General features: G+C 42.8%; 1 protein-coding gene across 1 annotated transcript; it reads left to right on the top strand.

Annotated features, from left to right (window-relative positions):
• The first annotated feature begins 774 nt into the window (after positions 1–774).
• Positions 775–107,270, top strand: LOC149444763 (uncharacterized). The gene is made up of 20 exons (XM_089654562.1): positions 775–961; positions 5,908–6,015; positions 24,985–25,118; positions 31,999–32,042; positions 33,910–33,995; positions 35,800–35,837; positions 42,524–42,558; positions 48,409–48,473; positions 53,679–53,707; positions 58,608–58,675; positions 59,360–59,412; positions 63,808–63,880; positions 75,152–75,186; positions 79,812–79,862; positions 82,582–83,419; positions 84,629–84,666; positions 86,831–86,888; positions 90,324–90,373; positions 90,465–90,510; positions 103,901–107,270. The coding sequence occupies exons 1-20, from the start codon at positions 854–856 to the stop codon at positions 104,683–104,685; spliced, it is 2,742 nt and encodes a 913-aa protein (XP_089510688.1). The 5' UTR covers positions 775–853; the 3' UTR covers positions 104,686–107,270.
• Positions 107,271–108,930: the final 1,660 nt, after the last annotated feature.

Genomic DNA, 108,930 nt, shown 5'->3' on the forward strand with positions numbered 1-108,930 from the left:
TCTACTGTGGTTAACGTGAGTATAATGTATGGGAGTATGCAAAAATGTGAACATTTTCTATTTATTGTCTATGCCCATATGCTATACTTGTGGGAGTGCTGGTGTACACCCAAGTACAGCTGCACATAGCTATTCTTGACTGTGGATGCTGCAAGGATTCAACCTATGTCTGTAGCCCCGTCCTCGTTATTTTCACCCTCAGGCCTGGGAGAAATAAAGCTCCGACACCGACGTGTGCAAGCTAAATCTCTGAAAGTTTAATGCATGACAAGAACGTTTATACAGAACTCAGTAGGCATTGCTTAATCTCAGGATGACCAATGAAACATTCCATTCTTATCAATATAGTTACGTGAAGAACAAAGACTGCGCATAGTTGAGGGATACCATATAAGATGGTTCTGTTTACAGAAATGAAACTAGTCTAAGGAAACGAGACAGGAGTTACAAAATCGAAACTAACTGTTCACATGTCTAGAAATGAAGGCATTATACAAAATGGATGGCAGTTAATAAGACATATTTCCTTACAGATGCTGGGCTGTATGCAGCATTTGGGCTTTCCAGGCGTGGGAAATCTGCTAAAATCCACATTGCATGGGCTCAGGAGACCTAAAGTAAATCCTAAATGAATGACATTTAGTTTGCGAACATATGGCATATCATAATGAATTGTCATGTTTTTTATGTTTTTATAAAATACTTTTTGTGGTTTTCACCGTTTTTTCATCCTTTGTTGCATTGCAGTGCTGCTGATCTCCTGCCTGTCCTACAGCCAGTGTTGCGTTCAGTTAGGTAATAGACACTGAAAGTGTCTGAAGGAGTTTTTTTTCCTTCCTAGCTCTGAGGCTCAATGGCTGACGTACCAGAAGAGGTCTGTGCCTTCTGTAAGGAGGGTGAAGAAGCTGGGAGCCTGCGGAATACTTCTAATAAAAACATCCTAGCCCATATCAATTGTCTGGTTGGTAAATCTTTCCCGTGTCAGTTTATATTGTATGTGATTGATCCTTCTGTGATTCTGTGTTCGTAGCTGATAACAGGCTCTGCCTTCCAAGTACAGTACTAGATTCTGAAGATCTGTCCCTGGAAGGAATTGTCTCTGATTTTCAGTACTGCTGGCTGTACCGATACCCTTCCTTTGTGTGTTAGATTCAGCACTGATTGTATTTTGGATTACTGCTATACACTTTATCATTTTTTTTCTGAGCCCAAAGCTGGCTATACACCATACTTGCCAACCATGCTGAATTTGCTGGGACAGTTATGATTTTTAGCTATTTGTCCCTCACTCCACTCTTCACCCCCCTTTTCCATCCTCTTCACTGCCCTGTCCCTCTATTCACCCATCTTCTCTCTCTTCACTGCCATGTCCCCCACTTCATCCCCCTTTCTCCCTCTTCACCCTCTGTACCACTTATGCTACAATCAAGCCTTTAATATTGTTTAATAAAGCTATTTTTTATATTTGTATGATAGGTTGTTGGTATGGTACCTCAAATGTCCCAGTAGTTTTTCTGATTAGGGTTTTGTATTTTTTTGGGTGGTTAAACTCCATGCTGCTGACAGTAGGAGTCGGAGCAAGCGGGGAGTTACACACACAACATGCAGCTCACCTCTCTCCTGTCACAGCACTGCAGGCTGTTTACACAGTAGAGGGCAGGTAGATGAGCCAAGGTGGAAGGATCAGCTGCCCGGCTACATACAGTACCTCTACCAACGATTACTGCAAATGTGAAGATGAGAACTTTTTAATTCAGAAGAATGGTACATGGGGCAGAGCCACATCAGACTAGTGAAGGATCCTGACAATATTTTCGGGACCCACCCAGCTGCCTGATGGATGACTGGCTCCACCATTCAGCACACAGTTGAAAGAACACCCCTCTCCTGCTTGGCATCCCAGTAAGCTTCGGAGAACCAGAGCAGAGAGTGGTGACTGACAGTCACCGCTGTCCACACAGAGTAGACCAAGAATTGAGCAATCAGTGGTCAAGTTATTGCTCAGTTCTTAGGCTTAGGGCAGCTGCATCTCAACACTGATGCTACAACATAGAAGCAAGTATGGAGGGTTTTTTTTTCATATCCCTTATTTCTCTAAAATGTGCTATAAAACTTATGAGTGTAGAGGTGTGAACAGTATAAATCAGTTTAAAGCCTAACTAAAGCCCAAACTTTTTTAACTTCATGGTTAAGCCTAGGTTCACACTTCTTCTGCGGTGCTGCATATCGCATGTGATTCGCACAGGAACTGCACCACATTCCTGTGCAAATCACATGCGAATTCTGTGTGGTGCGATTTGAGCCATATATTGTGTTCTGAAGACAGTCAGGAATGGCAGGCTGCAGAAATCAAAGTGCTCTGGCATATGTGCCACTTGCAAAGGCCTATCCTGAAAAGTGTGCTTGAACTTGAATGACAATAAATGTTTGCAACAAAAGTAATGTTAGGTAGGTCAGGTACCCTCTCACCCAGTCCTCGTGCATACCTACCAACAGTCCCTGATTGGGTGGGACTTTCTCGCATTTTCACCTTTGTTCCGTGGTCCTGGTGTACAGGGGCTTTGTCCCGTATTATGCTATCTATCCTTTATATGCTAATTTCCAGCCGGGCAGGACCTGCAGCAGTGTGAACATCTGGCACAGCCAGGGATTGGAGGGCAAGCCAATGAGAGAGAGTGTGCAGCTGTCAACTCCAACCTGGATATCAGGGATGGGCGGGGCCGATATGCTTTTCAGGGGCTCCACCCCCTTTGTCAAGCAAGCACTGCATAGACAAACAGCCAGCACCTATACATTGCTGGCCAGGGATGATGGTGACAAGGGGCAGGACCAATTGGAATTGCTGCATGTGCACCTGCAGCAATGTATAATAAACCTGAATTATACACCACTGTGGGTGCACATGCAGTCGTTCCAATTGGTCCTTCACCTTGCCACCTATTTCCCGGTTGGCACTGTATAAATGCCGGCTTTGTCCCTATGAACGGGTTGTTTTTAAAAGGGAGTGGAGTCCCTGAAACGCATATCAGCCGTGCCCATCCCCAACATCACAGGTTGATGTCACTTGACAGCTGCACTCTCTCTCAATGCAGCTGTACCTCCGCCGGCTTGTTTGCTAATCCCTGGCTGTGCTAGATGTTCACACTGCTGCAGGTCCTGCTCGGCTGCACTCATTTGTCATCCATCTGACGCCGGCATTCTTGCCTCGGCTCTTGTATGCTGTTATTTAATATTTTAGAACATAGCTGTATGTTTAATTGAAGTCTTTGCAGTTTAACTAAATTCTGAACCTTGCACTGTATGTAAGACATCCCTGAATCCTGCACTCTGTATGAAATGCACTCCTGAACCTTCCACTCTGTACATAACACATCCCTGAATCCTGCACTCTGTATGAAATGCACTCCTGAACCTTCCACTCTGTATGTAACACATCCCTGAATCCTGCACTCTGTACGTAACACATCCCTGAATCCTGCACTCTGTACGTAACGCATCCCTGAATCCTGCACTCTGTACGTAACACATCCCTGAATCCTGCACTCTGTACGTAACACATCCCTGAATCCTACACTCTGTACGTAACGCATCCCTGAATCCTGCACTCTGTACGTAACACATCCCTGAATCCTACACTCTGTACGTAACGCATCCCTGAACCCTGCACTCCGTACGTAGCGCATCCCTGAATCCTGCACTCCGTACATAACACATCCCTGAATCCTGCACTCTGTATGTAACGCATTCCTGAATCCTGCACTCTGTACGTAACGCATTCCTGAATCCTGCACTCTGTACGTAACACATCCCTGAATCCTGCACTCTGTATGTAACACATCCCTGAATCCTGCACTCTGTATGTAACACATCCCTGAATCCTGCACTCTGTACGTAACACATCCCTGAATCCTACACTCTGTACATAACACATCCCTGAATCCTGCACTCTGTACATAACACATCCCTGAATCCTGCACTCTGTACTCTGTACGTAACGCATCCCTGAATCCTGCACTCTGTATGTAACACATCCCTGAATCCTGCACTCTGTACGTAACACATCCCTGAATCCTACACTCTGTACGTAACGCATCCCTGAATCCTGCTCTCCGTACATAACACATCCCTGAATCCTGCACTCTATACGTAACACATCCCTGAATCCTACACTCTGTACGTAACGCATCCCTGAACCCTGCACTCTGTACGTAACACATCCCTGAATCCTGAACTCCGTACATAACACATCCCTGAATCCTGCACTCTGTATGTAACGCATCCCTGAATCCTGCACTCTGTACGTAACGCATCCCTGAATCCTGCACTCTGTACGTAACGCATCCCTGAATCCTGCACTCCGTACGTAGCGCATCCCTGAATCCTGCACTCCGTACATAACACATCCCTGAATCCTGCACTCTGTATGTAACGCATTCCTGAATCCTGCACTCTGTATGTAACGCATTCCTGAATCCTGCACTCTGTACGTAATGCATCCCTGAATCCTGCACTCTGTACGTAACACATCCCTGAATCCTACACTCTGTACGTAACGCATCCCTGAATCCTGCTCTCCGTACATAACACATCCCTGAATCCTGCACTCTATACGTAACACATCCCTGAATCCTACACTCTGTACGTAACGCATCCCTGAACCCTGCACTCTGTACGTAACACATCCCTGAATCCTGCACTCCGTACATAACACATCCCTGAATCCTGCACTCCGTACATAACACATCCCTGAATCCTGCACTCTGTATGTAACGCATTCCTGAATCCTGCACTCTGTACGTAGCGCATCCCTGAATCCTGCACTCTGTACGTAATGCATCCCTGAATCCTGCACTCTGTACGTAACACATTCCTGAATCCTACACTCTGTACGTAGCGCATCCCTGAACTCTGTACTCTGTACGTAACGCATTCCTGAATCCTTCCACACTTTGTGTAATGTACTCTTCCACAGTTTGTGCAAAACTGTTTGTAATGGAAGCTTTTTAAATGATTGTTCTGGGGTTTGTGTCAGTGAGACTCTTGCTTGTGGCACAGCAATCAAAGAATATTTTATAGGTACAAGAAAGCCCAGGTTTTGTTTAACCACGCCTCTTGAGTCCTTCCCACTGTTAAGCATTTGCCACACCCATTTTTGCCACAGCGTGCTATGCACGCCGCAGGTCACTTCCTTCCTCAAGTCTCTCATTCTGAAGGTCAAAGTTGGAAGGTATGCTTGTCTAATGTAGGGTGAAGCAATGAGTATCCAGCTGGGGCACCCCCTTGTTCTTTGCAGATTTAGCTGTGATGATGACGACTTATGCAATCCTGCTGCAAACAGATCGTCACCAGTCTGCCCCTCACAGTATAACTAGCTTCTCGGTGTCAGTTGTGGCTTCTCGGCCTAACCTTGTTCGGTCCAGGCCCACGTGGGTCCACACAGCTCTTGCACACACCTCCTTACACCAGCCAAGTCTTTCTACACCCCTCCCCCACTGGGTCCAGGGGCTTTTGCTTTTATTTGTTTCTGCCCCATGATGATGGCTCATGGGCTATGTCATCTAATTACAGTTTAACTGTAAAGAATGTTCTGCTTTCAGTATACCATTCCCAATAGTCTGCACTCCTGGATTGGGACCATGATGAGCTGAAATGCTAACTGCTGCCATCTAGTGGTGAAATATAAATCTGCATTACAGTAACAATGCATGGTGTTACATCTAAAAGTTGTGGAACTAAAACCTTGAGAAGGGAGGGGGTGAGCATTCAATGAAAAGTTCATTCTGTCTAAAATGAACATTGTATGGTATGGATGCTTTTGTTCTTAAATGAAGAATACAGTGAAATTTTTTGTCAATTGATTGGTTTTACTTTATTTATTTACTATTCAATTTATTTTATTTATTTCAGCTTTTCTCACCAAGAGTGATTACAGAACCCCAGCAAGACTCACAAAATAGTACAGTTGAATTTAATCTTCTTTCTGTGAAAAAGGAGATAAAAAGAGGAAGAAAACTGGTAGGTGATATATAAACCTATATATCGTATATACTGTATGTAGTTTAGAGGGATTACCTAGCAGTTGCTATTGCCCATTTTCAAAGACAAGTGGGGCAGCATTGTGGCTTAGTAGTTAACCCTTCTGCCTTGCATCAGTAGACTCTTTGGTTTAAATCCCAGCCATTCTGCTACCTGCATGGAGTTTGCATGTTCTCCCTGTGCTTTAGTGAGTTTCCACACTTCAACGTCATACTGGTAGGTTAATCCTGTAAGCTCATTGATAGCAAGGACTGATGTGGATTTCCAATACATGTAATATGGTGCATAATGTGTTGAAACTATATAAATACCTGTAAAGACAAAATACCTTTAATGCAGACATTGTTCACACAACTCCCCTACTGCCTCAGCAGCAATATTTCCTATAGCAGTCATTCATTTATTGCTCATAAATATAGCTTTTTAGCTGTACAGCCTTCTTACGTTTGCTGTAGCCTGCAAGCTTAGACCGCATGCGTGGGGATAGAGATGAGAATCAGATGTACAATATAATAGCAGTACCTGTCTGCATTTTGTAACAGGCACCTGCAGCCTGATACCCCAGCATGACCTAGTCCATGAGGTTGAAAATATTACATTACTGCTTCTGAAAGGAATTTCTTCCTTTCTAATTTGAGAAGGCTTCCATTGCTATCTACTTCTGAAAATGCTAGCTGCTTGCTAATCTAGTGGGTTGTGACTCTAGCTGCGGCTGTGAAATTATTGAAGGTAGGCAGCTAGTATTCATAGGGCTCTTTCACACAGACGTTGAAAATTGGCAGTTGGGTCACATTTTAATCAGTTCCTGACCAGGGGCAGACTGACAACTTATGGGGGCCCCGGGCAATAGGGAATCATGGGGCCCCTGTGTCCTTGACCACACTCAAAAAAGCCTATAAAAAAGGTACCAGGGGCATTTCATGGGGCCCCCTACTGACCCTGGGCCCTCGGGCAGTGCCCAAGTGCTCGAATGGTCAGTCCGCCCCTGTTCCTGACCACCTATCAACATCACTGAAAACTGTTAAAATAGGGAGTGGATGGAGGTGCACACTGTAGCATTAGCATTCCCGGGCGTTGATGCTTTACCACTGCCTTCATTTAATTCTATTGAAACACACCACAAATGCACTGTGAATGCACTGTAATTGTCTATGTGGCATTTAAGGTGTGGTGCCAAAGTGTCAAAAGTGATCATTTCCATTTTAGCTTTGTTTTATCATGGAATTCAGCTTTAATATGACTGAATGTAGCAAAGTGTTAATTTTGATGTCAAATTTCAATTTAGCTTTAGTCATAGTCTTTTGAATAAAATGCCATTTTAGTCATATAAATTGTTTTAGTTGTATTATAGTCGACTAAAATCTCCAGTACATTTTAGTCCACTAAAATCTTACATTTTAGTTGATTATTATTTAATGGATTTAGTAAAATTGTAATGCGTTATTTAAGCATTTCTCTAAAATTTCCAAACTCATTATATACTCCTGGAGTAAAAATCTAATAACATGGTATTATTTATGGTATTAAGGTTTGAACATGCATTACAGACACAGATTTAGGCTGCAAGTTGGGATGGGGAAGTAAATGGGAGTGAGGGAGTGCACAGGGCAGAGAATTAGTCGGTCTGGAGAGGCTGTTATTTTACACACTGCTACCTTGCTGGGAGGGGAAACACTCACCATGTCACATCCAGACAGGCACAAATCCAACAGAGGAGTTCCTCTTTTGTGGTTTGCAGGGCATTGTTCCAAAGCACTCAGGCAACAAACAGACAGAGGGAGCCTGCGTCTTTCAGCCAGTACTGCTTACCAATAGAGTCAGGGGGCTGGGGCTTTAACAGACAGGCAGAGCTCCAAGGAAAGCATAAGTTCAGGTAGGTAAATGACCCTCCCTCAAATTTTTGTTCCGTTTTTGTTTGTTGACGTGAATTGGAATTGATTTTTCTCATAGTTTTCGTAAATTGATGAAAATTTGAATTGAATTTCATTCAGTTTTCATCACCGAAAACATACACCTGACAAAAATTTTGATGAAAATATTTTCGTCAATGAAATTAACACTAATGTTACATAAGCAAAGCAGAAAATACAGGTTTTTTTTAATACTTTGGGACAGAATTTGTAATCCGCCTTGATGATTGTGGACTGTTAAGAGGAGTCACAAGACTTTGTTGTCCTAGTTGGCTACAGTACACTACAATTCTGTGCATAGAGCATGCCAGGGCTTAGAGTATGTAGAATAAAAACATTTTTATTGTAAAAATCAAGTACCCCAAAAAGTTATGAGAACAATGGGGGAGAAATAATAAAAAGTATCTGAGACAAACATTGTCTCATTGTTGTCTTAACTGGAGCACATCCAATCAGCTTTCAAATGTATTTTATAAGTGTGGAAAAAATTCCCTGGGAGCCATGACTCATGGGATTGCTGTGTATTTAAAGAGTCCCCTCTCTGCCTCCAGACCCCATGCAGAACTGATAGGGTCGGGTCCTGGTACAGGAGAGCCAACACTACCTCCTATCAGTGACCCTGCTTACCAGTGGTGGCTGCATTTTTTTTTTTTTTGCACATACAGAAAAATTCCTGTTGATCCATCTAGAGATCTAGCATCCTTGTAATATCCTGTTTAGAGATGAGCGAATCGAAGTAGGCGAAGTGGAATTCGAGTCGAATATTGGAAAATTTTCGATTCGCGCCGAATCCGAAAAATAGCCTACTTCGGACGCGCGAATCTAAATTTTTCCTAAAATGGCGGCGGACATGTGCGGCGACGGAGCGGGGATGTCTGGGAAGGCGCGCAGACAAGGCGTGCTGACCCATAATGCATTCCTTAATGACATGTGATCGCATTAGCCAATCAGCAGCCAGCCAGCCAGCACTGTGTAATGGTCGAGCTATAAATAGCGGCCATTTTAGAATTCTTCATTTGCCTCCAGTCATTCAAGAGAGGCAGACCGCTCTGTATTAGGGACAGAGTTAGGGCCACAGAAACGTTACTTGGGGACAGAGAAACGTTGCTTAGGGACAGAGAAACATTACTCAGGGACACAGAATTGTTAATGAGGGCCACAGAATGGTTACTTAGGGCCAAAGAAACGCTAGTTAGGGCCACAGAATTGTTACTCAGGGACAGACAGAATTGTTACTGAGTGCCAGAGAATTGTTACTTAGGGCCACAGAAACGTTAGTTAGGGCCACAGAATTGTTACTCAGGGACAGACACAGAATTGTTACTGAGGGCCACAGAACTGTTACTTAGGGCCACAGAAACGTTATTAGGGCCACAGAATTGTTACTCAGGGATAGACAGAATTGTTACTGAGTGCCAGAGAACTGTTAATTAGGGCCACAGAAACGTTATTAGGGCCACAGAATTGTTACTCAGGGACATACAGAATTGTTACTGAGTGCCAGAGAATTGTTACTTAGGGCCACAGAAACGTTAGTTAGGGCCACAGAATTGTTACTCAGGGACAGACACAGAATTGTTACTGAGGGACACAGAACTGTTACTTAGGGCCACAGAAACATTATTAGGGCCACAGAATTGTTACTCAGGGACAGACAGAATTGTTACTGAGTGCCAGAGAATTGTTACTTAGGGCCACAGAAACGTTAGTTAGGGCCACAGAATTGTTACTCAGGGTCAGACACAGAACTGTTACTTAGGGCCACAGAACTGTTACTTAGGGCCACAGAAACGTTACTTAGGGCCACAGAATTGTTACTCAGGGACAGACACAGAATTGTTACTGAGGGCCACAGAACTGTTACTTAGGGCCACAGAAACGTTAGTTAGGGCCACAGAATTGTTACTCAGGGTCAGACACAGAACTGTTACTTAGGGCCACAGAACTGTTACTTAGGGCCACAGAAACGTTACTTAGGGCCACAGAATTGTTACTCAGGGACAGACACAGAATTGTTACTGAGGGCCACAGAACTGTTACTTAGGGCCACAGAAACGTTATTAGGGCCACAGAATTGTTACTCAGGGACAGACAGAATTGTTACTGAGTGCCAGAGAATTGTTACTTAGGGCCACAGAAACGTTAGTTAGGGCCACAGAATTGTTACTCAGGGACAGACACAGAATTGTTACTGAGGGCCACAGAACTGTTACTTAGGGCCACAGAAACGTTATTAGGGCCACAGAATTGTTACTCAGGGACAGACAGAATTGTTACTGAGTGCCAGAGAATTGTTACTTAGGGCCACAGAAACGTTAGTTAGGGCCACAGAATTGTTACTCAGGGACAGACACAGAATTGTTACTGAGGGCCACAGAACTGTTAGGGCCACAGAAACGTTATTAGGGCCACAGAATTGTTACTCAGGGACAGACAGAATTGTTACTGAGTGCCAGAGAATTGTTACTTAGGGCCACAGAAACGTTAGCTAGGGCCACAGAATTGTTACTCAGGGACAGACACAGAATTGTTACTGAGGGCCACAGAACTGTTACTTAGGGCCACAGAAACGTTACTTAGGGCCACAGAATTGTTACTCAGGGACAGACACAGAATTGTTACTGAGGGCCACATAATTGTTACTTAGGGCCACAGAAACGTTACTCAGGGACACAGAATTGTTACTGAGGGCCACAGAACTGTTACTTAGGGCCACAGAAACGTTAGTTAGGGCCACAGAATTGTTACTCAGGGACAGACAGAATTGTTACTGAGTGCCAGAGAATTGTTACTTAGGGCCACAGAAACGTTAGTTAGGGCCACAGAATTGTTACTCAGGGACAGACACGGAATTTTTACTGAGGGCCACAGAACTGTTACTTAGGGCCACAGAAACGTTAGTTAGGGCCACAGAATTGTTACTCAGGGACAGACACAGAATTGTTACTGAGGGCCACAGAATTGTTACTTAGGGCCACAGAAACGTTACTCAGGGACACAGAATTGTTACTGAGGGCCACAGAACCGTTACTTAGGGCCACAGAATTGTTACTCAGGGACAGACACAGAATTGTTACTCAGGGACACAGAATTGTTACTGAGGGCCACAGAACCGTTACTTAGGGCCACAGAAATGTTACTCAGGGACACAGAATTGTTACTGAGGGCCACAGAACCGTTACTTAGGGCCACAGAATTGTTACTCAGGGACAGACACAGAATTCTTACTCAGGGACACAGAATTGTTACTGAGGGCCACAGAACCGTTACTTACGGCCACAGAAACGTTACTCAGGGACACAGAATTGTTACTGAGGGCCACATAACCGTTACTTAGGGCCACATAATTGTTACTCAGGGACAGACACAGAATTGTTACTGAGGGACACAGAATTGTTACTGAGGGCCACAACCGTTACTTAGGGCCACAGAATTGTTACTCAGGGACACAGAATTGTTACTGAGGGCCACAGAACCGTTACTTAGGGCCACAGAATTGTTACTCAGGGACACAGAATTGTTACTGAGGGCCACAGAACTGTTACTTGGACAGACACAGAATTGTTACTGAAGGACACAGAATTGTTACTGAGGGCCACAGAACCGTTACTTAGGGCCACAGAATTGTTACTCAGGGACACAGAATTGTTACTGAGGGCCACAGAACCGTTACTTAGGGCCACAGAATTGTTACTCAGGGACAGACACAGAATTGTTACTGAGGGACACAGAATTGTTACTGAGGGCCACAGAACCGTTACTTAGGGCCACATAAACGTTAATCAGGGACACAGAATTGTTACTGAGGGCCACAGAACCGTTACTTAGGGCCACAGAATTGTTACTCACGGACAGACACAGAATTGTTTCTTGAGGGACACAGAATTGTTACTCAGGGCCACAGAACCGTTACTTAGGGCCACAGAAACATTAATCAGGGACACAGAATTGTTACTGAGGGCCACAGAACCGTTACTTAGGGCCACAGAATTGTTACTCAGGGACACAGAATTGTTACTGAGGGCCACAGAACCGTTACTTAGGGCCACAGAATTGTTACTCAGGGACACAGAATTGTTACTGAGGGCCACAGAACTGTTACTTAGGGCCACAGAATTGTTACTCGGACAGACACAGAATTGTTACTCAGGGACACAGAATTGTTACTGAGGGCCACAGAACCGTTACTTAGTGCCACAGAAACGTTAATCAGGGACACAGAATTGTTACTGAGGGCCACAGAACCGTTACTTAGGGCCACATAAACGTTAATCAGGGACACAGAATTGTTACTGAGGGCCACAGAACCGTTACTTAGGGCCACAGAATTGTTACTCAGGGACAGACACAGAATTGTTACTGAGGGACACAGAATTGTTACTGAGGGCCACAGAACCGTTACTTAGGGCCACAGAAACGTTAATCAGGGACACAGAATTGTTACTGAGGGCCACAGAACCGTTACTTAGGGCCACAGAATTGTTACTCACGGACAGACACAGAATTGTTTCTTGAGGGACACAGAATTGTTACTGAGGGCCACAGAACCGTTACTTAGGGCCACAGAAACGTCAATCAGGGACACAGAATTGTTACTGAGGGCCACAGAACCGTTACTTAGGGCCACAGAATTGTTACTCAGGGACACAGAATTGTTACTGAGGGCCACAGAACTGTTACTTAGGGCCACAGAATTGTTACTCGGACAGACACAGAATTGTTACTCAGGGACACAGAATTGTTACTGAGGGCCACAGAACCGTTACTTAGTGCCACAGAAACGTTAATCAGGGACACAGAATTGTTACTGAGGGCCACAGAACCGTTACTTATGGCCACATAAACGTTAATCAGGGACACAGAATTGTTACTGAGGGCCACAGAACCGTTACTTAGGGCCACAGAATTGTTACTCGGACAGACACAGAATTGTTACTCAGGGACACAGAATTGTTACTGAGGGCCACAGAACCGTTACTTAGTGCCACAGAAACGTTAATCAGGGACACAGAATTGTTACTGAGGGCCACAGAACCGTTACTTAGGGCCACATAAACGTTAATCAGGGACACAGAATTGTTACTGAGGGCCACAGAACCGTTACTTAGGGCCACAGAATTGTTACTCAGGGACACAGAATTGTTACTGAGGGCCACAGAACTGTTACTTAGGGCCACAGAATTGTTACTCGGACAGACACAGAATTGTTACTCAGGGACACAGAATTGTTACTGAGGGACACAGAATTGTTACTGAGGGCCACAGAACCGTTACTTAGTGCCACAGAAACGTTAATCAGGGACACAGAATTGTTACTGAGGGCCACAGAACCGTTACTTAGGGCCACATAAACGTTAATCAGGGACACAGAATTGTTACTGAGGGCCACAGAACTGTTACTTAGGGCCACATAAACGTTAATCAGGGACACAGAATTGTTACTGAGGGCCACAGAACCATTACTTAGGGCCACAGAATTGTTACTCACGGACAGACACAGAATTGTTTCTTGAGGGACACAGAATTTTTACTGAGGGCCACAGAACCGTTACTTAGGGCCACAGAAACGTTAATCAGGGACACAGAATTGTTACTGAGGGCCACAGAACCGTTACTTAGGGCCACGTAAACGTTAATCAGGGACAGACACAGAATTGTTACTGAGGGACACAGAATTGTTACTGAGGGACACAGAACCGTTACTTAGGGCCACAGAATTGTTACTCAGGGACAGACACAGAATTGTTACTCAGGGACACAGAATTGTTACTCAGGGACACAGAATCGTTGAATTAAAGAGTATGTCAGACAACATGCAGAGGAGTGGCAGAGGAGGCAATGTTTTAGGAGCGAGCAGACGTGGCAGCAGAGGAAGGGGTCGAGGCAGCACTATTCGCAGCCAGAGGCCAGTGCTCCTGGTGTCATCCAGCGGTCGTGTCTCCACCGACAACCCTGCCGTCATCGATTGGTTGGCTCGGTCGTCTTCCTCTTCCCAGGTCACCTCTGACACCTACAGCCAACGGTCGGTGGGTACGTCAGACACAACCGTTAGTTGGCATGGCCCGGGACCAAGCCCACTGAAATCACGTGTCCTCTACCTGCCCCTGTCCTTTGGTGTTCCCTCACCAAGCGAAGTATCGCATGCTGTGGGCTCAGCCCCACTGTACAGTGAGGAAGAGCTAACAGAGGGCGGTCAGGAACGGGGGGAGACATCCGCCTTTTCAGCAGCCAGGCGAAGAAGTAGTGGCGAGGAGAGTGGCTCGGTAGCCGGTCTAGAGACAGGTCTGTCTCCTGACCCAGACGCAGCCGAGGGGGCTAGTAGTGAGGAGGAGACCCTACTTGATGATGAGGAGGTTGATCGCACTTGGCAGCCTCGTCGTCATCAGGCAATTTCTTCCGCATCATCAGGAGAAGAGGGTGGCAGCTTGGCAGCGAGCGAAACAGTCGGTGGGTTGCCCAGGAGACAGCAGCAGGGTCGCAGCAGTGTCAGTGGAGCCAAACGGCCACGGAGTAGAGCACCAGCTCCACTGCAGCCTACCACCACGGCCAGTAGTGGTGCCGGTGTGCACGGAGGAAGCAGCAGTCAGCCAGTGAGGAGTATCGGGGGCAAAGTTTCCTACTCGGCGGTGTGGCAATTTTTCGTCAAGCCGCCCGAGGAAGTAAACGTAGCCGTATGTCGACTATGTGGCCAGAAAGTCAAGCGTGGCCAGGGGGCCCATGTTGGGACTACAGCGTTGCGGCAGCATATGCAGCGTCGCCATTTGGTGGCCTGGGAAAACCGTGATAAAGATACGGCGGTTCTGCCCGCCCCAGCCCCCGCTCCATCACACGCTCCGTTACTTGCTCCGTCACCCGACGTCAATCGCCCTCCATCAGCCAGTCAAGGCTCCAACACCTCTGCTGAGGGGAGTTGTCGCTCGTTGGCATCTTCCGCTCGTTCAGATGCTCCTTCTCCTGCTACTCCTCTTCACGGATTCCGTCAGCAGTCTTTCTTGGAATCCGTTTCCAAGAGACAACAGTTTGCGAGCACGTACCCGACGGTGCAAAAGCTGAACGTCCTCCTGTCCAAGTTGCTGGTGCTGCAGTCCCTCCCTTTCCAAGTGGTGGACTCAGCACCTTTCCGAGAAATGATGGCTTGTGCCGCGCTGCGGTGGAGAGTGCCAAGCCGTCATTTCTTCGCCAAAAAGGCAGTGCCAGCCCTGCATTCACATGTAGAAGAGATGGTGGGCCAGTCTTTGAGCATGTCGGTCTCTGCCAAAGTGCACGGCAGTGCCGACGTGTGGAGCTGTAACTACGGTCAGGGACAGTACATGTCATTTACGGCCCACTGGGTGAACGTGGTGCCGTCACAGCCGCACCAGCAACTTGGACAGGTCACGCCGCTTTTGCCTCCACGTTTGCACGTCCTTGGTCCACAAAAGATGTCCGCCTCTACCACCTCTTCTTCCGCCGTGTCCTCAGCCGCCACCCCCGTGCCAAGTCCCATTACCCGACCGGCATATCACATGTGCAGGGCGCAACGGTGTCACGCTGTTCTGCACCTGGTATGCCTTGGCGAACGTAGTCACACAGGGGAGGAACTTCTCAGTGTAATGAACAGAGAAATCGACAGATGGCTGTCTCCACGCAAACTGAAAATCGGAACCATGTTGACCGACAACGGAAAGAACATGGTGTCTGCTCTGCGTCAAGGAAGGTTGTGCCATGCGCCACGCATGGCTCACGTGTTCAATCTGGTTGTCAAGCGGTTCCTAAAATCCACCATCCCACTGCAAGACATCCTTAAAATGTCACGTAAACTTTGCATGCATTTCAGCCATTCCTACACCGCAAAGCACACCCTCATTGAGCTGCAGCGGCAGAACGGAATTCCACATCATCGCCTGATCTGCGACGTTGCAACAAGGTGGAATTCAACCCTACACATGTTAGACCGCCTTTACGAGCTGCGAAAGGCCATCACCGATTTCCTGATGTTACAAGTGGATAAAGGTACTCCCCTGTGTAACTTCGATGTCAGCCATTGGCAGCTCATGCGTGACACCTGCCGCTTGCTCAGGCCCTTTGAGGAGGCCACGCTATTCGTGAGTCGGCAGGACTATGGGATGAACGACGTCATTCCTCTGTTGCACGTCCTTGAACAAATGCTGTTAACAATGGCTGGTCAGGGTGCGGTAGACGTGGCGCACAGATCTCAACGCCACATGACCCCTGTGGGGGCAGGACAGGAAGAAGAGGAGGAGGTAGAGGAGGACATTTGTGCTCAGGAATTATTGAGTGAAATGGGTGGTTTTTCCACTCAGCGGACAGGAGTGGAGGAGCAGGAGCATCTGGTAGAGGAGGAGGAGGAGGAGACAGAGGACCCAGACGCACCGTGGCAGTATGCTGTGGAGATGGAGGCAGGGAGTCCCTCGCATTCCTTGGCACAAATGGCCCATAGCATGCTCGGTTGCTTGCGTAGCGACAGCCGAATAATAACCATCAGACAGAGGGATGACTTTTGGCTGTCCACCTTGTTGGACCCTCGCTACCGTTCCAAAATGGTGGCCTTTTTCACACCTGCTGAGAGGGAGGCCAAAATAACGTACTATAAAAACCACCTATGTAGTCAGTTGGTCTCTGCCTTTGTGCGCCAACGTCCATCCTCAGACACTGTGGGCCCTGTGCGCTCGCGTTCCGCTGCCATGGCAGCAGGGGAGGGGTGGGGTGGTAGGAGCAGTGGCAGCTCCACCAGCAGCGGCTGCCTCAGTCTGCAGTCGATGATGAGTAGCTTTCTTCACCAGCGCAGTGAGGAAACTACTAACCAGCCGCAGCAGCAGCAGCAGCAGCAGCAGCATCAGGTGGACCTGGAGCAGGACCTCAAACAACAGGCTTGGGCCTACTTGGACAGCACCCTGCCAACCGAGGTAGACAATCCCCTTGACTACTGGGCAACGAAACTTGACCTTTGGCCCCAACTAGCTGAATTTGCCCTTGAAAGGCTGTCATGCCCGGCCAGTAGCGTGGCATCGGAGCGCGTGTTTAGTGCGGCAGGAGGTATTGTAACTCCACGGAGGACACGACTGTCCACCCAAAGTGTGGAGAGACTCACGTTTGTGAAAATGAATCAGGCGTGGATTAGTCTGGATTTCAAACCACCAGTTCCTGACACAACTGACTAAATCCACCATGAATCATGCCTCAAACATGTGCCACTTTCAGGTCTCCTCACACACTGCTGGTGCGTTCCATTTTTTGTCATAGGGTGCTGGCAGATTACGGGCCTCCCATAGCTGCTGCCAGGCCCCTAATCTGCCATGGGCCCCTATACCGCCTCCTCATGCTGCTGCCAAGTCCAGAGTCTCTCATGGGTCCCTGTACGGCCTCCCATTGCTGCTGTCTCCATCGCCACACTCTGCCATGTGCCACTTTCAGGTCTCCTCACACTGCTGGTGTGTTGAATTTTTTGACATAGGGTGCTGGCAGATTACGGGCCTCCTATAGCTGCTGCCAGGCCCCTAATCTGCCATAGGCCCCTATATACCGCCTCCTCATGCTGCTGCCAGGTCCAGAGTCTCTCATGGGTCCCTGTACGGCCTCCCATTGCTGCTGTCTCCATCGCCACACTCTGCCATGTGCCACTTTCAGGTCTCCTCACACACTGCTGGTGTGTTGAATTTTTTGACATAGGGTGCTGACAGATTACGGGCCTCCTATAGCTGCTGCCAGGCCCCTAATCTGCCATAGGCCCCTATATACCGCCTCCTCATGCTGCTGCCAGGTCCAGAGTCTCTCATGGGTCCCTGTACGGCCTCCCATTGCTGCTGCCTCCATCGCCACACTCTGCCATGTGCCACTTTCAGGTCTCCTCACACACTGCTGGTGTGTTGAATTTTTTGACATAGGGTGCTGGCAGATTACGGGCCTCCCATAGCTGCTGCCAGGCCCCTAATCTGCCATGGGCCCCTATATACCGCCTCCTCATGCTGCTGCCAAGTCCAGAGTCTCTCATGGGTCCCTGTACGGCCTCCCATTGCTGCTGTCTCCATCGCCACACTCTGCCATGTGCCACTTTCAGGTCTCCTCACACACTGCTGGTGTGTTGAATTTTTTGACATAGGGTGCTGGCAGATTACGGGCCTCCCATAGCTGCTGCCAGGCCCCTAATCTGCCATGGGCCCCTATACCGCCTCCTCATGCTGCTGCCAGGTCCACAGTCTCTCATGCCATGTGCCACTTTCAGGTCTCCTCACACTGCTGGTGTGTTGAATTTTTTGACATAGGGTGCTGGCAGATTACGGGCCTCCCATAGCTGCTGCCAGGCCCCTAATCTGCCATGGGCCCCTATATACCGCCTCCTCATGCTGCTGCCAGGTCCAGAGTCTCTCATGGGTCCCTGTACAGCCTCCCATTGCTGCTGTCTCCATCGCCACACTCTGCCATGTGCCACTTTCAGGTCTCCTCACACTGCTGGTGTGTTGAATTTTTTGACATAGGGTGCTGGCAGATTACGGGCCTCCCATAGCTGCTGCCAGGCCCCTAATCTGCCATGGGCCCCTATATACCGCCTCCTCATGCTGCTGCCAAGTCCAGAGTCTCTCATGGGTCCCTGTACGGCCTCCCATTGCTGCTGTCTCCATCGCCACACTCTGCCATGTGCCACTTTCAGGTCTCCTCACACACTGCTGGTGTGTTGAATTTTTTGACATAGGGTGCTGGCAGATTACGGGCCTCCCATAGCTGCTGCCAGGCCCCTAATCTGCCATGGGCCCCTATATACCGCCTCCTCATGCTGCTGCCAGGTCCAGAGTCTCTCATGGGTCCCTGTACGGCCTCCCATTGCTGCTGTCTCCATCGCCACACTCTGCCATGTGCCACTTTCAGGTCTCCTCACACTGCTGGTGTGTTGAATTTTTTGACATAGGGTGCTGGCAGATTACGGGCCTCCCATAGCTGCTGCCAGGCCCCTAATCTGCCATGGGCCCCTATATACCGCCTCCTCATGCTGCTGCCAAGTCCAGAGTCTCTCATGGGTCCCTGTACGGCCTCCCATTGCTGCTGTCTCCATCGCCACACTCTGCCATGTGCCACTTTCAGGTCTCCTCACACACTGCTGGTGTGTTGAATTTTTTGACATAGGGTGCTGGCAGATTACGGGCCTCCCATAGCTGCTGCCAGGCCCCTAATCTGCCATGGGCCCCTATATACCGCCTCCTCATGCTGCTGCCAGGTCCAGAGTCTCTCATGGGTCCCTGTACGGCCTCCCATTGCTGCTGTCTCCATCGCCACACTCTGCCATGTGCCACTTTCAGGTCTCCTCACACTGCTGGTGTGTTGAATTTTTTGACATAGGGTGCTGGCAGATTATGGGCCTCCCATAGCTGCTGCCAGGCCCCTAATCTGCCATGGGCCCCTATATACCGCCTCCTCATGCTGCTGCCAAGTCCAGAGTCTCTCATGGGTCCCTGTACGGCCTCCCATTGCTGCTGTCTCCATCGCCACACTCTGCCATGTGCCACTTTCAGGTCTCCTCACACACTGCTGGTGTGTTGAATTTTTTGACATAGGGTGCTGGCAGATTACGGGCCTCCTATAGCTGCTGCCAGGCCCCTAATCTGCCATGGGCCCCTATATACCGCCTCCTCATGCTGCTGCCAGGTCCAGAGTCTCTCATGGGTCCCTGTACGGCCTCCCATTGCTGCTGTCTCCATCGCCACACTCTGCCATGTGCCACTTTCAGGTCTCCTCACACACTGCTGGTGTGTTGAATTTTTTGACATAGGGTGCTGGCAGATTACGGGCCTCCTATAGCTGCTGCCAGGCCCCTAATCTGCCATAGGCCCCTATATACCGCCTCCTCATGCTGCTGCCAGGTCCACAGTCTCTCATGGGTCCCTGTACGGCCTCCCATTGCTGCTGTCTCCATCGCCACACTCGGCCATGTGCCACTTTCAGGTCTCCTCACACACTGCTGGTGTGTTGAATTTTTTGACATAGGGTGCTGGCAGATTACGGGCCTCCTATAGCTGCTGCCAGGCCCCTAATCTGCCATAGGCCCCTATATACCGCCTCCTCATGCTGCTGCCAGGTCCACAGTCTCTCATGGGTCCCTGTACGGCCTCCCATTGCTGCTGTCTCCATCGCCACACTCTGCCATGTGCCACTTTCAGGTCTCCTCACACTGCTGGTGTGTTGAATTTTTTGACATAGGGTGCTGGCAGATTACGGGCCTCCTATAGCTGCTGCCAGGCCCCTAATCTGCCATAGGCCCCTATACCGCCTCCTCATGCTGCTGCCAGGTCCACAGTCTCTCATGCCATGTGCCACTTTCAGGTCTCCTCACACTGCTGGTGTGTTGAATTTTTTGACATAGGGTGCTGGCAGATTACGGGCCTCCTATAGCTGCTGCCAGGCCCCTAATCTGCCATAGGCCCCTATATACCGCCTCCTCATGCTGCTGCCAGGTCCACAGTCTCTCATGGGTCCCTGTACGGCCTCCCATTGCTGCTGTCTCCATCGCCACACTCTGCCATGTGCCACTTTCAGGTCTCCTCACACACTGCTGGTGTGTTGAATTTTTTGACATAGGGTGCTGGCAGATTACGGGCCTCCTATAGCTGCTGCCAGGCCCCTAATCTGCCATAGGCCCCTATATACCGCCTCCTCATGCTGCTGCCAGGTCCAGAGTCTCTCATGGGTCCCTGTACGGCCTCCCATTGCTGCTGTCTCCATCGCCACACTCTGCCATGTGCCACTTTCAGGTCTCCTCACACACTGCTGGTGTGTTGAATTTTTTGACATAGGGTGCTGGCAGATTACGGGCCTCCCATAGCTGCTGCCAGGCCCCTAATCTGCCATGGGCCCCTATACCGCCTCCTCATGCTGCTGCCAGGTCCAGGCGAACGTAGTCACACAGGGGAGGAACTTCTCAGTGTAATGAACAGAGAAATCGACAGATGGCTGTCTCCGCGCAAACTGAAAATCGGAACCATGTTGACCGACAACGGAAAGAACATGGTGTCTGCTCTGCGTCAAGTAAGGTTGTGCCATGCGCCATGCATGGCTCACGTGTTCAATCTGGTTGTCAAGCAGTTCATAAAATCCACCATCCCACTGCAAGACATCCTTAAAATGTCACGTAAACTTTGCATGCATTTCAGCCATTCCTACACCGCAAAGCACACCCTCCTTGAGCTGCAGCGGCAGAACGGAATTGCACAGCATCGCCTGATCTGCGACGTTGCAACAAGGTGGAATTCAACCCTACACATGTTAGACCGCCTTTACGAACAGCGAAAGGCCATCACCGATTTCCTGATGTTACAAGCGGATAAAGGTACTCCCCTGTGTAACTTCGATGTCAGCCATTGGCAGCTCATGCGTGACACCTGCCGCTTGCTCAGGCCCTTTGAGGAGGCCACGCTATTCGTGAGTCGGCAGGACTATGGGATGAACGACGTCATTCCTCTGTTGCACGTCCTGGAACAAATGCTGTTAACAATGGCTGGTCAGGGTGCGGTAGACGTGGCGCACAGATCTCAACGCCACATGACCCCTGTGGGGGCAGGACAGGAAGAAGAGGAGGAGGTAGAGGAGGACATTGGTGCTCAGGAATTATTGAGTGAAATGGGTGGTTTTTCCACTCAGCGGACAGGAGTGGAGGAGCAGGAGCATCTGGTAGAGGAGGAGGAGGAGGAGACAGAGGACCCAGACGCACCGTGGCAGTATGCTGTGATGATGGAGGCAGGGAGTCCCTCGCATTCCTTGGCACAAATGGCCCATAGCATGCTCGGTTGCTTGCGTAGCGACAGCCGAATAATAACCATCAGACAGAGGGATGACTTTTGGCTGTCCACCTTGTTGGACCCTCGCTACCGTTCCAAAGTGGTGGCCTTTTTCACACCTGCTGAGAGGGAGGCCAAAATAACGTACTATAAAAACCACCTATGTAGTCAGTTGGTCTCTGCCTTTGTGCGCCAACGTCCATCCTCAGACACTGTGGGCCCTGTGCGCTCGCGTTCCGCTGCCATGGCAGCAGGGGAGGGGTGGTAGGAGCAGTGGCAGCTCCACCAGCAGCGGCTGCCTCAGTCTGCAGTCGATGATGAGTAGCTTTCTTCACCAGCGCAGTGAGGAAACTACTAACCAGCCGCAGCAGCAGCAGCAGCAGCATCAGGTGGACCTGGAGCAGGACCTCAAACAACAGGCTTGGGCCTACTTGGACAGCACCCTGCCAACCGAGGTAGACAATCCCCTTGACTACTGGGCAACGAAACTTGACCTTTGGCCCCAACTAGCTGAATTTGCCCTTGAAAGGCTGTCATGCCCGGCCAGTAGCGTGGCATCGGAGCGCGTGTTTAGTGCGGCAGGAGGTATTGCAACTCCGCGAAGGACACGACTGTCCACCCAAAGTGTGGAGAGACTCACGGTTGTGAAAATGAATCAGGCGTGGATTAGTCTGGATTTCAAACCACTAGTTCCTGACACAACTGACTAAATCCGCCATGAATCATGCCCCAAACATGTGCCACTTTCAGGTCTCCTCACACTGCTGGTGTGTTCCATTTTTTTGTCATAGGGTGCTGGCAGATTACGGGCCTCCCATAGCTGCTGCCAGGCCCCTAATCTGCCATGGGCCCCTATATACCGCCTCCTCATGCTGCTGCCAAGTCCAGAGTCTCTCATGGGTCCCTGTACGGCCTCCCATTGCTGCTGTCTCCATCGCCACACTCTGCCATGTGCCACTTTCAGGTCTCCTCACACTGCTGGTGTGTTCAATTTTTTGACATAGGGTGCTGGCAGATTACGGGCCTCCCATAGCTGCTGCCAGGCCCCTAATCTGCCATGGGCCCCTATACCGCCTCCTCATGCTGCTGGCAAGTCCAGAGTCTCTCATGGGTCCCTGTACGGCCTCCCATTGCTGCTGTCTCCATCGCCACACTCTGCCATGTGCCACTTTCAGGTCTCCTCACACTGCTGGTGTGTTGAATTTTTTGACATAGGGTGCTGGCAGATTACGGGCCTCCCATAGCTGCTGCCAGGCCCCTAATCTGCCATGGGCCCCTATACCGCCTCCTCATGCTGCTGCCAGGTCCACAGTCTCTCATGGGTCCCTGTACGGCCTCCCATTGCTGCTGTCTCCATCGCCACACTCTGCCATGTGCCACTTTCAGGTCTCCTCACACACTGCTGGTGTGTTCCATTTTTTGTCATAGGGTGCTGGCAGATTACGGGCCTCCCATTGCTGCTGCCAGGCCTGTAATCTGCCATGGGCCCCGGTACCGCCTGGTCACGCTGCTGCTGGGTCCACAGTGTGACATGGGTCCCTGTACCGCCTCCCATTGCTCCCACTCTGCCATGTGCCACTTTCAGGTCTCCTCACACTCCTGCTGGTTTCCATTTTGTCATAGGTTGCTGGCAGATTACAGGCCTCCCATAGGTGCTGCCAGGCCCCAAATCTGCCATGGGCCCCCGTACCGCCTCGTCACGCTGCTGCTGGGTCCACAGTGTGACATGGGTCCCTGTACCGCCTCCCATTGCTCCCACTCTGCCATGTGCCACTTTCAGGTCTCCTCACACTCCTGCTGGTTTCCATTTTGCCATAGGTTGCTGTATGGCCTCCCATTGCTGCTGCCTCCACCGCCACACTGTGGCTCCAAACACTGGTTTTGGCCCCGTGACTGGCCAAATGAGTGAAGTGTGCGGTGATTCTAAGATCGACGGCACTCATCTGCATGTCATACTGACTGACAGTATTATTTCTCTTCCCCAGCAGACTCCAAGGGCATTTAAATTAAAGGTACAGTGTTCTGCACTAATATTAAGTATCTCTGAAGCCTAGAAACACCCTTTTTTAAGTTAAATTCACAGCGAATATATTCGACTCGAATCGAATATTTTCCACGAATTCGCCGAATCAGTCGAATCGAATTTTTGAATACTTCGCTCATCTCTAATCCTGTTCAATAAACTGAAACCACAAACAAATGTTATCTGACTTCCAAGCTATCTTATGTGAACACCTCCCAGCTAGGACAAAAAGATGTCTGAGGTCCAAATCAGGAATATAGCCTAGGGTGGCCATGCTGCTTATCCGTGGATACAGTGCAGTGGATGAGCGTTGTAGTACAGGAAGTATGTTATTGGCAGGATAACCGCAGGAAAATAAACAAAACAACAGATCCTGAAAAATTCAGCCACTGCATCTAGACGCAATATATCATATCTTTTTTTTTGGGGGGGGGGGGGGTTAAAGCTGTTCTTTACCCTAGAAACAAGAAAATTAAAACAAATACTGTAGCTGCTGACTTTTAATAAAAGGACAGTTACCTGTCCAAAGATCCAGTGCCATCCTCACCAGAGCCGCTTCATTACTGGTCTTCGGGTTCCCGGAGCTGGCATGTTAACTGTGGGCAGCTGGCTGTGAGTGCTGGCGACCTGTGACATGTTCCGAGAGGGGGGAGGAGAACTGCAGATGGATCCGCTGCAGCGGTCCGAGCGGAAGTAGGAGCAGGTTTCTGTCAAAACCAGGTACCCCCTCCCTGCCTCCCAAAGAAAAACTGACCTTAAGTGGTGTAGGTGGGGGGAGGGCAGAAGACGGAAAAGCGGAGCTTCCACTTTTGGGTGAAGTTCTGCTTTAAATACACTTTATCATAGATGATTATACCCATACTAATGTTAATTACCAGGAGATGTCTGAACCATTCTATTGTGCCCCCCAAAAATTAATTAACTTTGGGATCCCATACCCACCACCTTTCAGATTTTGACTTTCTCCACTGGAGCAAACAGTTTTTAAACTGTTACCCATTGGTTAGCAGCATCTGAAGCACTTTTTTCCTGATGTGCAAGTGAATGTGTCAGAACTGTTCCTTTGATCATTTTCGGATACTCAGTCTACCTCTTCTAATATAAAATATGAAAAGAAAATTGAAGTGATACTTCTTTAAATTTATGTCCTAATATTAATTTGGTGTGTTTTGCATATTTCTGAGTAACAATATATATATATATATATATATATAAATATATATATATATATATATGTGTGTTCCATTTGCAGAAGTGTTCTTACTGTAACAAAATGGGAGCTACTGTTGGCTGTAATGTCAAAATGTGCTGGAGAACATACCATTACCTCTGTGTGACAAAAGCCAAAGGTATAAGGATAAGAGATGTGGATGAAGAACAATATATGTAAGTTCCATTTATATTGAAATAATATTATTTAAAAAAAATTTAAACTGTCTGATGTGGGTGTCTTTTGTTAAGAATGATCAAGGTTATCAAAGGGCAAAACCCCGCCACTGGGAAATCTGTCAGCTATTTAAAAATGTTAAAAAGGTCATGTACCACAAGGTGTCTGCTATTACCTTTGATCCGCACTGGTCTGATTTAGTTTCACTTTGTTACTTGGGATATAATTTTCCTGACTTCTGAGCTAACCCGCATCCCTAAGGCAGAACTGAACTCAAACAGTGAAGATTTCCTATGTTATAAGAAAACTAGAAATGTCAGTTGTGCCCTGAACTATACACCTTTTGTCTGTAATTCTTCCTGAAAATAACAGTGTACTGGTTTAGGGGGTGCCTAGGCACTCATGTGCCTACAGCCTGATAGCCATATAGCTACAGTGTGAGACCTTAGACACTGTTGCCTCTGACTGCCAATCTCAGGAGATTTATAGTGAAATTTGATGATGTCACTACTGTACTGCTTGCTGCTGTTCTTGCTGGAGGCTCTGACATGAGGAAGCAAAAGCTGCACCTCTGCCAATATTGCTGCCTCCACACAGACACCGTTCACAAAAAAGAATAAGTTACTAATGGTGCACAATCAGCTGCAGGAAGAACAGAGACAATGCTGGAGACTAATCCAATTCCCTTTGCCTGCCTTATTGTGGGCACAGCTTCCCTAGTTCAGTTCCACCTTGATTGACCTTAAGTGTTTGAAAATGATGGTAGTTGGTTACAGGTTCACGAATACATCAAAGAAGTCAGGCTTCTGACAACTATGAAACTAAATCAAAGGCACTCTAAGGAAGATATTCTTGGATCACACTATTCTGACATTGGGACTGCTTTATATTGGAATTGAGGCACTTCCACAGGATTAGGTGAGAAGACAGAAAAATAGAATTATGTGTTTGAGCTAGAATAGTGTTAGGCTTTATATAGGGGTGAGGTCAAAATACAAAATCTGATTTTCATGGGTTACCCGAGTACAAAACACACCTAGGTATTCCTTTGATTGCTAGCAGCAACATACTGAAATACAGGCCCCCCCCAGAGAATTCAATTGTGGATGTTCAGTTCTTGTAAACCAACCTTTGTGTGTCACCTATACCTAAATGTCATATATTGCAACTTCTCAGTGTAATCTTGACCGTCTGTGTCACAGGAGATGAAGGGATTGTTGATACATTATGGAATGTGACTACTTTTGTATAACTTGAAAATGCTTTACATTGGGTGCCCCATGAAAACCTTTTGGCTAGTTTTACTTTTGTGAGATGCCAGAAAATATGAAGAGAAAAGTGCATTCCTTGCAGTGGTGTTGTTAATTTTTAATGGCACCCAGGTGCACTTTGCTAATGCGAGTGCTAAATCATGTGCCAAAATGCATGGTAACAAATTTACAAGCAATGTTTGTGCAGCGCAATAAAAAAGGTGTTTACACTACTTTGGTACAATTTTTGTGCATAGGGCAGACCATTAAAATGAACAGGATCACACTTGCATAGGTGTGATTGGAGCCTTAGAGATTCTCCACTTCTATATATGGACCTGATCTTAGAAAAAGTCTGCTTTTTCCGGTTGAAAATCTGTCACATACTGATAGACGTTGACACTTCACACGGTACTTTGCTTCTATTACTTAGTCTGATGAACTATAAATGAATATAAATTGAATGGTCAGGTGACCAGGAACCATAGGCACCCAATCCTAAAAAATTATTCACAGAAAATAGCATGTATTAGGGATTTTTAACAGTGCCAACACATAATACCAACAACAATATAGTTTTCACAATGACTTCAGTGCAATTAACAAATTCCCAGCTCTAACATGTTCTTGCTGCCGACACTATATGTGTTCCCACATATGTAAACAGTAAATACTCTATAAATAATTGCACAGGCACTTTATTATGAAGATTGCACATATGGGATAAATTGCATTTTTTATGTTGCGCAGCACTTTATAGAGTATTTACATAATGCCAACAAGCAGGGCGGACTGACAACTCATGGGGCCCCCGGACAATAGGGGATCATGGGGGCCCCTGTGTCCTTGCCCACACTCAAACCACACCCAAAAAAGCCTATGAAAGATACCAGGGGCATCTCATGGGGCCCCCTACTGACCTCGGGCCCTCGGGCAGTGCCCGAGTTCCCGATTGGTCAGTCCGCCCCTGCCGACAAGTAAAGTAAAAAATAAAAATTTTATTGTGTAACAGGATAAAAACACACAACAAATTTGGTATTGTTAAAAACATAATTTGAATGCGATTGAAATCAATGCGACTTTATGCATTATTGCAGCTGCTTCTGCTCAACATGTTTCACCATAATTTAGAATCTTCAGGAGTCGTATGAGCTCTGCACATGATGTCACTATCAAATAGAATATATATCAATGAGTACAATCTAAGACATACCAACAAAATGCCAGACAATACCAAAAAAAACCCATAAAATAATTTTTCAAGAGGTTCCCACCAGAGAGACTTAAAGCGGAGCTCCATCCAAAAGGACAAGTTCCGCTTTAAGCCTTTGTCCTCTGCTCCCTATTAAGGATTGGCATCTTTGGGGAGCGGGTACTCGAATTTGACAGGTGCCTGCTCCCACTTCCACTGCAATCGCTTAGGCTATGGGAAACAGAAGTTGTCCTCCCCCCTCCCTCCCCGTAGTCTTCTGGGGCACGTGACTGGTCATTCACAAAGCGCAGCGCTTCTCTTGCATGCACATTGGGCACCCTGCTGTGAAGCCTCAAGCTGTCACAGCCGGGTGCCCACACTGAACATGCTGGCACCAGAGAGAGAAGACAGCCGGTGAAACCAGCGGTGGTGAGGACACCACTGGACCGAGGGACATGTGAGTAGCTGTATTTTAAAAGTCAGCTGCTACAGTTTTTGTAGCTGCTGACTTTTATTTTTATTTTTTTTTTCAGGTGGAACTCCGCTGTAAGAGACTTCAAAGAGCTTAGGAAACGTCTATGGAAAACATAGGGTTTGCCATAGAAGTTCTCTAAGCTCTTTAAAGTCTCTTAAGTCTCTCTGATGGGAACCTCTTGAATCTTTTAGTATGGCACCCCACAAGGAACTCATTGATGTTACTATTTATTATTGTTTATGGTGTTTAATTATGTTTCTAAAATTCTTCTGTGTTTTTTTTTTTTTTTTGGGGGGGGGGATTTTTTGGCATTTTGATGGTACGCATTTGTTATATTATATTCATTGATTTATTTATTTATTTATTTATTTTTTTACACCAGCGTTTAGTGACACTTTAATTTTTACCATTCCTCAAAACTAGTATGGCACATGATATTATGTGTAAGTCTTCTTTTTTTTTGTAAAGGGCTGCATTTTTTTGACAATAGGGAGACTTAAAAATGTGGGAAGGGGTGGGACAGAGATTAAAAACAAATTACAAATGCTTTCAGCTGCCACTATTTCTGGATCTATTGATCACACCAACCCCTACTTTTGCATTTTTAGGCATATAGAGTTTGAATGCCCAAATTTTGCTTGAATTTGTTCCAGACAGTAAGATGCAGTAGTGTTCCCTCACCCTTAGTTGGCCAAGTTTTCTCTGAATATTGTCAGGCATGGGGTGTATTATTGTATATATACAGGTGAAACTCAAAAAATTAGAATATCGTGCAAAAGTTCATTTATTTCAGTAATGCAACTTAAAAGGTGAAACTAATATATGAGATAGACTCATTACATGCAAAGCAAGATAGTTCAAGCCGTGATTTGTCATAATTGTGATGATTATGGCTTACAGCTCATGAAAACCCCAAATCCACAATCTCAGAAAATTAGAATATTGTGAAAAGGTGCAATATTCTAGGCTCAAAGTGTCCCACTCTAATAGCTAATTAAGACATAACACCTGCAAAGGGTTCCTGAGCCTTTAAATGGTCTCTCAGTCTGGTTCAGTAGGAATCACAATCAAGGGAAAGACCGCTGACCTGACAGTTGTGCAGAAAACCATCATTGACACCCTCCATAAGGAGGGAAAGCCTCAAAAGGTAATGGCAAAAGAAGTTGGATGTTCCCAAAGTGCTGTATCAAAGCACATTAATAGAAAGTTATGTGGAAGGGAAAAGTGTGGAAGAAAAAGGTGCACAAGCAGCAGGGATAACTGCAGCCTGGACAGGATTGTCAGGAAAAGGCCATTCAAAAGTGTTGGGGACTTTCACAAGGAGTGGACTGAGGCTGGAGTCAGTGCATCAAGAGCCACCACACACAGACGGATCCTGGGCTTCAAATGTCGTATTCCTCTTGTCAAGACACTCCTGAACAACAAACAACATCAGAAGCGTCTTACCTGGGCTAAAGAAAAACAGACCTGGTCTGTTGCTCAGTGGTTCAGAGTTCTCTTTTCTGATGAGAGCAACTTTTGCATCTCATTTGGAAACCAAGGACCCAGAGTATGGAGGAAGAATGGAGAGGCACACACTGCAAGATGCTTGTAGTCCAGTGTGAAGTTTCCACAGTCTGTGTTGATTTGGGGAGCCATGTCATCTGCTGGTGTTGGTCCACTGTGCGTCATTAAGTCCAGGGTCAATGCAGCCGTCTCCCAGGAGATTTTGGAGCACTTCATGCTTCCTTCTGCATACGAGCTTTATGGGGATGCTGACTTCATTTTCCAGCAGGACCTGGCACCTGCCCACACTGCCAAAAGCACCAAAACCTGGTTCAACGACCATGGGATTACTGTGCTTGATTGGCCAGCAAACTCACCTGACCTGAACCCCATAGAGAATCTATGGGGCATTGCCAAGAGAAAGATGAGAGACATGAGACCGAACAATGCAGAAGAGCTGAAGGCCACTATTGAAGCATCCTGGTCTTCCATAACACCTCAGCAGTGCCACAGGCTGATAGCTTCCATGCCATGCCGCATTGAGGCAGTAATTGCTGCAAAAGGGGCCCAAACCAAGTACTGAGTACATATGCATGCTTATACTTTTCAGAGGTCCGATATTGTTCTATGTACAATCCTTGTTTTATTGATTGCATGTAATATTCTAATTTTCTGAGATTGTGGATTTGGGGTTTTCATGAGCTGTAAGCCATAATCATCACAATTATGACAAATCACGGCTTGAACTATATTGCTTTGCATGTAATGAGTCTATCTCATATATTAGTTTCACCTTTTAAGTTGCATTACTGAAATAAATGAACGTTTGCATGATATTCTAATTTTTCGAGTTTCACCTGTATCTTAGTTGTTGTCAAACATGTCATACTTACTTGCTCAATGGTTTTGCACAGAGCAGCCCCGATCCTCCTCTTCTTGGGTCCCCCGCTGGCACTCCTGGCCCTTCCCTTCTGCTGAGCACCCCCTAAGCAAGCAGCTTGCTATGGGGGCACGCAAGCAGGCTCATTCTCGGGGCTACTGCAAACAGAAGGTTTTTACCTTCATGCATAGAATGCATGAAGGTAAAAAACCTGGAGCCTTTACAACCACTTTATTACAACCCTCTCCTGGTGAGATCATGGGAAATACTGAGTTGTCCAGATCTCACAGGAACACTCTCCAAAATTGCATTTGACGGGCTTCTCAGCATTCTGCTGGATTTCGATATTTATTAACTTCTTTCCCTATAAGTTTTTTTTTAATTTTTTGCAGAATTTTGCCATGCCTGTTAGCTTCTTTTTTTTGCCATTCATGTCTCATTGGAGATATTTCCCTTCACTACTATCCCATAGCCAAACCAGGAAATCATTGACAATCCCCTCCAAATTGAGGGAATCTCTGATTGTCACCAAGGTCAGCAGAACTAGAAATCCCCACTGGAAGATTTCTCCTCCTTTACCATAGCTCCCAAATTCCCTAATCTGGCTGCCCCCTATTTAGAACAAAGCCCCTCTGTCCCTCTTTCCTTCTCATTTATCCCTAAATATGTCTGATGTACAGTATAAATGCATTATTTATCTCTCATAGTGGGTTTTACAGTGTTAAACATTTCATCCAATTTCTAAATTGTTGCAAAAGTAAGTATAAAGAAATAGTAGTGGTAAAAAAAGCAATTGTGGGTTTAACTCCTTCAGCTCTTTGGGTGTTCGTAGTATAAGCTATAAGCTTGTGTTATTTATATTCAGTAGGCTCCTGGATGTAAAGTATAAGTGACCTGGGCTGCTGTATAGTTGCCTAATTAATTTTATATTGTGACCACCCATGGATATTTTTGGGTACCATAGTGTGTGTGTTTGCTCTAAAATTCATTTTATTATACTGTATTTTTTTCATAGAGTATGCATAACGAGTGTGCAAATATCATGCAACAAAAAAAATTGCACTTACTATCTTTTTATTATACATATCCTCTGCTTTCAGAAAATATATAATGATCTGGGTGTTTTAAGTAATTTTATGACCAAATACAGATTTTTACATTTGTGCAAAAAATTAAAAAATTGCCCAAGTGGTTATCAATAATTTTTTTGTGTATTAATTCTCCATTTAATAGGGGTGTGGCAGAGGTGTGTTCTTTTTGTTATTAGGTGTCCTTCTTTCTGGGGACAACCAAGAATTTGGAATTTATTTCACTCTTGGTGTAAACATATCAAAAAGAGAGGGTGAAAAACACCTGACCGTTGTTCTAACCCCTCTCCACTCTATCCAAAACAAATAAAAAAGTTTTTCCTTTAGTTATTCTTTAATAAAGAGACCTTGCTTTAAGTGCATTAACTTTTCAAAAGCTTCACATGGATGGATATTGTCCAAGCTCTTAATGTATTCTCATATTTGTTCTGCTCCATGTTTACATTATACTAAAGTGACATTTATATAAATAATTTGTTATTCAAATGCTTTTTTTTTTCTCTTTACAGTGCCTACTGTTTTGAACATTCAGAAAAAGATCAAGATGCAAGTAGTAAGTGATATTAAAGGCTAATGTTTTATTCTTTTTTTTAAAAAAAACAAACATGGCATACTTTCCTGCTCTTTGCAGTGGTTTTGCACAGAGCAGCCCTGATCCCTCTCTTCTCGGGTCCCCCACCGGCACTCCTGGCCCCTCCCTCCTGTTTGATACCCCCACAGAAAGCAAGTTGCTATGGGGGCACCCGCTGCTCCGTGTGTCCATTCCATGCCCCCTCTCTCTTCTTATTGGCTCACTGGCTGTGATTGACAGCAGCAGGAGCCAATGTGAGTCAGTGAGGAGAGGGAGTCCCGGGATTGCCAAGACTCCAGTGCACATCGCTGGATCGAGAGGGGGCTTAGGTGAGTATTGGGGGGGGGGGTGAGTTGGTGAGGAGGCTGCTGCACAGATGATTTTTACCTTCATGCATTGAAAGCATGAAGGTAAAAAAACTTTGAGCCTTTACAATTACTTTACGTTTCTGCTTCAGAAAGCATACATGGGGTATCAGTGCACCTGTAAATGTCTGTGATCTGAGCTGTCATTGGAGAGCTCAAATCATGGGCACAATGTACAGAGCCAATCAGAGTGACTCTATACTTTGTGATGACTGTGAACCACAGTCATCACAAGTGTGAATACTGCCACTGTTTACAGACTCAAAATAAAGGAAGGGGAGAGATACATGATTGTAAACAGAGCAAGAAGGAAGTTTGCTTGTCAAGAAGAGGACCACACTGAATATCAGTGCAGTTGGTTTTCAGATGCCAGCATATATTCCAGCTACAGCTACTTTTGTGCGCTGGCAATAGTTTTTAATGGTTTCTTTGCCATGCCTGCAGCCTGCTCACTGGACAATGCTCATCTCGTTCCTCTTGTCAGCATGTCTGCTGCCAGCACATATCCATGCAAAGGTGCTATTATCTTCCAGGCTTTCAAATAGCTGGCTTCTCTTTTAGGTTGAAGAAACTGCTGTACATGTGCAGTGCACCATGGAGGTTACCGGTTCACCAGATATAAGTACAAAAGGGTAGTTATAGTATGAGAAGGCAAGGGGGAGCAATTAAGAGGGATAATTGTAAAAATATTCTTATCCTTTAGGGTTATCTGAAAAGCTGACATGTGAACCTGATTGGCAAAGGAGCCTTAGTGCCTGGTCATACTGGTGCGATTTCATGTGCGATTTGCAAATTGAAATCACACCTGAAATTACATCTAATGAATGTGAATGTCAGTGTCTTAACGTGTGCGATTTGCTGCAACGCGATTTCTAAAGTAGTTCTTGCATTACTTTTTCTGCAGTTTTGTTGCGATTTCACATACATAGAATGTAATGGAAATCACACTGCAAACTGCAAGAAATCGCATGATTTTAAATCGCACAGGTTTGACCGCTGTCTTAAACTCCAGACTTTCAACCTAACACAGTGCAGCACTCTACAGGCAAAGGTGTCCTTGGTATAGTTATAGCAACAACACCTACAAAAAGATATATACCTGTACACACAAATATATATTTTTTTTCTATTTTATCTAAGAATAATATGATGTTAAAAAGTTAAATGTGATCTAATGGGATCCATACTTTCTGAAAGTTATATGCATTTCAGGAATAAGGATGTGTTTATAAATTGTACACTTTATTAGCAATGATCCTGCAAGATATAGGAAAACAATGATCACCTATTTATTAATATTATTGATCAGTGTCTGGCTAGGTAATCACAGTCTAGAGACTCTGGTTCTCAATGTGCTGGGTGTAAAGATTTAATAGAACTCTGATTTCATGTAAATTTATTAAAACTATTGCAATTCATTTTTCATTATGGCAGACTGTGCATTCTGAACAACAAAACTGTATACTGTGTATTTTTACTTTCAGACTGTCAGTTGGATAATGGCACTAAGACATCCAGAACATCCATAACATCACCCAGTTTAAACAAATCACATAACAACAAAACACCGGTAAAGAAAATGAAAAGTTGGTTACATTTTGTCACCTCATTGTGCTCAGAGAAACTATTTTAAACAATAAGGCCTCATTTACAAGGGCGGCAAGGGGGCAGTAGAAGCCGACAATTGAGCTGTAGTTTTACCAACCACCCACCAAAAAGATATCAGGCAGCCAAAGGTTGTCTTATACATGCGACGGCCATTATGCCTGTTTTGTGGCAAATCTAAGTCTAAATTTAAGTTTGACAGGTGACTCTGTGGGATAGATTTACAAAAACTGGTACACTCAGAGTCTGGTACAGCTATGCATGGCAGCCAATCAGCTTCTAACTCCAGCTTGTTCAATTAAGCTTTGGCAATAAAACCTGAAAGCTGATTGGTTTCTATGAAGAAGAGATCCAGATTTTGCACTCTCCAGCTTTAGTAAATAAACCCCTGTCTGTCAAAAAGCAAATGGGATTGTACTGCAACCACAAGCCAAATGTTGGCTGAAGATTGTGTAACAGTATTTTAATACAAAATCAGCAGCTGAACAAAAAAAAAACTGGCAGTAGAATCGCCTCCTGAATGTCTAGAAGCCGCTGCTCTACCAACCTCTAAAAAGTGATTGTCCACTGATCATATTTCAGAGGGGCAGCAGAGATACAGTATATTGTGTTTAATCATATAGGAGACTGTAGACTGATTGTAGGAAATGGTAACAAACTGTGGGCATGCTAAAAATGTGGATGGAGGCTGTAACCTCAAGCAGTCTCATGCAACATTTCCCCAGTCACACTACCCCCTTTCTTCAGCAATGATGCAGGAAAGAGTCAAAAAAGCTGGGGAAATGTTACATGAGACTTCTGGGGATCATAGCCATTATAGCCCTTTTACTTGTAAATGTTTCCTTGTGCTCCCTACAACCATAATACAATTTACTGTTCACACAGCAGATCAGTTATAAAAAAAATAAAAGTGAATGAGCTGCATTCCTACATATAGTGGGACCATGGAGAATGAACGTAGCCACCCTCTAACAGGAAGTCAGATCACAGCAATAATAAAAAGTACTTTTTGTGTTGAGAATACATGCTGCAACAGAATTCTTTTTTAAACCAGAGTTTACTGTCACTTGGAATGAATGTGGTTATATTCAGATTAGGCTGGATAGGTTTGTGTCCAAGGTTCCCAGATTTTTTTTAATACATTTTATTTGGCTCTTTACATCCTGGATATACATTCTACTCCACTCTGGTTTTTCCAGGGTTTGCTTGGCTGCTTAAAAGAGGAAGATTGCCAATTTCTGTTGGATAAAGGAACACTTTTATACATTTTAAAAAGTTAAAAAAGTTGAAATAAAATTAACTAAAATCATGTTTTGTTTAAAGCCTTTTGTTCAGGAAAGTACTAAGTTAATTGTAGACTTTCGTGTGCTACAAAGTGTTATTGATGGTTACCAAGTTGCCTTTCTTCAAGAAATGTTGTGAAAGCTTGGTAGAACATCTTCTCATGTGAATTATGTGCCTTCAGACTCATTTTCTGTGCATGATCAGGCTTCGACTTACTGCTGCTTTATGCAAGTCACAGAGTAATAATGTATGCACTGGCAACCACTGGCCTACAGGAGGTGCTGCAGTCTGGTCCCCATTAGACAGGCATACCTGAGTGTATCGGGGGGCTTATCCTGTCAATGTCCTTTCTAGCTTCCTGTCAGATTGAGTTACAGTGATATAGTGGACTTTGCATAAAAAATTAATGGTTTATCCTATGTTATAAAAAATGTTATAAGGAATGTAAATATATTTTAAGCATTATTTAAAAAAAATTTTCCAAGGCAAAACGAAAAAATGAAATTGAACACAGTTCTGCAAGGTAAGCGTTTAATGTACGTGTCTGGGTGGGAAGGGTACAGGGGAGAGAACACCAATAGCAGCCAAGATCCAAAAAAATTGACATAAGGTAAGCCCTGTCCATTGCACAGCAAACCAAGACCCTTTCATACTGCAGCAATCAAGATGAATTCTTTTTCTGTGGAGCTTTCCTAAATGTAATTTGTAGAGGGTTTGTGCTGAGAAAACGATACTCTACATTTCCTGTTTGTCAGCTAACTGCGCACTGGAGCTCGCTGCTAGCTGTCAGACTATGTTGTGTCTGACAACTCTCTTCTGTACTTAAAGTCAGTAACCAATCAATGTGGTTCTTTGTCATGTGCTCACTATGACAGTTGTGATATGGTGATCACATGCAGGGGCCACAACATCAGAAGATAGTGAAGAATGTGCCAGTTCTGTTAGAAATTCCTCTCTATGTTGACTAACAACTAACACTGACTGAGGGACAATGGAGGAAACAGGGAGGGTCTAGCTAGGAATAAACTAACTAGCAGTAAACAGGAGGGGGGGGGGGGGGGGGGGCAGAGGGAGAAACCAACCCAAATAAGTAGACAAGTTGTAATGACCCTAAACTGCCATTAGATGTCAGCATACCTCAAAACAAAAGCAAGCTGACAAGGCTGAATATAGCAACAAAAAATACATAAAGCTGGCAAAGAACAGTGTCTTTTGTTTAGAGCCCCATTTACACTGTTTGGTTGCAGTAATATGCATGTTTGTGCCTCACACATTACATGTGTCAGTGATGTTCCATTAGTAGCCTTAAAGCAGTATCTAAGCGCCACAAACTGAAAATGCTATTTAATTGATTTTTAATCATTTTTATTTTGTTGAGAAATTCACCCCTTGGCATTTTTTAGCTGCGGTCATCTTGATTAAGGGCAGATGATTCATGTAGTATTTATTTCCTGGAATCCATCTTCTCTTAGCTCAAGCATGCAAGCAAAGTGTGCGCTTAGCTGTGAAAGTATCTCCTCCAGATTAAAAAAAATATGCTCATAAAGACTCCTTGTCACATCCATGGTAGTGAGCTCTGGAAAAACCACAGCTTAGGGTACCCCAGGGCATGGAATCTAAGCCCCAGCCTGCTTGTTCACCAGGGCCCCTGATGGTGGGGATGGACTTGCAGCAGGCTAGGATCAGGTCGCGGCCCCTGAGTGCACCCAGCTGAGGTAGAGGAGACCGCTAGCGGGAGCAGGGTGCAATGGGAGAAGACACAGGGAATCCAATGGGCAAGCCAAGGTCAGGACAGGCAGAAAACTAGGAATGAAGCCGGGGTCGGTACACAGATAGGATACACAGCGGAAACACACAGGAGCGCCAACAACACAAAGTTGCTCAGGCAATGTGGCCCAGTCTGAGCACATCTTAAATAGACAGGCAGACAAGGAGGCGGGACAGGAAATGATGGAAGGGAAGGACATAAAACCCAGGGAATAGCAGACGACGCCCACAGGTGAGCACAGACAAACACACGTGAAGAAATCAAGAGCAGCAAGGAGGTAAGAGTAAACACACAAGAGGCTGCAAGCTAACTTGTGACACTCCTGGGATGTATGACAACATTTTGGCCTTGGCCAGAAACCAGGAATCAAATGATGAAAAAAAAAGCCCAAAAGTTTAAAACAGGTAAATATATTTATTAATGCTAGCAACATAAGGATTAAAAATAGTTAATAGTACAAGCGCCAGAACACCAAGGTGTGAATTGTCCCAAATGGTGTAATTGTAAGATACGATTACAGTATTAAAAATGGATGTATGTGTGTGTTTTTTTTATAGACTGTTCACCACTCTTATTATAGACTGTTCACCACTCTTGGGATTGTATTGCAACTACTTCATTTTAGTGTGTATGTATATACAGGTGAAACTCGAAAAAATTAGAATACCGTGCAAAAGTTCATTTATTTCAGTAATGCAACTTAAAAGGTGAAACTAATATATGAGATAGACTCATTACATGCCAAGCAAGATAGTTCAAGCCGTGATTTGTAATAATTGTGATGATTATGGCTTACAGCTCATGAAAACCCCAAATCCACAATCTCAGAAAATTAGAATATTACATGCAATCAATAAAACAAGGATTGTACATAGAACAATATCGGACCTCTGAAAAGTATAAGCATGCATATGTACTCAGTACTTGGTTTGGGCCCCTTTTGCAGCAATTACTGCCTCAATGCGGCGTGGCATGGAAGCTATCAGCCTGTGGCACTGCTGAGGTGTTATGGAAGACCAGGATGCTTCAATAGCGGCCTTCAGCTCTTCTGCATTGTTCAGTCTCATGTCTCTCATCTTTCTCTTGGCAATGCCCCATAGATTCTCTATGGGGCTCAGGTCAGGTGAGTTTGCTGGCCAATCAAGCACAGTAATCCCACGGTCATTGAACCAGGTTTTGGTGCTTTTGGCAGTGTGGGCAGGTGCCTAGTCCTGCTGGAAAATGAAGTCAGCATCCCCATAAAGCTTGTCTGCGGAAGGAAGCATGAAGTGCTCCAAAATCTCCTGGTAGACGGCTGCATTGACCTTGGACTTAATGAAGCACAGTGGACCAATACCAGCAGATGACATGGCTCCCCAAATCAACACACTGTGGAAACTTCACACTGGACTTCAAGCATCTTGCAGTGTGTGCCTCTCCATTCTTCCTCCATACTCTGGGTCCTTGGTTTACAAATGAGATGCAAAAGTTGCTCTCATCAAAAAAGAGGACTTTGGACCACTGAGCAACAGACCAGGTCTGTTTTTCTTTAGCCCAGGTAAGACGCTTCTGATGTTGTTTGTTGTTCAGGAGCGGCTTGACAAGAGGAATACGACATTTGAAGCCCATGTCCAGGATCCGTCTGTGTGTAGTGGTTCTTGATGCACTGACTCCAGCCTCAGTCCACTCCTTGTAAAAGTCCCCAACACTTTTGAATGGCTTTTACTGACAATCCTCTCCAGGCTGCGGTCATCCCTGCTGCTTGTGCACTTTTTTCTTCCACACTTTTCCCTGCCACATAACTTTCTATTAATGTGCTTTGATACAGCACTTTGGGAACGTCCAACTTCTTTTTCAATTACCTTTTGAGGCTTTCCTTCCTTATGGAGGGTGTCAGCGATGGTTTTCTGCACAACTGTCAGGTCAGCAGTCTTTCCCATGATTGTGATTCCTACTGAACCAAACTGAGAGACCATTTAAAGGCTCAGGAACCCTTTGCAGGTGTTATGGCTTAATTAGCTGATTAGAGTGGGACACTTTGAGCCGAGAATATTGCACCTTTTCACAATATTCTAATTTTCTGAGATTGTGGATTTGGGGTTTTCATGAGCTGTAAGCCATAATCATCACAATTATGACAAATCACGGCTTGAACTGTCTTGCTTTGCATGTAATGAGTCTATCTCATATATTAGTTTGACCTTTTAAGTTGCATTACTGAAATAAATTAACTTTTTCACGATATTCTAATTTTTCGAGTTTCACCTGTATATCTCATTTGTCAGCCGATAGTAAAAAACAAAGAGGGATATTTAATTGTATTGCAGTATTGGCAGTAAATTTGGTCTATGCATGTAGGCTTCAGTGATCTTTTTCACCCCCCCCATATCTCCTTTTTATATTATAGAGATGAGGAGAGGAGTGTTTGCTGTAGTCCAGCAGGACAGACAGGGAGCAAGGCTGAACAAGCTAATTGGGATTTAAGTTCAGCAGAGGCAACCTTGTAAACTCGTTACAGGAAGTTAGAATTTTATTGGATTATACTGTACTTGGAGCCAAAACACACACACACACACTGATTTTTGAGGATTATTAGCTCAGTGGTAATAGCAATTTTAGTGAGTTCCTGCCAGCTTGAGCTTCATTTCAGGGCTTGTCGGCTCAATCTTATTAAGAATTCTTACACGAAAGTAAAAGTTCAACAGAAAACTTGCCCATGCAGGGGTTGTTTCCACCATCAAAACGAGTAACAAATAATGCCAAGCCATCTGGCTCCCCCTCCAGCAGTGCTGCTGCTATTTACACTGGTCCTTCAGACCAACTAACCCAGCTCTCTTGCCTCTCTGGCCTCTTCTGGCACATTCAGCCTGTAGTTACAGCAACCAGTTCCTGGCTACTCAATAGGGGATATCCTGGCACCCCGGGCTTTCTCACTCCTCCAAGACCTCCAGATTCTTTCAGTCTCCTTGGCTTCCCTAGTTGTCCTGGCTTTCCAGGTCTCCTGGATATGCTTAGCCATTTTGACCCTCTCAGTCCTGTGGGTAAGGAATCTCTTCTCCAGTATAGTGTCATTTCTTGAATGGAGCACATCTCATTAACAGGAGCCCTCACCTGTCTCTTTGAGAGGTGTACGCCTTTTTCATGGATGGAGCACACACCTGTCTCCTTAAGGAAGACCTGCACTATGGCCAGGCATTGCTTATAACGAGTGTGCACACCTGCCCCCTCATACAGCCTGCAAGTCTGCAATAAGACCTGGACACAGAATTGAAGGCTTCGTCCCACCCAAGACTCTTTGAAGTCTTCAGACTCTGAACCCTGATCCAGGATTACAAAGCCCAGAGAAAAATTAAAACTCAGTCTACTCCACTAGGAAACAACACTCCGAAGCCCCTCAAGTTGTATCCTTGAGAACCCTGTCTATCTCCTGCCTATACTCACATAGCGGCAGGGCCTATTACTGTGTGTGTATATATATATATATATATATATATATATATATATATATATACAGTGCCTTGAAAAAGTATTCATACCCCAGAAACAAGAGATAAGGGCCTTAATTTGGACATGGGATTCCTCAATCATTATCCGACATTTTTATGACTATTAGCTGTAGCTTGACTCCCTCTGTGTGAGTGTAGTATCCCCCCCCCCTCCCCCCTCACTTTGACTGCATCTTATCTCTAGCCTCCTTTTTTTTTTTTTTTTTCTTTCATCTCTTCTAACATTCTGCTAACTTTGTGAGTAGTACTGCTTAGACCTTGAAGAAGGGGACATTCCCCGAAAACTTGTCCTCAAAATTGTATGTTAGTGCAAATAAAAAAAGTATCACGGACAGTACTCAATTGTTTCTGTCGTACCCCTAGAAATTTCCCACATTTTGTCATGTTACAATCAAAAATGTAAATGTATTTTATTGGGATTTTATGTGATAGATCAACACAAAGTGGCACATAATTGTGAAGTGGAAGGAAAATGATAAATGGTTTTCGAAATTATTTACAAATGAATATCTGAAAAGTGTGGTGTGCATTTGTATTCAGCCCTCCTGAGTAAATACTCTGTAGAACCACCTTTCGCTGCAAATACAGTTGCAGGTCTTTTTGAGTATGTCTCTACCAGCTCTAGAAAGTGACATTTGTGCCCATTCTTCCTTGAAAAATAGCTCAAGCTCTGTCAGATTGGATGAAGAGCGTCTGTGAACATCAATTTTAAAGTCCTGCCACAGATTCTCAATTGGATTTAGGTCTATACTTTGACTGGTCCATTCTAACACATGAATATGCTTTGATTTAAACCATTCCATTGTAGCTCTGGCTGTATGTTTAGGGTTGTTGTCCTGCTGGAAGGTGAACCTCCACCCCAGTCTCAAGTCTTTTGCAGACTCAGATTTTCTTCTAAGATTTTCCTGTATTTGGCTCCACCCATATTCCCATCAACTCTGGCCAGCTTCCCTGTCCCTTCTGAAGAAAAGCATCCCCACAACATGATGCTGTCACCACGTTTCATGGTGGGAATGGTGCGTTCAGGGTGATGTGCAGTTTCAGTTTTCCGCCCACATAGCATTTTGCTTTTAGGCCAGGACGTTCAATTTTGATCTCATCTGACCAGAGCACGTTCTTCCACATGTGTGCTCTGTCCCCCATATGGCTTCTTGCAAACTGCAAAAAGGACTTATGGCTTTCTTTCAAGAATGGCATTCTTCTTGCCACTCTTCCATAAGGCCAGATTCGTGGAGTGCATGACTAATAGTTGTCCTGTGGACAGATTCTCCCACCTGAGCTGTGGATCTCTGCAGCTCCTCCAGAGTTTCCCTGGGCCTCTTGGCTGCTTCTCTGATTAATTCTCTCCTTTCCTGGCCTGTCAGTTTAGCTGGACGAACATGTTTTGGTAGATTTGCAGTTGTGCCATGGATTGAACAGTACTCTGTGAGATGTTCAACGCTTGGGATTTTGTTTTATAACCTAACCCTGTTTTTAAACATCTCCACAACTTTATCCCTGACCTGTCTGGTTTGTTCCTTGGCCTTCATGATGCTGTTTGTTCACTAATGTTCTCTAACCTCTGAGGGCTTCACAGAACAGCTGTATTTATACTGAGATTAAATTACACAAAGGTGTGCTCTATTTACTAATTAGGTGACTTCTGAAGGCAATTGGTAACACTAGATTTTAGTTAGGGGTATCAGCGTAAAAGGGACTGAATACAAATGCATACCACACTTTTCAGATATTTATTTGTAAAAAATTTTGAAAACCATTTTGCATTTTTTTTCCACTTCATAACTATGTGCCACTTTTGTGTTGGTCTATCATATAAAATCCCAATAAAACACATTTACGTTTTTGGTTGTAATATGGCAAAATGTGGAAAATTTTCAAGGGGTATGAATAAGAATACTTTTTAACGGCAATATATTTTTTATAATTTTTTAATAATGTTCATGTTCTTTATTACAGAAAGAAATTGAGATTAGTAGGAAAACCTGATCCAGGTGAGGCATTAGATTAAAACTTTTCCCAGACAATTAAAAATTGTTATTGCAATAATCATTATGAAGCTTACAATAAAGGTATCATTAATCTTCTGATGGATTTGTGCTCAGCTACTCAAAGCAATGTACTCATAAAGGGAAAATAAAGTTAATTTGCAGCTATACTGCATTCCATTCAGTTAAAAGAGAAGTATGGGAATCTTTTAAAATAATACTTACCTAAGTGGATGCAGCATCGATCCAATGCTGCATTTGTCCCCTGCTGGCTCTAAGGCTGAGAACTGAGCGATCAGACACTGCTGATCACTCAGTTCTCCCCATTGCTTTGAGCAAAGAAACACCACTGTCTGCTCTGCCCCCCACCACACGATGTCGGCTGAAAATGGGTCACAGAAGTGCAGAATGAACTGCAATCTTGTGATCTACAGAACTACAGCCAAACAAGCTTTGACTCTCATTCACCTTTAAAGACACACAGAGAGCAGCTGAAAGTCTTCCAGCCACATACCACCTCTGTTGGGTTTTAATTTGTGTAACTTCCAGAAGAGATGGGAAATCTCTCTAATGGAGACATAGCCTACTCTAAAACACTTTTTCAGTGAAATCGGAAAATATTAGCACCTCTATCAGGTTATTATTTCTGTGTCTTTCTGCCCCAGTGATAACCACTTATTTCTTGTCCTGCTGTTAAGAAACAGGAAGTGATGTAACAGCAATGAAAATTTGACTCAAGTATTTATTCTTTCCAAATCCATCCACAATGAAAAAAAATTTTGGCTTGAGTTTGGCCTTTAAAGCCAAATTTCCACCCTGTATAAATATATAACTCCATGTCAACTTCACAAATTTTAAACCACTTGAAATCCTGAAGGATTTTTTTGCTATTCAGCATAATTTAACTGGCAATTGCTCAGTCATGCAATACTGTACCCAATTAAAATGTATATCTTTCAACACAAATAGAACTTTATTTTGGTGGTATTTGATCACCACTGTTTTTTTTTATATAAATGGAAAAAGATTGAAAATTTTGAAAAAAACAATATTTTCTACTTTCTGTTATAAAACATATCCAATAAAAAACAAATCTAAAAATAAAATTTCTTCATAAATTTAGGCCAAAGTGTATCCTGCTACGTCTTTGGTAAAAAAAAAAAGTGTATACTTATTGGCTTGTGTGAAAGTTCTACTGTCTGCAAACTAAGGTGTGTGTGTGTGTATATACAGTGGGGCAAAAAAGTATTTAGTCAGCCACCAATTGTGCAAGTTCTCCCACTTAAAAAGATGAGAGAGGCCTGTAATTGGCATCATAGGTAGACCTCAACTATGAGAGAAAAAATGAGAAAAAAAATCCAGACAATCACATTGGCTGATTTGGAAAGAATTTATTTGCAAATTATGGTGGAAAATAAGTATTTGGTCACCTACAAACAAGCAAGATTTCTGGCTCTCACAGACCTGTACCTTCTTCTTTAAGAGGCTCCTCTGTCCTGCACTCATTACCTGTATCAATGGCACCTGTTTGAACTTGTTATCAATATAAAAGACACCTGTCCACAACCTCAAACAGTCACACTCCAAACTCCACTATGGTGAAGACTAAAGAGCTGTCGAAGGACACCAGAAACAAAATTGTAGACCTGCACCAGGCTGGGAAGACTGAATCTGCAATAGGCAAGCAGGTTGGTGTGAACAAATCAACTGTGGGACCAATAATTAGAAAATGGAAGACATACAAGACCACTGATAATCTCCCTCGATCTGGGGCTCCACGCAAGATCTCACCCCGTGGGGTCAAAATGATCACAAGAACGGTGAGAAAAAATCCCAGGACCACATGGGGGGACCTAGTGAATGACCTGCAGAGAGCTGGGACCAACGTAACAAAGGTTACCATCAGTAACACACTACGCCGCCAGGGACTCAGATCCTGCAGTGCCAGACGTGTCCCCCTGCTTAAGCCAGTATATGTCCGGGCCCGTCTGAAGTTTGCTAGAGAGCATTGGGAAGGTCCAGAAGAGTATTGGGAGAATGTCATATGATCAGATGAAACCAAAATAGAACTGTTTGGTAGAAACAACTTGTCGGGTTTGGAGGAGAGAGAATGCTGAGTTGCATCCAAAGAACACCATACCTACTGTGAAGCATGGGGGTGGCAACATCATGCTTTGGGGCTGTTTCTCCGCAAAGGGACCAGGACGACTGATCCATGTACAGTACAGAATGAATGGGGCCATGTATCGTGAGATTTTGAGTGCAAACCTCCTTCCATCAGCAAGGGCATTGAAGATGAAACGTGGCTGGGTCTTCCAACATGACAATGATCCCAAACATACCGCCCGGGCAACGAAGGAGTGGCTACGTAAGAAGCATTTCAAGGTCCTGGAGTGGCCTAGCCAGTCTCCAGATCTCAACCCCATAGAAAACCTTTGGAAGGAGTTGAAAGTCCGTGTTGCCCAGCGATAGCACCAAAACATCTCTGCTCTAGAGGAGATCTGCATGGAGGAATGGGCCAACATACCAGCATCAGTGTGTGCCAACCTTGTGAAGACTTACAGTAAACGTTTGACCTCTGTCATTGCCAACAAAGGATATATAACAAAGTATTGAGATGAACTTTTCATATTGACCAAATACTTATTTTCCACCATAATTTGCAAATAAATTCTTTCCAAATCAGCCAATGTGATTGCCTGGATTTTTTTTCTCATTTTGTCTCTCATAGTTGAGGTCTACCTATGATGCCAATTACAGGCCTCTCTCATCTTTTTAAGTGGGAGAACTTGCACAATTGGTGGCTGACTAAATACTTTTTTGCCCCACTGTATATATATATATATATATATATATATATATATATACACAGTATATATATACATACACACACAGTGGCAGACAATCCGGTGCAACCAGACGCAGGCTGGGAGGGACACTAACTGACACTAATGTCACTAGTGACACTAATACAGTGATCATATGTAATATTGTAAACTGTATTAATGACACTAGCTGGAAAGGGGTTTACAAGGGGCAATGAAGGGGATAACTGTGTGCCTGACAAGTGTAATGTGTGCTGCTTTTAATTAGAGAAGAAGAAACAGTCAGTTCCCTATTCTGTGTACACAGAGTTCTGTGCGTTTGAAAACACAGAATTTTGTGCTGTGATTGGACACAGCTGATAAGCAGGTTGCAGCTGAAATAATGGGCTGAAACCTGCTGACAAACTTGTGCTGTGTCCAATAAAAGCATATGCCAGCAGAGGGCGCACGTATGTGTGCCCAAAAACCCAGATGCAGACGTCACGTACATGTACATTGCCGTGCCTGCAGCTGCTTGCAATAATTAGCTGTGAGCAGGCGGCAAGAGGTTAAATATTTTTGCAAACTTGAGAGAAGATTCCTACATACTTTTGTTCTGTAATTACTGCTTCAACAGCTGACATTTTCAAAAAAAGCTGAGGTCTTATTCACAAGTGTGGGTGAGGGGGCAGTAAAAACAGGTGGATGAGCTGCCCCCTTTAATGCCCCCTTCCAGACTGCCAAAGTGTACCTTAACACGAGCAGCTAGTACACATCCCTACTGCCAGTTGTGGTGTGGTGAAATTTATACAACCTGTCGGTTTCAGCAGGTAACAATGCCACCAAGTGCAATCCGTTCAAATGAATGGGACCTCTTTGCAACTGAGTGTAATGCAGATGGTTATGTTGTGGTGCAACGGGGTGTCACTGGTTAAAACGGGCTTTCAGCAGGCAACACATCACCTCCTATCATTTCATGTTGCATCCCTGGGCAAACTGACAGGAGATTGAGCCCTTTCCTTCTATATCAAAAACAAGAAAATGTTATGCCTATATATTGATTCATTACAAGGTGATGGCAAATCAGAGTTGTGTAAAACTCCAAAAATAAAACAGGCTAAAATTTGGAAATGTAGTGTTTTTTTATTTACAAAAAATGGAGAAAAGAGTATAGAAATATAACTTGACTTGCCTATATTGTTGTGAATAACAGATGAGGCGGATGGCCTGATTGGTCATCAAGGACTTCAGCACCAGTAGTGTCGCCAACTGCTTTATAAATAGATCTGTTAATTCACTAGAACACTTTACTATACTGTGGTTTCCCCCTCACTCCAGACTCTTTAAGAATACTTAAAGCAGAACTCCAGTTAAAATGTTTATTTTCCCATGCAGTGGGGCTGTGCCCGCAGTGTTGGTTTAACTGCTTGTTTGTCCAGGGGCTCAAGGTAAAGCTACAGTTACACTGTTTTCTGATCTTCCGGAAAGCCGCGCTCCCCTGCGTCCTGTGGTGGACTGATCCTGCCGTCCTCGCGTCCGCAGCTGGTCTGTGCGCGTGATGACGTCAGGAACAACCTGTTCACTACTGCTAGCATGTGGGGGCAGAGCGGCAGGGACCAGTCTTGCACTCCACAGATTAGGTAAGTAAATCTCCACTTTCCGAACCCCTAGACATAAACGAGCATTTAACCCATTGTGACGGGAGTGACTTTTGGGGGTGGGGGGACCTCTGTATCATCTCCCCAAATCATTATGTTTAACCCACCCTGTGCCTGTTTAAGGGGTACAGGGTGTGTATGTGAATGCCTGAGTCTTGTGTATAGCCACATGGCTGTCTATTGTCTGTTTGCCATGTGCTACCCCCCATTGTGCTGTGTCTTCCTGTCCAGCCAACTATTATGGGATGTACTGTTTGTGTATTGGTGTGGGGGTTGGTCAATGTCCTTTACCATGTGTTTCATCCCATTGTTCTGTGTCTTGGTGGGATGGGGAGGGGTGATGATGTGTTTCCCCGCCCTCTGTATATATCCTGTGTTTTGTGTTAAAATAAAAAGAGTTGTTGGCTTTCTGTTTTAAGAGCTGGGTGCTGTCTTTTTCCTGAGGGATTTTAAGGGTGTGGTTCGTGGATGGTGTTCGGACAGGGGAAGCTGCGGTTCAACGGAATATACCCAAGTGCGGTCGGGTACCGGTTCCGTTACACCCATGCAGTATGGACACAGCCCCACTGCATGGGAAATTAACATTTTTGCCTGAAGCTTTTCTTTAAATTCAGTTATTCTGAAAATGTATTTTTTTATATTTGTTTTGTTATAATGATATGCTCAAAAGCTGTATCAAATAGATAACCATACATCTCTCAAGTAAAGTGAGTGCATAGTCATACATCATCCATTGCTGTATTTATTGACAAGAGTAATTTATTAATACCTTATTTAGTATCTTATGTAAGTCTAGAAGCCCATTTATTATATTTTTTGAAAGAACAAGGCTAGCTGTTAAATTTCATGTCATAATTCAAGAAGAGCATAATGCTTTTTAATACAATACCATTGTAAATGATTTACAGATCCAGAATGATCTGGATGGATCACCCACAAACAACCTAAGCAGTCATCAAGGTTACAGTAAAGATCAAGGGGGCTCTGCTTACAACTTTCATTCATCAAGGCTGTGCACTGCATACTAGCACATTATAACAGACTTACCTGCAAACGGAGCCCTCCAGCACAGCTCTGTAATTGATCTCCTGGTGCTTCCATCTTCCCTGGTAGGCCTTTCAGGTTTCAGATCTCTTGCCGGTCTTCGCCACAGCACACAGAGCGGGCCATAAATTTGATCTGAGCTGCGCATGAGTGGCTCAGATCACATTACCCACTGACATGCAAGGGGGTCATTTATGACAGAAGAGACCACTAGGGTCTCTTCTGTTATAAAAACCAATCCTGTCAGTGGATTTTAAATACCAAGACTTTACTACCACTTTAAGGGTGTTGTGATTTACCATTTTCTCCTGCGTTCACAAGATGCAATAAAATATTTAATTTCATTATAGAATGTGAAGAAAGTGTAACCAAAGTTGATACGTCTGTTATCACAACACCACCTAGAGTATTTCAAGTAAGTAAATTACCAATACTGATTTGATAGAGGTATTTCATGAAGCCTATAGGACCAATTCACACCTCTATTTTTAATGCAAATCATTAGACAGCTTAATCAGTTCTTGGCTGGCTATCTGGTAAGTGTGCTGGGTAATGCATTTAGTTTTGTTTCCAGTTCACATTTTTGCATTACAGTAATGCAGCTCAGTGTGTTGCAGTGTTCAATTTGAATAGTGGGCAATGCGCCCATACAGCAGCATACCACAACATGCATACTATGCCTTACATTGCAGTGTACTGCATTAAAATAAGTATTAGGTATGATTGTGGGGCCATTGGTGTGCATTTTTAATCCTTCAATAATGACCTGGGTAATTCAAACTAAGCATACAGGGAACATAAATTGCCTTCAGTGTCAAAACAACCAGTAAATCTAAGAAATAGGCTAGTACCATTACATAGAAATCTTAGCCTGTTTTGTAAAAAGTCATGACTTTTTCATCCTCAGCCCAGCTTCTTTAGGACACCAGTCTTTGGCCATCTTGATTGGCTGGTTTTAGATGATGTCACTTCTGCACATGTGCAGTCTTCATTCCATCCCATAACACAAGCACTGTGTAAACTAAAGGACTGTGCATGTATAGCTCATTGTACATTCTACAGAAGACTGTGAGCAAACAGGTAGGGTTTTTTCATTTATTGCAATAAAGAGCCTGCCTGCTCAGTTTTTTTTTTTTTAAGACTTTAGTTCTGCTTTAACTATTCAGCAAAGGGTTAAGCACAACAGGCAGCTTGTGCCTGCTTTGTTCAGCTGGCTCCTGGCTGTAAAGTGAAAGTTATCTGCAGCTGTATAGCCACCAATCACTTTTATAGTGCAGGCAGCAGGGTCTCCCAGGCTTTCCTGCTTTTAGCCCAAGACCACATCAGTGGGCTTCAGTATGGCAGGTGAGAGCAGACCAAAGAACATCTGGTGTTCAATCTCTTCTGGCCAGAATGAAATCAGAAGCAACAATAATTTTGTCAATTCCAGTTTCTGAGTTGTCATTCTCTGGCTGATATAATCGGGAAAGCATTTAAGGAGCAGAAATCTACACTGGAGGGCAGGGGAGACAATGGGGTCTTTTAAAGCCCCATTATCTCCTGAAAGAGTACCTGTCACCTGCTATCACATTGGGGTTTGTTATCCCCTTGTGCCAATGATTCAGAACAATTTAATAATCCCAATGGGAAAGTATTATAATACAGTTATATTCAATGGAGACAACACAAAATTACAATAACGAATAGAAATGACACAATGACAACAATAAAATGACCAATAACAGCAATATTACCATATGAAACTAAATAATACCATTTGCTAATAAACCATACTATCCTATTAAAATACTACAGAGAATAAACAACACAAATTGAACAATAACAGAAAATCAAACTACCAAAATTAAAATATTACAAAACTTTCTCTTGCATTGCCGAAAAATCTTAGTTAACCTAATACCAACATAATATAAAAACTACATAAAAATCTGGATCATAGACCAGATTAAATCCTCACATCCAGCACTCACAGAGAAGAATTTTACACTCACCCGGCCACTTTATTAGGTACACTTTGCTAGTGCCAAAACAAATATCCCCCACACCATTACACCAACACCACCAGCCTGAACCATTGATACAAGGTAGGATGGATCCATGTTTTCATGTTGTTTTTTGCCAAATTCTGACCCTACCATCTGAATGTCGCAGTAACCAGTCTTCCCATTGACCTCTGATATCAACAAGGCATTTTCTTCCACATAACTGCTGCTCACTGGATATTTTCTCTTTTGCGGACCATTTTTTGTAAACTCTAGATATGGTCGTGTGTGAAAATCCCAGTAGATCAGCAGTTTTTGAAATACTTAGAGCAGCCTGTCTGGCACCAACAACCATGCCACGTTCAAAGTCACTTAAATCCCCTTTCTTGCCCATTTTGACGCTCGGTGTGAACTTTCTTCCCCAGCAGGCCACTGTATACTGGAGAGCCCTCGCCACTACAGACTCATAAAACATCTTCTGCATCATTCGGCAGATGTTAAAAGACCTCATTCTCAAAAAATAGAGGCAGCTCTGGCCCTTACTATAGAGCACTTCTGTGATCTTGCTCCAGTCCAGCATATGTGCACCCCCAGATACTTGTAATTTTCAACTACAACCACATCCATTCCTCGGATGGAGAAACCGGTCTCCGGTGCCTTCCTTCTGAAATACACAACCAGCTTTGTCACAGTTAGGTACAGATGATTATCCTCACACCATGTGGCAAAGTTCTCCACCACAGTCCTATAGCCCTAGACCACAAACTGTATGGCTGCTAGCTTCTTGCACAGGAGATCCAGCCTGTTAGTATTAAAAGCAGTGGAGAAGTATAAAAACATAACCCTCACAGTGCTCGCCAGCTTATCAAGGTGTGCATACATGTGATTTAGCATGAAAATCATAGCATCCTCAACTCTGTCCCAGCTGGTAAACAAACCACAAAGGATCTAAATATTTACTAACCATGGGCTGTACCTGATGAAACAAGTCTCTTCAAAGTCTTCATGATGTGGAAGGTCAAGGTCTGGAATCATTTGAGCTGTAAGGACATGGTATCTTCAGCACAGGAACAAGGCAAGGCTTATTCCACAACATAGGGACTTTTCATAGACTCAGGCTAAAGAACTGTTGAAGAACACCCCGACCTGGTCTGCACATGCCCTGATCACCCTAGGACTAACGCCATCAGGGCCTGCTGATTTTCCTGCCTTAAGTCTTCTGACTCTCTACTCACCTGTTCAGCTTTAAAAGACATACAGTGGGGATCGAACGTTTGGGCACCCCAGCTAAAAATTTGTATTAATGTGCATAAAGAAGCCAAGGAAAGATGGAAAAATCTCCAAAAGGCATCAAATTACAGATTAGACATTCTTATAATATGTCAACAAAATTTAGATTTTATTTCCATCATTTACATTTTTAAAATAACAGAAAACAAAAAAATGGCGTCTGCAAACGTTTGGGCACCCTGCAGAATTTATAGCATGCACTGCCCCCTTTGCAAAGCTGAGACCTGCCAGTGTCATGGATTGTTCTCAATCATCGTCTGGGAAGACCAGGTGATGTCAGTCTCAAAGGTTTTAAATGCCCAGACTCATCTGACCTTGCCCCAACAATCAGCACCATGGGTTCTTCTAAGCAGTTGTCTAGAAAACTGAAACTGAAAATAGCTGACGCTCACAAAGCTGGAGAAGGCTATAAGAAGATAGCAAAGCGTTTTCAGATGTCAATATCCTCTGTTCGGAATGTAATTAAGAAATGGCAGTCATCAGGAACAGTGGAAGTTAAAGCAAGATCTGGAAGACCAAGAAAAATATCGGACAGAACAGCTCGCAGGATTGTGAGAAAAACAATTCAAAACCCACGTTTGACTGCACGATCCCTCCAGAAAGATCTGGCAGACACTGGAGTTGTGGTACACTATTCCACTAAAAAGAGATACTTGTACAAATATGGTCTTCATGAAGAGTCATCAGAAGAAAACCTCTTCTACGTCCTCACCACAAAAATCATTGTTTGAACTTTGCAAATGAACATATAGACAAGCCTGATGCATTTTGGAAACAAGTTCTGTGGACCGATGAGGTTAAAATTGAACTTTTTGGCCGGAATGAGCAAAGGTACGTTTGGAGAAGAAGGGGCACAGAATTTAATGAAAAGAACCTCTGTCCAACTGTTAAGCATGGGGTTGGATCAATCATGCTTTGGGGTTGTGTTGCAGCCAGTGGCACAGGGAACATCTCACGAGTAGAAGGAAAAATGGATTCAATAAAATTTCAGCAAATTTTGGATGGTAACTTGATGCCATCTGTGAAAAAGCTGAAGTTAAAGAGAGGATGGCTTCTACAAATGGATAATGATTGAATAATGAACACACCTCGAAATCCACGGGGGGTTACATCAAGAGGCGTAAACTGAAGGTTTTGCCATGGCTTTCACAATCTCCTGACCTCAACATAATTGAAAATCTATGGATAGACCTTAAAAGAGCAGTGCGTGACAGACAGCCCAGAAATCTCAAAGAACTGGAAGACTTTTGTAAGGAAGAATGGGCAAAGATACCTCAAACAAGAATTGAAAGACTCTTGGCTGGCTACAAAAAGCATTTACAAGTTGTGATACTTGCCAAAGGGGGCAGTACAAGATATTAACTCTGCAGGGTGCCCAAACTTTTGCAGATGCCATTTTTTTGTTTTCTGTTATTTTGAAAGTGTAAATGATGGAAATAAAATCTAACTTTTGTTGACATATTATAAGAATGTCTAATCTGTAATTTGATGCCTTTTGGAGATTTTTCCATCTTTCCTTGGCTTCTTTATGCACATTAATACAAATTTTTAGCTGGGGTGCCCAAACTTTCGATCCCCACTGTAGATGTAATTTCCTGAGGCAAATAAAATAAATGAATAAATAAGCAAAAAAACAATATTTAATGTATTGAAAAAAATAACTGTAACTCACTGCCCTGCATACACCTGCAAATGCAATTATGTGCCCGTGTATCTAAAACCGGGGTCACGCCACACATGTGAGGTATCATTGGGACAGCCTGTGCGAGAGCAATAATAGTGGCAGAGCTCACAGTTAACTCTAAACTGATAAGCTGTAAAGGCTTTTAACGTTTTCACTATCCCTCTAACATAAACACAAGAGCTATTGCTTTTCTTGAGTGGCCTGGCCACTCACATGAAGGAAGAATGGGAACATTGTACGGGTGTTCTATTACTGTGAGGCTAAGCTTTGTCATGTAAAATACTGTAGAACTGCACTGTTTGTAAACAAAACGTGTCCATAACAGAATCCATTTAGAATTCTTTATAGTCTGCAGCCCCTTTATGTTAAATATATTTTATTTTTTATTTATTTTTGGAGTGGAGTGTTTCAAAATATACAAAACATTTTCATACTATAGCAAAATAGTTGTAGCCCTTTTCAACAATTACATTATACAGTGTCCCAGCGTGTGGCAAATCTGAGTAGGTCTCCATTATAAAATAAAAAAAAAATAGCTCTGAGTAGATCTGCATTGTACACACATTATTGTCAATCAGAATGCTCTCTATTCAACAGAAAAAAATGAAATGGCTGTAGTAGCATTTGAAAAAACTACATTACAGTTATATATTTACATTTTCAGGAAAGTCTGACATCACCTGCTCGTGAACGGTAAGATTTGTGGGTTTCTTTTATTAAGTTAAAAAATTATTCATTTTTTTCTTTTTAGCCAAATAAATATGAAACATTGCATATTAATGTTTCATATCAGCCAAATTCAGCAGCTAGCTGGTGGAGTTATAGAGTCTGCTGACTCTACACATGATGTATAGTGCCTTGAAAAAGTATTCATACCCCTTGAAACTTTCCACATTTTGTCATGTTACAACCAAAAACATAAATGTATTTTATTGGGATTTTATGTGATAGACCAACACAAAATGGCACATAATTGTGAAGTGGAAGGAAAATGAGAAATGGTTTTTAACATCTTTTACAAATAAATATCTGAAAAGTGTGGTGTGTATTTGTATTCAGCCCCCCTGAGTCAATACTTTGTAGAACCACAATTCGGTACAATTGCAGCTGCAAGTCTTTTTGGGGATGTCTCTACCAGCTTTGCACATCTAGAGAGGGTCATGTTTGCTCATTCTTCTTTGCAAAATAGCTCAAGCTCTGTCAGATTGGATAGAGAACATCTGTGAACAGCAATTTTCAAGTCTTGCCACAGATTCTTAATTGGATTTAGGTCTGGACTTTGACTGGGCCATTCTAACACATGAATATGATTTGATCTAAACCATTCCATTATAGCTGTATGTTTAGGGTTGTTGTCCTGCTGGAAGGTATACCTCTGCCCCATCTCAAGTCTTTTGCAGACTCAGGTTTTCTTATAAAATTGCCCTGTATTTGGCTCCATCCATCATCCCATCAACTCTGAGCAGCTTCCCTGTCCCTTCTGAAGAAAGGCATCCCCACAACATGATGCTGCCACCATTATGTTTCACGGTGGGGTGATGGGTGATGTGCAGTGTTAGTTTTTCACCACACATAGCATTTTGCTATTAGGCCAAAAAGTAAAATTTTGGTCTCATCTGACCAGAGCACCTTCTTCCACATGTTTGCTGTGTCCCCCCACCCCCCCCCCCCATGGCTTCTCACAAACTGCAAACAGGACTTTTTATGGCTTTCTTTCAACAATAGCTTTCTTCTTGACACTCTTCCATAAAGGCCTGATTTGTGGAGTGCATGACTAATAGTTGTCCTGTGGACAGATTCTCCCACCTGAGCTGTGGATCTCTGCAGCTCCTCCAGAGTTACCATGGGCCTGCTTCTCTGATTAATGCTCCCCTTGCTTGGCCTGTCAGTTTAGGTGGACGACCATGTCTTGATAGGTTTGCAGTTGTGCCATACTCTTTCCATTTTCAGATGATGGACTGAACAGTGAGACAGTGAGAGAACATTGAGATGTTCAAAGCTTGGGATATTTTTTTATAACCTAACCCTGCTTTAAACCTCTCCCAACTTTATCTCTGACCTGTCTGGGTTCCTTGGCCTTCATGATAATGTTTGTTCACTAATGTTCTCTAACAAACCTCTGAGGGCTTCACAGAACAACTATATTTGTACTGAGATAAAATTACACACAGGTGTACTCTGTTTACTAATTAGGTGACTTCTGAAGGCAATTGCTTCCACTAGATTTTAGTTAGGGGTATCAGAGTAAAGGGGGCTGAACACAGATGCATTTTTGTTTTAATTTTTAAAACCATTTATCATTTACTTTTCACTTCACAATTATGTGCCACTTTGTGTTGGTCTATCACATAAAATCCCAATAACATAAATTTACATTTTTGGTTGTAACATGACAAAATGTGGAAAATGTCAAGGAGTATGAATACTTTTTCAAGGCACTGTATGGGTGATGGAGTTGCTCCTCTGTACACTGCATCGTCATTCCATGAATGTGTAGCAAAATTGACAGCAGAAATAGAAACAAATGTTCTTCTTTTTAATTTATAAACATTTAAAAAAATATAAACAAAGAGGTTGCAGTGTCACATAATACATAGGGTTGCATGTGATGTGCAAGCCTATTGATGCTACAGCATGGTTATAAAAAATATTTGTAATAATAATTGTACAGTACAGAACACAGGATCTCTAGTCATAGGAAGCAGCCTTCAGGTGATTGGACACTGGCAAAAAAGCTGCATGGACATCCTGATTATAACACCTCCCACTCGCAGCTTTTTTGCTAGTGTCCTTAGGTAATGGAAGTTCTTTCTCCTGACTGAAGTTATTCCCCTTTTTTGACTGGGGTTTTGTTCTGCAGGATTCTTATTTCAAGTTGTAGCTACTCCATAGTCCCTTGACTTTCATGTGCAAATTTCAGGACCAGTTAACACCTCAGCTAAGCCTAGGGGAACTGTAACCGAATCCTACCTGGAAGAAGATGCTCAGCCTGTATTATCCCTTCAGGCACTTGTTCATGTGTCAGCACTTATCTTGCCACAACATGCATTGCTATTAGTTAGCTGCAGGGTGCTGTACAGGTCCAGAGCCAAGGACCATCACTGGGTGGAGCCCTGTCTCTGAAGACTCCTTTTGGGGTTTGCCCATTCAGGTGGCCAAAGCAGAATGGAGGTTTGTCCAGTTAATCCCGCTCCACTACTGAAGAGCTCTGCTACAGTAAATGGGGCTCAACCCTTTTAAAACTTGCCCCCAGTGTGCTGACTCTGATCCCCATGGACCTTGTGAAGTGCATGCTGCAACACTTTTATTCAAATTTGACACCATTATGGGCCTCTATCTGTTGCAAATCTGTTGCATTGGGGCTGCTAGTGCAACTGTGTGGCTATGGACTCCTGGGTATACTGTGCATGCATACACCATTTTGGCATGTGTGCATAAAGTGCACCGCTAAGGAGTTGTATTGAATTCAACATATAATAAAACAACGAATACGTGTATAAAAATTAGTGCAAAAAAAGAATATCAACATATAAACAAAGTGTAATGACAAATTAATATAGTCCATACCAGGGGCGGACTGACCATTTGGAAACTTGGGCACTGCCCGAGGGCCCGGGGTCAGTAAGGGGCCCCATGAGATGCCCCTGGTACCTTTTTCATAGGCTTTTTTGGGTTTGGGCAAGGACACAGGGGCCCCATGATCCCCTATTGCCCGGGGGCCCCATGAGTTGTCAGTCCCACCCTGGTCCATACAGTGTAAAACTGTGTATCAGTGACACTACAAGACACAACAGAGAAGTGTCCAATTCCACACAGTGCTTGGGGGTCCAGTGAATACTCCACCACCACTATGCACTCACCAGAATGCTACTGGCATAATGGCAATAATCGATGATCAATCAAATTCACTATCCAGAATCCTTAGGACAAAGGACTTCCTTAGACATGCAGGCAGGAGGGTGTGCTTAGTTGAGAAAACCCCTCTTCCCCTCCTGAAGACTCCCGGCATGTATGGCATCATTTGCCTGGGCATGGAAACTTGGAAGTAATTTAATAGGAGTCTGGGGTGCAGGCTTTCACTCAGCATGTCCCAGTCTGGTGGAGGAACCCTTCAAGAGTTTCTTGCACAGCAAAACACCACACAGTTTTATATCTTATTGAGTTTTGAAACTCAAAGTACAGCCAGGGACTCAAAGCAAAGCAGTTTGAAAACTTGATCTCCCTGAAGTCTCTATAGGTCATTTGCCAGAATCCAGTCACCTGCAGGTAGCTTCATATAACACAAAGGATCCAGTATCCTGTACTGTACTCCAAGAAAAGGGTTTTAAAAGTAACTCAAAAATCCTGTTTTACAGTATGTATGTTTACTGTGTGGTCCGCTAACTGCTTAAAGTGAAATTCCCTTAAATAAAGGTGATGCTTTCATTTTCAATTTCCTAAATATTGTTTCTTATGATTTTAATATGTACTTTTTGATCCTGCTAGTTGAGTCGGCAAGGCCACAGTCCCACTTCTGAAATTGCAGCATTGTCAGCCCTTGGAGCTGTGGTTACCCATTAAGCACAGTGGTGATGTCATCACATCACTGCTTCCCCCATAACATGGGCATTGTTGACCAAGTCATAGCCCCATGGGCTTACAGAATTTCTGCTCCTCTATGCCACAGAGAGGTGATCTGGGAGCATCATTAGATCCTGCCCACTGCCTCAAAGAAAAGAACAGCTTGGGAGCTAGTTAGCTGTTAGTCATTTGACCTAGAATAATAAAAGAAAATAAAGAAATTAGAATGGCTTTTATGAAGTTATCATAGTTTACTGAAGAGTGCTAATAATAAACATTTCTGCTATTTTCCTTGTCAAAGACTTGCCTTAACCTTAAGGTCCAATTAACACATATGGCATCTAATAGATGATTTTTTTTTTTGTTCAGCCACTGGATTGAATGAAAAAATATACTTGAATCCCCCCTTAACACATTTGAGGTGGATAGGGGAATCCTCCTGCTGTGCGTTTGTATTCTGACAGCGAGGAGACTTCCCAGTTGTCACAATTCACTGATCGTCACTCCCGGCTATAGTGTCAAAAATCTGACAGGGCAGTTGTATAGAAGTCTTTCAACTGCTGTGGAACCACACCCTGTCCATACATGGATCAAAGTTCAGCTGCTCCCTGCTGAACCGGCCAAATTTCGATTCATGTATGACTGGCTTATCACAAGAATGGCTGACATCACTTGCCTGATTAAAGTGTCATGCGTGGTTTTGAAACATTGCACTTGTTCCTTTGTGATGTAATAATTCTTCAGTAAAAGCTTTGGATGCAAATTGGTGATCTGTGGTGTGCTGGCAATAATGTGCACTTATCTTAGATGTCTCCAGCTGGCAGTTATTTGTAAGCCATTCCAGGAATGATTGCGTTGGGAATATTGACAATATCTTGTATCACAAGAATTTTACGTTTCAAAAGAATTTTACATTTTAGAACAGTAATTATATATGTATTCTAACTGCATGTTTAGCGATTTGCCTGAAAGTTTATTGTAAGCAAAAACATTGCCCTACCCTCATGGTCATCCTTATTTCTGTTAACTACAGTATATCAAGCAGCAGCACAGATTCCAGCAGTTCTTGGACCCCAGAAATATTACGCTCCGTCTCTCTCAGTAAGTATGGTATATTTTGTGTTTTTGTGGAAGACATAGATTTTGTGCTTTGCTAGTTATTAGAAGTTCCCATGGTAATAAACAATGTGCATTTACCATAAAGGAAATTTGTAGGGGCTATTTTACCTTGCTGGTGTTATGAATATTTGTGATATAGTGCACAGATCTTGTTGTTCTTGGGGGATTATAGCACAAAACAATCTCTTAGAAACTATAAAGACCGCATTGTCCAACCATGGCAGCATTACACAGACCTATGGAAGTAAGCTAAATATAATTCTTTCAATTGTGTGCATTTATAGAACACAGACGTGTTGTGTAGGTTGGTGTACATCAGTCCTAGCCTTCCAAAGAGTTTATATTGTGATGCATCATCCACAGTTATACAGATACATATATAAATACTAGTACAGATTTAGGATATACCAATGTCATAGTAGTGTGGTACTGGTTGCAAATTAAAAGTTGATGATTTTGCTGCTTTGTCTAATTACATTTGCCACAAAGGTGGAGTTTCATAGTAGTTGCTTTTGGCCCATAAGTATAGTAGACATATAAGCGGGCAAAATATAAGAAGGTTAAACTTCAGTTTTAACGTTTTTTCTGAATAATTAACTGCTTTAACTGGTGTCTGTTCATGCCTGCTCGGAGTTCAGTTCTTTAAATAAAAATACGTTTTTATAGGTGGTTTTCCAGAAAAAAATAAGAAGCACAAACAGAATGGAAATAATCCAGAGGTATGAGCTTTTGCGTATTGCACTCTTTTAACCTTTTATAGTTCTTATTAAATTTAGGCCAAAATGTAATCTGCTACAGTTGTGTTCAAAATAATAGCAGTGTGTTGAAAAAAGTGAATAAAGCTCAAAATCCTTCTAATAGCTTTTATTTCCATACACACAAATGCATTGGGAACACGACACATTCTATTCCAAATCAAAACATGAAGAAAAATATATCAAATTTGTGTTGTTCCTCTAAAAAAAAAATTGAAGAAAAGTGAATATTAGACTGTTCAAAAAAATAGCAGTGTTTGTATTCTTCTTTACAAACTCAAACATTCACTATATAAACTGAAAAATGTTTGAAGATTTTTCTTTCCTTTGAATCACTTAATGAATATTTAGTTGTATAAGCACTGTTTCTGAGAACTGCTATACATCTGTGTTGCATGGAGTCAACCAACATCTGGCACCTGTGAACAGGTATTCCAGCCCAGGATGATTGGACTACATTCCACAGTTCTTCTCTATTTCTTGGTTTTGCCTCAGAAACTGCATTTTTGATGTCACCCCGCAAGTTTTCTATTGGATTAAGATCCGGGGATTGGGCTGGCCACTCCATAACGTCAATCTTGTTGGTCTGGAACCAAGATGTTGCACATTTACTGGTGTGTTTGGGGTCGTTCTCTTGTTGGAACACCCATTTCAAGGGCATTTCTTCTTCAGCATAAGGCAGCATGACCTCTTCAAGTATTCTGATGTATTCAAACTGATCCATGATCCCTGGTATGCGATAAATAGGCCCAACACCGTAGTATGAGAAACATCCCCATATCATGATGCTTGCGCAACCATGCTTCACTGTCTTCACAGTGTACTGTGGCTTGAATTCAGTGTTTGGGGGTCGTCTGACAAACTGTCTCCGGCCACTAGACCCAAAAAGAACAATCTTACTTTCATCAGTCCACAAAATGTTGCGCCATTTCTCTTTAGGCCAGTCAATGTGCTCTTTGACAAATTGTAACCTCTTCAGCATATGTCTTTTTTCAACAGTGGGACTTTGCGGGGGCTTCTTGCAGATAGCTTGGCTTCACATAGGCGTCTTCTAATTGTGACAGTACTCACAGGTAACTTTAGACCTTCTTTGATCTTCCTGGAGCTGATTGTTGGCTGAGACTTGCCATTTTGACTTTTCTTCTATCCATTTGAATGGTAGTTTTTCGCTTTCTTCCACGTCTTTCAGGTTTTGGTTGCCATTTTAAAGCATTTGCGATCATTTTAGCTGAGCAGCCTATCATTTTCTGCACTTCTTTATATGTTTTCCCCTCTAAAATCAACTTTTTAATCAAGGTACGCTGTTCTTCTGAACAATGTCTGGAACGACCCATTTTCCTCAGAATTTCAGAGAGAAATGCACTGTAACCAGCATGTACAACATTTGCTGCCTTCCTTCCTTAAATAAGGGCAATAATTGCCACCTGTTTTTCAAAGAATTAGTGATTCAATTACACAGAATCAGCATTATGCATGTCATGACTGTTGAGTCTGTTGGATTTCTATTACTCTACTACACCTGCTAGTAAATTATTTGCCATGTAGAAATATCATTTCTACCAAAAACAGTGACTGATCAGGTTAGTGATGTCTGACTGCTATTAATTTGAACACAACTGTACAAGTCTTTGGTTTAAAAAAAAAAAAAAAAAAAGTCTCCATAAGTGTTTATTGATTGGCTTGTGTCAAAGCTATAGCATGTACAAAAAATACTGTATACTGAATAAATATATATATATATATATATATTTTTTTTTTTTTTTTAATGATTTATACTAGTAATGGCAGTGATCAGCGACTTATAGTGGGACTGTAATGGTTTGGCAGGCATTCTGATACTGACAGTGACATCACCAGTGACACTAATGCAGTGATCAGTGATAATTGTATACACTGTCACTGTACTATTGACACTGGCTGGGAAGGGGTTAACATCTAGGGGCAAGCAAAGGGTTAACTGTGTGCCTAACAATGTGTGTTGTGTGTAATATGTGCTGCTTTTACTAAGATGTGGATGTTTTTTCTACCTCTGTACTGTGATTCACTAAGCTAATTAGTGGGTCCTGGCCATAAATCATTGGCCGGGACTTGCTGACCGACTTGTGCTGTACCGAATGACAGCACAGATGGGGCAGCGGACGCTCACACATGCCCCCTACCCAGAAACGCTGGATTACATATATGTACATGATCCAGCACAGAGCGGCCAACACCACCAGTAAATATACAGTGGGCGGTCTACAACTGATTGATCCTTATGCTGCTAGCATTAGTAAATGGAGGGGGGGTTTTCTCAGCTAAGCGCATCCTCCTGCCTGCACGCCTAAGCTAAGGGCAGATGGATTCCAGAAAATAAATGCTACTTGAATCACCTGCTCTTATGCAACATGGCCATGGTGCGTCTCTCATGTCTCCATCTTGCACTCACTTGGAGCAGCTCAGGAGATCAGATCTGAGAGAGACATTGAGAAAAATGCTGTCACTTGTAAACACATGCCGGACTTCTGTGTTTACAAGTAATAGTGGTGAGCAGAGTGCCTGAGCCAGAGGTGCTGGAGCTGAGTTCCACTAGTCCCATCTGAAAAAAAAAGCCCTGCTCATTATAACCAAGGATTTGTAGTCTGTAGAGCAGGCCGTGAAACCACTTGCCAAATGCGCTATAGCCGAATGACGGCTACAGCGCGGTTGTCCATTTCTGGGAGGGCGTCATATGACGTCTTCCCAGAACACACCCTCCTGTGTGCCCCCAGCTGTGTCTCACGGACACAGCTGATCACGTGATGTGGTAAAAGGCCAATCACAGCGGCCTTTTACCACGTGATCAGCTGTGTCCAATGACTCAGCAGATCACTGGGTAAATGCAGTTGCCGGTTATCGGCTGCACTTTCCTCACGCTGTCACAGAGTGAGGAAAGTACTGCCGATAACCAGCAATTGTAAGAAAACAGATCGGACCTGATAATCCGTGCCCTGACGAGCAGTGCCAGTCACCTGTGCCACCTACCTGTGCCCATCAGTGCCACCCACAAGTGCCAAGCAATGCCACCCACCTGTGCCCATCAGTGCCTAGCAGTGCCACCCACCTGTGCCCAACAGTTCCTAGCAGTGCCACCCACGTGTGCCCAGCACTGCCACCCACCAGTGTCCAGCAGTGTCCCCCCATCAATGCCACCAGTCAGTACCACCCATCAGTGCCGCCTCTGACTGCCCATCCTTGTTGCATATCAGTGCAGCACCATCAGTGCTGCCTATCAGTGCCCATCTGTGCTGCCTATCCATGCCACCTATCAGTGCCCATCAGTGCTGCCTACCAGTCCCATCAGTGGTGCTTATCAGTGCAGCCTCATCAATGCACATCAGTGAAGGAGAAAAATGACCTGTTTGGAAAATTTTATAATAGAAGCAAAGAAAAACTTTTTTTTTTATCTTTGTTTGTTTATAGCTCAAAATACCACCAAAAGAAAGCTATATTTGTGTGAAAAAAAATTATAAAAATGTCATATGGGTACAATGTTGCACGACTGCGCAATTGTCATTCAAAGTGCGACAGCGCTGAAAGCTGGAAATTGGCCTGGGCAGGATAAGTGCTGGTAGGCAAGTGGTTAAGGTACAAGAGAGCTCTGTCTGCACTTCTTTCAGCCCTAAGGCTCCTTTCAAATGGAACATAGTCTGCTTCAATCAGCAGGGGATCATTGAGCAGATCCTTTCCTGAATCAGAGCAGGACAGGACTGATATCAATCTTGTGACATCCATGCCCATTCAGTTTCCTTGTGGTGAACACAGGAGGACTCATGACAGTTCTGTGAGCAACTCCACTGTCCATTTACTGTCCATCAGGCTACCTCCTATCTGTTATGTTTAGGTCCACAAAAACAGAAAATGACGCAGTCCATTTTTGGTTTTTGCCAGACCTGGACGGACCCAGAAGTAGCTGGGTGTAAACGGGCACAAGTCTGTTTACATTCACCTGTCCATAGGACTGCATGGAGCTTAGGATCAGGTCTGCCTGAAAAGCTGAGAGGTGGACTTGATTGGGATGCCCGAATGAAAGGGCCCTAGCTCATTCAGCCCACAGCTTGAATTTATCACAAAACTTTACAAACCATAGAACTCACAGAATAGTGGATACAAATGTATTGTAACCTACAGCTCCGGGTTTTTCAAAAATATCTTCGACTCACTCTGTTCAATATAGTATGGTATACAGACCGTTCCCGAAAAATAATGTCACTGCACAGGCACAGTTAAAAAAAGGAATGGGCTCAACGGTCAGGTATGAAGTGTGTCTTTTTAAAACTTAACTGTAAATAATATTCTGATCTAATATTCTAAATAATATATCTTTCTTTGTAATGACAGCTGGAAACTGCTCTGTTCACTATGCCACCTGAGGAAAGGAAAGCCTATTCTCAATTGTACGATGAAGTTGGGGGTAAGCTCAGAAAAACATGATATCATTGACTGTTTATACTAAAATCTTTAAAAAGAAGAGTAAAAAGCAATGCACAAACATTATATAGTCTGCAAACTGAGTCATTATTAAAAAAAAAGTCCACAAAAGTCATTCACATTTTTAAGTTGTAAGTGAACTATTCACGTGTAAATAATATCAAACCCAAAACATGTACTACCACCATATGGACCACAACTCACCATAGACACATGACCTGGAAAAGACCACCCACTATTTTTCCACCACAATCCCAAATCTTTCCTTTTGAAGGTTAGTGTATAACCTCACGGTTTCTTTCCAGCAGTATCATTCACAACTCAGGGTAGAGAGAAAAAACTTCTCATAGTGCAGACATGTTTGTTAAAATCAACATACAAGATTAACATGAATCCAATCTCATACTCCAAAAAGCAAACTGCATTTAGGCTCTGGCATACAATAAATCATCGTCCCACACTCATTCTCCTGATTAGTCTCCAACCCAGAGTTCTTGATGTGCTTTAAAGCATTTCCAAACTCTAACTGCAAAAAACAAGGAATAGAGGGCGCACCAGTCTAGTGCATTACCTCAGCGATAATTTTATTTATGTAGAAAAGCAGATGTATACACACATTCAACATCAGAATAATTGCACATCAATTCATAGTGTACTTAAACAGCCTGATCCCCTAGTGCGACAAGACTATCCAAAAGCATGACATGTTTTGAAGGGAGAGCCCCTCTTCCTCAGAGCCAATTTGGGATACAGCGCAACAGACACACATATAAAGACCGAAAGGATCACATGATAACAATGTCAGCTCCTCCCCACTGTGGGTGTGTGACTTGCAGATGTAAATAAATAAATACATTGATGTATGTTCAACCACAGAATGTGTAAACTTAATATTACGCATTAATAAATGAATAAATAAATATAAAAATAAGAATACTCATTATGTCACTAATCCATACCAAATGTAGGTAACAAATTAATGAATTATATGACACCATAAATAAGATATACTGTCTAAATATATACAAACAAATGTGTATATGCATGGTGACACTGCCACTGAATTGGGGTGAAAAAATGTGTCTAAAATGGAGGATAATGCGGTGGAATGCATGTCAATTGTAAACAGGAAGTTCGTCGCGACTGTGCATTCCAGTGCTTTGCTAGCACTTGAAGGTAAATTTTGATGACTCTCATATGCAGCAGAGTGGCAGTACTAGTGCCGCTCTATCTTTTGGTGAACTGGTGAGCACCAGCGGCCTAGTACATCCTGGTCTTTCACATACCAGCACTGCAGTATCACTTGGTGACGTGGCGAGTTCCATGAATGCAGTACAAGCTGGTGCAGTGGTGAGCACAAGTATTGTCCCGCAACCACCAAGAATTCGCACACAGGCCCATAGAGCTCCTAGTATCCTTCTGGATGTGCTTGCAAATCCTGATTGGCAGCCTACAAATTCTGCAGCACCCCTTCTTCCCCCATTCACTGCCCAACTCGGAATTCAGGTGGAAATAGCAAATTTAACAACTCCCCTTGATTTTTTGGAGCTGTTTTTCACGGAAGATCAGTATGCATTGATTGTGGATCAAAGCATTTATATGCACAACAATTTATCGTCACCAACCCAAATTCAAACCTTGCCAGACCATTCGCATGGAAACCCATTACGGTTTCCGAATTAAAATTTTTCGGGGGGCTAACCCTCAACATGGGCATTACTAAAACAAAATTAATTGTGGTTTTATTGGTTCACAGACCTGATTCATCATATGCCGTGTTCTCTGCTGCCATGGCCAGGCATAGATATGAGAGTATAATGTGTTTTATGCATTTCAATGACAACACACTCTGTTGTCCTCGGGGTGACCCTGAATTTGACTGGCTCCACAAAATTTGGCCCTTCGTAAATCACTTTAACCAAAAATGTGCAGATGTCTATACTCCCCAGCAAAACATCTGCGTTGATAAGTCCCTCATTAATTTTTTTGGCCACCTTGCATTCAAACAATTTCTCCCCAGCAAGCGTGCCAGATATGGGGTCAAGATGGGGAGCAGTGGCAAGATAGTTTGGGACTTGATGTCATCCTTTTTCCATATGGGGTACCACTTATACCACGTAGACAATTTTTTTTAAGCATGCCACTATTTAGACATTTGTACAATCTTGGTATTGGCGCATGTGGCACTGTGCGACTTAATCGCCACAGTTTCCCCCAAGGGCTTGTAAATACCTGTCTTAGAAAAGGGGGAAAATGCCTGTTTGAGAAATGAACAATTGCTCGCAGTAAAGTGAAGGACAAATGGGATATTTTTGTCCTGTCTTCCATTCATGCAGACACAACCATCCAAATTCAAACCTTGACAGACCATCCCCATGGAAACCCATTACGGTTTCCGAATCAGACCGGCTCCACAAAACTTGGCCCCTCGTAAATCACCTTAACTAAAAATGTGCAGGTATCTATACTCCCCAGCAAAAAATCTGTATTGATAAGTCCCGCATTAATTTTTCTGGCCGCCTTGCATTCGAACAATTTCTCCCCAGCAAGCATGCCAGATATGGGGTCAAGATGTATAAGACCTGAGAGGGCAACAGGCTATACATATAAGTTTCGGATTTACGAGGGAAAAGATAGGGTGGAGCCCCCCAGGTGCCCAGACTACATGGGGAGCAGTGGCAAGATAGTTTTGGACTTGGTGTCATTCTTTTTTCATATGGGGTACCTTATACGTGGACAATTTTTATTCAATCTTGCCACTATTTAGACATTTGTACAATCTTGGAATTGGCGCATATGGCACCGTGCGACCTAATGTGTGCCCACCATTAGAAGTGGGTGGATGCAGGGCAGTATGTTCTAATGGTGGGCACACCACACACTTTTTCTGGCAGAGATTTCTTTTTTTCCATTCAGGCCACAGGCTGCATAAAAAAAAAGAACATAGCATATATACTCAACAAAGACCAGCGACGTACTGGTACATCACTGGACTTTGAATAGATGATGCCTACATCAGCTTTCATATAAAAGCAATCCTAGTGGCAAATTAGTTGCAGGATTGCTTTTACAAGCAACAGATAAGGATGCCCTAGCAAAAAATACAGAAAAAGTGTCAGAGAAGGCTTGGTCTTCAGATGGTTAGAAGAGTGAATGATGTCTGGCATAAACTTCTAATGCTGGGCATAAAACGCCCCACCCCCCAAAACGACCCCTTTTTGGACTCCCCAAACTATTTGCTGAGAGGCATGTTGAGTCAATAGAAGACTTTATTTTTTTTAGCACATGTTTTTCGAAAATGACAAAAAAAATTATTTTTTTTATTGTGTGGAATTACTCCCCAAAATACATTCTGCTACTTCTCCCAAGTGGGTACCACATGTGAGATACTTTTTTGTAGTCTAGCCAAGTACAGGACCCCAAAATCCAATAAGCACCTTCAGGCTTTTAAAGGGCTTTATTTCTTCATTACACTTCCTGACTACCTATCACAGTTTCGGAGGCCCTGATATGCCAGGATAGCAGGAATCCCCCCCCCCCCCCAAATGACCCCTTTTTAGAAAGTAGACACCCCAAGGAATTTGATAACCATGGTGAGTATTTTTCAGATCTCCTTTGTTGCCAAAAAGTTTTGGAAAATGAAGAAAAATAACAAAAAGATATGTTTTCTTTTCTTTTTTTATATTTCAAAACCTTGTGAGAAAAAATTAGATCTGCAAAATATTCACCATGCCTCTTCTTAAATTCCTTGGGGTGTCTACTTTCCAAAAAGGAGTCATTGGGGGGGGGGGGGTTGGCGCTAGCCTGGTATTTCAGGGCCTCCGAAACTGTGATAAGTAGTGAGGAAGTGAAATGAGGAAGTTAGTCAGGTCCATAAATATTGGGACATGGACACAATTCTAACATTTTTGGCTCTATACATCACCACAATGGATTTGAAATGAAACGAACAAGATGTGCTTTAACTGAAGACTGTCAGCTTTAATTTGAGGGTATTTACATCCAAATCAGGTGAACGGTGTAGGAATTACAACAGTTTGCATATGTGCCTCCCACTTTTTAAGGGACCAAAAGTAATGGGACAGAATAATAATCATAAATCAAACTTTCACTTTTTAATACTTGGTTGCAAATCCTTTGCAGTCAATGACAGCCTGAAGTCTGGAACGCATAGACATCACCAGACGTTGGGTTTCATCCCTGGTGATGCTCTGCCAGGCCTCTACTGCAACTGTCTTCAGTTCCTGCTTGTTCTTGGGACATTTTCCCTTCAGTTTTGTCTTCAGCAAGTGAAATGCATGCTCAATCGGATTCAGGTCAGGTGATTGACTTGGCCATTGCATAACATTCCACTTCTTTCCCTTAAAAAACTCTTTGGTTGCTTTTGCAGTCTGCTTTGGGTCATTGTCCATCTGCACTGTGAAGCGGCGTCCAATGAGTTGTGAAGCATTTGGCTGAATATGAGCAGATAATATTCCCGAAACACTTCAGAATTCATCCTGCTGCTTTTGTCAGCAGTCACATCATCAATAAATACAAGAGAACCAGTTCCATTGGCAGCCATACATGCCCATGCCATGACACTACCACCACCATGCTTCACTGATGAGGTGGTATGCTTAGGATCATGAGCAGTAACTTTCCTTTTCCATACTCTTCTCTTCGCATCACTCTGGTACAAGTTGATCTCGGTCTCATCTAACCATAGGATGTTGTTCCAGAACTGTGAAGGCTTTTTTAGATGTCGTTTGGCAAACTCTAATCTGGCCTTCCTGTTTTTGAGGCTCACCAATGGTTTACATCTTGTGGTGAACCCTCTGTATTCACTCTGGTGAAGTCTTCTCTTGATTGTTGACTTTGACACACATACACCTACCTCCTGGAGAGTGTTCCTGATCTGGCCAACTGTTGTGAAGGGTGTTTTCTTCACCAGGGAAAGAATTTTTCGGTTATCCACCACAGTTGTTTTCCGTGGTCTTCTGGGTCTTTTGGTGTTGCTGAGCTCCCCGGTGCGTTCCTTCTTTTTAAGAATGTTCCAAACAGTTGTTTTGGCCACGCCTAATGTTTTTTCTATCTCTCGGATGGGTTTGTTTTGTTTTTTCAGCCTAATGATGGCTTGCTTCACTGATAGTGACAGCTCTTTGGATCTCATCTTGAGAGTTGACAGCAACAGATTCCAAATGCAAACAGCACACTTGAAATTAACTCTGGACCTTTTATCTGCTCATTGTAATTGGGATAATGAGGGAATAACACACACCTGGCCATGGAACAGCTGAGAAGCCAATTGTCCCATTACTTTTGGTCCCTTAAAAAGTGGGAGGCACATATGCAAACTGTTGTAATTCCTACACCGTTCACCTGATTTGGATGTAAATACCCTCAAATTAAAGCGGACAGTCTGCAGTTAAAGCACATCTTGTTTGTTTCATTTCAAATCCATTGTGGTGGTGTATAGAGCCAAAAATGTTAGAATTATGTCGATGTCCCAATATTTATGGACCTGACTGTACATAAGCACCTTCCGGCTTTCAAAGTGGTCATTGGATTTCAGGCTCCTGTATGTGGCAAGGCTCCCAAAAAGTCTCACACATGTGGTATCCCCATACTCAGTAGAAGTAGCAGAATGTATTTTGGGGTGTAATTCCACATATACCCATGGCTTGTGTGAGAAATATATAATTTAAATGTCAATTTTGTGTAAAAAAAAATGTTTTGGTCATTTTTCAAAAACGTGTGGGAAACAAAATAAATCATCCATGGACTCAATATGCCTCTCAGCAGATATCTTAGGGTGTCTAATTTCTGAAAAGGGGTCATTTGGGGGTGTTTGTACTGTCCTGGTATTTTAGCACCTCAAGAAATGTGCTGGGCAGTCAGAAAGTAAAATCTGTGTAAATTCCATTATCTATGCCATAGTTTGTAGACGCTATACCTTTCACACAAAGCAATCAATATACACTTATTGGGATTTTTTAACCAAAAACATGTAGCAGAATACATTTTGGTCTAAATTTATGATGAAATTTGAGTTTTATGGATATTTTTTATGCCAGAAATGAGAAAATATAGTTTTTAAAAACATTTTTAAATTTTTTTTTTAAAACTTTTTTGTTTATAGTACCAAAAATAAAAAACCCACAGGTGATTAAATACCACCTAAAGAAAGCTCTATTTGTGTTAAAAAAAGGACGTAAATTTCATTTATATTATTTATTGCATGACCACGCAATTGTCAGTTAAACTAGCGCAGCGCTGTATAGTAAAAAATGGCGTAAATTGCAGTAACTATACCATAGTTTTGTAGACGCTATAACTTTCACACAAAGCAATCTATATACACTTATTGGGATTTTTTTACCAAAAACATGTAGCAGAATTCCTTTTTTGCCTAAATTTATGACTAACTTTGAGTTTACTATATATTTTTTATAGCCGAAAGTAAAAAATATAATTTTTCTTCAAACTTTTCGGTCTTTTTTTGTTTATAGTGTGAAAAAAAAAAAAAACAGGTGATCAAATACCACCAAAAGAAAGCTCTATTTGTGTGAAAAAAGTACGTAAATTTTGTTTGGGTACAGCATTGCATGACCACGCAATTATCAGTTGAAATAGTGCAGTGCCGAATAGCAAAAAGAGGCCTGGTCATTAAGGGGGGTAAATCCAATAGAGGACAATTGGTTAAAGTGCTACTCCGCTACCACTATGTTATGTTTCCCTCTTACCTATAGTGCTGCATTCTCTACAAAATACATACTCACCTCCACAGAAAATCCAGCGTTCACACGCTATGATTCACTGTTCAGGTGACATACATTGGGTTTAGCACCACCATCTTGGTCCTCTTCAGCTGGCTGTCTCTTCCGGGTACAGGCAGCCAGCTACCAATGATACACCGGGCTTGCCCTCTGGCCAGAATGGCGGCAGTGGGCAGGGTCAAAGAAATAAAAAAATAGGTAAACACAGAAAAAAAAAAACCCTCAATTCTCAACATAGGATTTATGTTCTGCTTTAAACACTGGAACAATATATGAGCTATCCTTATTTTATTTTTTTTTATTAAGGAATACGATTAGAGATCTATATCAGTTGATGTATATCCTCAACAGAACACTTGTAAGAACCTCTCATGTACATAATGCCGCACTCAAATGTGCATACCTAAATATACCGCACACTTATATCTAGGCTATTACTCACAGTTATGGTCATCATTTAGGACTTGGACCCCAATGCACCAAATTCTAATTGATGATTTCTGACCTTTTACAATGAAAACATTGTTTCCTAAGCTCTGCCTGGCTATTATTATTATTATTATACAGTATTTATAAAGCGCCAATAGTTCACTCAGCGCTGTACATTACAAAGGGGGACAGAACATGTGACAGAACAATACCAATACAATGCAAAACATGAGGGGATCGAGGGCCCTGCTCTTTCGAGCTTGCAATCTAGAAGGGATGGGATAGTGGTACAGGAGGAGATAGCTGTGGGGGATGGAGTGGTAGGAAGAGTGGAGGAGGTCAGCAAGTTAGCAGGGGGTGAGGTAGGCTTCCCTGAAGAGATGGGTTTTCAGGGTGCGCCTAAAGGAGAGGAGAGTAGGTGATAATCTGATGGGTTGGGGCAGGGAGTTCCAGAGGATGGGTGACACCCTGGAGAAGTCCTGGAGGCGGGCATGGGAGGAGGAGACCAGGGAACTAGAGAGAAGGAGGTCTTGTGAGGAGCGGAGTGTGCGTGCTGGGCGGTACTTGGATATTAGGTCAGTGATGTAGTTCGGGGCAGTATGGTGGACAGCTTTGTACGTCAGTGTTAGGATTTTAAATTTGATCCGTTGCGCAATCGGAAGCCAGTGGAGGGATTGGCAGAGGGGGGTGGCGGAAACGGAGCGTTTGGAAAGGTGAATGAGTCTGGCAGCCGTATTCAGGATCGAATGAAGCGGGGCTAGCCAGCGGCGAGGCAGGCCAGTGAGGAGGGAGTTGCAGTAGTCGAGTCGTGATATGATGAGGGAGTGGATGAGCTGTTTAGTGGTTTCTGGGGTTAGGAACGTGCGGATTTTGGCGATGTTGCGGAGGTGGAGTCTGCACGAGTTTGTTAAAGATTGGACTTGGGGCTGGAAGGATAGGTTGGAGTCCAGAATGACACCAAGTACTCTGGCCTGCAGAGCGGGTTTGATATTGGCGTTGTTGGATGTGATGTAGAAGTCAATGGGGGGTGGGGTTCGGGCTGGGGGGAAGACAAGGAGCTCGGTTTTGGAGAGATTCAGTTTAAGGAAGTGGAGCGACATCCAATCTGATATGTCGCTCAGTAGGTGTGTGATTTGGGCAGAGACCGAGGGGGTGAGGTGGGGGGTTGAGAGATAGATTTGTGTGTCGTCGGCATAGAGGTGGTAGTTGAAGCCATGAGAGTGTATGAGTTGGCCAAGGGAGGAGGTGTAGATGGAGAAGAGAAGGGGCCCAAGGACAGAGCCTTGAGGGACCCCAACAGAGAGGGGGAGTGAGGGGGAGGTGGTAGCATTATAGGTAACGCTATAAATATCAACCTCATTCTGCCCTTAACAATAAAGGGGCAGAGAAGGATGCGCTGCTAAACTGTGCTGAAACACCTTGTGCCATTTGAAAATTGTAAACATCATTTTAAAACTATAAAGCCAAAATCAGTTGAACACAAGGGCACAACGTTTCTCTAGTTGTAAATTGGTTGAAAGCCTGTGACCCCTCCCCAATGTCCAGGTCATATTGGACCGTTTCTCGACTATATCTGGCCTTCGCATCAATTTGTCTAAAACCACGGCATTGAATATTACGCTCCCTGCTGACCTGGTTGAACGGTTGCAGACTCAATTTTCCTACCGTTGGGCATCCAATTCTCTGGCTTATCTTGGCGTTACACTTACTTCCTCCTACTCTTCCTTATTTTCAGCCAATTATTACCCCTTACTGCGCTCCGTTACTTCCCTGCTTCATTCTTGGCAGTTTCCTTCTTTATCATGGATTGGCTGGATACATGCTGTTAAGATGACTATTCTACCGAAGATCTTATACTTTTTCCGTACTCTCCCTATTCATGTCCCTGCGTCTTTTCTTCGTGTACTACAGAGCCGGATTCTCAGTTTTATTTGGGCTCGTAAAAGTCCCTGAGTGCCTAGAGCCACTCTGTATACCCATAGACTACAGGAAGGTTTGGGAGTTCCACACGTTTCTAGATACTATTTGGCAGCTCCGATTTCCCAGTTGTCTATGCTTCATGCCACGACTGATATTCAATTGTGGGTACTCTTGGAATTACCCAACTGTTTTCCGCTTTCCTTAACTACATTGCTTTGGCTCCCACCTAAGTTGCGCCCTCCGGATTTGAGCCCTATTATGCTTCACAGTTTGAGAATCTGGGATTCTGTTAAATATTCGGGAAATTTGATTTTGTCATTCCTACCCCTTTTGCCGATCACTCATAATCCTTTATTTTCACCAGGCCTAGAACATCCCTCTTCTTTCTCTTGGTGGACCTCCCATGGCTTTGTTATTGTACACGATTTTCTGAGCACTCGTACGCTTTCATCTTGGGAGTCTCTTCGAGAATCCAGGGGGGTCCCGCCACAGGAATATTATTGGTATTTGTAATTGCGCCACTGGGTCCTGTCCCTCTGTCGTACCTCTACATATCCTTACCGCAAAACGCCCTTTGAGCATGCTTGTCAGCATTCCCCAGGGTCCCCTGGCCTTATTTCGGTAATATATGCCTCCCTTAACAGCAGGTATTCCTTATCGCCCCTCTCTTATGTTTCTCAGTGGGAGCGAGATCTGGGTGTTTTGATTGCAGTGGAGGATTGGCGTAAGGCCTGGGGGATGGTGGCGAAATGTTCATTTAATACAGTCACTCTTGAGGCAGCCTACAAAGTTCTATTACGGTGGTACTGGGTCCCGGCTCGTACTGCTCACTTTAATCCGACTGGCAGAGATAGGTGTTTCCGGAACTGTGGTCTACATGGGGATGTCTTGCACATTTGGTGGTCGTGCCTGCGACTGATTGGCTTCTGGTCTAGGGTTTTCGGTTTGCTTCAAGCGCTATTTCATATTACGGTCCGTATGGATGCAAGGGTGGCCCTCCTGAATTGCCCAATTTCGGGTCTGTCTAGGTCTCAACAGAAATTGGCATCCTACCTATTCATTTCGGCTAAACATACTATAGCTCAAGCTTGGAGAACCCCTTCGGTAGTCTTTCAAGGGGTGAGGACTCAGATGAATGCTATGTTGTTCAATGAGCAGACGTCTAGCATTCTTCATGATTCTCATCCAAGATTCCTTAACGTTTGAGAACCTTGGATACGCTATTCCTTACCATCCCTGCCTCCTACTAGTTATGGCCTCTTATAGTCGCTGCTGGTGCTAGCCCCGGATCCACGATCCCTTTAGTTTCCCTTCTTTCATGTTTTCTTTCTGATTCCCTTTTGTTTTATTTTCTTTCTCTTTTCTTCTAACTTCTTTTCTTTTCTCTTTTTTCCAATATTATGTTGGATTACTGCTGCTATTTGGCTCGGCTGTTTGCCGTCTCTTCTTGATGTCATCGGACTTCTTGTTATTTGACTAATACACGTCAGCAGGATGTCCCTGTTTATACGTTATTGTTCTGCTCTGCCCCTGCGAGGGCGTATTTTGAGCTTGCTATATTCTTAAAAATCAAAACTTTCCTAATAAAAATATTGAAACAGAAAGCCTGTGACACATGGTGCCATATTACCAAGAATATTGAAAAATCCGAATTGGATTGTTCTTCTCTTTACTTTGTCGGACTATTGCCAAGATCAATGATATTCTGTAACAAACGTATTATTCTTACTGATAATGTCATGAAGTGAGGGGGCAGGTTCTGCCGCAGGCAGTAAAATCTGCAAAAACATATTAGGCTATACTTCCACCTACATCTTTCTTCTCTTCAATGATCGGTTTATATTTCATAGTATAGGCCCATGGTGGACAAACAGAAAAGGGATCTTCATACAGCCTTTCCTTCTATGGTAAATGTAGGCTCTATGACAGAGGCAGCACAGATCACAGTATACCTTATTGTGCAGAATGATACAGGTTCATGGTGACTGTACAGCTTCAGTAGTTAGAGGAGATAGCCAACTGTATAATTGAGCAATATAAATCCTATGTAAAATACTAGGCTTGTGTAGTGGGACTTAGAGCCCCGAAATTAACTTATGTTTCTCTAAGAATTGTGCAAAGAAAATCTTATTTGTATCTCATTTCAGGTTCATTGGACAACTCCACATATAATGACTGTGACGTAAGTCCTCTGTTTATTTTTACAGATGGGGTTTACTTTCTGAAACAAAGACAATTTTTGTTTTAGTTTGGTGTTTGCTGCATCATTGGTATGGTTTCCCTTAGGCTCTGTTCACACTGCCGCAACTTGAAATCCAATTAGTGAGACCCCAAGTCGCATGACATGTGAAATCCCATGTCAATCAATGAGAGCTGTCTTAATTAACACTACTGAAGTCGCTTCAACTTTAGAAAAGGTTCCTGTACTACTTTAAGGTGACTTCTATCCAACTTGTGCTATAAGCTTTAATGGAAGTTTCAGATCCTCATATATATTGATGTGATTTGGATTCGACATTACAGGAAGATTACCCAGGCAAAGTCACATAGCATGAAAGTTGCACATTCAAGTCGTACTCAAGTCACATTAAGTTGCCGGGAAGCACCAAATCACCAGGAAGTCCTTGCCTGGCAAAGTTGTACCGTAAGTCACACGATTTTCAGGTTTCAGTAGCGTGAACCGAGCCTTAAAATGCACCATCAATATGGACTAGTGGTAAAACATTCAAAACACATCTTCAAAGCATTGCCCATATCATGTAACCCATGTGTATCATTTGTATATTCCCTGCATGATGCTCAGTTCATAAAGTTTTAAAGGAAGAGTTCAGGAATTTTTAAAAATACCCAGCAGCTCCCCTCCCTAGCCCTTACTTACCTCCTGTGACACCTACGGCCTCCTGCATTGTATACAATTCATCTAGTAACATCACATAGACTTGAATGACACATTACACCTGCACTTACATGTACATCCAATACAGTAGCATGGGTTGCCATGGCACAGAACCTAGTTTGCCCTGGATCAGTGTCATGAGATCCCATGGTATGGACAAGGCTTCCGCCTGCACCATAACAACCGATAATGCTCCAGGGCATGATGCACAGTGTCCTTTGTTACTGTTTGTTGAGGTCTGCCCACACCATGACAATGCATGACACTGATCCAGGGCACGTGGCATACAGGGCCACTCCCAGCATTCAGGAGAGGATGAAAGCCCATCCTCCTACAGGGGATAATTGTGTAATGGGGGGGGGGGATCTGTGATTCTGGGACTATGTGATGATGAGGAGACTTTGATGGTGGTGACCTCTGATATATGGGAGGATCCTGATATGAAGGGGGCCTCTGATGTGAAGGAAGATGGGAAGGGGGGACCTTTGATATATTAAGGGACCTCCAATGTGAAGGGTGGCTTCTTATGTGACTTTCACCAAGGTGGTTGTGTGCATCATCCCAGGCTCAGATCTCCCATTGCTAAGTAACATTTACATTTTTTACATCTTAGGGATGTCTCAAGATATTGCATACTTTTAAATGATGCCACAACGGAAAGAAAGGTTGATGCTGGTGTATTGTTGGGGAGGGTGGGGGTTTGTGGGTTCTTTTTTTTCTAAATCCTGAGTTTGTTCTGTAACTTAGGGATAAGGATAATATTTTAGCCATGTGCTTGTAAGTTTCAATACCATTGGACTCAGCTGACTATTAATGACATTTTTTAAAATAAAAAAAGATCTTTTAGCTTTGTGAATTGATTCACAGGGGTTTTTTTTACTAAAGCTGGAGAGTGCAAAATCAGGCGCCTTTCTGCATAGAAACCAGTTGGCTTCCATGTTTTATTGCCAAAGCTTAAAGGATAAGTTCACCTTTTGGACAAAAATAATAAATGCACATTTTTTTGCAGGTACAAAAATGTGCATTTATTATTTTTGTCCAAAGGAGCATGGAAAGCATTGCACCAGTGATCAGTAGATTGCTGATGCCATACAGGTCTCCTGCACACCTGTCAGAATATGTGCTTGCCGTACAGGGATGTATGACCAAGCAGATATTCTGGCAGGAGGGTTCAATGAGCTACCACTGTGCTCCACAGCACCGTGATAGTTCATTGAAAAAATACAAGCTCACAGCCGCTAAGGCTGTTTGGACTTGCAGTTCATTCATTCACAGAAGGATGTGAATGAATGCCGTGGACGTATGGGCGGAGCCCTGCACGGCCACGCTGTTTTTAAATCTGACAGATAATATGAAGAAACCCTGTATTACCTGTAAGAGAGAGGGGGCGGCGTGCGCAGCTGCAGCTATGGGACCATGTTACATGTTACACCCTAAAAATGAGTGGAACATGTAACATGTTCCCAAAGGTGAACTTATCCTTTAATTGAACACTCTGAGGTTAGAAGCTGATTTCTATGCAGAAGTAAGCCTGATTTTGCACTCTCCAGCTTTAGTAAATAAAACCCCAAAGTGTCCATGAATCCTGTGCCATGGATGTACCCTGTGTTAAATGTTTATTTTTAAAACTATATGAATAGAGAAAAAATATATATAACATAAGTATTGTATAAAAATGTGTAAACTTTAAATGGAATTGACCAAAAACCAATATTAGTTATACTTTAAGAACCTTCACAAGCAAAATCAAAGTAGGTAAAAATATACTATTCACAATGTTTATAGTTTAATTACCGAGCCTTAATATATCAGCTTATTTAGAAGGTTAGCATTTTTCATTAATATTACATTTCTGCATGCATTTATATGAATGTATATAGGTCCAACATATAATACACTATTTTACAGAATCACATTAGTTTCTACCTCAGAGTAAAATATAATCTAACATACAGTTGTGTTCAAAATAATAGCAGTCAGACATCACTAACCTGATCAATCACTGTTTTTGGTAGAAATGATATTTCTACATGGCAAATAATTTAGTAGCAGGTGCAGTAGAGTAATAGAAATCCAACAGACCCAACAGTCATGACATGCATGCCGCTGATTCTGTGTAATTGAATCACTAATTGAAAGGGGCATGTTCAAAATAATAGCAGTGTGGAGTTCTATTAGTGAGGTCATTCATTCTTTGAAAAACAAGTGGAAATTATTGCCCTTATTTAAGGAAGGAAGGCAGCAAATGTTGTACATGCTGGTTACAGTGCATTTCTCTCTGAAATTCTGAGGAAAATGGGTCGTTACAGACATTGTTCAGAAGAACAGCGTACCTTGATTAAAAAGTTGATTGGAGAGGGGAAAACATATAAAGACATGCAGAAAATGATAGGCTGCTCAGCTAAAATGATCGCAAATGCTTTAAAATGGCAACCAAAACCTGAAAGACGTGGAAGAAAGCAAAAAACTACCATTCGAATGGATAGAGGAATAGCCAAAATGGCAAGGACTCAGCCAACAATCAGCTCCAGGAAGATCAAAGAAGGTGTAAAGTTACCTGTGAGTACTGTTACAATTAGACGCCTATGTGAAGCCAAGCTATCTGCAAGAAGCCCCCGCAAAGTCCCACTGTTAAAAAAAAGACGTGCTGAAGAGGTTACAATTTGCCAAAGAGCACATTGACTGGCCTAAAGAGAAATGGCACAACATTTTGTGGACTGATGAAAGTAAGATTGTTCTTTTTGGGTCTAGTGGCCGGAGACAGTTTGTCAGACGACCCCCAAACACTGAATTCAAGCCACAGTACACTGTGAAGACAGTGAAGCATGGTTGTGCAAGCATCATGATATGGGGATGTTTCTCATACTACGGTGTTGAGCCTATTTATCGCATACCAGGGATCATGGATCAGTTTGAATACATCAGAATACTTGAAGAGGTCATGCTGCCTTATGTTGAAGAGGAAATGCCCTTGAAATGGGTGTTCCAACAAGACAACGACCCCAAATACACCAGTAAACGTGCAACATCTTGGTTCCAGACCAACAAGATTGATGTTATGGCGTGGCCAGCCCAATCCCCGGATCTTAATCCAATAGAAAACTTGTGGGTGACATCAAAAATGCAGTTTCTGAGGCAAAACCAAGAAATAGAGAAGAACTGTGGAATGTAGTCCAATCATCCTGGGCTGGAATACCTGTTCACAGGTGCCAGAAGTTGGTTGACTCCATGCAACACAGATGTATAGCAGTTCTCAGAAACAGTGCTTATACAACTAAATATTCATTAAGTGATTCAAAGGAAAGCAAAATCTCTAAACATTTTTCAGTTTATATAGTGAATGTTTGAGTTTGTAAAGAAGAATACAAACACTGCTATTTTTTTGAACAGTCTAATATTCACTTTTCTTCAATTTTTTTAGAGGAACAACACAAATTTGATCTATTTTTCTTCATGTTTTGATTTGGAATAGAATGTGTAGTGTTCCAAATGCATTTGTGTGTATGGAAATAAAAGCTATTAGAAGGATTTTGAGCTTTATTCACTTTTTTCAACACACTGCTATTATTTTGAACACAACTGTACATGTCACAATGACACACACACAAACCCTTTTTCTCTGTAAGTCAGTATCATCTGGTCATGTGACCAGATGAAGGGTGCTTTGTAGTCAAGGAACAGTTTTTCCATCATCCTCTATGCAATTCATCATCATAATGTGCTCAATCCAGCATGTCAATGATTTTATTAGTTATTTTTTTTATTTGTAGGTGGTGTATATAAGTTCACCTTTTTTACAATTAGAAATTGACTAACATACACACTCCGATTTAATGTTTTTTTTAATGAATCAGTCTAAAAGTTGGGTTATAACATAATGTATGATTATTTTTTGTAATATTTATGTTCAGGATGAACAAAAGGAAGATGCTTTCAGTTACACCATGGAAGACATTCCCAAGGTATATACTATAACACACTAGCCAAATAATTGGTTGTCTTGTCATCATCTTTAAAGTGATTTCTAAAAATAATCCTATAGAAGGTTGCCTATTGGGTAGTGGGCATAAAAGTATTGTATCATTGTCAGTGGGATTATTTAGAGGACTCAAGGGTGGAACTAAGCCAAGGACACACTCTCAGAGAATTGCACAGGAACACGCAGTGTATGATTCTTGGTGTCAATCAACCCTAAATCCCCATTTAAAATTACAGATTGCTCTGCCCATTTTTTTGGCACTGACATGAGCATTGGATGCTACCTTTGCCTTCTATTTTTTGCAATGCTCATCGAAAGCTGGCCTCACACTATACAATTTGATTGTATATTCTCTCTACAGACTCCTTTAGATTTACCAAAATTATGTAACTTGTGAAAAAAGCCAAACAATACATATTCAATACATACCAAATCAGGCAGGACCTTGCACTACAAAGTTGATGGTAGATCTAAGGATAGGTTCAACCTATGCAGTTTGCATTTGATCTGTTTCTGTAGTGCGTTTTTGCACATGTGTTTTTTACACGTTTTTGATGCTTTTTTTTTTTCTTTTGTTGCTGGGCAGATTAAAACGCAGAATGCATAAAAATTGCATCAAAAAAGCCTTAAAAAATGCACTACCTCTTCTGCAGCTTCTCCATTGAAGTCTATACAACCAAAAACACAATGTTTTGCGTTTAAAAAACAGTCCCTGACCCTTTCCAAAAACCACCGCAAAATGCAGCAGAAAACGCATAGGTGTGAACCTAGGCTAACGGAGATTGCACAATACAATTGTATAGTTTGTGATCAGCCTTCATTTCCAAGGAAACATTTTTTTTCATAATGGAAAAGGAACAATGTTTCTTCAGTACACTGGGAGATCTTTGCTCAGGGTTTGTCTCCTTTTATCTTTTGCAGAATTTATTAAAAGTGTGTATTGTATAATTAGTGCTAGTGATGCTCTGATGGACCCTATAGAAAACTTTGTACTGCCTTCACAAAAGATGAGATGACTGTTTACACCTACCTGCAAATACCTTAGTTATTAGTCATTAGTAGGACAAGCCAAATACTGTATTTCTTGGATGGTCATTTTTGCTAAAAATCCTAAAAAATTATTGGGGAATCTAGATATGTTTAAGCATGCTGTGTGTGCTCACGTGCAATAAGGGCCATGTAATCAGGCTCAAAGCTTCCACCTTTTTGGGTTGGTTCACACCAATGCCTTTTTGTAGTGCTTTTTGTGGAAATTCACTACAGTCCATTTAACATGGTTTCCTATAGGATACATTCACATCAATGCTTTTTTGAGCCACTGCATTTTTGGAAAGCGTCAGGGACTTTAAGGAAAATTTTGCATTTTTGGTTCAATAGACTTCAATGGAGATGCTGCAGAAAACGCATGTAGTGCGTTTTATGACACGTTTTTCACATGTTTTTGATGCATTTTACGTTTTTGTAATCTGCCCAGCAACAAAAAAAAAAAAATTAAAAACCACTAAACACGTTAAAAATGTGCAAGCAAAAAAAGCAAAACACACTGCAAAAAAGCACTGCAAAACGGACAAAACACAAACTGCATTGGTGTGAACCAAGTCTTAATAAGAATGCAATTGCAAATTTAACAAAGAGGAGTGGAATTTGGTTGGTGAGGGTGATTGAAAGAAAAATGAAAAGATGAAATGTACGTGTTTACAATACAGTACACTATAAAGAATAGAAAAACACATAATATAACTGCTGGCAAATCACAAAATGCAGTTATAAATTTGTAAGTCAAAGTTTTCTATTCTATGATTTCTATTTCTGGGAAAATTACATTCAATATATTTATGGTCCTGTAACCTCCTTCCAGCAATGTTTTGTTTCTGTGAGTTACAAGCAGTGTAGTAGTAATTACATGTAATGTAATTTCTCCAAACAGCCCCAGATCACCCCAATAATTTAACTGTAAACTGCTGGTAAAATTACTACTTTAGCCATAGCTCCCAGCCATCCCTGATTTTTAGGGACTGTCTCTCTTTTGTAATTCCCTCTGTCCCTATTTGCTCCTCATTTGACCCTGGCTTTGGTCTGATGTATATACCTGTATACACACTATTTATCAAAACATGTTACAGTGCTAAATGTTTTATCAAATATTAAATTGTTGCATTTGCAAATTTCAAAAGCTGGCCTTCAGGAATAGTAGTGGTAAAAAAGCACTTCAACCAATATTTTTTTCTCTATTAATTATAAAATTAATGACATACATATAAGCTTGTAAGATGTGTTTTGTCTGTGGGTTATAACCCATAGAGCCATTTAAAGGGGAGACCGAGGATTATCAGCAACATTCAGCAGAGGGAGGAATACCTGGCCTGACCTGATCCAAATCCTTAGGGGTCATCAGTGGATCCAGTAGAGAGACTTGTCTCTAAATGCGCAGTTACACTGTGCATCTGGTGAGTGCACAACCTTTACTCTTCTCACCATCACCGTGTGGAAGAAGCACTCTGAAGGAGAGGGATTGTCACTAAGACTATTAATTTTGCCCCGCATGTCACTTTGCTTGTGACAAAATGTTTGTGATCACATAAGTCACTTGATTTATATTCACCATATCAGTATCTTGGACGTTTTGTATATTAATATCTGTGATATAGCGCCGCATCTTTTATACTCTGTGGGTTATAACCTACATTTACATTATTTTACAGGTTCAACATACTGGTACATATGCAAGATCAGATGGAAGTAATCTTAAGATTGCTACATTAGAGCCTTCAGTGACAACACATGCTCCAGACCAGTCTGCCAGCTCCACTCATGTACATGATGCCACAAGTGTTTCATCGGATAAACAGCAGCTTATGAAGTCTCCAAATATTAACTATGTATCTAGTGAGCAGCATACCAAAGATACAAAAAATAATGATCTAGTTTTGGCAGGTTTAGGAAAAAAAGTGAAGAAACATGCAGCACATTTTTCTAGCCATACTCCCAACAAAAAGTTAGGCTCTGCTAATACTGACATACTGTCAGATAAGGAGCCTAAGGGCTCTCCAAATCTTAGCAAGACAACAAATGATCAACCTATGAATCCTCAATTTACTAGCAAGCCACCAGAGGACCAGTGTAAGCAATCCTCAGGTGTTAGTAAGACATCAGCTGAACAGCCCACAAGAGCCATTACCACAAAAGCTTTGGTGCATGCTGTAAACTCTCATGATTCTGATGTTCCTGTAGACCAAGAAGCCACAGTCCTCAATAAGCAAAGCCAATCTGTAGCTCCTCTGTCAGACATTAGTACTGGAACTGAATTGTTGATTGGGCAGCCTTCATACTCTTCCTTTGTCAATAGTAAATGCAAAGAAATGGCAGAGAGCTCCCCTAGAGCAAAGGCTGCATTCCTTGTAAAAGAACCACATACTTCCAAGGAGGAAACCTCACCAACGTCCCATGGTGTCAGAAATGGAAAAGCATCAGAGATGCAGAATGAAACTTTTCATCCCAGTCCACAGCAAATAAAAGTATTTTCAGAACAGCTGACACAAGGTACTGTATGTTGTGTGTTCTCTCTTGTGTAATAATCTACAACTTAAGGTTTAGGTCTGGAGAAAATATTAAAAACATTCAGCACATCTCTATAATGCATGCACATTTCCTGATGATTTGTCTCCATAAAAAAAATGTGTATTGAAATATACCCATTGATCTGCCAGGAATCCAATGTGCTCCTAATTTACTGTAGTAAGCTGACAACGCAATGCATCTGCTGAACTGAAATACCAACAGTGTTATCAGCCCTTCTCAGAATTTTTGTACCTGAACAACCTCCCCTCTGCTCATTGCCATAACTTATGATGGAGGTGTTTTGTAGTAGACAGGGAAAAACTGACAACCCTGCTTGGAATTTCAATGCATCAGATGTAGAGTGAACATGGACATTAAGCGCTTACATGGTTTCTGGCAGATTCAAAGTTTTTTTGTGTACTTGTAGCATTTAAAAAAAAATAAATAAAGGGTAAATGTGCGTTTATTGCAGTGATGTATTTAATATTTGTTTTTTTTTTTTGCCTTGACATATGCTTTAAAGTGGAACTAAACATAAAACTTTTTTTTTTTTTTTTTTTAATTCTCAGTAAAGCGAGGGTTATAACACTTATCTTTTGAGGAGATTTCCCTTCACTTCCTGTCCCATAGCCAAAACAAGAAGTGAGAGGAAAACCTTCCAAATGTGACAGAATCTCTGGTTGTCATCAGGGTTACCAGAACTAGTGTCCCAATTGACAGATTATTCCTCTATTTGTTTTCTAATGACAATCCAAAATTTGGGATTTTCTTTCACTTTCTGTGATAATTGTAAACAGGGAAAAATTGGAAGGGTGGATCTCCTGAACAGGGACACAAAACAGCAATAATACCTGACAGGGGTTCCAATCACTTTCCAGTCTATCAAAAACTGAAAATATAGTTTTGCCTTTAGATATACTTTAAGTATGCTATGGACTGGAGATAGAGGATGGACGATTACTTATGATCAAGCTGCTGAAATATAACTTGCATGCTCAGGGAGCATATTGACATACAAACTTGCATCCTATAAAGGTTAAAACCTGATAAATGGTCTGTTTAATGCTTTATAACTATTGGAATTTTGTGCTGCACACTTCCCTCTATTTTATTGTTGCTATGTTTGCTTTCTTGCATGCATTTGCTATGTATGTTGCTTATCTTAGTGTTTGCATCTTCATTTTATTTTAGGAGTTCTTCGTAAAAAATTTGAACACGTTACTCTGCGGGTATGTGTCATATTACTGAGGTGTAACTAATTTTGGCTATATTTAAAGTGGATAATAAATGCATGAATCAAGTGTTTCCTAAACTTTGTAAAGCTCCATAAAAACCCTTGAGTGTCGCCGTAATATAAAAAAAGTATAATTTTCCCAACTTGTTCTGCCAGCATCTATTTAGGTTGTGTCTTCTCCTAATGTCCAGTGGAACACATACAGGCTTATACAAACTGTTACACCATGCCCCCCGTGCTACCTGTAACTGATACTATTTATAAGTGCAGCAGTCTTCAAGGAATCATTCATATCTTAGCCATCTGTTGCAGTGAGTTAATGTGTGTTAATTGCACATTACTGTGAGTTGTGTTAAGATAACCCATTCATTGTGAATGTGCTGCCAACATGCCACAATAGATCTAAAAGCACTTTAAAGCCTAACTTCAGTCATCCTTTAGCTTTAGAGTTGGGAAGAGTTGAAATATTTTTCATATTTTATATTTAGTGTATAGGCATGCTGAAACCATCTGCCTTCAAGGAGAATGTATCATGTTGGTGAGCCAGCTAGTGTGCCTAGGGTAGGGAAGGGGTAATGCTATCTCTGGCTCATAGGCTTTTTGCAAGGCTCTGCCTTCCTACCTGTATCATATAAAAAGGGGGTAGGCTCGGCCCTGGCAAGTCCTGCCACATGGGAAGCAGCAAGTGGCACATAGATGACTAATGGACTTTCTCCTTTCAAAGATATGCCTGGGCAGCCACTAAACAGGCAGTTAGGGTTAGGATGTTCTGGACTGCATTTCTGCATTTTATTATGTTACTCTGCAAGACTTTCAGCAAAGCTTATTAACTATGTTGAGTCTGGTCTGAAGTCATTAAAGGAGTTCATAAGCGTCATATGATAGATATGCTAAACCACTGTGGTCTGGTAAAGCCCTAGAAGGGTATGAAGTACATCATGCTACAGTGTCAAGCAAGCATGCCAAGGATGAACAAGACCATTGCTAAGGGTAACTAAGTATACATTCATGATACAAGGCAACCAGTTGAGGTGTGGTACCTTGGTAAGATGGTGTGTGCTCCGGCACCAGAGAGCACCCCACCTTACCAAGGTACCACGCCTCAACTAGTCTCTGCTTTGTCTTCCTCCCTAACAGTCCATCTGCTATAGCAACTGGGAGCAGACCAGCAACACAGAAGTCCTCAGCCTGACTGTCCGGTATGGAAGGGAAACAGTTAACATAGGACATGCATGAGATCTGCGCTATGTGTCTGATGGGGTCTCATTCTGTTACTGAGGGTGAGGTAACAAATGTAGGCTGGATAGTGGAGGTACCGCGGTTCAGCCCGCTACTCCAAATGGAACATAAGCAAGTCACTGTGTGTAGAGCTATGGGACAACACCTAATATAGAAACTTAGCTTCATTACTACATACAGTGGCAGCTCATCTCTAAGTTGGGAGACTGCCTTTATGTTAGGCTGTGCACATGACCACAGTTCCTGCCTGGTTCCAAGCATTGGTGAGGTCGCCCTGGGCCCAAGAACAGTCATGAGGAACACTTACCACCCACAGTCCTGAGAGGAAAGCAAGACCTTTGGTGCCATGCCCACTAGCCAAACACTGCACCTACAGTAAGCGCAGGAGGTTGTGCTATTGCTATTGTTTGAACACTCACCAACACCAGCCTACAAGTGTGTCTCATAGACACATAAAAAAAAGGGGGAACAGATGCCACCAGGGTAGGAGAGGACAGTTAAGGCAGCAATAAAATATTTTCAGAAGTTCCAAGCCATTTCCACTCTACTTAAAAAAAAAATTTAATTTCCTTTTCTGACACGAAGTGAGGAAAAATCTCCCAAACAGGGACACCACCAGCATGGCTGGAGCTTAATTCAAAACTATAGTGCCTTGGACCTGTCACACCAAATTAAGCCTTTCTTAGAAAATGACATGCCTATTTAGCTCTGGTGCAGCTCAATATCAGATAGTAAACATTGAGTGCATACACTCTGATTTGTAAGTTTAATATTATTCATAAATGCATCACTTCTAATAATTTGAACAAATATAATGGAATAAGCGGTAATTGAGCAAATAGCTATTCAAAATCATCATGAAAATATGGTACATCAAGTGCAAGTGTTGCAGTTTTAGTGTGAGTCTTTATTTTATATAGCTTTCAAGCCCTGGAAAATCTGCAATGACATCACCAAGCAAATTACAAAGCAAAAAGGGTAGGTAAAGAAAAGTGAAATAAATTTCTCAAAGTTTTCTTCACCTTAAATTGAATCTGGAATATGTATCACCAGATAGGATTTACCCCAATGAATTTCAAATTACATTAAATTATGGTTTCAATGATGGAGTGCATGGGACAGGCCTATAACAGAAGTAGAGGCAATTGTTATGACCAGTACTATGAGTAATGGGCGCCAAGAGCAAACGCAGGGAGGAAAATAATCCTCCTTCATCCCATTCCATCGTTGCTTCATTGTTCCCCTTGTTCCACTGATATGGTGCTCTCATCCAGACCACCAGTCATCAATAGATTTAATGAGACTCTTACCACCCCCAGACACTGTGAGATGTTTCATTAGGTTTTGAACTCTTTTGTGCCACCTGGTGCTCCTAGCGCTCCCTCCTCTTGCCCAGATGCAGATGATAGTGCAGTAATGTTTGTTTCTGCAAAGGTGGAACTGCAAAGGTGATAAAGCCAACTAGCCACACCAGGGCCGTCTTTAAGGAGGCACAAAAGGGGCAGCTGCCCTGGGCCCAGTCATTGTTGTGGGGCCCAAGGCAGCTGTCCCATACTTGCCAAATATACTTGTTTATTTTCCCTTTGTCCCTGGATGTCTTTGTCACAAACTGTGTCCAATACCTCAGTGTGAAGTGCTGTCACTTGTGCTGCTCAGCTCTGTCCTATTGCCATGTGCAGATGACACAAGTGTGCAGACTGTGTCAGCATTCACATGTAAATAACCGGCATTCATATGTAAATAGCGATGGCAGTGTGGCATTCATATGTGTATTGTGCCTCCCAGTGGTTCCAGCCACCAATACCTCTGCTGGTGGTCTGTGCAAGTTTTCCCTTACATTGGTGTCCAGTGTAGAAATGTATTGGTTGTTGGTGTAAAATCCGCCATTACATTGGTGGCCAGCGTAAATTTCCCTTTACATTGGTGGTCAGTGCAGAATTGCCCTTATACTGGTAGTCAGTGTAAATCCCCCTTACATTGGTCATCAGTTTTAATCCTCCCTAACATTGGTGGTCGGTGTGGAAATGTCACCTTCCATCCCCATCCAGCACTGCCATTGATCCCATCCACCCCAAGCACTGCCATCCCCCATCAGCACTGTCACTCATCCCATCCCCTCAGCACTGCCACTTATCCCATCCTCCCCACCACTGCACTGATACCACAACCCTACCACTGCCACTGATCCCATCAACCGTTCCCCCATCACTGTCACTGATCACACCCGCCCGCCCAGCAATGCCATTGATCACAGGAGTCCTAGGAGTTTTCTGTCTATTGGTGGGCCCCCTAACCTTCTCAGTCCATGGTGTGCAGGAAGTAAGATGATGTGCTGTAACCTTCAGCAACCAATCAGTGAGACGTAATTCATTTCTGTAACCTCTTGCAATCAATCAGTGAGTGTTAAGGATATGCAGTAACATGTAGCAACCAATGGGTGAGCAGTAATGATGTGCAGTAACCTCTAACAATCAAACAATAAGTGGTAGTAATGTGCAGAAACCTCTAGTAACCAACCAGTGACCAGTAATGATGTGCAGTAACCTCTAGCAGCCAGTCAGTGAGCAGTAAGGATGTGCAGAATCCTCTAGCAACCAGTGAGCAGTAATGATGTGCAGTAACCTCTCGCAACCAACCAGCAAGCAGAAATCATGTGCTGTAATCTCTAGCAACTAATCAATGAGCTGTATTGTGTGCTGTGACCTCTAGCAACCAATCAGTGGGCGGTAATGATATGCTGTAACCTTCGGCAATCAACTGCAATTGCTGCCTGATCTGCGGCAGTAAATTGATTTTGAGGTTAGCTGTAGCTGCTATTTATTGGATGTGTCGGAGCAGGTGGAAAGCAAAATTTCATGGGGGGGGGGGTAGCGGCGAAGTAAATGTTTGCCCAGGGTCCAATCAATATTAAAGATGGCCCTGAACCACACTGTCAGATACTTGCTAAAAGCTAATGCACATCCTTGTAGTTTACACCTTCTGGAAAAGATGGTTGAATCTAACAGTTAGCTGAGACAGTATGAAAAAATGGTCCTAAATTGGTAAAAATAGTTGAAGTGTTGCCTCTACCAATTTACTTGCTGGGCTTTTGGCATTTGTTTCCATACCACCATCACCTTTTGGCGTTATGGGAGGATGGAGGACTAAGACTATCTGGACCATACCCAGCCACCCTTCCTTCTTCCTGACATCCAGGCGTTCAGAGTTTTGATTTTTCCAGGTCCCAAAAATATACACTTTTCTTTAACCCATGAAAATTTTCAAACAGTGCAACAGAACTAATCATGCCTCACAAACAATAGCATGTCTTAACAGACCTTAAGAACAGGATTTATAACCGTGTATTGATAACTACTCTACTAATCAGTATAAATAGTCACATTGGTTGAAAAAAGTTTATTTTAAAGGGGCATATGATATTAAAGAGAGGTATGGCCAAAGCTCCAGTGAGCCCACTCAGTCAGCTCTATAGCTGTGCAGCAAATCAGCTGATCAGCAAAGCTAATTTTCCCTGCTGATTGTTGAGATCTGGCTCTGACTCAGCAAGGGACATGTTAGACTTCGACATAGAGACCACTGCTTCCAAACAAAAAGCAAGGGTCCCAATCTGCAGCATGCTTACCGGGGACAAGATTTTCTACTCAGGCTGGGGCTGCTTTTTTAAAGAATGAAAACTGTAAGACTCTGGACACTGTTTATTTTGTTTCACTTAGTATGTATTTAATTGATTTAAACTAGAAGTTTAATTGGGCTTTAGAAATGTTTCAGAAGAAGCAAAGATGAGATACTGCAAGTGCAGTAGTCCCTAGTGTTATATTCAGATATATGAACGATTAATTTGGATTGGTTGCTAAGGGCACTGTACTTTGTATTTAGCCTTACAAAATAGTAGGAAGGAGCTCACTGAATGTCATTGTGTTCTCTCCTTCCACAATCTGTTACCAGAATAATTCAACTATTGTAATTACCACCTTACCCGTAATCTTCGCTCCTCACAAGACCTTTTACTTTCTAGCTCCCTGGTCTCCACCTCCCACGCCCGACTTCAGGACTTCTCCAGGACTTCCCCCATCCTCTGGAACTCACTACCCCAATCCATCAGACTGTCACCTACCCTCCTCACCCTGAAATCCCATCTCTTCAGGGAAGCCTACCCTGCCCTCACCTAACAGCCAATCTCCTCCACTCCTCCCACCACTCCATCCCCCACAGCCACTTCCTCCTGTACCACTATCCCCTCCCTCCTAGATTGTAAGCTCGAAAGAGCAGGGCCCTCGAACCCCTTGTGTATTGTTTTGTTACTGTATTGTCTCATGTACTGTCCCCCACTATAATGTACAGCGCTGAGCAAACCTTTTAGCGCTATATAAATACTGTATAATAGTAATAACTATTGTTATTTTGCATATACAGATGACCTGGCCTCTGAAAAATCTCCAGAACACAGTATCGTTTCCCAGCAAGTAAGACAATTGTTTTTCTGTATTGTCATTTATCTCAAGACTAATCTACACCAACTTATCAGGTGTACTAATCTTACTCTCTTTGTAACAGACTCTGAATTATTTGAGTAATGTGGATGGAAACCTAGAAAGCTCAGGTATGGTTTATTTTTCTGTACAAAATTCACTTTTTCTGGACTTTCATTTTCTTGATCATTGGACTCCTGTACGTTAGATGCCAATAGATGTAATAAGCCTTACGTTAAAAAACAAAAAAAGATATAAAAGAAAAACAGCGGTATTACCAATAACAAATAGCAATTATTTTGCCTCCAATAGAAGAAAAACATGTTCAGTATATTTTTTGATAGCAATTGCCTAAAAGCCCAGTTTTCAGTTACATACATTAAAGTGGTTCTAAAGCTAAAAAAACCTTTTAGGACCTTCCCTCTAAACACTTACCTGACTCCTGGATTCAGTCTTCTCTCTTCCTTCCCTGGAGTCAGTGGCTCCTGCTGCTGTCAATCAAATCCTGTGATTAGGGAGGGAGTCCAAGCCACACTGTCTGTGTCAATAGACACATAGTCTGGCTTGGGATTAAGCCCACGCATCTACCCCCATAGCACGTGACTTGCAATGTTGGCAGACACAAAAGAGGAGGAGCTGAGTGCCAGGGGGAGCCAGAAGAAGAGGCTCGGGGCCACTCTGTGCATTACAATTGCACAGAGCAGGTAAGTATAACATGTTTGTTATTTTAATAAAAAAACAGACTCTAGAACCACTACAACCCATGGGTAGCTTTACCTGTACAATTCTTTTACACCTACTTTATTCTGAGATGTGGATTCTACCTGAATCAATTTTTGGTCATATGGCCACCTGACTCTGCTTTTTTCCTGTATTAAAGCATAAATAGTTGATGAAACAATCTCTAATGGATCAGCAGGTCAGCAAAATTTTTCCTACAAGATTTGCTTGAAATTGCTGTCATTAGGGGGAGCTCATGTTTTGTCTTTCTCCATTGTTGGTGCATCAAAAGTTTTGAGTTCACTTGTCTTCCTAAGATCCACCCCTGATGTTTGTTCTGTCACAGGGGTGAATATCTCTAGGTCACCAGAAGAAGTACTGTTTCAAAAAGATGGACAGTGAATTTCCTAAACTCCTGAAAAGATTAGTGCCATATGTAATCCTAGCTTCTAGAATCAAGATCATAAGGAGTTGGAAACAGTCTGTTGTATCTATTGACTATGTCAAACACAAATGAAATTGGATTATGATGATAAACTCACATGTACAGTATACTTAAAGTATTACTAAAGTCTGACATTTTTTTAAAATTAAAATAACAAACATGTTATACTCATCTGATCTGTGCAGTGGTTTTGCACAGAGTGGCCCAGATCCACCTCTTCTCGGGTCCCCAACTGGCAATCTTTGCTCCTTTTCCTTCTGTGTCCCCATAGGGGCACACGCTGTGTTCTTGCTCCTGACCTATGTCTCTACGGAGCCGTGCTAAATAAAAACACATGTAGCACCCTCCTAGTTTAGCTAGGGGGAGCTAGTGTTCAATTGATAGAGAGGAGGGCTGAGTAGCAGTCTGGGTGTAATAGCCAGAAGGTCACATTATAGTCTGGAGCTGAGAGACTCTGCAGGCCAGCCTGCTCAGTTGCAGGAGAGTTCAGGTGGAACATAGTGAGGAAAATGTGAGGCTGAAGGCAGGAGGCTGTGAGGAGGCCCAGTGGGATGGGGCCTACCTGCAGGCCTGGAGCTGGAAAGGAGGAAAGCTCAGAGCTCACCGACCCCTGACATAGGACCACTTGTATGGCAGGGAAGGAGCGGTTCAGCTGATAGGCCTGGTAGCAGCTACCAACCCACCAGCGGTACAGGAGAGGATCTGAGTGAGTACACCTGTACCCCTGAGTGGATAAGGGAAGGAACACTCTGGTGGGAAACCAGATTAGCCACCTATCAGTGACTGTTTATCTCCTAAAGTGACAGGAACCAAATCCCCTGTTCAAGGATGCCTCCAGATTGCTGGGTGAAGGAGGAGAAGTTCATCCAGGGTCTGGGGTGGTACTTTGAGACGCTGGCAAGCTCTCCAAACAAAGACTGTGTTGCAGTGAAGGCTTGTTAATAGTTCCAAGAAGTTTTCCTCAGTTCATCAGTGCCCTTGGACATCCTGTACACCCCTACCCCTATCCCAGCTCAAATCCCCTGAATAAAACAACAAAACCAAAGCTCAAGGACTAATTTCTGACTCTTGATGCAAGCCTTTGTGAAGATGTGTGATGCTTCGCTGTGCAGCACTATAGGGAACCCAAATCTTCTAGCGACTCCTAAAGGAGTAGTGCTACACACACAACAGGACTTAGCCCAGCCTCCCCACTTCCTCTTCACTACATTTGATTGACAGCAGCAAGAGCCAATGGCTCCTGCTGCTGTTCCAGTCCTTGTGTGAAGAGGAAGAAAGGGGAGAAGAGATGCAGCCATGCACAGTACTGATCTCTTCTCCCCTCAAATAGACAAATAGAAATGCATTAAGGTAAAAAGGTTTTGGGTTTAGTATCACTTTATCACTATAACACCTAAATCAAATTTGAGAAAACGTGGGACCCATGGATACAATATATCAGTGAACCTATGAGGCCTTATGGATACCAATCCTCCCCTCCATCATCTATACTTATTCATCTCTTCCAATCATTCCCTCAACTTTTTCTCCCTTTCTGTTCTTCTCTACAGTGAAGTACTTACAATTATCAAAATAGGTTGTGTCTGTATCAAAACAATTATCTATAACCACTGCTGAAATGTACAATGCTGAAGGAATTGTGAAAATTTACCTGCACATACACTATATCCCAGTACAAGGGTGTTGGAGAGCTACAGTGAACATTTTTATTACTTGTGGGGCAAGTGTAACAAAAGTGTAACAAAAGTAATGCAAACGTTCACTCACATAGGTCATTCAAATTTCACATGTTGGTTGATTACTTCCTCTGTGGTAAACCTTCTTTATTTGCAGGTAAATAATGGATTCCAAGCAACATGCCATCATTGAGTTCTTGAGGAAGTAAGGGGGCAAGTTGCCCAACATCCACAGAAGGCCTTCTGTGGATGTCAGACAGTCTGCACCTTCCTTCATCAAGAACTCAATAATTATTATTATTATACAGGATTTACCGTTAGGTCCATATATATTTGGACACAGGCACAATTTGTTTTTTTCTGGTATATACCAAAACATATTCAAACTATAGTTATATAATGGATATGGGCTGAAATTGCACACTCTCAGGTTTAATTTGAGGGTATGTACATCCATCCAAATTGGAGGAAGGGTTTAGGAATTACAGCTCTTAAGAGTAGCCATCCCCCCTTTTTCAAGGGACCAAAAGTAATTGGACAAATGAATATAATCATAAATAAAATGTTCATTTTTAATATTTTGTTGAGAATCCTTTACTGGCAATGACTGCCTGAAGTCTGGAACCCAAGGACATTACCACAGACTGGGTTTCCTCCTTTCTGATGCTTTGCCAGGCTCTAACTGCAGCTGTCTTCAATTGTTGTTTGTTTGTGGGTCTTTCTGCCTTTAGTTTTGCCTTCAGCAAGTGAAATGCATGCTCAATTGGGTTGAGATCAGGTGATTGACTCGGCCATTGCAGAATATTCCACTTCTTTTCCTTCAAAAGCTCCTGGGTTGCTTTTGCACTGTGTCTTGTATCATTGTCCATCTGTACTGTGAAGAGCCGTCCAATCAACTTTGCTGCATTTGGCTGAATCTGGGCTGACAGTATATCTCTAAACACTGCAGAATTCATCCGGCTGCTTCTGTCTTCTGTCACATCATTAATAAACACCAATGACCCAGTGCCACTGGAGGCCATGCATGCCCATGCCATCACACTACCTCCACCATGTTTTACAGATGACATTGTGTGCTTTGGATCATGAGCTGTTCCAAGACTTCTCCACACATTTTTCTTCCCGTCATTCTGGTACAGATTAGCCTCCCTAGCGGTCTGATTATGTCAGTATTTCTGTGCTCAAAGCGGTACTTTTTTTTGCATGGAAATATGTATTTTTTTTATTGTAGGCCTGTAATTTTTAGGAATAACTCACTGAAATCTGTCCGAACAAGAGTCTAGTAAACATCCCGGGTATTATAAAATTTGAAACACAAAATCATAAATTATAATTTAATAAATAATCATAAAAAATAATAATATAATGCTAATAAATTTAATTCAATAATATAATCAAACAAAAAACACTGAAATTTGAAATATAGCGTCAAGTTCGCATATCACTGAGCAAAGTTGCAAAATCATTTTCAGTGTCTGATGACTAATTTCCCCATGAATCATCACTCAATTCTTCAAGTAGTTCTAATTTACTATCCCTGTTCTCTAGCTGGTCTAAAACCGCTTTTGACCTAAAGGGACGCTTTTTGGATACCATGAACATTTCTCAGTTTCAAGGCAGAAAGAACGGTAAAAATGCAGGCAGGGCACAGGACAAAGCACTCGGGACAAAATGTATGTGAAATGGTTTGATACAGTAATGTTTTACTATGTGATTTTAGTGTATTTAGTGAATGTCACTTTTTCACATTTTTTAAATTTCCCGCCATTCCGTCCCCGTACGTCCTGACGTCGCAGGGAACGGAACCCGGAGGACATTGCCGGGGACGCTGCAGGGGGGACATCGCGGGAGCGAAGGACAAGGTAAGTGCAGAAGAGATCCCGGAGCAGCGCTGCAAGGTATTCCCGAGTGTAGCTCGGGGTTACCGCTTTTGGTGCTGAAACTTTACCCCCAGCTACACCCGGGAATACCTCCAGGGAGGTTAATCTTAGTTTCATCCGTCCAAAGAATGCATTTCCAGAACTGGTCTGGCTTTTTAGTTTTTTGGCAAAGTTTAATCTGGCTTTTCTATTCTTCAGGCTTATGAATGGTTTGCACCTTGTGGTGAATCCTTTTTATTTGCTCTCATGAAGTCTTCTCTTGATTGTAGACTTTGACATAGATACGCCCACCTCCTGGAGAGTATCCTTCACTTGTCTGGATGTTGTGACTGGGTTTTTCTTTACCATAGAGAGGATCCTGCAATCATCCACCACTGTTGTCTTCCATGGACATCCATTCCTTTTTATGTTGCTGAGCTTCCCAGTGCATTCTTCTTTCCTCAGAATGTACCACACTGTTGATTTGGCCACTTTTAATGTTGCTATCTCTCTCTGATGGATTTTTTTCTTTTTTTAAGCCTTACAATGGCCTGTTTCACTTGCATGGACAGCTGCTTTGAACGCATGATGTAGGTTCACAGCAATAGATTGAAAATGCCACACTTAGAATCAACTCCAGGCCTATTACCTGCCTAATTGATGAAGAAATAATGGAGTAGCCCACACCTGGTCATGAAACAGCTTTTGATTCAATTGTCCAATTATTTTTGGTCCCATGAAAAAGGGGGGATGGCTACTCTTAAGAGCTATAATTCCTAAATTAAATACCCTCAAATTAAACCTGAGAGTGTGCACTTTCAGCCCATACCCATTATATAACTATAGCTTGAATATGTTTTGGTCAATACCTGAAAAAATTTAAAATTGTGTCTGTGTCCAAATATACAGTTGCAAGAAAAAGTATGTGAACCCCTTGGGATTACGTGGAGTTTTGCATGAATTGGGCATAAAATGTGCTCTGAACGTCATCTAAGTCACAACAATAGAAGAACACGGTCTGCTGAACATACTACACAAACATTAGATGTTGCCATGGTTTAATTGCACATAACATGTAAACATTCACAGTGCAAGGAGGAAAAAGTATGTGAGGCCCTAGCTTAATGACGTCTCTCAGAGCTAATTGGAGCCAGGAGTGAGCCAACCTTGACTCCAATCAGTGTGATGATATTGGATGTGTTGCTGACAGCTGTCCTGCCCTTAAAAAACACACACCTGTTTTGGGTTTACTGGTTTCAAGAAGCACTGTCTGATGTGAACCATGCCTTGCAGAAAAGAGCTCTCAGAAGACCTACGATCAAGAATTGTTGACTTGCATGAAGCTGGAAAGGGTTACAAAAGTATCTCCAAAAGCCTTGATGTTCATGTGTCCACAGTAAGACAGATTGTCTACAAATGGAGAAAGTTTAGCACTGTAGCTACTCTCCCTAGGTGTGGTCGTCCTGTAAAAATGACTGCAAGAGCACAGCGCAGAATGCTGCATGAGGTAAAGAAGAATCCCAGAGTGTCAGCTAAAGACCTACAGAGATCTCTGGCACATGCTAACATTTTTGTTGACACATCTACAATAAGGAAAACATTAAACAAGAATGGAGTACATGGGAGGACACCACGGAGGAAGCCATTGCTGTCCAAAAAGAATATTGCAGCACGTTTGAAGTTTGCAAAAGAGCACCTGGATGTTCCACAGCACTACTGGCAAACTATACTGTGGACAGATGAAACCAAGATTGAGTTGTTTGGGAAGAACACACAACACTATGTGTGGAGAAAAAAATTCACAGCACACCAACATCAAAACCTCATCCCCACTGTAAAACATGGCGGAGGGAGCATCATGGTTTAGGGCTGCTTTGCTGCCTCAGGGCCTGGACGGATTGTTATTGATGGGAAAATGAATTCCAGAGTTTATCAAGACATTTTGCAGGAAAACGTACGACCATCTGTCCGCCAACTGAAGCTCCGCAGAGGATGGGTGATGCAACAGGACAATGACCCAAAGCATACAAGTAATTCAACAAAACAATGGCTGCAACAGCACAGAATATGCCTTCTGGAGTGGCCCAGTCAGAGTCCTGACCTCAAACCGATTGAAATGCTGTGGCATGACCTTAAGAGAGCGATTCACACCAGACATCCCAAGAATATTGCTACACTAAAACAGTTTTGTGAAGAGGAGTGGTCCAAAATGACTCCAGATCGTTGTGCAGGTCTGATCTGCAACTACAGGAAACGTTTGGTTGAGGTTATTGCTGCCAAAGGAGGGTCAACCAGTTATTAAGTCCAAAGGTTCACATACTTTTTCCTCCCTGCACTGTGAATGTTTACATGTTATGTGCAATTAAACCATGGCAACATCTAATGTTTGTGTAGTATTATGTTCAGCAGACTGTGTTCTTCTATTTTTGTGACTTTGATGATGTTCAGAGCACATTTTATGCCCAATTCATGCAAAACTCCACGTAATCCCAAGGGGTTCACATACTTTTTCTTGCAATTGTATATGGAACTAAAGGAGCTGTTTAACCTGTCAAAGGATTTGTATTTTCCCCCATCCAGTTCTGCAATTTACACAGCTCTGCCACACAGCACAAGCCTGTCTGGAAGTTGTTGAACCTGTACTTTGTCTTCTGCAGTTTCACCTTTTAGGTCTCCACCTCACCCTCACCCTGCGACAGGACAGAAAAAGGAGAAACCTCAACTGATGAGCTTATTTTTCAGCCTTTTATGAAGCTATTCCTCACTTCCCAGCTCACTGACTGTGAAAACATTAAAGCCTATCTCTGGGCACAACAAAAATACATTTGCAGTGGGGCCCTCCCACACTGCAAGAGTTAAATGCTCATTAAGTCCATGGGATTGTAAAAGAGGCTGTATTACTTACCTTTTTCCTCGTTCCAGCAGTGTGACCTGTCCCCCACAACGCCTCTCTATGCTGATCTTGGAGCTGGTCGCATGCTTGCCCCACCTCGAACAATGCAAAGTTAACAGCCCTGCATTGTACATGGTGATGCAGAGGGACATCCACAGTCCAAGTAATGCAGCCTCTTCTTGTAACCCCTAGACTTAAAAAGCACTTAATCCTTGCAGTGCGGGGGAGTCCACTACAATGGTCATTTTTTTTCTTTGTGCACAGAGTACAAATTAACTACTTAGCCTTTTTCGGGTCTGAATAACTCCTGTTGACCCATTACTTAATTTAGCCTTTCTCCAAACAAGTTAATGTTTTACTGATTTAATGAATGGAACAGAATGTAAAAATGCATATAGTATATATTTTTATACAGTATATTCTGTAGAAATGTATTCTGTATATATAACTGTAGCACTACCCCCTTAGGAGTCGCTAGAAGATCTGGGTCCCCCTATAGTCCTGCAAAGCCAGGCATCACACATCTTTACAAAAGCTTGAATCCAGAATCAGAAATCAGTCCTTGAGCTTTGGTTTTGTTATTTTTATTCAAGGGATTTGAACTGGGATAGGGTTTGGGGTGTACACGATGCCCAAGGGCACTGATGAACTGAGGATAACTTTCTGGAACTATTTACAAGCCTTCTCTGCAGCACAGTCTCTGTTCACCCAGCAATCTAGAAGTAACCCTGAACAAAGTAGTGCAGCAAAATTCAAGCACAAGCTCTAGACCGGTACATGAATTTGGCTCATTCTTTACCACTTTTAGAATGCATGAGAGGAACTTTTGCAAAATCTGTCTGCACAAGTCTTTATGAATTCCAGAGATTGTTCCTCCTGAAATAAGGAGAGCCAAAATGACTAGCTACAGGTTTTCTCCCCTGCACAATCAATTGATTTCTGCACAGCAGTGCTCAGACTGGAAAAGACAGGGGTCGGAATAGAGGCTTTTTTTTAATTAGAAAGCTAGTTTAGGATAAAAATAAACAATAATTAGCAAATATACTGGTGTGCATTGTACTAATTAATATTATACTTATATAACATAGCCTTTTATACTTGAGAATAACATATGATAACGCCTTGACCCCTGGAAAGTTTTACCCCCTTCACGACCAGACCATTTTTTGCTCTTCAATACTGTTCTACATCAACTGGCAACTGCGCTGATTAACTTTTTAGAATTTTTTATTCACACAATTAGAGCTTTCTTTTGGTGGTACTTGATCAAAAAAATCTAATTTCTTCATAAATTGAGGCCAAAATGTATTCTGCTACATGTCTTTGGTAAAAAAAATACCAGGCAGGCATTTTTCCTGCAGTGCATCCATTTTCCACTAGGGGACAGTGTGTGTGTATTGATACTAAAGGGCCTGTGGGGCATCCATTCTGTGTCTTTTCCTAAGCATGTACATAGCTGCTGTAGCTGGAAAGGCACTATAATTTGTTCATCTATCTGGTTCTCCTGTATGCTAGGCTGGCTGACAAGCGCGGGGCACACGCCACCTCTGTGGGTGTGTATGTTGCATGTGAAGTTGTGGCTATAAGTGGCATTGGCCATATTGCTTATGTACAAGGCAGGTGCAGGTTGGAAGGAGCCTCTGGAAAGCTGCAGGCTGCTGCAGGAAGAAAAAAGTGGGCTATTGTCCTGGGGCACTTGAGTACCTTGTTGTGGGGGTTACTGGCAACCAGACCCTTTGAGGGACCCCGTATGGAGCTGCACTCGCGGTGCTTTGCTGCATGTGAGAGTGCTAAGTGCATTGCTTGCAGACCTGCATAACTGCATGGCTGCACAACTGTATGATTGCATAACTGTATACCTACATAATTGCAGACTTGCATGATTGCATACCCGAATAATTTCATAACTGCATACCTGCATAATTGCGTAACTGCATACCTGCATTGCTGCATGATTGCATGCCTATATAGTTACATACCTGCATTATTGCATATTTTTACATACCTACATAAATGCTAACTTTTCTTAATTGCATACCTGCATTATTACATACTTGCATGATTGCATACCTGTGCACCTGCACAATTGCATACATGTATAATTGCATATTTTCATAACTGCATACCTATATAATTATGTACCTGCATAACTGTATAATTGCATACTTGTATAACTACATTCCGGCATAATTGCATAACTAAACAATTGTATGCCTACATGACTGAGTAAAAGAATATCTTCCAGAACGCGGAGTGGGGGGCACAAGTGCATCGCCATCAGATCGAGTGGACTCTAGTTGTTGTCCCGCTGTGTTTTCATCTCCCAATAGACCAGAAGTGTCAGGTGTATTAGAACCACTGTGTCTTTGGCATTGTAGCTACATCGGCCTCAGTGTATGTCACTAAGGATGACTTGGCTGCGTCATTGTCAGGCAAGTATTGGCATTGCAAATGCCTGGAAGGGTGTGTTAAGCAGTTGATAAAAAAGAACCTGTGGCATGTGGAAGAAGCTAGTGGGGAATTTTCACAAATGTGATAAAAAAAGCATGAGCAAGAGCAAATGAATGCTGAAACTCCTGTGCTGGACGATGAGCTCCACAATGTCAGTAACCCCACATGGAGTACTTTTTGAGAATGCAAGCCTTGCTGCCCTCAACGGACCAGGGAAATCCAAAGAAGCTGTGTGCAAAGAAACAGAGGGCGTACGGGCCTAGTGCATTATCTTCTAAAAATGAGATTTATTGAATAAAAAGTAGTATACTCACAAAAGAATAAAAAAAAAAAAAAAAATCACACATCACAAAAAAGACAGCATGGTCCAATCTCCCTAGATGGTGGCTGATGGGGGACTGTAGGCCTCCAAATGGATGATGTGTTTCGAGGCAGAACCTCTTCCTCAGAGCCTGTGATGTGCCTTTGATTTTATTCTTTTGTGAGTATACTACTTTTTTTTCAATAAATCTCATTTTTAGAAGGTAATGCACTAGGCCTGTGTGCCCTCTGTTTGTTTCTTTGCACACAAATTTTCAGAAATACCTCAGACCATGTGAGTCGAGTTAGATGCCCTGAAAGACCCTATCCAACAGATTCTGTGCTGGGCTCTGGTGTCAGTTCACAGGCACAGGGTTCTATGGTTAAAAAGCTGGTCTACTGAGCTGCTCTGTAAAAAGTTGTTGGCGAGCTTTTCTTTTCTTGAAGATCGCCTTTTGGTGAAGATTGGACAAATACAGTACATTGAAAGATCTTCAGGAAGAGCGTTCCCTTATTTTGCCATTTAAAAGAAAAAAGGCAAGTGCCTAGCTTATAAATTAATGGTTGTTTCAGTAGCTGGTACCTCATCATCCAAGCAGTCTTTTCGGTGCCCACAGGCATTCGTACCTAGAGGGAAAACACAGGGCCAGGGTACTGGCCACGGCTTCATTTCAAGGCCTATGAGAAATCAGATCCTGGAAACTAAGGTTCACTTCAATATGCATGAGGCTGCTGGGAAAGATGGTGTTCAAGGCCATTACCTATGTTCTGTTTCACTCCAGGCCATTACAAAGGAATATCCTGTCCTTATGAATGGCAAGATTTAGTGTCAGGATTGCAGTATGTCCCTAGCTCCCTGCGTGTTATGGATATTAGACTGGTGGATGGTTCCACAGACCCTGTGGAGGAGGAAGCCTTTCCTTCTAGTAGCCTGATAGGTAGGTGTTACCAATGCCAGTCTAAAGGGCTGGTGAGCCATTTTTTGGATCTCCTTCAGTACAGGGGTCTTGGTCTCCTCAAGTAAAGCGTTGGCACACCAACATTCTGGAGCTTCGGACTGTACAGTTTGCACTGGATCACTGGACAGACCAGTTGTGGGGTCTTCAAGTAAGAGATTAGTCCGACAGTGGCATAAATAAGTCAATAAGGGCAGCACATGGAGACTGCCCACTTTTCACAGGTGTTCACTACAATCTGTCAGCATTGAGGGAACTTGGGATATGGATATTCTGGCATCCAGATTCAATGACAAGGTGGACAGGATTGTCTCCCTTGACACCCTGGGACCAGTTCTTCCTGGTTTATCTTTTTTTCCCCGTTCATCTCCTTCTGTGTCTGTTGCACAGTTTCTGGGAGTCAAAAACGCCAGTTATCTTGGTGGCCTCAGCCTGACCCAGGAGAGTTTCTTACACCGACAAAGTGAACTTGGCAGTGGATTGCCCTTAAGCGCTTCCAGTCTGGCTAGACCTTCTGTCTCAGGGACTAACCTTCCACCCTGCTTTACATTCGCTCATTTGTTATATGGCTATGGAAGCCCAGGTGCTGAAAGATTGGGGTATCTCTGGCTGGTTATTTCTATTATGCAGAATGCCAGGAAACCAGAGGATTTATTAAAGGACTTGAAAGTCTTAAGTGTCCTCGTCTGAAACCAGAAAGTGGCACCCCTGAAAGTACATGAGTATTGTTCTATCACCAAACAGGAGTAGAGATGAATTTGGCTTTGAGGCCAGATATTGACTCTGTTTTTTTGCCAGAAGCCGATTGCTTTTCATTCTTAGATTTGTACCCTTGTTTATAGAGTGAACCGTATGGTTCCGCCTGTTAGGTCATCCTGGTGTCCTTGGGATTTGAGTTTGTTCCAAAGTTGGTTCTGAAAAACAGCCAGAACCAAATTTGTGATACTCCATTTAGTCTTATCGACTGGTGGTTTTTTGGTTGCACTTTTTTCAGTGGAAGGGGTGTCAGAGCTGGCAGCTCTTTTGTTTTAGGAGCCATTTTTGATCTTTCACCAGGATAGGGTGGTGTTATAGCCTCATCCATCTTCTCTTTGCTGAAAGTGGTTTCAAGTTTTGAATCAGGTCATTATTGTACTCTCCTTTTTTCCTACTCCACAGTCATCAGGAGAGAAAGCTTTTCACACTTTGAATGTGGCTTGGGCTATCAGAGTTTATTTAAGGTTATCTGCAGAGATCAGTCAGTTGGACTCATGGTTGTTATGCTAGAAGGCCGCAGGAAAGGTCAGGCTGCATCTAAGCAACTAAAGTTGCAGTGGTTCCGTTAGTCCTTCACTCAAGCTTCTAGCTTAAAGAGGAAGGCTCCACCTTTTTTTTATTGGGCAAGAGTGCACTCTACTAGAAGTGTGGGAGCATCTAGGACTATTCGTCATCAAGCGTCAGTGGCTCAGGGCTGCAAGGCCGCAGTGTGGTCATCGGCTACGTACATTCAGGAATTAACAGGTGGATGTGGGAGCTGCAGAGGATACTGATTTTGGCCGCAGCATGTTGTGGGCGAAAGAGTAGATTCCTTTGGATTGATGGGGTTTTTTGTCTGTGTCTCTCACCCCTCAAGTGCATTGCTTTGGAACATCCCAGATAATGATTATAGCCTGCTCTGTGTCCCGTTCTGTACGATAAAATTTTTTTTTTTTTTTCTTCTTACTTACTTGTAAAATCCATTTCTTGGAGTACATCATGGAACACAAAGGACCCTCCCCTTTTTTGGGGAATTCATTGCTTGCTACAAAACTGAGGAACTTCCTTTATGGAAAGGGTTAAATAGGGGAGGACTTCCTGTTTGATTGGGCAGCCAGTGTCCATTCACCTATAGGTGGTGCATAACCCAGATAGTCATGATCTAGCCTGCTCTGTCCTGTGATGTACTCCAAGAAATTGATTTTACAGTCAAGTAGAAAAAAATTCAATTATTTACTGTGAGCAGTCGGTAGGTGGTTAATAATATAATTTATCCATTTAAAAGAAAAATATTTCTAGAAACACATGCAAAAACTCACATGCATACATACATTAAAAAATTACTGAAAATTACAGTTTTTCTAAACTGTAAAGGGCAGAATTACTGAGGTACGTAGCCGTGGTTGGCAAAGGTTGTAGTGGTTGTACTGTGCATCCAAAATCTAATAAAAACAACAGTTTACATTATAGTGTATTTATTTCACAGACGACCAGGCAAAGATGAATTTCAAGACTATAAAAAAAGAGACATACAATGAAAGCGATTCAGAATATGCTGCTTCTTCTACAGAAGTAAAAGACCAAGGAGAAATCACCAAACATGAATATCCTGATGGGATGGAATTTGAATCACCTGAACCATTCCAAACGAGCAACAAAGTAGGCCAATGCACCACAAATGAAGACCATATTAAAATGGAAGATGAATGGTCCAAAACATCTTCATTGTCAGTAAAAAGCAATGAAAAGGAAAGCTCTATAAATGTAGACCACAATCGAATGCAAGGTGAATTGTGTAAATCCTCTTTAGAGAGCACCAGGAAAGAGGAAAGCTCTAGAGGTAAACAGCATGATGATATACATAGTGAATTGTGTGAATCATCTTCAGAGGGGAGCAGAAAAGAGCAAAGCTCCGAAGGTGAAGATATAGATAAAATAGAAACAGAATCCCCTGCAGCATCTCTTTTTTCACATTCAGCAAGCAAAAAAAGTGATCTGATTCTTCCTGGAACTTCAGAAGAAACAAATATGCTGGTTCTGAATCAGGAAACCATTAATGGAGATGTAGGTTTTGCCACAAACCTAATTCAGTTTCTGAGGAAAGTTCCAGAAGATAAAAAGTTGTACACTCAAATATCCATTCTAAACGTTTTAGCATTGGTTTTGGGTCAGAAGCCAATGTCTACATCAAATCCTGATTGTGTACCCCAACAATATGCAAATCCATCTTCTCCCGGACTTAGTGGACAAACTGTTCCTCCTAAGCCATAGGTGACAAATGTATGAGGCTCACACCAATAAATGGCTGCCACAGATCTAGAACATTATATACTTTCACAGAATTGTCTTAACCTCCTCCTTCCCATATAATCTACCTGTTCAGTCTCTGATAGAAATGGTTCTACAGGGATGATGCCTACAGCTACAGGCATCATCCCTGTATTTTTTTTTTTTTTTCAGCCGTGATTTCCTTGTATGTAAAAGCCATTCTTGCGGCTTTCCCATGCGATCAGGAAGCCTGGCACTGAAGCAGGCAGTTGCACCAGCTTACTATAGAGGTTTTCAGAGACCAGATCTTCTCCAGTCTTTTCTTTCCAAGCGATTACTAGTTTGTATAAGCATCTGATAAGACCGATCTTGGTTTGATCTGATGCTATTTAAGGCAGAGGAGACCCCAGATGTCTCAGTAAAGAGGACCTGTCACTGCTGTTTACATTTCTTGTGACAGCGATAAAAGTGATTAAAAAAAGGGACAGTGTAAAAAATAAATAAAATTATATAAACTGTTTTTTTAAAGTGCCCCCATCCTCTCGTGTTTGTGCACAAAGGGGAAGGCACATGTTGGTCCCACACATACGTATATGGAAATCGCACCACACGTGTCAAACGTCAAGTGAGAGCAATTATTCTAACCGAGACCTCCTGTATAACTCCAAACTGGTAACCTGTAAACTCATTTAAGCGTCACCTATAAAAATCTTTAGGTACCATAGTTTGCCGTGTTCCACAGGTGTACGCAGTTTTAAAGCGTGGCATGTTGGGTATCTATTTACTCGGTGTAACATCATCTTCTATACTTTAACGAATTTTAGTGTACAAAAACACAATATATTACCCAGATTTTTGGTAGTGTATTATTTCCCCAAAATTTGCACTTAAGAAAACTGCCATGTGACATAAAAAAATTGCAACACTCCATTTTATTCTTTTATTCTGCTTAAAAAACATATATAATGTTTTGGGGTTCTATGTAATTTCTAGCCACAAAATGATGATTTTTACATAGGAGACAAGCGTCAGAATAGACTTGGGAAGCGGGTGGTGAAAGATGGTAAAAGATGATATGTTATATGAACAGATTGTTATCATGTATTTTGTGCTTCTATAGTATTTGTGTATGTTTTCATCTGTTCTGTATTCCTGACCATAAAAGAAAAATCCAGTTCTGAGGCAAAATAGATGTTTCGTGCACAAAAAAGCACATTATGTTCACTAGGACCAAGAAACTTAATGAATATGCACTGGGTAAAAGCTTCCATGAAATCCATTTACATATAATGATACTCTATTACAGGGGTCTCCTAACTTTCTAAACAAAGGGTCGTATTATTGTCCTTCAAACTCTACGGGGTCGGACTGTAGCTGGTGGGAGAAAAGTGTGTCCTGGCGTCAGTGGGAGTAAACAATACCCCATTATTGGTATCAGTGGGAGGAACAGCGCCCCATCGTTGGTATCATTGGGAGGAATAGTGTCTCATCGTTGGTATCAGTATGAGGAATAGTGTCCCATCGTTGGTGTCAGTGGGAGGAATACTGCTCCATCGTTGGTGTCAGTGGGAAGAATAGTGTCCCATCATTGGTGTCCGTGGGAAGAAAAGTGTCCCATCATTGGTGTCAGTGGGAGAAATAATGCCCCACCATTGATGTCAGTGGTAGGAATAGTGCCCTATCTTTGGTATCGATGGTAGGATTAGTGTCCCTTCAATGGTGTCAGTGAGGGAACTAGTGCCCATTGTCAGTGTCATTGTCAGGAACTATGCCCCAGTGTTGCTAACAGTGGGGGGAATAATGACCCAAGGGCTGGATAAAAAGGCTGCATCCGGCACCTGGGCCACAGTTTGGAGACCACTTCTCTATTAGGTCAATTAAATGAGAGCGCAAATTACAATAACTTCTCTATTGCTCAATTGTATCTGTCTAACTTGAACTAACTTAAATCTGGTTCATTGCTAAAGGTTACTGTTTGCACTGTTTTAGCAGTTTAGTTGCGCCAAAGGTTTTTAGTTGCTTAGTAGCATGGTATGAACATCTTACTAACACTTGGCTTTACATATATTGATTGCAACATATTATAAAAGGAGACTGGAGAATGTTCTGTTTCTAACATGGACTTTTTTTTTTGCACTGTGTGATAGTATGGCAGGTGTACCTTTTCTTCAAAAGCCTGCATAAACAATATTGTATCTGAATTTCATGCAAGCTTTTACATGCAGCTCTGTTGTATTGTAGTGCACTATGATCAGCAAATGGTAAGTGCAGCAGGGACATACATTTAGGTCTGTACAAACGACAATGAGCATTACATCTTTTTATCAATGAGGATGATTGGATTGGTGTCATAGGACAAAAAAAGATTTTGCACAGGTAACTTTATTTCTGTCAAAGGTCCTAGGAAAAAAATAATCTATTTTATAGTATAGTTTCTAGTATTTTTTTACTGCCTTGTGCAACTATATTTTATAATATGTTATATTTGTAAGGGCTGTAAACATTTTGATTTTATTAAACTGTTAGATGGTGTACACTGATGTGTAAAAACAATATGTAAAAGAAAATAAAAATCCAAATAAATAAAATATTTTGACTGACTTTGAAGTTTTATTATAAAATAAAAACCATTGGGAATATTGTATTTCTCTTTATAGGAGGCCACCGAGCTAGGGCTTTCAATGCTGACCTCCTTCCGTAAATGTAGTTTTTGATTTTTATCCAGACTTGATTACTTTTTGAGTCACTGACCTAGAAAATGTGTACCAATCAAAGTAAAACATCCTTGTAGTGCCCTCTAGCTAAATAGGAGTTTTGTCTGTGAGTCTTGCTAGAAACCTGGGATGAAACAGCCCAGGAATGAGGCAGTGAGGTTACCTCAGGTCACACTGGGAGGCTCTACAGGTCAGGGCTTCTGGAGCCCTCCCACCCTTCTAGAAACTTTCTAGAAGAGAAGGGGAGGAAGCCTGGATTTGCATGTTTGAGGGAACCTGGACAATCCCCAAGCAGGAGGCCTGGCATGATGGCTAGGACAGCCCCTAAATATGGGAGAGCCTGAACAGCAGGGGAGTTGGGTGGAAGATGGAGTGAACAAAGGTGCTGGTGTATGGAGCCTGGGCAGGGGCCCCGGCAGAGCAGGACCTACCTACAGGCTGAAGCTCAATAGAAGAATCTCCACTGTCCCACAATCTACTATTTAGGACAGCCTGTCAGCAGGGAAGGTGCCAGCCCAGCATAAGGCCTGAAAGCAGCTGCAACTCATTAAGCTACAGGAAAAGAACAGTGTGCGCACTTCTACATCCCCTGGGCCAAAGAAGGGAGGGCGGTCAGGTGCAATACCCAACTAGTTTTCACTGGGACTACTTCACTGTAGATCTTGGAATTCCTTGCTCAGAGACACTGTCAAGAGAGTGGGGTGGATGAGGAGATTTTCACCTGGGGTCTGAAGAAGTTCACTAAAGTGCTCCTTACTAGACTGGTTGCTGATTTTTTCTGTCCATTTTTGCGGAGATGTTCGTCCACAAAGATGTACAGTTCCTTGGGCATCCCCTATACCCCAAGTTGTTAACCCCTAATAACAAAAAAAAAAAAGCTCAAGGACTGCTTTACTGACTTTTGGTGAGAGTGTTGGAAATGGGTGATGCCTGGCTGGGTAGAGGGGACCCAAAAATTCAGCGGCCCTCAAGAGGGCATATAGATGGAAATGTCATGATGACCAGCTCTGACACATTTTATTCCACTAAGTAGCTTAAATGTTAATTAGGTTAAGGAAGGGGTGTTTTTATTGGCAGAGGAATCATCTTTAATATGGTACAAAAGTAAGAACACCCCCAACCTTGACTCTATGTTTGAGTCCTGAGTAGAGTGAAATGTTTAACAGCAAGTGCAGTGTGGTGTTTGCTTCCATCCCTATACAACAAAGCTGATTGAAATGCATGATTCACATGGTTAGTGTGGCTGTGAGAGTTTTGACCTTTAAATGCATATTTATTCGGGGATAATGACTCAAAGGCTGGCCATACACGGATAGTTTTTTTTCATTCAGACATGTTCCCCCATCCTCCCTGGCTGAGAAATATTTCTCCCTGTGGACCACCCCTGGCTAACAGACATCTGTTCCCATGGACCCCTCACAGCTGACAGACATTCCTCCGCTTTAAATTTTACCAGCATTTGACATAGATCAACCAATCAAATGCTGCTTTTATTGTACCAAAAACTACTGTTTTTATAGCGCCAGAAACTCCA

This window comes from Staurois parvus, unplaced genomic scaffold, assembly GCF_062004578.1.
Source record: "Staurois parvus isolate SC_StPar_1 unplaced genomic scaffold, SC_StPar_1.0 ptg000778l, whole genome shotgun sequence".
Classification (NCBI taxonomy): Eukaryota; Metazoa; Chordata; class Amphibia; order Anura; family Ranidae; genus Staurois; species Staurois parvus.

Bases quoted from the DNA above. Each gene is read 5' to 3' on its own strand.
- LOC149444763 (XM_089654562.1), top strand. From the start codon at position 854: ATGGCTGACGTACCAGAAGAGGTCTGTGCCTTCTGTAAGGAGGGTGAA. The intron at 6,016-24,984 runs GTAGGTGATATA...TTCCATTTGCAG, and splicing joins TAAAAAGAGGAAGAAAACTG to AAGTGTTCTTACTGTAACAA. The intron at 59,413-63,807 runs GTATGAGCTTTT...TTGTAATGACAG, and splicing joins AGAATGGAAATAATCCAGAG to CTGGAAACTGCTCTGTTCAC.